General features: G+C 32.5%; 1 protein-coding gene across 1 annotated transcript; it reads right to left on the bottom strand.

Annotated features, from left to right (window-relative positions):
• Positions 1-68949: 68949 nt before the first annotated feature.
• On the bottom strand, positions 68950-133553 carry LOC129219324 (retinoic acid receptor RXR-alpha-A-like). The gene is made up of 7 exons (XM_054853676.1): positions 133465-133553; positions 118093-118196; positions 106902-107059; positions 90942-91087; positions 87563-87725; positions 79457-79681; positions 68950-74811 (listed from the first exon to the last, which is right to left on the bottom strand). Exons 1-7 carry the CDS (start codon positions 133486-133488, stop codon positions 74561-74563), a joined length of 1071 nt encoding a protein of 356 aa, XP_054709651.1. The 5' UTR covers positions 133489-133553; the 3' UTR covers positions 68950-74560.
• Positions 133554-144179: the final 10626 nt, after the last annotated feature.

The raw sequence follows: 144179 nt of genomic DNA, 5'->3' as shown, positions 1-144179 counted from the left end.
CACGATAGCTTGCTACGGATGTAAGAAACTGCATTTTTATTGATTAAAAACAATGAAGAATTTTACAAAAAAAACACATTTAGACATCGGATAGTGTATTGAAATTTGAGACAAAACTAACCCCCCCCCCTCCATTATTTGAGAACCGCTCCTCAGGTAATGGAAGTTAATCCGGGAACAAAGTCTTCCGAAAAGCAGTGTGCTATTTTTGGGGGGAGGGGGGATTCAGAGGACTGGATTAGTTATTAGTTTTAGAGAAATATTTTAATCAGCTATTTGTGGACTATACAATTAGTTATCAAATCAGAAAACTTTTAGTAGAACTTCAGTCAAATAAATTCGTGGCTCTTCCCTCCAACGAAAGAGCTTGAAAAGGTGCCGTGATTTTTTTTTTTTGCCAAATATATTAAAATAAATGCAATTTAACTTAAAGTCACACTAGCAACTTTTTTCCTTCTGAAACGACAAAGGTTAAAGTTACAAAAAAAAAAAAAAAAAAAAAAAAAAAAATCTACAATACATAATTGTAAGAAGCAGTCAAATCGATCTCGAAAACAATCTTAAAACTAATGGTTGCATTTGGTACCTATCGGGGTGAAAAGCTTGTAGCACCAACGGCATCCGACAGGGAACCGAATTGGCATTAAGATGCGTGGTTAAAGCGAAATTTGCCTGCCCAAAGGCAGCTGTCTACACTGCAGTCACCAACAGATTACAGCAACTTACGAATTCGTTAATGGAAACTAATTATCAAAAACATTTTGAATAATCAGCTATACCAATCTAGTGGCGTACTATTGGGGTTTAGCGCCCATGACGAATTTCAGGGATGATGCGCCCCTCCCCGCATCACTTCATACAAGTTCAATAAGATGAACGAAATTAGCAATTCATTAAGAAATATTATTAGTGTTCGTGCTTGGACCATAGGTACATTTTTCATTTATATTCATAACAATGAATTTCTTTCTTTCTTTCTTTTAGAAGTGAAATTGCATTTGCTCAGAAAGACGAAAGAACTTAAAAAGAAAATGTAAAATTGAAATTAAAACATTATAAGGATTCCATTTCGATTAGGAAATTAAAACAATTACAAAAAGAGTCATACCATGTCAAGTGCCCTAGGAGTCCCCGCTCGACCATCTCCGATTTGGATGAAATTTTGTAGAGATGTGCTTTTTAAACTAACTTATGCAAATTTTCAGCTTCCTAGATCCAAATCCTGAGGATCTAGTATCTCACAAAAATGATCCAAAACGGCGGATCAGCTTTTGGTGCCAAATTTAGGCTAAGTTTACCGAAAATTTTATCATACTGCAAGCCTGAAATTTTAGGCGCTTAAAATACGTTTGGCCGTTAATATATTCAAGTATTTTTGTGAATTTGAACTCGTTAGATTTTGTTTAGCATGCGCGTGAACTTGTAAAAAAGCGCGATGGGGAAAATTTTTCCTTAGGTTGTCATAAAAACTGAACAAAAATTACTCAAAAGCTCATGCATTGTGATTCCATTGTAATGGGTTACAGTTGCAGAACTTAAATATGTATTTTCTAAAAGATATTGACTTTCAAAGCGCTATAGCGCAAGTTAGTAACCTCGCATCTTCTTTTTGTTCACACCATTAGAAAAAGAACAGATTTTTTCTTTTAAAAATAAGTTTTTTCTTCGATGGTGTTCTTTCGTTTAAAGATTAATAATTAAAAAATGAGCTTAAAATTCGGACTGTCGTTACGAATTGCAATATTTAAGAGCATGTTGCGAAGAATATTATCACACTGGAAGCCTGAAACTTTAGGGGCTTAAAGTACTTTCGATTGTCAATACGTTCTAGTATTTTATGAATTTGAGTTCATTAACTTTTATGTCGCACGCATGCAAAGCTGCTAGAAAAACGCAGTGGAGAAACTTTTTCCTGAATTTTAAAATGTCATAAATTCTAAACAAAAATGATTGAAAAGCTCGTACGTTGTAACTCGATCGTCAATATACATGTTTTTAATAGATTATAGTTGCAGAGCGGAAATATTGATTTTCTAAAAGATATTAGCATCCAAAGTGGCTGTCAAAACCGTTCACATGAAAATAGCTTTTTTTTTTTTTTAATGCGCCGTAGGTCAAGTTTGTCACCTTGCTTCAACTTTTCGTTGGTACCATTAGAAAGAACATATTATTTCCTATAAAAATATTTTTTTTACAATGATGTTCTTTCAGATAAGCGTAAAAAAAAAGAGCTTGAAATACTGTATGTCGATAGCAAGAAAGTCTCGTTCTATAAAAAATAAAGAATGATGAATGCCATGGACACCGACTAAAAGGGATTTTGCAACTGTTATTAGTCCGAAATAGGTTTTTGATTCTCTTTTAAAAAGTTCTTTTGCAAATTAAATATGATAGAAACAGAAAAATATCTTATTCTGGAAGCAGACTGATACATCAGACAGAACAAGATGTAATTTTCTTTTTCTATCATATTTCATTTGCAAAGTATATTTTACAGGATAAACAAACATCAATTTCTGACTTATAACAATTGAAAAGTAATTATTAGTCGGCATTCACCATTCTTTATATATTGTAGAACGAGATTTTCTCGCTAACGACATATAGTACTTCAAGCTCATTTTTTAAGCTTATCTGAAAGAACACCATCGTAAAGAAAAACTATTTTTATAGGCAAAAATATGTTCTTTCTAATGGTACCAAGGAAAAGGAGATGCAAAGTGACAAACTTGACCTACAGCGCATTAAAAAAAAATATATTTTTCATGTGAACAATTTTGACCGCCAGTTTGGATGGCAATATCTTTTAGAAAATCAATATTTACGCTCTGCAACTATAATCCATTAAAAATGTGTAGTGACAATAGAATTACTAAGTAAGAGCTTTTGAATCTTTTTTGTTCAGTACTTATACGACATGCTAAAATCCAGGAAAAAGTTTCTCCACTGCGTTTTTCTTGCGACTTTGAATGCGTGCTACGTAAAAGTTAATGAACTAAAATTCAGAAAAATACTAGAACGTATTAACAACCAAAAATAGTTAAAGCCCCTAAATTTTCAAGCTTCCCGTGTGATAAAACTTTTCGCAACCAGCTCTTAAACATTGCCTTTTGTTACGGCAGTCCGAATTTTATGCTCATTTTTTAATCATTAAATAAAAGAACACCATCGAAGAAAAAACTTATTTTGAAAGGAAAAAATCTGTTCTTTCTAATGGTGTTAACGAAAAGAAGATGCAATGTTACAAACTTGCGCTATAGCGCTTTGAAAATAGGCTATTTTTCACTTGAACAGTTTTGATAGGCATTTTGAGTGTCTATCTTTTAAAAAATAGATATTTAAGCTCTACAACTGTAACCCATTAAAAACAAGTATTTTTATAATAAAATCACGAAACATGAGCTTTTGAATAATTTTGTTCAGGTTTTATGACAACCTAAAATCCAGGAAAAATGTTCCCCTTCTCGCTTTTTCACAAGTTCCGCGCTTGCTACACAAAATCTAACGAACTCAAATTCACAAAAATACTTGAATATATTAGCGGTCAAACGTACTTTAAGCGCCTAAATTTTCAGGTTTTCAGTGTGATAAAATTTTCTGTAATTTTCGTCTAAATTTAGCAATTTGGCACAAAAAGCTGATCCGCCCTTTTGGATCACATTTTTGGGAAGTCCTAGATCCTCAGGATTTGGATCTAGGAAGCTGAAAATTTGTACAGGCTAGTTTTAAAGGCATCTCTATACCTCTATAAAATTTCATCAAATCGGAGATGGTCGTGCGGGGACGATATGAAAAGTTAGGTCATTGACGTTGATGAACTCAAAAGGTAAAACTTTACTTGGGGCTCTATTTCGGGCAAAACCATCGCGAGGGCAAGAAAATAAATAAGCTGGGGTGTGCGTGTTAATGAAGGGGGACGGGGGAATTGGTAGTGCTTTAATTTTGTCAAAAACAAATATAAGTACAGAAACATAGATAATGTTTTCAGCTTCCGGTTATGGAGAGAGATGAAAGCCATTAAATTTTCGAAATTGTAGTTTTAAAAACGTAGCTTTCGACGATTTTTTTAGTAATGTTAGGTATTGGGGAAGGAAAGGTTCGAGACCACTCCCACGGTAGTTTTTCGAAAGTGAAACTGTAAAAACACAATTTTAGATTATATCTGACCTTATCCGAAGATTATTTTTTAGAGAGAGGGGGCAACGGAAGATTCTCCCTCGTAAATGTTTCGGAATTTTAGCACCTTTGTACGATTTTAGGTGATGCTATGGGAAGGAGAGATTTGAAGCCCTCTTTAGAAGTTCTTCAAAATTGAAGTTCAAAAAACGTAATTTTAGCCGACCTTTGATTGTGTTAGCGAGAGGGGTTTTCGGGGACTTCTCTCGGAAAAGTTTTGAAGTTGTTGCTTTAAAAATTAAGGTCTATACGATATTTGGTAATACCTAAGGGAGAAGTTTTGTCCCCTTTAAAATTATCTTAGTTCTAAGAAAATGTTAAAATATTTCTTAACCCATCGAGAGTTAAAAAGTCGCCCAATTCACAAAAAAAGAGAGAACATTTGGGTATATCCGTCCCACACGCCTCCTAGGCAGTGGCGTGCCGCCCATGTACCAGAGGGACTAGGCTGGTCCCTTAAATATTTGCCCCTTCAAAAAAATTACCTTGCAGAATAATTTATTAAGAAAAAACGTGATCAGAAAAACAAGTTTATTGGAAAGCGCTACTTCTTTTACTGCCCTTCCCTCCCTTTCTCCCATGTGTGCGACATCTTAAATGGACTTGTCCGAGGGACTAGCTCTTAAGAACCTGTTCCCCAGATCTCATATAGCTTTGTTAGATCCTTGGCGTTCGCTCGAAAGCTTATTTGATTATTTCATGCATTTTTTAAACCAACGGATAAATTTTTGTTTCCGTACCTAGTGTACTGGTTTCTACGTGAGCTTCAGGAAACAACAAATTCACTAGTCAAAGTTATTTTCCTGCGTCCATTGTGTTTTTCTTTTGTAATGGAAGGGGACTCGGTCGAAAAAACAAGTCCCCAACTGGACGTCGTTGAGGAGCATGCGCAACAGCACAGACTGCTCCGGAGCTCGGAAGAGAATTGCTACCTGCTGGACGTTCTCGCAAACCATTCGTTCGGAGCTTTGACTTGACCAAGAGAAAGCTCAAATAATTTCACAGAGCAGGCCTACTCCTGACCTAGCAATATCTGCGTTCTGCGAGGCTAAAAAATTACAATCGGCATTTTAAGAAAGACTACTTTGAGACTGTTAAATGGCTCACTGCTTGTAAGTCAAGAAAAAAATTATTTTGCTGGCCCTGCGTCCTTTTTGAAAAGGAAAAAGGCGTCTGGAATGCCAATGGTTTTCAGATAAGAGCAATTTCCACAAGGCAACGATTCGTCACGAGAAAACTCAAGGACACTACCAAGCCATTACTCAGTTGAAAACTTTTGGTAAAACTCGAATACATTTTCATCTAAGTGAGCAATGTTGCTCATCAAATTTGAAGCATAACACTGAAGTTGATAATAATAGGGAAGATAATATATCTATAAATCTTTTTACTTTTGTGTGTCGTAATTTACCGTAACCAACTAGTCCCCTAAAAAATATTGATCTGCACGCCACTGCTTCTAGGTACGCCACTGCTGTGCAGAAATTTTAAGCAGACCCTGGATATGAGCCATACATACATAATTCTTCTTCTTTTTTTTTTTTTTTTTTTTTTTTTTGGAGCATTAGGACTTTTTTTTTGTTTCCATTCTTCAAGCCCCATTCTAATTAATTTTTCTACAAAATGATCATTTAAGTATTTTATTTAAAAATCATAATATTTTTAGCGAAATAATCTTGGCGAAATGCCGCCCCTTTTGCTGTTGCGCTCCTGGTGAGAGCCACTCCTGCCAACCCCAAGGTACGCCACTGTATCATTCTAATAAAACTAGAACTTATACTTGATTAGTTTTAGTAACAGTGACTGCTTCGCAAAGTAACCAGTCACAACTTAATTGCTGCTGCGAGGCTGCTACACGACGTCGCAATGAAGTTACATCAAACATGTCACCAATCTGTCACAGCTCAACTTTTGTGCGACATCACGAATCTGTCACTTTGTGACTGTGACCATTGTGACTCACAGTGACGTTTTTATAACTTTACCGTGACATGTGCTATCAGAGATGAATTTTGAATTATTTTTGTGAATATAGTGAAATAAAAGTGAGAAATTTTTGAGTGCTCGGATAATACACAAAAAACTGTTGTTAAATAATAGTGCTCTTTTTTTTCTTCATCCCAATAAATTGCTTCCCCTTCTACTTGTAGAGCAGTCTTCCTTCTTAAAATTTTGAAGGAAAAAAAATGAAGTGAATTTTATCCGAAGTTGGCATTTTACTTGCAAATTAAGTATTTGAAAAGTAATGCGTTATAAAATGTATCTATTAATAAATATAATATATCCTTAAAATAAATCGTATATAAATGTAAATGTGGATCGTGTTTCAAAAGAAAAAAAAGAAAGCAAACTGACGGAGCGTTTGAAAAATTTATTCAACTTTTACTCAAGATGTCAAAACAGTAAAAAATTTCGCATTAATCATGCCATAATAACTCACCTTCATTACATCATTTCACTGGTATGTTCAAGCAATACAGAAAACTTTTTACCTTTGTGTAGTTAGAATCATGAAAAAAAAACCATGTTTCGAGGGTCAAGACCGCCTTTTTCAATGCAAAAAAGCCATCCACAAAAAATATTTTTTCCAAATCCTTTAACCGATCTACCAGTGAATCTCAAGAGTTATCTTTACTTACGAAAATTACTTTCAGAAAAAAATATACATAATTTAAAAGTTATTTTGTTGTTTGATGTAAAGCTAAATGTATTGAGGATAACTTAAAGTGAGGTAATTTTACGCACTTTCTACTTCGAAATTTAAGGTTGATGCGGGAGCAAAACACTATGATATTGATGTTCAAATAACAACAGATTTGCAGTACGAAACTCTGAAATATTAGCATGTGATTTCACAAGAAAAGAACTCACGATGCACTTCATATATCAAGGCTTTACTTGTTTGTTTGTATTAACTTACCTTTTTGTATCTTCGATTTCCAACGGAAGCTTCAAATATAACTAGCACAGTTAGCCTAACCAATGAACATTTGGAGTGTTCATTGAAACCAGACTCACTTGTTACTTTTGCGTAAAAATATAAAGCAGGTTTTTTTTCTTCTTTTATTATTATTATTATTACAGTAGAACTCCAACTATCCGAATTAATTGGCCCGGACCTCATTCGGATAATCAAAAATTCGAATTATTGGGTTTTGATTAATTTATCTATTTTAAATAATTACTGTTTGAATGTTGAAAATGGTAGGAAAAAGAAAAAACATTTTTAAAGGAAAAGATCTTTTAGGTAATTTAATGAAAAGTCAACACTTGCTTGTTAAGCGTACGTACAAAAAATATTAATAGAACTGCGGAGACGGTGACTCATCATCCCAACACTGTTAAAACTACAGGTTGCGTTTGGCATCTTTCAGGGGTGAAACGCTTGTTCACCAGCGGCACCCGAAAGAGAGCCGAAATTGCACCTTTAGCAAGGGTGAAAAACTGGCTCCCTTCACCCAACGTGCACCGTAGGTGAAAGATGGTACCCTAGGAGAGAAAAATGGCACCTTTATTGCCTCCTATAGATATCCCCCCCCCCCCGTGTTGTGTGAGTTTTTGAATACAATTGTGTTTTATTTATTTTGATTTATATATATGAAGGCATTTGATCACATTTCAACTTTCGAACATACACTGTTATAACCAAGAGTTCCACAGGGGTAAAGAATTTCACCCAAGGGTGAAAAAACGGTGCCTCTGGGTGAAACAGAGGCTAGGAAGTGTCGTTAAGGTGCTTTTGGTTCCTCAGTGGGTGAACGACGTCAACAAAAGTGCTAAAAGACCATTCAATAGGAGAGCGACTCCTTGCGCATGCGCTCTGACTTATCGTCCAACGAAACTTCAGTTTGAATGGCGAACGAAGGAAGTTGCAACGAAATTTACTTTCACATTGAATGAAGTACAAAACTGAAAATTTCGTGGATTAATCTTCGAAAGCTCGCGTAAGTAAAGGCATTTGATCATATTGTAGTTCTTAGAACTTTCGAACATATTTAAAGTGTTTAAAGTATGTTGACAACTCTTATTGTTCCGTTTACCTTATTAAACATTTAATGTCTTGTTATTTATATCCTGCAAAACTGTTACCTAAAACTATCTATCAGTACTATCTTGAACAACAACAACATTAAAAATAAAAACGTTTAAATCAGCTGATAATTGAATTGCTAATTCCGGAATAAAAATGCATCGACGTAAACAGCCTATATACCAATGTCTATTTCTTCTCAATGAAATAACTACATTGGAAACGAATAGAGTAGCAAAGGCAGAGGAAAAAAAAACTGCGTGAAAAGAAATCTCTCACTCAGCGTTTGACTCATGTTTCACATCGTGTTTTGGTTAACGTATCTTTCTCAGGCGTTATTGCATGAAGCTAATGTAGTTATCTGCTCGTTTTTATTTTTAATCTGACGGAAAACTTGACATTGGAAAGAAGGGCTTTTAAATTAGTATTTATCTTGTACGCATAAGGATACTCAAATATCGAATCTTATAATTAGTATTAATAAGTTACGCTCGATTAAAATTTTAAACGTTTATGAAACGCTTTTATTTTCCTATGATTCTAATCTAATGTTACCTAATATTTCTGGTTGTTCCGGCAAATGATTGATAAATACCTTCCCTGTTCATTTTCGGTACGGATTATAATAAAAATTGTCAACAACATATTAATTACTGAGCAATTCAAGTGTGAATATAAGAAAGTTAGTTCACGAACAAACAAATTAAAGTCATGAACACTTCTAAACTATGTTCGAAAGTTGAAATGTGATCAAATGCCTTCGTATATATAAATCAAAATAAATAAAACACAATTGTATTCAAAAATGCACACAACACGGGGGGGGGGGAATCCCTATAGGAAGCAATAAAGGTGCCTTTTTTCTCACCTAGGGTACCATCTTTTCACCTACGGTGCACGTTGGGTGAAGGGAGCCAGTTTTTCACCCTTGCTAAGGGTGCAATTTCGGCTCTCTTTCGGGTGTCGCTGGTGAACAAGCGTTTCACCCCTGACAGGTGCCAAACGCAACCTGTAGTTTTAACAGTGTAGTTTAGAAGTGTTCATGACTTTAATTTGTCTGTTCGTGCATTAACTTTCTTTCATTCACACTTGGACTGCTCAGTAATTAATATGTTGTTGACAACTTTTACTGCATGATCCGTACTGAAAATGAACAGGGAAGGTATTTATCAATCATTTGCCGGAACAACCAGAAATATTAGGTAACATTGGATTAGAATCATGGGAAAAATAAAAGCATTTCATTAACGCTTAAAATTTTAATCGAGCGTAACATATCAATACTTATTATAAGATTCAATATTTGAGTATCCTTATGCGTACAAGATAAATACTAATTTAAAAGCTGTTCTTTCCAATGTCGAGTTTTCCGTCAGATTAAAAATAAAAACGAGTAAATAACTACATTCGCTTCATGCAATAATGCCTAAGAAAGATACGTTAACCAAAACACGATGTGAAACTCATGAATCACACTGAGTGAGAGAGATTTCTTTTTACGCGGTTTTTTTTTTCCCCTCCGCCTTTGCTGCTCTGTTCGATTTTACTACGTAGTTATTTCATTGAGAAGAAATATACATTGGTATATAGGCTGCTCACGTCGCGTCGATGCATTTTTATTCCGGAATTAGCTATTCAATTATCAGCTGATTTAAAGCTTTTATTTTTAATGTTGTTGTTGTTCAAGATAGTACTGATAGATAGTTTTAGGTAACAGTTTTGCAGGATATAAATAGCAAGATATTAAATACTTAATAAGGTAAACGGAACAATAAGCAGTTGTCAACATACTTTAAATATGTTCGAAAGCTCTAAGAGCTACAATATGATCAAATGCCTTTACTTACGCGAAGTTTCGAAGATTAATCCACGAAATTTTCAGTTTTGTACTTCATTCAATGTGAAAGTAAATTTCGTTGCAACTTCCTTCGTTCGCCATTCAAACTGAAGTTGTCGTTGGAGTTGTTGTCAGGGCGCATGCGCAACGAGTCGCTCTCCCATTGAATGGTCTTTTAGCACTTGAGTTAACGTTGTTCACCCACTGAGAAACCAAAAGCACCTTAACGACACTTCCTAACCTCTGTTGCACCCTGAGTCACCGTTTTTTCACCCTAGGGTGAAATTCTTTACCCTTGTGAGACTTCTGGTTTTAACAGTGAATACTGCTTGCTCTGCTCCTGGCAGTACGTTTACGTCTTAATTTTGTTTTTCTGAAATTCAAAAAGCGATTCCGATAAATCTACCATTCGGATAGTCGGAGTTTGAATAATCGGAGTTCTACTATTTATTTTTAACCGACTTCAAAAAAGAGGCGGTTATCAGTTCATACCGTATGTATGTTTTTTTTTTGGTTGTCCACTCACAGCGTCTCACCTAGTGAACCGAATTTGGTGATTATTTTTTTAATGGATAGGGGATGGCTCAACTTAGGTCCCATTACTTTGCTTGACCATATTTGTCCTTTAGAAAAAAAGTTATGGGCCAAAAACAATAAATTTCATGCAATTTCCCTATTAGATTAAATATGAAACCCATTGTTATGAAAGTTTGGTACCATACAATAGTAACATTAATAGTAATTGTAATGACAATTTTGAATGAAGGCTTCTCTGAAGCAAGCATCAAATTTCTTCAAGGGATATTTTGATATAGGGGAATCTGGCGCTGTCGTCTCATTTTTGGCGTAAATAATTTTATTTTAGTAACCCTGCTGATTTATAGTAACCCTATGGGAATTATCAAAATCTTCCTTTCTTCAGTGCTATTGCTCCATAGTAGGGGTAAACCTAACCTGGAAGCGAGGTGATGCAGTGTTTAGGATCTGCTTAGCCTTCACAATGCTACCATTAGGTTTGCCTCAACTACTCTGTAGTATTTTTATCGTTATCATCTATGCCGATAACAGATGATCGGGGCTAAGTAAGAAAATACAGGATTGCAGCAAGCAACTTGTATGCTGTGAAATGTAAATTAGTTAGGAAAAACGCAATACTTAAATGGTTATAATTAAATTAACTATACATGATTTCCAGAGAGGAACAAAGATAAGTTTTTAGTGCCAATCGCTTAAAGTTTAACGCGTGTCAATAGTTTTTTTTTTTAGTATGAAGCATTTTTAAGAAAAAAAATGTGAAGTTTCGTGATGGTAACTTCTTTCTATTTCTGAAATACCTACATTTACACTAAAAAGAATGAAATATAAAAATTTTGAAAAAAAAAAAAATAGAACCGACTTCAAAATTGTTCTAAAAAGTGAAAAATAATTTTATTCTTTAAACACCATCGATAATGCTTTTGAACATAATTTTTGAAGTTGGCGCAAAAACGATAGATGAAATCATTCACAGCCATAACTCAAATACAACTATAAATTTAACCAGGCCCAGTTTCTTCACTATCACATACATTATGCATTGATGACAGCATATTTGAATAACGATATAAATGTTTCGTTCGTAACTTTGGATGCTTTTCTGAAAAAAAATATGAACGAAGCATGGTTACACTGGATTTTAAGTTTTGTTTTTGCGCCAACTTCAAAAAATTATGTTTAAAAGCATTATCGATGGTGTTTAAAGAATAAAATTATTTTTCACTTTTTAGAGCAATTTTGAAGTCGGTTCTTTTTTTTTTTTTTTTCAAAATTTTTTTCACGTGTTTGTCTGTTTGGCGCATCTGATAAGAATTCCAGAAAAAACGCACTTAAAATATCCCTTAAGGGTGAACCCACCTGTGAGATTGATAGAGCAAATTTCATTCATTCTCATGTTACTTACTTATCACCATCGACCTTATTTCATAGAATGCTCAATCTATTTGCAGGGGGCGGGGGAGGGAGATTGTTGGGCATATATTTACTCTTTATTCCCGGAATTTCAAACTTTGACTTTTAATTGGTGTATCGTCGGCACCAACCTAAACTAACGAATGTGAAAATTGGCACTTCTCAAGTGATCCAAAACACTAAATATATGTATATATATTTTACTACACGTGACGTGTTTAGTTATTTTCAATGTTTTTATTTTTCAAGAAAACTTAGAGTAAAAAAATTAAAAAAAAAAAAAACTATCATTTGAAGTAGTTATAACCAGTAGCTCTTTTTGAGTGCTACGGCAAACATCGAATTTGAAAAACGCGATTTTTCACGTTCGCTAGTTTATCATGGATTCGACGGTATACATGGAACCATTATGGATCAAAATATGAATTAACAACTTTCTAAAATAAAATTTTGTACTTAAAATAATGATTGGTACGTGTTGTGGGCGTGACCGTACGGCCACGACCGTAACACGTACAAATCATCATTTTTCAAGTGCAAGAAAACATTTTTATAAGATTGACGGAGCAAATTTCATTCATTCTCATGTCACTTACCTATCACAGTCGACCTTATTTCATAGAATGCTCAATTCATTTGCAAGACGGTGGCAGTTTTGCGCATATATTTACCCTTTATGCTCGGAACTTTAAACTTTGGCTTTTAATTGCGATACATTCGAATATATCGAACCATTATGTATCATAAGAGACAGTGAAAATCAAAGGGATGTAAGTGACAAAATTAAAAAATTGGAGATTACCAGTACACATGGGAGGCGTACCTCTCCTCTGTCTTGGGGCAAGAGATGGTATTTGTTGTCCTGGTAGGTGCTGCTATACAGCATGAATTAGAAAAAAAATTCAATGAAAGCCTACCTTAGGACCTTATCTTTAAACGCGTTTTACTTAAAATTTTAAAATGTTCACTTACATCCCTTTGCTTCTCACTGCCTCAAATGAAGTATCAACTTTTAAAAACATTTTCTCGCACTTGGAAAATGATTATTTGTAGGTGTCGCTGTCGTGATCGCACGGTCATACCCGCAGCACGTACAAATCGTAATTTTTCAAGTGCAAGAATACTTTTTAAAAAATTGATACTTCATATTATGATGCATCATGGTTCCTTATATTCGAATATACAGGGTGTTCCGTTTTAACCTGCAAAGACCTCTAATGTTGCAACCGTTAGTCCTAGATGCATACTTCCTGCTGCAAAAATGTTCAAAATCAATTGCAGAGTAAGGACATTAATGTCGCAATCGTTAGTCCTAGATGCATACTTCCAGTTGCAAAAATGTTCAAAATCAGATGCAGAGTTAAGATATTGAAAATTTGAAGCAATAATAGAAATTAGTCGGAAAATACAAAATTTAACTTTTTATACGGGCCCTATGTCCTCTAAGTTATATTTAGGGAAATAATCTCCATTGAAAAATATTACTTACATAAAAATTTGACCCTTGTGCGACCAAAACTCAAGGAGATATTCGAGTTTAAAGTTGTAAGGGACCATACAAAATATGAGATTGCAACTTATCGCCCTTTTAGAGGAATGTCAGGTTGTGGAAGGAAAAAAACTTAGTATTTATATTTTTCATTGCTATTCCAAACAAATGCAAATTTTATGCCATGATACGCAAAAACACGCTACGAAACCTCGAACAATTTGAAAAATCACACTATATGCACGCATATAATTTTAAACCCTTGTTAACCCCTATATTTTCCCCCAAAAGGTGTTATTCACAAAACGCTGCGTTTCATAGCTCGGTGAATATTGGTCGTACGAATGTCAAACTTTTTCGGTTGATGATTTTTCAATGGAGAAAATTTCCTTAAATGTAAGTAAGGGGACCTAGGGCACGTATAAAAAGTTATATTTTGTATTTTTTGACACATTTTTATTTTTGCTTCAAGCTTTCAACATCTTAACTCTGCATGTAATTTTGAACATTTTTGCAATTGGAAGTATGCATCCAGAACTAACGGTTGCGAAAATAGAGGACTTGCAGGTTAAAATGGAACACCCTGTATAACAATTAAAAACAAAAATTTAAAATTCCGGAAATGAAGTGAAAATATATGTGAAAAAATGTCACATTTATGCAAATGGATGAAGCAGGAAGTGAAAAATGTATAACAGCTTTAAGTGCTAGCAAATACTCATGAAATTCATTGAAGTTAAAAAAAAATAAATAAATAAATAAAAATAAGTGCATACTGTATATAATAAATATTTACCTTTCTGTCGAGAGTGACCTTCGACAATTTCCGCATAAATAGTGAGCAAATACAGTGAAATCACGTTACAACGATTACCAATACAACGAAATATCCGTTTCAATGAACTAAATTTTCAGTCCCCATTTAATTTCCATTATAACGGAATACCCGTTACAACAAACAACATTTGCGGTCCCTTGAATATGTTCGTTGTAATGGAACTTCACTGTATATAGAACATTGCATAAACGTATTTCCGTGTTGCGAGGGTCCTTTCTTCACTGAAGAGGAATCCTCGTCTTATCATTAGCAAAGAAACAGAGCTATACAAAACATGTTTTTTTTTTTTTTCTAAATTTTCACAGACCCAATCCTCTTGTCTTCCACTTCACATTTCCTAAATACATGTACACAGTTTTCTTTGCAAAATTTTTCCCAATTTACGTAAAAGTTTATGAAGTGGGTATTACAATTTCAATTAAATAAAAACTGTTTATAAGTAATTTTTAAAATCATACTGTAGGATGCAACGTCGTTACTAACACTTAATATGAAACTTTCCTTCTTTACATGGCATAAGCAACATATAAAAATAATAAGGTTCAAACCTATAAAAATATGCATGCGAAACATCGACAGCCCGGTTATGACGTCCAGAAACGGCAGTTTATTCCTTATTTCGGACTCGTCAGTCTGGAATTGTCAGGAACCGAGCTAAAAGTAGATGTTCTTTCATTGAAGCCGTGATTAGCAACAAACTGGTAACTAAAATTAGTTTAGCACGCCAGCGGGAGTCCGCAATCAATGGTGCGGTTCAACTCGAAAATGAAGGTAAAAGCTTAGATAATAAGAAAGGTACTTGTTGTTTATTACATAAATATATGCACATAAAAATACTCAACTAACGCGTTTAGTTCGGTTGTTTTGATGATACGTGAATTTTTACTGTGCGTGAATCAATCATTTTAAGTACATTTTGTAGTTTGATTTTTTGCTGGACACCATATATTTGCACTAAGGCTTGAAATTACATTAATTTCTCTAATGCCTAGAACAAAAAGTTTTACTGCTTGAGACCAAAACTTTTTCACAGTTTTATCGAAGATTTGGCTTGAATACCCTTAAAAATGCATCTAATATCATTACACAAAAAACACATGCCGGTTTTAAAAATTGCTTGATTTACCCTTACCTTTGAAAATTATTACCTTTGCTTTTGTTAAGCGAATTCAACTGTATGCGTACTTGCCCCTGAGATACAAATATGTGAAAAAAGGAAACTTGACCATGTGAAACATACCTTCATCATCTTTGACTACTGATGCATAAATCTTTGCTTTCATATGTGAAAAAAGGAAACTTGAACATGTGAAACATGCCTTCATCATCTTTGACTACTGATATATAAATATTTGCTTTCATATGTGAAAAAAGGAAAACTTGAACATATAACATACCTCATCATCTTTGACTACTGATACACAGTGTTCAGTTTAAACCTTCAAGACCTTTATCTTCGCAACCGTTAGTCCTAGATGTATATTTCCAATTGCATGAAGCAAAAATAAAAATGTGTCAAAAAATACAAAACTTAACTTTTTATACGGGCCCTAGGTCCCCTAACTAATATTTGGAGAAAAAATCTCCATTAACAACTATTACTGACACAAAAAAAACTTGACATTTGTGCGACCAAAACTCAAGGAGATATTCCAGTTCAAAGTTTTAAGGGACCATATAGAAGATATGATTGGAACTTATCAACCTTTCAGAAGAATGACAGGTCGCCGAAGTAAAAAAAAAAAAAGTACATATTTATATTTTTCATTCGCTATTCGAAAACGAAATGCAAATGTTATGCCGTGATACGCAAAAACACACTACAAACCTTGAACAATTTGAAAAATCACTCTATTCACACATATAATTTTCAACATTTATCAAATACTCTATTTTCCCCCAAAAGGTGTTATTGACGGCGAGTGAAAAGTGGTGTAAGTCACAAAACGCTGCATTTCATATCTCGATGAATATTGGTCGTACTAATTTCAAACTTTTTGTGTTGGAATTTTTTTCAATGGAGATTATTTCCCTAAATATAAGTTAGGGGACCTGGAGCCCGTATAAAAAGTTAAATTTCGTATTTTTTGACTCATTTTTATTTTTGCTTCAAACTTTCAATATCTTAACCCTGCATCTGATTTTGAACATTTTTGCAATTGGAAGTATACATCTAGTACTAACGGTTGCGAAAATAAAGGTCTTGCAGGTTAAAACGAAACACCCTGTATATAAATCTTTTCTTTCGTATGTGAAAACTTGAACATGTGAAACATACCTACATCATCTTTGACTACTGATATATGGATGCATCAATTGCCAAATCGATTAACTCCACTTTTTGAAAAAATCCTCATTTTTACTTTCATAGTGCTTTATCAATGCTTAGCGTGCGAATTTATATTAAGTTTTGGTTCAGTACATTTCTGACCATGTGATGACAGAAAATGTAACACAAGGGCTTATTCACTCCTATGGATAACATTATCTTCTTCATAACTTTTCTCGAATTTTTGTTTTATGGAGTTAATCGATCTGGCAAGTGAGACATCCGTATATAAATCTTGCGGTAAATTAAAATACAGTGACCTCTCACTTATACGCGACCAAAGGGGACAACGAAATTTTCGCGCACAAGTGAGATTCGCGCATAAGTGAAAAACCCCAAAAATAAACTTAAATACAGTAAGTTATCAACAGTTATAGTAATACTAATAGTACACTACTGATACTAATGAATACGCACATAATTTCCATTTATGCATTGTAATTTAATAAAAATGTAGAATTTGAAGTTGCACGTTTTGTCAACTGTATACACTGTACAGTAAGCGAATTCCACAAAACCTAAAAACTGTTGCGTGATCAGTGTCATAGTCTGTGAGGATACAAAAGGTCCTCGATAGGCTATGTCAATGCTTTCCGCTTCAACACGACTTTTAGGAAAGTCAACCTTTTCGCATGTAACCCGTTCTCCTCTCTCGATGTCAATCACAAGACTAACTGCACCCCCAATCGCACACTTGCGCGAAAAAAACGCATTCTTGGAAACATTTTGAACATTGGAATAAAGGTGTGTGAAAGCATTCTAAGAGACATCAAGAAGGGTACAAATCTTCCGATAAGCAAAGCGTAAATAGGCGATTTAACTAAAATTTGAAAAATTTTATCGCGCATAAGTGAAAGGTGCATTTTAGGTTTCGCGTATAAATGAACAAGAGTTAACATTGTTTTCCTATATCGCTGGTCGGGCCCGTGAGAAAAACGCCATAAGTGAAAAACGCGTATAACAGAGGTCGCGTATAAGCGAGAGATCACTGTAGTTGGATGCAATACGTTTTAAACGTAGTCAAAAAATTAAACATGAAACTTGGAAATAATTTTTTTTTTCTGTCTTTGCCATGGAAGTCGAGATAAAAAATTCGATTTTTTTTGTAAGAAAAATGTTTTCAATTATTTTTTTATTTATTTCTTGAAAGATGAATAATATATTAAATATATTTAATTTTAATAATATATTTAACTTTTTAATTTTAGCTATGTTTATTTTTACCACTTGCTGTTTGTACGTACTAGTGAATTAGGGGATGATGAGTGTAATTAAAAAAGAGCAATATATGTATTTTATTAACTCTTATTACGTGTAATAAATACCACTCGATGAAAATGATAATGCAGAATGTTTATACATGCTAAAAAAAAAAAAAAAAAAACACTTTAAGAGTTGCAAAATTTGAAAACAAACATTAATCAGCAAAAAAACGAAAAAAATAATTCTTAAATTTCAGAGTGAAAAATTATTTGCTCTTAAAATTAAGCTACTCTTAAACCACTAAATGAGCTTTATTTTAGAAACTAATATAACACGCAAACAATAACACAATCATAAGTTTAATAAAAAAAAAAATTAAAAGACCCGCGAAAATCCGTCCGCTGATAATCGGTAGTTTACTGTATGTGTTAAAATGTACCTTTTAGAGTAGACTTCCTCAATTTCACTGAAAACTGCACGTGGGAAGATTGTTTACAAACATGATTTCACACCCAAAGAGAATTTATTAGTACAAAAATGTATCTTTAATTTTTTGATATAAAGAAAAATATTAATATTTTTCAACCTTTCCTTCAATTTTGATTTTTTTTTTTTATAATTAACTTCATTTAAATCTCAAAGTGACTCATCAAAAATACTGTTTACTTGAAAATTATCTGTGCTCTTGATGATAACTTAAGAATGATTACTTTCTATGAGAAAAGAATTCCAGTTACGCCATTCAAAATATGCGCGAAATGTTAAGTTTTCACTTACCATGGAAACTTTCGGAAAGGGCAAATATTCATTCATTAGACTGTGCATCCAGTATATTTCTTTCGCGTACATAAAATTTAAATTCTTACTGTAGCAACAACTTGCATACCGGTCAGCGGGAAACATCACCGAAGTATTTATTTCCAACGACCAAAACAACTGAATGACTGACGTTTGTTCCTGACAGAATGACTGGATCAACATCTAGTTCCAGTCAGCTCCTCATCCGAATCTGACGTCAGAAGAGCCGTAAGATGCTTAATAAAGTAGATCAAGCCACTGGACCGCCATTTTGGTCCCTTCACATTTGAATGTTTCTACATCGAAGGCTTTTCTAACTTTTCTTAATCTGAAACGAGAGAGAAAATTTGATATTATTTTAGGTTATGATCAATTTCCTAGAGGAGAGAGGCAATGGTTTTTTTAATTTCAACACCTTTTGTTTTAGGTAAACGCTATTTGTAAGTGCAATTTGCTATTTGAACTGCCACCTGCAATAGTAAATGTTTCATTTGTAATACAATAGACCCTCTTCGTAAGGAATACTAAAGGGTCTGGACATTTTGTCGTTCAAATAGATGTGGTATTAGACCCTTTATTGGCCTATATTAGACCCCTGAGAACAAGAGGCGTGTGTCGCTATGTGTGAAGCAAAAGAAAAATTTAAAAAAAAAAAGGCCATCATGAGCCAAATTTTGTAAAGAACAGGCTCAAGTAGACTCAATTGCTGTAAATATGAATTAACAAAGTTGCAAAAGTCCAAATTAGGAACATATCTTCGCCTCAGAGCAACAGTAAGACAACTAATCCCAGAAATAGCAGTAAGAGATCTTATTGGACCGTGCGCTTCTTAAATTGGATCAGGAAATATCAGAAAATTTTGTAATTCAACTCTGTGGTAATTTTACAGGATTCGCAAGTCATCTTCTTTCGCTTTGACCTCCCTTCATAGTATCCCCCTGTGCACGCCCCTGTACCTGGGGTCCAATATAGGTAGTGGTCCAATATTGGCGATGGGAGGCGGTCTTCCCCTACTTGAAACCTGTTGTTATTCCTATAGGGAAAGAAGATTAAATTTTTCAGGTATCCGCTAAATTCAACTGACGAATTGCACTCTTCTCGGAAATTTTCCGACCGTTCTAGGCGTTCCTCTTTGAGGCGGTGGACAAAAGATTGTCCCTTTCTAAGAAGAGGAGGAGGTAAGAAAGAGATTGCTTTTGTAGTCTCGTTTCAAGCGGTTATTCTGATTTGCTGCAGTTGTTACCTTTGCTTTAAGTTAGGAAAGAGAGAGAGAGAGAGAAATGTGTTAGGCCCCGTTTTTCTAGCAATTTAAATTATTTAATCATGATTATAGTATGGTAGTATAGTTAGTATTCTTCGTGTAAAAAAAAAATGATAAAGCTTCGGCCTGGTCGTGAGGTGTGATTCAATCTACTACAATTTATATGTTATTAATTTTCTTTTTACAATTATAATTATGTAAAATATTGTCTTTTAAGTATGCACAATTGTACTTTATGATAAAGTATAGTAGAAAACTATGTTTAATTAAAAGTGGTGTATTGTATTTTTGGAACCAGAAGCTATTCAACAATTAAAAGTGTAATCCATTTAACTTGGAAGCTGCTACAGAATTAATTATATTATATTCATTTGGTATTGATATGAACACCTTTAGTTGCTTCAAATAAAGTTATTAAGATATTGCACTCATTAAACATTTCTAACTTTAAAACTAGCGAAAAAATAGTACCTTTGGTTTTTAATATCTACCGAGACGGATGCTCTAGAATAGGGCACCTTTAAGACATTTCTTTTGATATTATATTTTATTTAATAGTTCATTCACTCATAACATGGTTTTAAACATATTAATCTGTCGAAGAAGTTTGTCCAACTTCATAGTTATTGATCAAGATTTTCAACAATAATCCATGATTATAAGATACGCAAGCAATTATCAATAAATAAATGATCGTTGAATTTTTATTTTTGATATTTTTTTATAAACCATAATATGAGGAGAGTGCCCTTTACTTGCACATCCACCCTTGATCTGAGTTGTAAATATTTATTCTAGGTAATTATAATCGTATGCAAAATGAACATAGATATAAGACTATATCAATGTTCATTTTGCATATGAAAAGAAAAGTGAAAGATAAAAAGCTTATTTTTGATTTAATTTTTTTCAAATAAAAAAGTTTCAGAATCAAATGCATTGGTTTTTTTTTTTTTTGTACAATATAAATATACTGAATGATAGGCTAAGTAAGAAATAATGCATGTACATTATTCTTATAAAAAGTTTTATATTAAGAACGTTTAGATGTCTGTATAAATTGAAGCTAATTTGTAGTGAAATTGTTCTGTGACTTAAAATCTGATCAAATCAGTTAGTTATCATATTACGTGTCCTATACTTAAAACGAAGAACAGCGCGTTCTCATTTTGAAGACAAAATTACTTAGCAAAAACAGCAGGTACTTTTTTCATTTCCAAGCACATAATTTTTAAGTGTGACCAGAGATGTAACATTTGCGAAGATTTTTAGTTGGTGGAAAAAATCCCAAATTTTCTCCGTTTTTTCCTTGAAAAAAATAAGAAAAAACGTAAAATGTCAAGCATTTAAAAAAAAGTATGCAATCCATATTTTTTTCTTGACAGAGATGTATGTAAAATATTTAATTTAAAAAAGAGCATTTCTCTTTCATAACTGCCAGTAGTAGCAGTTACGAAACTTTAGCAGTAGGTGCCGTGCCCTCTTTCTATGTGTAAAATGTTGTCCAAATTGGTTAAATCATCATTCAACCATTAGTTTTTGATAGGATATGATTTTCGGTAATTGTTATATCAATTTTTTGACAGTAATTTGGTTTTACTCTTCTTTTTTAATAAATTAAAAAAAATTAACAGAATGTTGCTTTTTATAGTTAATGCCCATTTATACATATGTGTGATAGAAGCGGGTCATTCCATGTCAAGTGATCCAAAATTTGAGAAATTTTTTCACTCACCTTTTCGTATTTCTTTGAAATTTGGTTCGTCGATTGTACCCTTAATAATGGTACCCTGGTAATCAAAAGTCCTAATTTTTAGATTTTTGTCTCCTTTAACAAAAAAGGAAGTATTGTATTCACGAAAAAATTGTCACTCAAAAATCGACCTTCATTTCCATTTTGCTCACCCCGAAGGAATATTGAGTTTTCTTTTCGACTCAACCACATGTGGATAAGTGCCTAAAAACGTATAGACACACGAAATATCCATTTTGACGATTCCCGAGTTAAATACAATGAGTTTTCTCGTGACGTCTGTATGTACGTATGTATGTCGCATAACTCACAAGAACGGTATGTCCTAGAAAGTTGAAATTTGTACGTAGGTTCCGAGTGGGATCTAGTGCACCTCCCCTTTTAGTTGCATTCGGGTGTTTCTAAAGGGGTCTTTTGCCTCTTTTTTTGGGGCGGGGGGGGGGTGGATCATTGTTAATTTCGATGTAAACTCAAGTGGTATTATAATTTGTCGGACACTTAGCGATATATCGCCAGTCTTTTGGTCGGCAAGTTTTGTCGCCAACTTGGCGACAAATATGGCGGTTTTTATTCTGATTTCAATTTGGCCACTGTTGGTGATTTTTAGAGAGTCAGCTATTGAATCACATTAAAATTGCCAGTAATGGGGAAATGACGTTAAATTGGAGGAAAAGGAAGTCATGTGATGCACACATGAGCTCGTTTATTTATGAGATTTTGAATTTTAGAAAAACCCTCTTTTTTCATGGATGATTGAATTAATTTCATAAAAATTTTAATTTAAAAAAATAAAATTTAAATTTTTCGGAGAACATATAATGATTTTTTTTTTTTTAATTCTCAAAAATATTTGTGTATTTTATCTTCGTTTGTGCAAAATTTCAAGTTGGGATCTCAATGGGATCATATTTTAATGAATTTTTGAGAAAAATTTGACTTAAGAATTTATGAAAATTTTCAGATTTTATTCAGTTTATTCCAGTTCATTTCAAGCACAATCATGTTTAATTACTACAAATTAAACCATCACTAGTAAGAAAGCCCCACATTTAACCAAATAACCTCTCCACACTATAAATATTAGTGTAGTGTTATTATAAGTGTTGAAAATGATGTAAATGTTTATAATTTATATTTTGCTACAGTCAGTTTAAAATTATTATCAATTATTAGTATAAATTAATTAATTGTTTATTTTATTGTTTTTTAATGTTTTTAACTCTTTTGTTCCTAAATAGTTGGCCAAAGTATAGTATTTATAAGAGAAAAAAGAAAAAAAATATTTTCCTTTAAAACTGAAGTGAAATTAATTTCAAATCTCATCATCATATTCTGTATGAATCTTAAACGCACTATATAGCCCCTCCCCCTTTTGCATTACTTCAAGATAAAATTGAGAAGAGCTTTGATGATTTTCCAATTGAGGCAAACAAATCGGCATTTGGCTTTTGCCAAATGTCTTTTCATCCATAAGATCACTTTTTTTTTCCCTTCTTTTTTTTTTTTTTTTTTGTTTCTTTTGAAATGAACCCTGAATTATCTGGCATGCCTCAAAATTCGAATTTCCCTGCATGTTGGTCAATCTCACGGTATGTCGGCTCTTTTCGGCATGTCGGCTAAATGTGGATAATACAGAATATTGATTCCGTGGAAAGTTCAGTATGTGTATTGTTTATTTTTTTATGCGTGGAAAACTGAATAACACAAACTAAGAATTTTTTTTTCAAATATTTCCTATATTTGCATCAATATTTACTTCATAAACGAACTGAAATAAACCATACCAAAATGTATATAATTGATGCTCGGAGTTGCTGATAAGCGTAAAAACTAGACTGTAGCTGATATTTTGAATTTACAAATTATAAAATTTTAATTTTTGGAACTAGAATTTATATTAAATGAAAGTTTAACACACACCGCACACACACGCGCGCGTACAAGCACACCTAATTGATTTTGTATAGTTTTAAGATTTCACTTCTGTCGGCAATCTCATGACTGCCTTTTTTTAAATAAATAAATATATATATATATATATATATATGTGTGTGTGTGTATATGTATATATATATATATATATATATACACAGGTTCCTTTATAGCCCGTTCTTTAAGAACTGTTTTTTGTTTTTCAAATTTACATCTTGTTTTGCATTTGCAAATAAAAATTGTTTTAGGGTTTTTAATGCTTTGGCAATAAAGATAGTTTATAAGATAGGTAATATAATAAAGATAGGATTTTAAGACGGAACAGAAAAAATACCAGAACGGCTTCAAAGAGCTAAGAAACAAATTTGTGTCTGAAAAGACCCAGAAAAAAAATTTCTGTGAATCTTGTTGAGGAAATATAGTTCTGATTACTTTCAAAATAAAAAAAAAGTGTTAAACAGGTTTTCTGAAGAAGGGTAATGTAAAATGAGGAATATTTTACCATTATCTGTATAACAATTTTTACGGATCAGCAGAAAATGACGTTGGAAGCAGGATAACGTATGAAACGGACTATGTAGAATCGAGGTTCCACTACAACTTTCGCTGTCCATTGAAGAACGCACTACCTGCTGCTCTGATGCCTGGCAAAGCTGTTAGCGTAATTCAGTTCAACAGAACACTTCACGTAAGACTGACAAAAAATTTTACAGCAAATGCATGTATATTTTGGGAACCAAAATGTCGGTTATAATGTTCGGTGTCGAACCATGTCCTAGATGGCGCATTATTCTGATCTCAAAGCTCAGTTAAATATCTTTGAGACGGTCTACATCGAGAGGATGTGAACCAATGTTATTATTTTGTTAAGTGGTTACTAGAAATAGACATGTAGAAACGCCCTCATTTGACCCTGTCATTCAAAAAGGATTGAAGTCAATCCTTTTAGCTTAAAGAGAGCTAGCCACAAAGAGAATTTTGAAGAGTTAATCGGATCTTCTTTAAATTATGTCATTTTCATCGGATTTGATACTTTGCTTCTGACCGTGATTTTCAAATGTTTTTGAAAAATTGTGTTTTACCACAATTTTTCAAAAACATTTGAAAATCACGTTTTACCAATGTTTTTATTGGTATTTTAAGAGAAAAACGTAGCAAACTATAAAATAATCCTAAATGTAGCTTTTACGGAACATTTAAGTATATTATTTGGGGATATAAAATTGATGCTTTCAAATTCCCGATTTTGGCTTTTAAGCTTCAGACATGAGTTAATGTATTGTTAAAAAGCAGCTGCAGTACAACCTGTAAAGTTGTGACCGATATTATCAAGTACAGAATTAGTCCTGGATCACATACATCAACCTCCATAAGTTACCCACTTGGTCTAAGTTGATCTCTAAAGTACTGCACCGTAAGTGGTCAACTTACAGAGATTTCACTGTATTTGACTTATGACGTAATTGTCATTAACACTAAGTAATCGGTAACTTGCGCATTTCAGAGAATAGCTGATTGGGAAAAGTTGGACAACAGTGGTAGGCAAAAGGTACCAATTTTAAAAAAATTGCAGTCAAATGGCGATAACTGGAAGTTTGATAACTTGAATATTATTAGAACTCGAAGTTTTTATCAAGTCCCGACTCCTTTGTCTTTAAGTCCATGCTAATTATATCTCGAAGTTTAATCAAAGATGACTCGAGATTTATTTCGAAAGAACAAAAAGGAAAAACAAAGAAAGAAACAAGTGACAAGGAGAGAAAAATTAATTCACCTTCACTTGCAATTCTTGCACACTAGACCTTTGAAGCAATACGAACACCTGTTGAGCCAATGTGCGATAAAAGAGTTACACGTGCGGAAATGAGTTAACTTGTTTTCTTTTGTTGTGCTGTACTGTTTACACGTTGACATGTTACTGGACTAAGAATTTACTTTTAAGCTGTCAAGTTGTCAAGTCAACTGATTGTACCTTTATTTAAAGGCGAACCTAAGTTAAGATGCGTTCCACTTCTTTCTTTAGTTCGATCATTTGCTGATAAGTTCCTGAGAGACAGAGTGAGTTTTCTTTACTATTAAAGATGTCTAAGCAAATGCACTCTGTCAACGATATTAAAAGAAAAAAAGAAACTTCTAAAACGGTAGAATCCATGAATCCAAATTTGAAAAGAATGCAGATGTGCACCTTTCCTGAAGTAGAATCAGCTCTATTCAAATGAACCGTTCCACAGCAGGATCGAAATCAAAACCATGATTTTGATTTTTTCCTCTTAATAATTTTTATTAAACTGCGCAGATTGTGCTTTAAAACTTTTAAGTTCAGTAATTTTGTCTGTTATATGAACATATTTATTGAAATATTCGATGGTTTTTAATATTAAAATGTCGAAAACGGAAACTAGCGGTAAGTCGAACTTCCTATAAGTCGAAGTTTTTCGTTAATCTTTTTAGATTCGAGTTATTGCGAATTGACTGTATTTTCTTTTTCTTTACAGCCTCCTAAGCAAATAAATAAAACAGTTCTAGGCACTCTTTCCATGTCCTTTGGAGTTGATAGAAAAAGAGCGAAACCTGTTTCTTTGAACGCAAAAATATTGGAATATCGGGTCGAGAAACGTCTTGATTTTTGCTCCATTCTCTGATTGGTTGAAGATTTTATTTTAGGTAAGTTGAGCATTTGATAATAAGTCTTATCTTTTATTTTAAAATGTTGTAAACTTGTTTTTGCATCTCGTCTAAAATATTCTCTGAACCATCTTTCCTGTTACATTTTGCAGTCGGTCAAAACCAGGTACTAGTGTAAAAAAGCCCCGGGACAGTGTCCGTTAAGGGGATTGGGAAACGAAAATAAAGTATTTAGACTTTCTGTCAATAGTGGTGTGCCCCTAGTGTCCCATGAAAAAACTTTTCAGTGTCATTGGATCTACTTCCTGCTTCTATTGTTTCAACTCCTGTTAATTTTTAGAATGTTACATAAAACTTATGTCATGTAATCCACATGTGAAAAAATAGCATTTTCATGTACCTTTTATCTGCAAAAAAAAAAAAAAAAATAAATAAATAAAAAATAAATAAAAGTAAAAATAAAGAAAGTATACCTGGAGTGTGTGAATTGGGGGTTTGCACATGAAACATTTACTAAAACACGCTTAATATAAAGTCTTTTTAAAAAACCCGTTCTCCCTATTGATGTGTTCATTAGATCTCTGTAATTGTTGCTCAATCTGTTATAAAAATCAGTGTTTGTTTGAAATGGGGATTTAATTTCTATTCAATTTTCATTTCTCCATTTTGGTTCATCTTCTTCAGAAGCACTACAGCCTGGTGCAGGCCAAGGCTTTCTCTGTCTGCTTCCCGCAGGCGGTATGACTTTTTGATAGGTTTCTCCACCTATTTATTCCCAAGATCTTCGAAACTCTCTTTACACTGTCTAACCACCTTAGCTAATGTCCCTCGTCTCCTAGTAGTACCAACGATATACCCTCAATCTTCGAAAAGGTCAGTTTTTTATGTTTCCAAATCTGATCGTCGAAAAATGTACCACCGCCATCTGATTCTGTTGAATTTAATAACTCTCAAGACGTTAGGTTGACTGTATTTTGCATATATACTTCATGGTTATTTAAGCTTCTCCATGTATTATTTTCTTTTATTGCTCCAAAGCGGACCGCAGGATATTACTTTTAAAAATGAGCAGCCAGTTTTTCTTTGTTTTGTTAATTGTTCTTTGGTCCATCTACCTATGGACATTTGCCGTGCTTTGATAATACTTTAACGAGACTGTATGTTGTGTCTCTTACAAAATATTATTTATTATTTCGAACTTGCCTTTATTACGATTGTACCGACACCTTGCTTTATGCTCGAGACGCTTCCATTACTGTAAACGATCAAGAACTTGCTAACATTTACGTGTTTTAACATGTGATTCTTCACCACAACTCTACCCATCCATTGAACAACTTATGCTATGAGCTATTCTTGGACAATCAGTTCGTGACAATAACATCTTGACCCTTCAGTAACTCAGTGTTTCAGTTGGTTCTGGTTGTTTAACGTTGGTTGGATGCAGCAGAAATCATACTAAATTGCTAGCATTTTTAGACACATTCGTCTGTAAGAAATGGTCATCAGTTCTATGAAATGTCTCACTTTCATCTTACATAGTGCGGCTCTGATTAGTTGAACTGTGACCTTGACAGTGTTTACCTATTTTTCACGCACAGGGGAACGGTGACACTGGTCACAATTGAGGGTCGCAGTTTCTCTTCTCAAGTCCGAACCTCTAACGCGTCCCCTTTTCACTGAACTTTCTAAAAGGAGGTAAATATCGTCACTCAACTAACCAAATCCTCATTATGCATGTAAGGACTGACAAGACGAAGACCCCCCCCCCCCCCGGCTCTTCCAAAGATAAATTCTGGCTGCACAAATTCGTTAGGTCTTTATGAAGTTTGGCATGGAGTTATTTCAGTGACTGGAGGGAGTGTTGTAACGGTGCTTAAAGCTTTTAAACCGTTCAAAATTTTGATTCTAGGATCATGAAAAATGAATGAATTTCTGTATCTTTTTGATCTACGCACCGCTTTAAACTCCACGAATATACTGCACGAAACACAAATTAGTCGTTCGCTCACATTTTTTAATAAAATTCTTTCATGCTCACTTAAATCTGCTGACACGTCTGCAATTCGGTTGCTATGAGCATTAATATGTGTTTCAATCTTAGATTAGTTTTTCAGATTATTGATAAAATCATTTTCAACTGAAGTAGTTTTTATCTCGAGAACAAAAAAAAAAGAAAAAACGGTTCGGTTTAGCAATACCGATTAGTTTAGCTTAACACTACGCCCGGGGAAGCTAAAGTAGTTATGTATTGGTGTAATTATGGATTGTCTCGAGTGAGTTGATAGGCCAAAAACTGACCAATATGAAACCGAAAATGGAAATGATTAATGCGCTCACAGAAAAATACACTCCATGTTGCGTTTGTGAACTTTGGATTTAAATGTTTCAAATTACGCTTGAATTTACTCCGTGATTTTCATATTTATTTATACTTTATTGACATTATAATGTTGCTGTTTTCTTCAAAATAATCAGTCTCACTCATCAATCAAAACATGAAATAATAATGTTTTATTAATTATTTGTAGTTCATTGAGGCTTTTAGTATGAAACTCAGCTCAATCCATTAATTTAAAAAAATTTCCCGTAATTTGACACTTTTTGGTCGATACTATGACGCTTGTTACCGAGTTGGAACGCAACCAGCTCAACCAGGTCGAAAACCGCTGCCAAAAACAGTTATTTTGTTTCAAAACCAGATGAAATCCATGCTTCTACTGACCAAAAACGCACGTGCAACATAGACAACATTATTATAATAAACCGATTAATCAACTCGCATTTTTTTTAAATTATTTTACAGGCAAATAAATGGCATCAAATTGAGATACTGCATAAATTTAATTGGAATTTGAAAGGAAAAAGGCCTATATATTTCAAAACTGGCGCAATTCAAATTATTATTTACTGATGAAAACCCAGTAATTAGACAATACTCTGTTAATTGCAGGATGCGTACACCAAAGGTTATTCAAATGAAAAGCGATTCATTTGGTAAAATTACGTGAGCAGAGCGTGATTTTTTTTTTTTTTTTTTTTTTTGCGTCTTATTGTAAAGTTAAAAAAAGAAAAAACAAAGATTGAGCTGCATTTGATATTAATCGCCTCTATTAAGAATGGAACAAGAACGACACATTTTTCTGTATAAGTTACTTCCGGCCTAGCACAGGCAGAATTTTCTCCAGAGGGTGGGGATGAAGGATCATGTAGTTCGTAAATGTATATAGATTAACATATTAGTGTTCGCCATATGCTTAAAACGAAATGTTTTGAAATGGTTAACCCTTCCCTTCGCTGCGCCCCTGAGTAGTTCAATTTTTTCTTCTTTTTTTTCCAATAATTTTTACTTGTATTTGTTACACACAAAAATCCAACATGCACTTTTGCCAAGTATATAGGTGAAGAAATCCCTTTTAAGTTAGAAGAAACGAACCAGAGTTTAACATGTTTGAGCTATAATGATTCCCTCTTCAAAAGATGCTTTTGGTTACGCACGACTTTCGAAGAATTACGTCTGTTGGATAACATTTCACTGCACTTCAATTTTAAAATTAGATACCTTGTTGTAAGTGGAGCAAGCAAAAAGTTAAAACGCTAATGGATTAACCCCGGAAGTTCGGGACAACAGTATAATGCACTCTATTATGAAAGACTGGCGGCCTAGCGTCTATAAAATGCTCGGTCGATAAATGAGCAATTTGAGAACGGGAGCCCCTTTTTACGTAAGTGATTCATTTGAATATTACCTACTTTTCTCCGAAAAGATTTATAAAGGGGTTTGTTTGTGCATTGTTGAAGGTACACAATAGATAAAAAATGAAAATGAATATTTAAGACTGTCGTCCGAAAATAACATGAGGCGTTCAGAGCTAAAGTGGATTAGGTCTAAAATGATAAATCTTTTTTCGTCTCGCTGATTAATTGGAGCGTATGGCTGCAAAGGTAGGAACAGTGAAACCCCGATTTTATGTCTCCCGAATCTAAGTTTTTCCCGCATTTAACGTTTTTCATTTGGTCCCATCATCAGTTTTGCTACAACGTATTTCCCGTATTTTACGTTTTTTAAATCCAGTCCCTTGAGAAATGTAAAATCGAGGTTTCACTGTATCTCCAAAACCATATATATTTTAGGTAAAATTCACATATATGTCGCTACAAAAAGATATGAGTTACAATTACTTTTCCTGTTTTGATTAAACCATTAGGGGATCATTTTGAAACTCTGACTGCCTCTGGTTGTTGGTATACCTAAAATGAAAAAACTGAAAAAGAAAAAACGCATTTGCGAAAAAATTGAAATTGGAGGTACCTTATTTTACAGCTACATGCTTCAATTGTTAAATGTATATTTTCAGAGTGAAAATTAAGTCCCTGTTATTGTCATTCCCTAATACGTTTATAGTATCAAAGTAAATCAAGTCCAGGAAATTTTGACTTAAAGAGCAACATAATTTTGTGTGTAATAGAAACTTCTAAGCTTCCCTATTGTACGTATTTAATGTCAAACTAAGTAAAAAGAAAGCGTCTGTCATTAACATCTTTGCTCATAATGAGTTACTTTTAACATTATAGTGCAAATTTGTTCTTTTTATTTGTATATTAAGTGAACTTGGTTCAATATCAGGGCTGATCCTAGGGTTTCGGCCATCCGCGTGCAAAGACCTAATGTGCAGCCCCTCTACAGATTTTTGCATTTATGAACTCATATCCCTTTTTAGAGTAATAAATAGTAAAGAGTAAAAGATTAATAAAAACGCATCAAAATGTTTTACTTCAAAACTTGGCCGGCTAATATATTATAAGAGGGACAAAATATTTCAACAAAATATATATATTTTTTCAATGCAGTAGCATTTTGGACATAATCCTAACGCTACACAAAAATCATGTGCGAGATCAAATATACATGCAAACAAAACATTTAAAGAGGAGCACAAAAGAACAAATAACTAATACAGTAAAACCTGTAAAGTAGACCACCTTTGTAAGTTGACCACCTGGTCTATGTTGACCGCTTTTGTCAGGAACGGAATTAGTCCTATCTCAAATAATGAAGGAAAACCTCTGTAACTTGACCACCTTTCTATCTTCACCACCTGTCTATCTTGACCACTAATGTACCCCAAATTTGGTTTGGAGTATTGTAAAAAACCCTTTGTAAGTTGACCACTTGGTTTATTTTTTTAAAACTTAATTTGGAATTGTGCTAGAGTAAAAGTTACTTGCATTGCAGTATTTCTGGTGCAAGGGAAGTACATTTTCATTTTCAACTGCCTTTTTGAACTATGAGAGTCCTGCTTGTTGCTCTTTGTGTTATAGTTTTACATAAAATGGCTTCAAAAAGAAAGTCATTGAACTTGAGATTGATAAAAAGTATGAAATATTAAAATTAATTGAAAAGGGAGAAATCCAGAGAAAATTAGCTGACACATATGGAATTTCCAAAGCTAGTGTCTAATAAGTGCGCCAAACTTCAATAAGGAGTTATTTTGTTGAAAAGTAGATCATCATGGTTATAAATGTATTAAATGTATATGAAAAAAAAAGCGAAAAATTTGTTATTTTTGATTAGCTTTGAATTTTTAGGAACTATTAATATCAAATAACTTTTTATAAACAATTATTTTTTTTAACAATTTATTGAAATTTTAAATTTACATGACACATTAAAGGTCATTCTGAGAAAATAACCTCTAAAAATATTTGAATAACATTTTAAATTATTGTTTCAAAGTAATGTTAAACAATGAAAGTGAATTGAACGGAAAGAATAAGTGTCAATTAGTCAAAAAATGAATACATGGTGCAAGAAATGACAAAAAAAAAAAAAAAAAACATTACCCCCTTTATAAGTTGACCACCTGTCTAAGTTGACCACCAAAGTACTGCACCGCAAGTGGTCAACTTACACAGGTTTCACTGTACTAACAAAATAATAAACAAACGAAAATATTACGTTTGAAATAAAAATTGGCATTTCGTTATCAGAAATGCAAAGCTACAGAATTTACTCCGAAAATAAAATCTAATAATAATATAAAAAAAACTAAAGCATAAATCTCGTGAAGCAAAAAGTATGTAAGTCAGTCAATCCTTCTTCAAAGATTACCCAGTGATTAACTACAAAAGAACTTTTCTGTTCTGATTGAGCAAAGAACAAATGTGTCAATTTCGGTGAAATATTTTTTTTTTAGAGATTTCAGATTCAACAGAGATTATGGCACAAAATATATCAATTAAGCTTTTATGAAAATTTTAATTTACTAAAACTTATTTTTCTTGATTTCATAGAAACATGTCAGGCCAAAAAAGAAAAGAAAGTTCGGAAAAAAGGGAATAAGATCATTTTCGTCTATTTATTTCGCACATTAGCGAAAATGGGCATTATTTTCAAGCGTCGTAGAATAATAGGCTCAAAAATCACCTTTTCCGTTAAACGAAACCAAGACTCTAAGCCAGGATCTGATATCGCTAATGACAAAAAAAACGAGCTGATGTGTGCATCACATGACTTCCTTTTACACCAATTTAATGCTATTTCCCTATTATTGCAATTTTAATGGGATTCTCTCTCTAACTCTTTAAATATCACTAGCAATGGCCACATTGAAAGCAGATTTAAAAAAAAAAAAAAAAAAAAAATCGCCAAATTTTTCGCCAAGTTGGCGACAAAACTTGGCAACCAAAAGACTGGCGATATATCGCCAAGTGACCGCCAAATTATAACACCACTTGAGTTTGCATCGAAATTAACAATGATTTCCCCCCAAAAAGGTGCAAAAGACCCCTTTAGAAACACCCGAATGCAACCAAAATAGGAGGTGCACAACTAGACCCCACTACGAGTCTATGTACCAAATTTCAACTTTCTAGGACATACCATTTTTGAGTTATGCGAGATACATACGCACATACGCACATACGCACATACGCACATACACACATACGCACATACATACAGACGTCACGAGAAAAGTCGTTGTAATTACCTCGGTGATGGTCAAAATGGATATTTCGCGTGTCTATACATTCTTAGGCACTTTTCCGCATGTGGTCGAATCGAAAAAAAAACTCAACATTCATTTGGGGGTGAGCAAAATGGAAATTAAGGGCGATTTTTGAGTGAAAATTTTTTCGCGAATACAATACTTCCTTTTTTGTAAAAGGAAGTAAAAAGGATGAAAAGACAACTTTTGAGACCACACACGGAAAGCTAATGAGTGTTTACGGATGACTAATTTTCCGAAACTTCGCAAATTGAAAAAATAATAATAATAATGTGTTTTTGGTTGAAGAACAGTTGTTAACGATTTCGAGCATGAAGAAGTGACAATTCATAGAACCTTAGCGCGTTCATTTTAACTTGAACCGAAGGAGTTCTAACTGTGATAGAACTCTGCTATAATGATTCTTGCGTAACATAGGCGTATCCAGAGGAGGGTAAGGTGTAGCATCTGCCCCCCCCCCCTGTTTTTCAAAATAAAAAATATTCAAAGAAAAACAAAACAAAAAAGGGAAGTTTTTGAAATTTATTGACGATTGCCTCAACTTCTAAAATTTTCGAAGTGTTTGGCTCTTGTTGTTCTGTTGATTTAATACTACAATACCGCTGTGAAGTAGACGCAAGGTAATATAGCGCCAAAAACACTGCCCTTTTCCACAAACTCCCCTCAAAAAATTGTTATTTCTTTTGAAAAGGTGTGTTATTACATCCAAAAAAAGATGCCCATAAGAACATGAAAGACTTAAAATTAATAAAAAGTTCCTCCTAAAAATGCGTCATTATGGGATTTTCCAGTGGAGGGGGAAGGGCAAACGCGTTATTAACTAATATATATTTTTTAAAGAGAAAAACAACATATATACACAAGTTCATAATTACATTGTTTTCAAAATCATAGGGAAGTAGGGTAGGACGGGGATATTAAATCGCTCCCTGATTGCCCAAATAACGGAGCTATCCCTTCTTCCATGTTAAACTGGATACACCCTTGCTGTATAATGACTCGAAAATTTATTTCCCATAACAGTAGACTTTTCTAGAATTTTTCATGCTTTTCAGTTTTAAAATGACACTAAGTAAGCGTGTCATCTATAATCTGGGAAAACAACGCTTAAAGGTTATTGGGGGGGGGGGGGTGCTTACAAGTTACAAGTGTTTCTGGGTTCAATGCAACCCTTTTCAATGCTTAGTCTTTACATCGATAAAGCTTCCAAGGCGATGTAAGTTTATAAATGTAAAGACATTCGACAAAACGATGCCTTCTGTTATTAAAAGAGATTATACGAAATAACCTATAAAAATGAGCATAAGTACATAAACTAGAATACACAGTAAAAACTGTATTTTTAATTCAAGAGGATGAAATATAAAACCAAATGAGAAAAATTTACAATCATCCAAAGTAAAGTCTATGAAAACACACACTGAGTAAGCATGTAGGGGAAACGAGGGCACATGTGAAATTTTTTTTTCATTTCTTTATTTTTAAAAAAACATTATCAATTTCTCAACGCAAAAGTGTCTCCATGATTGAATACACTTTTCTTCGTGTAATGGATTTTTTTAAAAGGTTTTTCTTTACTTTGTTGTATTTTTATGAAACGACTGCAGTTGTTCACATGTGCCCCTACAGGAGGCACATATGAACACGGGTAAAAAATGCAGGCGAAGAAGCATATTTTAAAGGAAAATTCTTCAATATGAAACATATACCTAAATAACAAATACGTTGAAGGGTTTGTAACCTATACTGCGTCATTTTCAACTGTACGGTTATTGTTTCACTAAGAAAATATTTTCCCCGAATATTCACTCCTGTTTTTGAAAATTGCAACACCATGAAGGACTCATGCGATTGAGCTGAAAATGTCAGGAAATGTAAAGTAGGGCATGATATGCAAATGATTAGAATTGCAGACCAGTAGCGCATGCGTATGCTGAGCAGCGCCCTTTGAACGGCGGATCGAACCGAATATAAATAGACGGCTGTACCGAGACGTGTATGATTATCGGTGGTTATATGCTAGAGTAAACGTTAACTGAATCTTTACTATGCCTCTTCGACGAAAGAAAGCGAAATTTGTTCAAATTTCGGAGTCTGAACGGGGCAGAATCGTCGCCCTTCGTGAAGCTGGATCGTCTTATCGTGCAGTAGCAGCTCGTGTGCAGCGTAACAGCAGCACAATCATGCGTGTTTGGAAGCAGTGGACGGACGAGGGTCGGATAGCTCGGAATTCTAGGTGTGGACCCCGAAATGTGACATCAGCTCGCGATGACAGACACCTGGTGCTTATGGCGCTGACGGACCGCACAGCTTCTTCTAGACAATTGGCAGCACAGTGGTCAACAGCTACAGGTGTTTCATTGTGTGCTTCATCAATTCGAAGACGTCTGCTGCATCGTGGGCTGCGCGCAAAGATTCCTTTATACAGGATTCCTCTCACGCAAAACCATCGCCGCCTGCGGCTACAATGGGCCAATTTGCATAGGAGCTGGTGTGCTGATTGGCAGCAGGTCGTCTTTTCTGACGAATCCCGCTTCAATTTGTGGCACCATGATGGCCGAATTCGTGTCAGGTGCTATGTCGGTGGACGGCACATTCCGGAGTGCATTATCGAACGCCACAGTGGACGAACACCCAGAGTTATGGTCTGGGGTGCCATAGCATATCATGGACGATCACAATTGCTACGAATTGTGGGCATTTTGAACAGTACCCGATACATAAACGAAGTTTTGCAGCCCCAAGCTATTCCTTTAATTCAAGGATTGCCAGGGGCTTTATTCCAGCAGGAAAATGCCCGTTCACATGTCGCCAGGACTGTCAAATCCTGCTTTAATTCGCAGCAGGTACAGCTTCTTCTTTGGCCGCATATTCCCCGGATATGTCACCGATTGAACATGTGTCGGATTTCGGTGGGCGGCGTCTCGCTCATGATCCTCGTCCTGTTGCTTCTACAGACGAACTTTGGTTGCGCATACAAACAATATGGAATACTTTTCCACAGGCAGATGTTCAAATTTTGTTTCACTCCATGCCGAGTCGTGTATCATTTATTTGTACCATTACCACTCAACTGTATATTAAATTTCATTCAACTATGATGCTTCCTTCATCGTGTTGCAATTTTCCACAAACAGGAGTGTCGGGACCACCGTGACAAAAATGCGCGCTTTCTTCGGTCCTTCCGGGCCTGGAACAACTGAGAAAAACCTAGGTGGCGCTACAGTCTAAGCGATTGAGATTCAAATCAACAATCCAATGTTTTGCTTTACGTTTTCCAACGACCGTTACTGAAAATGTTTGACCTTTCACCTTTCTGTAAGCAATGAATTGATGATTAACTGAAATAAAGGTAAGTAATCTGAAATGTTACTTCAAATGATTTAGTAACCTTTATTAAGGTTATGTTTTAATGTTTGCGTAAGACAGTTGTTTCACACTTCTTACAGGTTGAATTTGTTGTTAGTCTCTCTTTTGCTTTTTTAAAGGAATCCTTTCGATCTTTTAAATTCAGCTTTGCACTTGCATTAAAGATTAGTAAAAACGTTCAGATTATCATTGTTTTTATTAAGTTAAAAAATCTGTGTAACGATTTAAAAGGAAAGTTAAGAATTCGATTGCTGAATCTCAGACAGCATATTGCAAGTTATATAGTGTCTTCAATTTACAATCTAGTGCTATACCTACAACATCAAATATCTTTCAGTTTTACATGAATAACTTTAATGTTAATTACTTTCTAAAATGCCATCTTTCTAGAATGGATAAACAAGTGAATAAAAGTAATTTCATAAGTTTAAAATATTGAATTGGTATTTTGGAAGTAAAAATGTAATACCAATCCAAATATCAACTGAATATTCGGTGCATCTGCAATTGATTATCAATGTTTAATGAATATTTAGAAAAAAATATTTTTCAAACTTTAGCTGCACATTTGGTTTAAATTATAGGAGAATGAATTTAAAGTGCTAAATTTTTCTCTTATTTCCTTCGTAAAATATTCAATTATTTAATTTATTTATTTTGGTTATATGCATGACTATATAACGTTTTCTATGTTTTTCTCTTTTTAACCCACTATTTTTACTTTTTGAACTAATGGTGGTTATTTTACAATAATAATTGTTCTGATAAGTACTGTGTGATAGAGAAAGAGATATGAGAACCTTTCATGTGTCTTTCAAAAGGAAATCTTAACTCTAAATTTGACCTATCTATTGAATTTATAAATATGCTTTAGTATATATATTCTTGAAAAACCATTCAACTCAATCTTGCTTAGTTGGGATATGTTTTCAGTGCAAAATAATTGTACACAGAAATATTTTTATCTTAAGACCTATCAAAAAATGACATTTTCAACCTTTCTTTGTTTCTGTTTTTTAATTTTATATTACATATTTTAATGAAATTAAGAGTTGCCACTAAAAGGCTCAAAAACGTATCGATATTATCTTAAACGTTTGATGGAATGTATATTGATTTTTAAATTACAAGATAATAATGATAACAATAAAAAAAATACCTTGTCTATTTATTGGTAAACACATTTTCATAGTATTGTCATGTATAATATGCAATTAATAATTTGTTTCTGTTGAAAAATCTTTTTTTTTTTTTTTTGGATGATCAGGCTTTTAGCAACGTTTTCAAGAAAATTTATTTTGAAGATTTTCACCATTTTACTTTTTGTTGAGAAAATATTTTGCTTCAAAATTATTTGTTGTTACTTTTTTTCTTTTTACTTTAATCTGTGGAAAACAATTCATGGGTAAACACATTTTAAGAAAATTTAATTTGCTCTTTCAATGAAAAAAAGCTTGCAATCGAGTATATTGTCAGCGAACGAAGCAAAACGTTCGATCGCTTAGCGTGACTCAGTCAACTGTGTTCCGGGCCCGGGTAGAAAGAACGCGCGGCGACGAATGGAGCGCGCGCTTTGTCACGGTGGTCCCGGGAGTGTATAACCGCGCACTGTCAAATTCTGAAGTCTCGTAGCCTGTTTTGGTCACTGAATAGACTAGACAAAAACTTATATGAGTACATAATACAAATAATTTTTTTATGCAAGGGTTACTCCACATATATTTTGCTTTTAATCTTCATACATTGTTTGATAATGTATTTGAAAATGATTTTGAACTTCAGATTTCAATTAAATGATAATATTTTGTGTCTTTTTGTTTCCTGTAAGTATTATATAACACAAAATTAGGAATCAAATATTTAGTAACAAAAAATTCTAAAAAATAAAAATATTAAATATTTAGTTATTTATGTTTATTAATATTAATAACAATTGGCAAATTTACAAACTGATTGTAGGAAAATAATAATTATAAATATTGGCACATTTTTTAACACTTACAATGTCCTACACTAATAATAATATTAAGGAGAGCGGCTATGGGAACTGTTCACTTGTGCCCCTACATGTTGTGTTCACAAGTGCCCCATCGTCTACTATGAAGCTAATTCGCAAAAATAAAGAATTTTTAATTTTATAAAAATAGTTAAACATTGTCATAAATGTACTTGAATGTTCATACAATGGTTCGTAATAGTTAGTTTTAGATTTGCAGTTAGTTTTTAAAATGTTATCACGTGAAGAAGACAGTGCGATAAAATTTTTTCCACGCCTGCGAAAACAAAGAAGTTGCCACCACAGAAACATAAAATGGCTCATTGCTATAAATGTTTGTCCAAGAGGTACAACTGGTGCTGTCCAATTGAGAATTTATCCAGATTTTTTGCTTGAAGTGATCTTAGTAAAACATACCATGCTCTCATGTGCCCCGTGTTCACATGAGCTCTCTTTTCCCCTACATTTAAATGGTTGTCCGGATAAAGCAAAATCTGGTTTAATACGGTCCAGATCAATGAAAGTTTACTGTATTTAAAATTCAGCATAATTGTTCGATTTATTATAAGTTTTGTTTTGAGATATTCTTAAAAAAATTGGCTAGATTGATAGAATAATATGCGCCTTCGGCAGCCCCTTGCGGCAATTTTCGGCACCAGAAGCAAAACCGCGGTACAATAAACCGCAATCCCTGTGGACTACTATTCAACCTCTATCAAAGTCAAAAACGTTCTGGTACGCATTTGTGCTTCGTACACGAGGTATTGCAACAACTTTTCTCCACATAAACAATGCTCAAATGCAGTATGTGTGTGAGAAACCTGCTACTCAACTTATTTGATTAAACACATTATGGGTGGCGCCACAGCCACCTATTTTACACGAATGCGTTGAAAATTGAATTATTTGCATATCAAGCATCTTCTTCCTTGTCCTGTACAATTCAAGTGTGCAGCACGTCGTCTTCTTGGGGCAGCAATTTAATGGCCAAATCGCATCATCTCATCTGTTGAAAATACATCTGCTTCAATTTCTACTGCTGCAAGGTACTTAAAATCTGAAACATTAAAGCATATACATTAGAATAACAATTCAATAACAGGACTACAAGAAACACTTATGAAAGAATTTGACTGTAGCAACTACCTGTTAATTTTCAAGTCTAAACGGAAACTAATAAAACAAATCAAATTTACTGCACAATACATAGAACATGTTGATATAGTACTTCGTTCTCGAAATGAACCAAAAATAAAGTGCAAGTTTCGAAAACAATCTCGTGCCAGTACATTACCGAACACTTTTATAATATTTAATTTCAGTTCCTGGGAATATGATGTGTTTGGAAAATATAAATGTAGTAAAACTGAAATTCTGTTACGAAGAATTTAGGATGGACAATACAATTATTCAAACTCGATTTTAATATTTTTAGATATCATAGCAATAGAGTTATATATCGACGATGTAGAGGTTGTTAACCCGCCCAGGATCTCACCCTGGGATACATAAACTTGGCTTTGTATGTTTTAGTATTTAAGATATGCCAGCATATCTTCAGTCAACCTTAGTTTCCATATTTCTTGTCAACGTGCATTATGCCCTTAACAGCCACACATATAGAAAAGCAAAAATTCCGGAACCACTTTTTAAAGACTTAAAAATGCTTTCCGAAGAAGGATTAATGTTTAATCAAAGGCCAAATAAATGTGTGCTCTGGCAAGTAGCTGGGGACAATTTCGGATTAAATAAACTACTCGGATTTGTTGAAAGCCTTTCGGCAAATTATTGCTGCAGATTTCGTATGGTTCACAAAACTGTTATGTTATTTATTACGTCGTCAAGATTTACATGATGAGCAAATTTCAAATATAGTTGCTGGTGCTAAGTTCACCTCGATGTGAAAAATAACTGCTAATTAAATTATTTGGGATACTGGCATATGAAAAATAATTTAGTGATTGATGTTATGCATGATTTATTTGAAGATTAGCGTGCTTCTGAAACATTACTAAACCAATTTATTTTTCAAGACAAATTCTCCACATTTGATATTTTAAATAATCACATAAAAAACTTTGGCATGATTGTCTTTGGCAACCCAGTCCTAATCACACTAGACAAACTGATTAACTGTTGATGTTCAACAACTCTAAGTGAAACCGAAATATGGACGCTTATCAGAGATACCTTCCCCTTATAATTTCGGACAAAATTCCTCAAGAAGATAAATATTGGCATTTGCTGCTTCTACTTCTCATGCTGACAATTCTTAGTGCAAGCATAATCGTGGCACCTGTAATTTATTTATTAGAGACTTTTCACTTACTAGAAAATATTAAAGACAATCAGTTATTATTTTCGAATTTATTCTCAGACAATCATTTGACCTCTAAGATGCATTTTGCCTTGCTTTACACTACGTGGCAAAAAAAAAAAAAAAAAAAAAAGAATCCGCCAAAATACTTCTGGCTGATTCTTCTGTAAAATGGCTCCTAAATCCAAGTCTGACTACCGTTTTCCTCCATTGCACTCAACTTTCAAAAAGTGTATTTTAAGCAACATTTCGTTTAAAAAGGATTCTTTGTTGTTTTCATCTGTGCCTAGGTACATGTCGCAGTACCTGAATCTTTTTTTTTCAATTATTGCTTTACATGAATGTATCACTTTTATTTAATTATTATCATTAAAATTAGCCATTCCTCTTTTAATGAATTTTTTTCTTTGAATTGTCACATTGAAAAAATATGGTAAATGTGTGTTGCAATATTCAAGTTTTAAATGGTTCATTTAAAGTTCATCATATCGTCGCCTCAGAGCAACAGTAAGACATCTAATCCAAGTAATAACACTAAGATATCCTACTGTTGCTTTGAGGAGACGATATGAAAAGTTATATAAGACATTACATATGAGAGAGAGGGAAAAAACCTGTAATATTCAGGGCTTCAATGGTTTTTGTTTCAAATATATTGCATTTTCAAATATATCGCATATATTGAATAAATAGATAAAGCTTGATCATTTTTTCTCTCTTTTTTTCAAAATTAAGTAATATTTTTTTGGAACTCCATTTGAGTGTAATATTTTCTTATTATGTAATTTAGGTAGTTTAGACTTTATTCAGACGCTATCTTTAATATATTCCTAAAGAAAGCATTTCAAATTATCACACCTTTCATGATGATATTGATGAAATCCAGGAGTGAAATATGATTAGCGTCTGGTGGGGGAAAGTGGTCAATGAGGTAAAGTGGTCATAATTGAAATAAATGGCTATAGCATGGAAATTAATTTTCGAATGAATGTGAAAATTTTATTTCAGGGTAGTGCATTTAGAAACTATATTTTGAATACAAAATTTTACAACTGGCAAAATTTTATTTGGTAAAAGAAAAATATTTTGTGTAAATATGAAAATTCTTAAAATCTAAACACCTTTTTTTAACTTCATTGGGAAATTTTGTTTGTCAGAATTATGAACAGATTGACTGCATAGGAAGCTTCCTAGATGTCTCAAGAACTCTTACTCATTAGCAGTTAGCTGAATCTGTTTTGAATAATTTGTTAGAACAATTTAAGTAAGATTGGGTAAAATGGTCATAATATTAGGCTTAACGAATATTGTTCTTCCAATGTCACTTAATCTTTAAGTATAAGGCAGATATAAATTAAATATTAATTTCACTTAATATGTATTGTTTAAACAATAAACAGGGTTAAATATACGAGTATATGCGTATGCATACGCATATACTCGTGTAGGCCCGTATATATACGTATTCACTTAAATGCACTAATAAACACGTATTTGGGTATCTGCAAGTATTTTTTATCTATACAGATATACATTCGACTATACACGTATATTCCCGCTTATGCTCGCATATATACGAACAATTATATACTCAGGGAGACACGTATGTACGAATACGTACTCGAGTAGACACCTGCATACAAGCATATGATACACATGTATACAGGGTAAGTCTATAAACTCTTGGGCAAATCATTAAAAGGTGTTAGACGGGAGGATAAGAAGTAAGAATCATAAGAAACATATGGAATCAAACTCAAGGCTGACGCGCTACATGCACGCAAATTTTAGGTTTTAAGAAAGTTTTAAAGTTATTGATGAAATTTGCGGCCGGCAGCTGTAATACATGCATCGCAATCACTCTGTTGCAATTACGAGACTTTTGAAAAACTTTCATAAGTCACTGCGCCTTTGTTGCGATGCGTGTATTAGAGCTACTACAGGCCGTAACTTTTAACAACTGCTCTAAATGTTTCTAAAAAACTTAAATGTCGGGTAAAATCATCTTTATATGCCTAACAAATTTGTGACCTGTTTTGCTAATATTAGTGTCTGATCTTTTGTGTATGTAGCGCGTCAGCGACCATAAGTTCCTTATGATTCTCTGCTTCTTATCCCCCACTGTTAAAACTACAGGTTGCGTTTGGCACCTGTCAGGGGTGAAATGCTTGTTCACCAGCGGCACCCGATAGAGAGCCGAAATTGCACCCTTAGCAAGGGTGAAAAACTGGCTCCCTTCACCCAACGTGCACCGTAGGTGAAAGATGGTACCCTAGGTGAGAAAAATTGCACCTTTATTGCTTCCTATACCCCCCCCCCCCCACCCCCGTGTTGTGTGCGTTTTTGAATACAATTGTGTTTTATTTATTTTGATTTATATATACGAAGGCATTTGATCACATTTCAACTTTCGAACAGGTTAGAAGTGTTCAGTGGCGGATCTAGAACTTGGACAAGGGGGGGGCTAACTTAGGTCTGTTAAAAAAAAAAAAAAAAAGTCCAGTATAATATCGTTCAGCATCCTTTTCACGAGAATGTTACGACATTTGTTATTTAAAATAAGCATATGTTTATTTTTAACTTGTAAAACATGAAATACACTAAAAAATTGTCAAAAGAGTCTATTTTTTAAAATGATTATGAAACAATTTTTCAAAAACACAGTCGGCACATTAGTTGTAAGAAAATAAAATGATTTAATTTGTTACTCTAGTTTAAAACAAAAAAAAAATACTTTAAACATTATTTGACATGTTCCCAGTTTTCCAAGCACATTCTCCTCTTCTTACTTTTGCAGAAGAGTTCAATTATTTTGTCGACAGATACATCTCTATCTCTTGCCACATTTGCTAGAGCAAGTCCATTTAACCGTACTTCTCCCATTGTGCTTCTTAAATAGGTTTTTATCCTTTTTAAGGTAGAAAAACTACGTTCAGCTGTTGAAGTCGTTACTGGGATTGTTGCGAAAATTTGGAGAAGAACAGCAATAGATGGGAAAAACGAAGGGTCTAGCTCTTTCAGTGCCCCGATAGCTGTTGTAGGAGGACCGCATATCGGCAGCCATTTATTCCTCCACATCTTGATTTCTGCTAATAGCAAGCTCAAACTTCCTAGTTCATCTGTAAAATTCCTGTATTTTTCTGCAGCAGTTATAATATTTTTGTCAGTATACCTCGACAAGTTCGATGGAATTAGACCTTCGAGGGGAAGCACTCCAAGAAAATCTCTGCTAAATCTGCAATCAATCTCGGAAATGAAGTGATCTATCAGAGGAAGAAAGACTGTTCGTCTGAAATAAACTTCTGGATTTTCTGGAGGTGTACAGTCTCGAGCACTTTTACGCTTTCCTGATCTGGGTATTTCTAACTCCAGATCCAATTCTTCAGCAATTTCAAGGCAGTTTTTGTAAATAGTTTGAAATTCGAGTTCTGCGTTTTGTCTTACACTCCGAAAAGTGTCCAAAACTTGAGACACATTAGCTAATGCAGAAGACAAATCCTGCTTCGGGCTTTGCAACTGCTGACTTAGCCTCAGTGTCAAACTGAGACAGTACACTGATATTTCGACGCCAACAATAAATTCACTCCTTTTTATTGAAGCATTTAACATATATGCTTTTGTTGACGCTTCGGAAGAGGCAGTTGTATGTAAACTTTCCAGCACAGTCACAACAGGAACAAGTAGTTCCTTAAATGTTATTAGGCTGTCATGCCTTTCTACCCACCGTGTAGGGCAAAGTGCTTTCAATCTCTTTTTTTAGTTTCCGAAAAGTCTTGCTTTTCTACAACATCGATTAATGCATTTGTTCTGTGCGCAGAAGCCGAGAGAAACACAGAGACAGTCTCAACTGTTCCCATTACGTTTCTTATAACAGGAATTTGGCAGCTTTTTGTGATGCACAAATTCAGGGAATGGCTGAAACAATGAGTATAAATGGCGAGGGGTTGCTGCTCGGAAATTAGAGCTTGAACGCCCTTAAATGGCCCAGACATGTTGCTTGCTCCATCGTAGCCTTGTCCACAGAGGTATTTGTAAGACAAATTCAGTTTTGTCAGTTCTTCGTCTATTGCGGATTTAATCGATAAACCAGTTGTCGCTTTGAGTTCCACGAATCCAAGGAAATCTTCCCTGGTTGTGAAACTGTCTATGTCGACATATCGCACACAAAACGTAAGCTGCTCCTTCTTACTTTCATCTGTGGTTTCATCACATATTATTGAGAAGTATTTGGCTTTTTGTATACTACTCGTAATCTCCGAACGGATATAATCGCCAATGCATTCGATTATGTCGTTTTGGATTGTTTTGCTGATATGTGTACTGTTTTTTCTGCAAGTGGTAAGGTGCGTTTTCAAATCTTCATCACCAGCATCAATTCTAAAAGCCAATAGACTTTTGAAAACACCCTGGTTTCCTCTTAATGCATTTTCTTGCTCTTCCCTGCTGTTCAAATTGCCGTCATCCCTATGACCTCTCAAAGGCAGATTGTTATGGGCACAAAACAGTACGGTTTTTACTATAGGCTTCAAGCGTTTTAAATTTTGCTCTATTATAGAGGCTTTTCTAGCGTCTATCAGGAGGCCAACATGACTTACTGAACTTCCAGGAATAGGCTCCATGGATTGTTTAAAATGCAGGGCTTTTTCCACAGAAAATTGATGGTATTGGGTAGTTTGGTGATATTTTAGTTCTTCTGTAGCTTTCTTAAACTTAATCAACGGCTCCTTAACGAATGTTTTAAGCACCTGAAAATAAATAAACATCTTATTAAACTGCAATATAAAAAAAAATTTGACGCTCAATTAATATCCCAATTTAGGTGTTAAGAACCGGGTGGAACATTAGAAGCAAAAGTCTTTCGAAATAATTCAAACTAATTTATGTTGATATTCGAGGTTTTATCTTTTAACAGTATGCATGAGTTGCTTATTCCTTTGTATTACTTGATTTCGAATTGAGGTAATTTCAATAATTCATTAAAATTACCATTCTTCCTATTTTTATGGACTTTGCTTAGACAATTAAAAAAATAAATTTGTTATGAATAAATACAGCTTATGAATTTACTTGTCTAATATGATAACTTTTAGTTTACAAGCCTTAAACATATGTAAAAAATATGATGTATTGATGCCATCGACGTTAAAACTGTTAACATAGATATTTTGTCATTGATGTTTCAAAAATAATTAAAAATTAATTTAAATGAACTGTTTTAATAATAATTTTTCTATCTACGAGGTTGTTTTGGTCTATTTCTTCCTTTGGCTTGTGAATGATGGAAGCTTGATCGATATTGACATCGTGAAATGTATTCAGTGGGTCATGAGATTTGCGTAAAACCTAAAGCTGAGTTCGCACTAAGGCGCGGGGTTGCGCGATTCCCGTTTTTTAAAAGATCGCGGTCTTTCTTATCTTGAATTTTTCTATTTTTCAAATGTACTTAATAACGACAGTCAGTATAAATGAAATAGCCGAAAAGAACTTTTGACCACCACTTAATGGAAGAATCTAAGAAATAAACCAAAAAAAAAACAGAAAAAAAATATCGAGAAGAGCGCTTAAACTATTATTTTGCCTATAAAGAATATTGACACTATTAAAAAAAAAATTCAATTCAATTCTGAAAAATGCCACTTATGAACTGATGGAATTTCTCACCTGATTTCCAATTCCAGCTCCAGTTGGTGCAAACAGAACGCACATTTTACAAAATCCACCAGACGAAAGCTCACTGTAAGCAAGCCAATTGTACTGCTCCAACCATTCTCGTCTAAATTTACGGTTCTGCTTTCCTTCAGCTCTTGTTGGAAAGCTATAACTCACCGGAGGCTTCCATGTTTCATTTAAATATTTCAGCTTTTTATCGTCATCTAAAATCTTTCCAACAGCTAATCCAATATCATATAATTGATAATTTGTTAAAGATGTTATATCAGTAGGATTCTAAAAAAAAATACATTTATAAGTTAAGTAATTTAATATATTCCCTACAAATTATAATACATATTCCTATCTTAAAAATACATTCAAATAGAAATAATTTACCTGATACAAAAAATCTTGAATGTTCAAAACGGTTTAAATGCATTTAAAATGCAGTTGACACTCAATTTTACGAAACTCTATTTACGAACACTCACGATTTTAAGAATTATTCTCTAGAAAAAAAAATTTAAAAATCTTAAATTTAAGCACTGTAATTTTTCATTATTTTTTATGGTTAAACCAATTTTCTGAAAACGAAACTATCTTTCTCATGCAAAAAGATAGTTATTTAATAATATATGAACAAATAAGATTCCTTTTCAAAGTTTTAGTAAATTTCAAAAAATTTGTCTAATTCATTAGCAAACATTCTAAATTCACACCTTTATTTTTTCAACTTATGAGAGTACCAATGTAGAAGAGAGAAAAAACTATAGTAGTATTGCAAAAAAAAAAAAAAAACCCTCAGTATAAAATGCTGAAACTTAACATGTGAAAAATAAATAAATGAATTAAAAATTGAACAAAGGCACCTGATTTTTATCAGATTGCTTTGAAATCACCTCATCTTTTGCCCATGTTTTGGGGTAAAAAAAAAAAAAAAAAAGATTTTTCAATGCAAAAAAAAAAAAGTGCAAGCTTATGGATGCAGAAATTCGTTAAACGTCTTAGACTCCATAATCTCACACTTTTTTTTACATTGAAAAAGGGGGTTCCTGCTAACATGACCCCCCCCCCCCATGTACCAGCAATCATGATTACTATTTTACTTATTTATGCTTTAAACGATAATTTTAATTTTATTTTTGTATATCAATATACAGTTGGTATGTTATAACATATTTAAAATATAGCTGAATTTTAAAGAAAATATATTTACTTGTTCTTTAGAAGTCTCACATCCAGCTGTACAGTTGTTCACATTCTCAACGTTAGATGTAGTCGGCATGCGTTGTAGTAGTCCATTATTAGAACACGGCTGTTTGGAATCTGATGGTATTTTATCGATACTAACTCCATCGTGTCCTTGGAAATCATCAGTTATATGCGTATTGCTTTTACTAAAATAATCTGTAAGTCGACGCTTCATATTCACTCGACAATACTTATATTTAAAATATCAAAACAATTGCGAAATAAATCAAGTCAAACACCAATTTTGCGCCCGCCCTTTAAAGCGCCAGTCCAACAAAATCGCCACATTTGTTTCTTAACAAAACTTCCAAGTGTGAAAAAACCAAGAATCCAAGTATGAATTTTAATACAAGCAATTCGTTAAAACAACAGTTCAATACTGCGACAACCGATGCCGCGTCCCAGAAAAACTTTTCCACAATTTTCCACCTTTTATTATTTTAACTAAATTTTCGCTCTTGGTGTTTCCTTATCAGTAACCTTAGCATATTATGAGCATTACTACTTCGTTGTGCTATTGCTGGTTGTTCAAAAGAGGAGTACTCAATGTTGTCTCTGGGCAGAAACAGCCTATTAAGAGTTCATTTACAATAAACATAAGTCCTAACGAGACACATGGTCAGCAATTCAACATTACAGAAAGGAACTATTGCTTTTTTTCTAGTCCGACTGCATATTCCTAATTCAGTGGGAGGGACTCTATTATCGGTTTCCGCGGAAATAGGGATGCACCATACCTGCTCCTGATGATACCTGTCAGTAGCCATTATGTATCGTCCTCTCCGGCTTGCTTAGTACACTTGCTTAATTTACTGCCTAAACGTTTTGAAAAGGATTAGTGAACGACAGGTTTTCATTCTGGATGTCGCGGGCTTCAAAGAAAGAACAGTGGTGTCCGTTGACAGGAAGAGAATTTAGTAAACATAATCCTAGCTTAAGTTTACAAAAGTGGTGCAGTAATGAAAATCGCTGAAATTTCATTTTCTATGAATGTAATTTTTAACCAAATGGTAAGGGTTGCTATAGTATCCTTAGCACCTCCCCCTCCTCCCCACTGCTCTACAGATCCACCATTGAAGCTGTATAAATTTTATGAAATATTACAAACTTAGTAAAAATATTAAAGTATTAAAAATATCTAAAACTGAAATTTTATCGAGTGTAAGTTCTGACCTCAAGGGGATACTATAGACCCCCTTAGCCCCCCCCCGCATAGATCTGCCAGTGAAATGTATAAATTTAATTTAATATAATACAAACATAAAATATCCATAAGTAGTGCAGTATTAAAAAATATAAAATTTCAGTTTTATCTAGTATAAGTTTTGACCTCATGGAGGTAGGGGGGGGCTATACTCCCTTGCCCCCCCCCTCATAGATTCGCCACTGACGGCGTTAATTGGAAAGTAATAACTTCAGATTAAAAACCTCGATAGCAGAACAAAGTTATAGTCCGGGAGCAAATGGTTTCCCGTGCGATTTTTGTGATACAATTATAGCAGTTAGTTTTTCTGAAAGGTATTTGCATGAGGAAAACGAATTCAGATGTTGCCACCCCCCAAAATGGTGCAGGGGGGCTGGGGGGCAGCTATAACTGCCGTGGGGGGCAAGTGATTTCCCGTTCAATTTTTGTGATACAATTGTGTGACTTAGCTTTTCTGAAAGGTATTGGTACGAGAAAACCAAATTTCGATAATGCCAACCCCGAAAATGGTTCAGGGGGGCAGGGGGCGGCTATAACTACATTTGGGGGGGCAAGCTGTTTCCCGTTCAATTTTTGTGATACAATTATGGGAGTTAGTTTTTCTGAAAGGTATTGACACGAGGAAACCGAATTTGGATGATGCTACCCCCGTAAATGCTGCAGGGGGGCGGAGGGGGGAAGGGATTATAACTGCATTTGGGGGGCAAGCTGTTTCCCGTTCAAATTTTATGATATAATTATGCGAGTTAGTTCTCCTGAAACGTATTGGCACGAGGAAACCGAATTTAGATGCTGCTAACTCCGAAATTGGTGCTGGGGGGCAGGGGGGCGGTTATAACTGCGTTGGGGGCATGTAATTTTTCGTTTAATTTTTGTGATACAATTATGGGAGTTAGTTTTTCTGAAAGGTATTGTCACGAGGAAAACAAATTTGGATGTTGTCAACCCCGAAAATGGGGCAGGGGGGCGGGGGGCGGTTATAAATGTGCAGGGGGGCAAGAGGTATGTTCAATTTTTGTGATGCAATCATGGGAGTTGGTTCTGCTGAAAGGTATTGGCACGAGGAAAACGAATTTGGATGTTGCTATCCCCTAAAATGCTGATGGGGGGCAGGGGGGGGTATGACTGCAAACATAACACACTTATATATTCAAAATTTCTCGGTTTACAACAAGTTTTCAAAGTTTAATATGCTTAAATCCACTAATAACAACATTAAATGCAAAAAACTCCGAATTAAATTGCTGACACGTGTTTCGAAGCTATTAAGAGCTCCTTTTTCATTGTAAAAGATGTGAGTTTATGAATGAAAATTCATCCGACTAAAGACGATCTTTCCATTGATAATGGGTTCCTGGTAACAAAGTTTATCATTTCAGTAAAAAATATTAGGAGGAAGGGGGGGGGTCCCCCCCCCTCAAATTTTTTGTACAGGTGTTTCTTTCGGTATCAGAATATAAAGAGTATTTTTGAACAAAACAAAACATTTATTGAAACCGTGACTTTCATAACCGTGACTTCATAATAGATTTACGGAGATAATTAGCAGCATCATACAAACTCCTCATGGTCATGTTTAAATCTTCATCATCATTCTGGGATATCATGTTATTGTCTCGTGCATGCTTCATACTAACAATTTCTGCTTGATTTCTTTTCTGCGGACGGTGAAATTCAATATCTGCAACAGATTTCTGTAGCAATTCTTTTGTTTCTTTCCTTGTAATGGATGGATAAGGGACGTTATTCATAGCACGAATGTTTTCATACGTGGTTTGTACATCAGCCGTACTCAATGTACCTGTTTTTAAACATTCTTGAATCATACAAGTAAATTCAATCTCTGACGCACTCTCAGGGGCTCTAGAAGTGTTGGGTGCACTGGCATTAGGACATCGTAGTACATTTGTCACATTCTTCGCAAAACATTGTAAATGGTATCGAATGTCGATAGCGTGACCATCTTCAGGGTTTATTGCTGTATTAAGTTTTATCTGGAGGGCTTCATTTCCACTTTTAACAATAGCATCACTCAGACTTTTTTGAGCATGATCAACCGACAGTTTTCTGAGGGACTTTGCACGTGTCTGACCTTTGTCACAGAAAAAGCATTTCTCTTTATTGAATGGAATGCAATGTGAACGTGTCAGTCTCGATGTGCTACTATTTGTAACAGGTGATGTATGCTGAGCTTGACTTTCATATCGCTTTTTTATGCGTTCAAAATGTCCCTTATGAGTGACATCTTGGTAACAACTTCGATGCCATGATGCCTTGTTGTCAGCCAGTATTTTTGCAGTCATTCCACGCAAACGGATATTAGATGAAACATACTTGACGTTTTCATATTTAGCATTTTCTAGCACACTCTTTAAAACCTTTTCATGTGTGGTAGGGTTAATGATTAGTCCTTCGGTGGATTTCTCTTGACATATACAGGGTTCGCGTTTACGCGCCATAGCGGGTTTTTTACGCAAATTCGCGGGAAAGGGACGCAACTTCCGCGAAAATTCGGGTCCTAGGGACCCAGAACACCCAAAAGATAAAAACCAGAAAAAAAATTGTGGAAAATGCTGAAGATCTATCTAGTGAATGCTTTTAAGCTTCAATGACCAGGAGAATCAACAGAAAAGGATTAAAATGACCCTATCTCTTTATCAGCTATTCAAACACACCCTTACTGTTGACCAGTCAATGGAATTTTAGTGATAAGACTGGAGCTTACAGTGACATCCTGGGCAGAGCTCAAGGAGCAAAATATTGCAAGTTCATAAATAGCCCATTGTACTGTATTCTAAGAATAAGTTCTCCCTCAACTTTTTGGGGAAATTCCTGAAAACAACAATAAAGATCAAAAGTAAGAATGGTTTCAATGCAATCTTCAGGATTGATACAGGACAACTGAGTAGTAAAAGCTTATCTATTTTGCATTCACCTAACCAGAATTACTTTTGAAAATTATTATCTTGCATCCTCAATAAAAGGATGGGTGAAAAAAAAATGGCGAACATTTTCCCGATCGCGCAAAACACAAAGTTCTGAACTTAACATTTTTCTTGTTAAATTACTTATGAATATGAATTTTATACAAAAGCACTTTAACCTTGTTCATTTTCTAGTAATTCACCTATTTCTGAGGGGCTATTTTTATTTGGACTTGCAAAAGTCACGTATTAATCGATCGCGCCATTTTGAAAATGGCGAAATTTTTAAAGTAGCACCAAAGCCAACACAGATATTTTAAAAGAGCCAAAATGAAGTCAAATTTTCTAATTTAAGATTGCAAATGAGGAATTTTCATACTCATGTGAGAAAATGTTTCGTTTTTGCGATCGCGATTTTTGCGTTGGGTTAATTCGCTTGCGATTTTTTTCTATTTCTATGAAATTGCCATTGATAATTGATGAAGGGGGGGGGGGCTGTTTGCTTTTTTTCACCTAGAAAAATGTTCATGAAAGCAAAGGTTAAGGGAGTACTTTCTGCTTGATCAATCAAAGGCATTTATTTTTTATTTCATGGTAAAATCCAACTTTAAAGTAAATTTTGAGTTTACCTCATTGTAACTGACTAAATAGTTTCTCAAATAACTAAATCTTGCAAGTGTATTATTTGAACATATGATAATCACAGAAAAAAAGGGCAAAATTAACCAATTTAGTTTATTTCATACCTTTTCAAATAACTATGTGGATAGTTTCTTTTCCCTAAGTATAAATAGTTGTATATTATTCAATTATGTGCTAAGATTTTCTGTTTAAAATTTAAGGGACTCATTTTTTCCGCCAAAGGACCCAAATCTATTTCATTAATGGGTCCTTGGGACCCAAGTTACGGATAGTTGAGCGCGAACACTGCATATAATACATAATGTATAATTAATTCCTATTTTTAGCTTTGTATTTGGTTCAGTGAGATCCATCTGAAAGTGACTAATTGCTTACTAAACTAATAAACGACGTGCGTCAAACTTCTGCATACAATATTTTTATTTTAAATGAGCTAGACTAAAATAAGAATCCCTTCTCCTCTCTTTCTTAAAAATAAATGGTACAACGTTCCCTTGTTGACGAATTTCCATTTCATGTGACTCCAGAGAAAAAGTGGCCAATTAAAGTGTCCAATAAAATAGATAATACTGGTGACAGCAATAAATTTCTGTTTTGACCATTTAAAGAGATCTGCTCTTCCCTCTCTGAAACTTGTTCGTGAGAATTTTCTTTCAGAAGAATAAAAAGGTACGGTGTGCTTCATAGAGAAAAGAGATATTGTAAAAAACCAATACTATCACGATCTGATTAGGAAAATGAGACCCATCAAGTTGCTTTGTAGAATAACTAGAGACATATAGGTTGTAAAACTGGACATGCCGATTCCGTGAGAACTGGATCAGATTTTGACATTGTTGCTTTTGGAAAAACTGACCGCCAACCAAGAATTGAAGATACACTAGGCCGCAATACAAAGGGAAGGAAGAGATAAGCAAAATTAAAGGCGGCGGCAAGGAACTCATGTTAAGCTCTCGTAACAATGCCTTTGTCCTCCGCTTCTATGAGTACAAAGGAGAAAGGAGAAAAAAGACCTCCTTCGACATATGTTTGTTTCTTTAATGTACGACCACCATGGTGTTGGAAATTTCATCCAAGCGCTCCCACCACTTAGTTAAAATTTACTTTAAAAAAAGGAGAAAAACTCAAACGAAAAAACATTATTCTTTCAGAGCTGGGGCCGTCAAAGCCGTCATTTGGGGGGGGGGGCTTAACACTGCCCCCCCCCCAAAATGATAGGCCTGGGTAAAGGGTACAAATTTATTTCGGAAGAGGAAATATATACAAAGAATAATAAAGTACACAAATACAATTTTGCATTTTTTTAATCAACGGGGGGGGGACCCCCCCCTTCCTCCTAATATTTTTTACTGAAATGATAAACTTTGTTACCAGGAACCCATTATCGATGGAAAGATCGTCTTTAGTCGGATGAATTTTCATTCATAAACTCACATCTTTTACAATGAAAAAGGAGCTCTTAATAGCTTCGAAACACGTGTCAGCAATTTAATTCGGAGTTTTTTGCATTTAATGTTGTTATTAGTGGATTTAAGCATATTAAACTTTGAAAACTTGTTGTAAACCGAGAAATTTTGAATATATAAGTGTGTTATGTTTGCAGTCATACCCCCCCCTGCCCCCCATCAGCATTTTAGGGGATAGCAACATCCAAATTCGTTTTCCTCGTGCCAATACCTTTCAGCAGAACCAACTCCCATGATTGCATCACAAAAATTGAACAGAATACCTCATTTATGCCCCCCTGCCCCATTTTCGGGGTTGACAACATCCAAATTTGTTTTCCTCGTGACAATACCTTTCAGAAAAACTAACTCCCATAATTGTATCACAAAAATTAAACGAAAAATTACATGCCCCCAACGCAGTTATAACCGCCCCCTGCCCCCCAGCACCAATTTCGGAGTTAGCAGCATCTAAATTCGGTTTCCTCGTGCCAATACGTTTCAGGAGAACTAACTCGCATAATTATATCATAAAATTTGAACGGGAAACAGCTTGCCCCCCAAATGCAGTTATAATCCCTTCCCCCCTCCGCCCCCCTGCAGCATTTACGGGGGTAGCATCATCCAAATTCGGTTTCCTCGTGTCAATACCTTTCAGAAAAACTAACTCCCATAATTGTATCACAAAAATTGAACGGGAAACAGCTTGCCCCCCCAAATGTAGTTATAGCCGCCCCCCTGCCCCCCTGAACCATTTTCGGGGTTGGCATTATCGAAATTTGGTTTTCTCGTACCAATACCTTTCAGAAAAGCTAAGTCACACAATTGTATCACAAAAATTGAACGGGAAATCACTTGCCCCCCACGGCAGTTATAGCTGCCCCCCAGCCCCCCTGCACCATTTTGGGGGGTGGCAACATCTGAATTCGTTTTCCTCATGCAAATACCTTTCAGAAAAACTAACTGCTATAATTGTATCACAAAAATCGCACGGGAGCTAAAATTTGACCGTTTGCTCCTCGACTATTATTGTCTCGAAGACTTTCCATGAAATTACAAATCGCATTGTAATCTGTTGTAAGTTTTAGCCAAATGGGAGAAGGGGTCACAGTCCCCTTACTACCCCCCCCCCACCCCAAACTCGCCATTAATAAACCACCGTATATAGTGTACATATTTAATAAAATATAATGCATGTTTGTAATTCGCAGAAGTATTGACGTATTTAAAATCTTCGAAATTTCGGTTTTATCTAGTGTAAATTTTGACCTTATGGGAGAGGAGGGGGGGGGGCTATAGCTCCCTTAGCCTTGGAATGATGTAAAATATATTACGGCTAACTTTCAGATTAAAAAATACCTCGATCGCAGAATGAAATTATTCCCTCTGAGCCGTTCCGTGCCATTGCAGATCACAATTTAATCTGTCGTAAGTTTTGACGAAATGAGAGAAGAAGCTACAGTCCCTTATGCCCTCTCCCATCCCCCATGTATACGCCGCTCTATATAGTGCTTCTATATTTATTTAAATATAATACAAACTTAAACATGTTACAATATCGCAGTATTAAAAATCTCTGAAATTTCGATTTTATCTAGTGTAAGTTCAGACCTCATGGGGGGAGGGACCATAGCCCCTTTAGCCCCCCCCCCCCGTGGATCCGCCACTGATAGTGCTTCTATATTTATTTAAATATAATACAAACTTAAACATGTAACAATATTGCAGTATTAAAAATCTCTGAAATTTCGATTTTATCTAGTGTAAGTTCAGACCTCATGGGGGGGGCTATAGCCCCCTTAGCCCCCCCCCCGTGGATCCGCCACTGGAAGTGTTCATGACTTTAATTTGTTTGTTCGTGCACTAACTTTCTTATATTCACACTTGGATTGCTCAGTAATTAATATGTTGTTGACAACTTTTACTGCATAATCCGTACCGAAAATGAACAGGGAAGGTATTTATCAATCATTTGCCGGAACAACCAAAAATATTAGATAACATTAGATTAGAATCATAGGAAAATAAAAGCGTTTCATAAACGTTTAAAATTTTAATCGAGCGTAACATATCAGTACTTATTATAAGATTCGATATTTGAGTTTCCTTATGCGTACAAGATAAATACTAATTTAAAAGCCCTTCTTTCCAATATCAAGTTTTCCATCAGATTAAAAATAAAAACTACATTCGCTTCATGCAATAACGCCTAAGAAAAATACGTTAACCAAAACACGATGTAAAACTCATGAGTCAAGCATTGATTGAGAGAGATTCCTTTTCACGCGGTTCCCCCCCCCCACCTTTGCTGCTCTGTTCGTTTCCACTACACTGTTAAAACTACAGGTTGCGTTTGGCACCTTTCAGGGGTGAAACGCTTGTTCACCAGCGACACCCAATACGGAGCCGAAATCGCACCTCTTATTAGGGTGAAAAACGGGCACCTTTTAAAAGACAGACAGCTGCGGTGAAAAGAAGGAACCTTCAGAGAGATAAATGGCACCGTTACTGATTTCTACAGTAGATCCTCTTCCCCCCTCCCCCGTATTGTGTGCATTTTTGAATATTATTGTGTTTATTGTTTGTGCTTATGATATACAAAGTCTTGGTACGTTTTTCAAATTGAATTGATTTAGCTCCATCGGTTTCTCTTTTGAACTCTCGAATCCGTGCGCCTCCGTTTTTCTTTTTTATTTTATTTAACTTTATTTGTGTCCTTGAACGTGGGCGTTTTTTTTTTTTTTTTTTTTTTTTTTTTGCGTCTTCAAACCTGTGTGCCTTTTTTTTTTTTCACACCCTCAAACCATTGAGAAAAGATATAATGGAGGGAGTGAAGACTTTCATTCGTGAATCCCAGACCCCAAGTCACTTGACAGATTTTGAAGCAAAGCATTAGAAGAAATCAAGTTTCTTTCGCTTGTTTTACGCAGATTGATGAATGAAGTGACTTGGGGTTTTTGGGTCAGCTTTTGCTAAGCCAATGATTGGTTTTGCTCTCTCCATTTATTCCTACTCTAAGCCTTAAACCTGTGCACCTTCGTTTTTTTATTTTTTGATTTTTTTAAATTTTTTTTTTTACGCTTTTTGGGTGTCAAGGTTGACTTCCACTTAGGAGACGTAGTTCGCCCTTGCCACGGACTTAAAATTTTCAAGCTTATATAATATTGGACACAATTTTTTTAAAAAATATGGTTGAGATATTTGTAGAAAACGTAACAGAAATAAAATGTAGCGTTAAGTGAATTATTAACGATAGATGGCACCACTGCTTGAGTATTCTAGATTAGAAGATAATGAAAGTGCTGTGAGTTTCCTTTTCACCTCGATCTCGTTCTAAAGAAGGGTCGTCGCCAGGATCGTCATTTGGCGATCTCAGGTCTCAAAGGATGTCAATGTCAATTTCCGCAGTTTATCCAATAAATGTTTTTCACGTAAGTGGAAATTTATTTACTCCCTTCAGGGAAAATTTGAAATGACGGGCTTGATTCGTGCATAAATGATGTCACAATTTGAATGAGCAGGGAGGTTCTTGAAACTGTGAGCTTATGATTGTCATAAGTTCACAGGTGGTAACACAACCTGGAAATCAGGGAATTCTCAGAGAAATTTTAATTTCTGAAAAAAAATCAGGTTATTTTTAAAATTTCCCAAAATATCAGGGAAAAATAATTTTCAACCACCAAACCTCTGAAAATTTTCCTCCCTGATATTTCTTTTCACTTTGATACGATTTATTTTTTTTCCAAACGAAACTTTTTCACATTCTAAAATTATTTTTAACTGCTACAAACCAGCAACGCCTCGAGATCAAATCCAACAAAAAATGATAATTTTTTGTACAACTGCCTTTAATCAGATATTTTTCTTTTCATTATTTTTTTTTATTCATTCAAAAGTTCTGTTGATCGTGTTGGTAATTATTAGTACTATTTTAATATTTTGTTTCTTACAGCTGATGATACAGCTATGATCAAAATATCCTTGTATCTGTGTTGGGAATTGTCTTTTGTTTTTCGATTATTATTAAGCTTTGTTAGAAGGCTTGTAAATAAAATTTATTTATTTTCATTAAAACCTTTATTCTGAAATATTTAATTAAAATATTCATTTTGAGTGCGAATTTTCAAATCTCACAACTTAAATGTTGAGCCGGACAAAATTTAATTGAAAAAAGCTTAGTTTTCAAGTGTTTTGAATGTTAATTTTACTGTATTCTTTCTAGTCTTCTGATGTAAAATTCTACTGTTTTTCCTCATATTTTTCAAACAAAACACTCTGCTTGCCACAATTGTAAAATTACGGAAATTTTTGGAACTATATCAGGGAATAGTCGGGGAACTATTTTTCCAGGAATTTTGTTACCACCATGGACAAAGGGAAGGGAGGGGGTAAAAAGAAGTGTGGCATCATACATTTTCGTTGATAACTTTTTCCCAAGCAAAAAATGAATTTGAAATATGATGTCACATATGACGAGGGGAGGGGAGAAGAGGGGGTTGTAGTGTGACAAAGGAGGGAGGAGGCCTAATACAGTAGAAGCTCTCAATGAGGGACACTAAGGGGACCAGGAATTTTGTCCCTTAAATAGAAGTGTCTCTTATGTGGAGGTATTTGAGTTGATATATGCAATGTATTAAATCAGGATAATTTCGTAATAAACATAAACTATTAAGATAAGATGCTAAAAATAGTTCATGCATACTAAATAAAATTCAAAATTATTCAAATTTCAAAATTTATTCCTTTAATAGTTAAACCTTAATTTTTAAAAAAATGGGAATGGTATAGTTTTGTAACTCACATGAATTATTTTGAAGTAATTCCTTGCATTAACTTGCTAGATTTCATGCATTTTAAAATTCAATACAATATAAATTTCAATCAATGTTCACATTTCAAATTTTCTACACAAAGCTATCCATCGGCCAATAGCCTACATGAATAAATTGCTTTGAGGGGGAAACATGCATGTAAATTTTAGCAAGAATTTTATAATGCATCATAAGCATGCAGTTTAAAATTCTTTAAAAAATGCATCATATTAGTACACGTTTTTGTCAAACTTTTACCAGTTGAATTTTAGATCCTTAAATTCAAGTAAATTCAATATTTTGCATGCATTCACTCATTTTGTTTTTTAAGTTTTCGCTGTAACTGTCCTTTAAATAGAGCGTCCCTTAAGGGAGGTACTACTGTATTTAGAAAAAAAAATATATATATAATTATGGACAGCCGCGAAGCCCTCGAGAAAGAGATAGTTGTGTCTCAAAGAACTTCTTCTTGGTCGTGTAGTCAATGGAGGACGAAAGGTACGGCGCCCCGCCCCCCCCCCCCTATTTTTTTTTACTCTGAAGCAAACATCTGTCACTTCTTCATAGTATTTTAACACAAGCGCCTCCACCCCCTCGCACACACACTTCTTGATTTCTTTAACTTAATATAGTATATGCTTGTATCTGTGTCTTCCTGCCTTTTTTTTCCAAGATGGAGAACGTCATTGCTAAGTCTTAGTTTTTTTTTTTTTTAGGTTTTCGATCTTTTCTTCTAGGGGGGGGGGAGGAGGGGTGCTCGGAAAGGAATCCTTTCTCGTTTCTGTGATTTTTCTTTTACCTTGTCGTAGCTATATGTGCATTGTGTGTCACATATATTCTTTCTTCAAGTTTTCTGGTAAAATGGAATTTCTAATTTACCCAAAATTCTGCTTTTTTTTTTCTTTCATCATGCTAAAATACCTATTTGATTGTAAACGCCCAATCCAAAAAAAAGTGGACATGAGGATGAAAATTCAAATTTCATTCAATATGGTTGAAATTTTGCATACACACTGTTAAAAGTATACTATTTCATATTTTATTGAAAAAAAATTTCATTTATGTCATTAACATTCTTATTTTAATTACTAAAGTGGAACTATATCAGTACAAACTAGACTGCACCAAAACTGCTTATGTTGCATGGTCTATTACAGCTGAACAAATAATTCTAGAAATCTATAAAGTTTCACACATAATCTGACATTCATTAGCAACAGTTTTTTCCTGAAGAGAAATGTCTACTAATCTTCACTACAAAAGGTAAGCATATTTAATTATTCTTAATTATTGTGTCACACCCGCAACAAAAAAATGCATTTATATTTCCACAGAAAAATTTATTTGCCTAAAAGTTTTGAAACTTTGTATTCTAAAATAGTTTACTAAAGTACCTTGAATAACAAACAGAAAAAAAATTAATTAATGTTTTAATTGGAGTTATTAAGCGTTGCGGGTGTGACTTGTTCCTGTTGCGGGTGTGACATTTAGTTAAAGTCACACCCGCAACATCTTTTTAAATTAAACACAAATGTAATTCTGGAATGCATGTAGATGACAGCACTAATGTTTTAACCTTTGACCTAACCTTTGGCCTTTGACTTATTTGTCTAGACCCCCAGTTAATTAAAAATTAGTATCTTTAGAGCATGTGCAGTTGATTTATTTAGTTTGGTATTCTATATTATTGGTTCTCCTAAGACACATTTTTGTATTTCTTGATTTATAATTAAGACAACTATTCAATAAGGTAAGATTTGTTTTTTTTTTAAATTAAAGCTTTAAAAAACCAAAACAATATTTTATCTTTTTTAATATGTATAAAAATGTATAATTTTGCTTTCAGCATTTGACTTTTTCCCCCTTTACTTTTTAAAACAAATAATGTAATATTAGGGACAGATTATTTTTTACTTCAAATTCAAAATAAATATAAAGAAATAATAAAAATAGTAATGAAACTTTTATTAAAATATTTATTAAAAAAAAACTTTGTATAAAATTCTGTCAGTTAAAGTTTTAAATGAATCAAAACTTAAAGTTTTTAATTTCATTTGGGGTTAAAAAATTCAAAGAACTTCAAAAAAAAAAATGTTCAACAATATATTCTGGGACTTGTAATGCTATATTTATTCACTTTACACATTTTTTTTTTTGCAGAAGAATGAACAGCACTGAAAGATTCCGAAATCATTGTAAAAAGATGAAAGAAAACTCGGCTAAATACTCAGAATATTTTCTAAAAGAAAGGGAAAGAAACAAAGCAAGAATAGAAATTACAAAGAAACTACTGACCATGAAAAAAAAGAAAATGTAGAGGCAAAACCAGAATGAGAGGCAGAGAAAGTGTAGCGAGAGAAAGAAATCTTTGACAAAAGGGGCCACACCATCTCCAGCTGTAGAAACGGAGTTGATGGCAATTTTTTGAAGAGCTCAAACCTTTGATAATGCAATCCATAGACAGGTACAATCTTCTGTTAATGTCATACAACCATAAAGACTACAACATTAAAATTGCATGGTCATACTTTGCAAGGACTCATAGATAAGGAGCTGTGGATGGTGTTGGTGCGGTAACAAAAAAAAATGGTGTCACTTGCCGTTCTACAGCGTAGAGCAACAGTCAATTCTGCGTCGGATTTTGCCATTTGAGCAGAAAAGGCTCTTAAAAAAATCAGAGTACTTTATTCGGCGGAGAGCGATATCACAAAAGATGTTGCAAAAATGCTTCACGCACGCTGCTGCCTTGTACAAAGCTATACCAAACTTACAATCGGTACACCATGTTGTACCGATCGATATGGGTACAATTCAAGTGGCAGGCACTAACTGTAGAAAGTGCACTGAAGATAGTTTCATTGCTGCCTCAGTCGGAAACGATCTCCCTTGGTAATATAAATGCTATTAGAGATTTTGTAGAATTAGTTTTGTTTTCTACCTCAAAAAAAAAAAAAAAAAAATTGGTCAAATCAAGCAAATAGATGGAGAAGACATACAAGTAGAATACTTGGAGAAAAAACCCTTCAGAACATGTATACATCTGTCCCAATCAGTCAGACATATCATGGGAGAAACAGAACATTAATAAGAAAACTAACACCCCCTGAAATCATCAATTCTAGATTGGAAATGAGATTTATGTTAAAAAAATTTCCTTAGTTATTTGCAATTTCTCTTATTTATTACTGTGCTAATCATAAAATGTCTGATTGATAACTATTTGTGTATGTTGTTATTTTATTGGCCACACAAGTCACACCCGCAACGGGGTGTCACACCCGCAACGGCAACTTTGAATATTTTTTACAGTGAAACTAATTGAGTGAGTATCTAAATTTTTGTATAGAATAATTAGTTAAGTATTACTGTCTAACATAAAAAAAAACCAGTTCGATCAGTTGATATAATTCACAGAGTTTTGAATGTTTTGATCGCAAGGTGAAAATGCATGTCCTTTTTATGTCACACCCGCAACGGGTAGAAATTAATTTTTTAAAAAATAAATAAAATATCAATCAACTTGCAAATTGGCATCAATGTACCTGCAAGTAATCTTTATTGAAAAATATAAAAATTGAAACCTATACTCTAAAATATTTTTGCTGATGACTAATTTAGTTAGTGTAAATGTCACACCCGCAACTTTGGATTGGGCGTAAAACCTTGTTGTCCCACTGTTCAAGTGGTTTCTGTTTTTTGCTCACTGCATAAAGTAGTAGACCGGAATTTTGTATTCAAGTTTATGAAAAAACCGGGCAATATAATGAAAAAGCATCATGTGAATGTTTGAATATTTGTAAAGAGTTTTTTTTTTTTTTCCCCACTATTCGTGTTTTTTTCTCTGTATTCGTCTTTTCTTCATGAACCCATGTTCTTTTTTCCTTTCTTTCTCTTCTTTTTTTTTTTAATGCTGTCCGCTCTCTTGTGTATTTTGACGTGTGGTTTGATTTGGAGAGTGAATCAAGAACCTACCTTTAAATGCCTCGTAAAGTGTCCACAGTTTTATGGATATGGAAAAATTGATAAGAAATTAAATATAATTTCTCAAATCAGAAAAAAACCTTTTTGTTTTCAATTATTACTTTTCTCAGCACTTTACTCAATCGTAAATATGTATAAAGCCGTATGCATGTTTAGAACGTATGCAATACCTAGTGAGTAGTAAATCAAACATATTTACCCCTACAATGCAGTCAGTGATACTGAATAAGCAGACGAGAAATTAAATAGCCTCATCGTGGATAAGGTCCATCAGGGGCGAATCCAGAAATCTTCGTAAGGGAGGGCAGATTCAGAAATGTTTGTATGTCACGGTTAAGTTTCAAGGCAAACACAACACACACGACAATGTGGTTTGAGGTGGAAGAGTGCCTTGAAAAAACGTTATTCTTATTAGAGATGATAGTTCTTTTGAAAAAAAAAAAAAAAAAACCCTCAAAATAGCACTAGCCCAGTGAACGAACCCAGTCTATCCTTTGGATAATGGCGCGATGAGAAGAAATACTGTACAGAACCAAGCCAAAAAAGGGTTAACATTGATTGCATGTACTACTTTTTCGGATGTAAAAAAATGTAAAAAGTTTAGTAAAAATCATAATAAAATTCCTGTTACGGGGGGGGGGGGGGGCGTCAGCCGACCCTTTGACCTACCCCTGAATCCGTGCTTGAGGTCCATTAATCTGTTGACAAATACATTGCAGAAGTTCGGGAAAGGGGGAGGAAAAGTATTTTTCCACTCGTGAACGTCCATTAATACCTAATATATTGCTCGTTTAGGATATAATAAACAGCTCAATCCATGAATTTTCAAAAGTTGTTTTATTTCATAACTTGTTATTTTGGGTACGATCGGAAACATGGATTGGTCACTAATTCGCCACCGCGGACGACATTTACCCACGCTCGGAAACGCTGCAGTCGCTCTCTGGCGGTCGACTCGGTCGCAACCTGTCGCACCGCCGCGCCGCACAGTGCGGCGCTCTTACGGTCGAAGTGGACAAAGGTCGTTCTTGACGGGATTTTTTAATAATATATTATTATAGCATAGTTTAAGTGTATTTCCTCTATTTTTCTCTTAATAAGTTCTAAACAAAGGGGAAATATAAATTTTTTCAGCATTTTTATTTAAAAAAAATTGTGATTAGAAAATGTTAAGTTTTTGGAGAAGCACTCAGGACTATCAATTTAAAGCAGGAAATATTTGTATATTTATGATGTTTGACTGTTATTAAATCAAAATATTTCAGAAACTCAGAATGTTTTGGGTCAACATTGAAAAATATTTATTCACCTTCTTTGATGCGTTCCATACTAATTGGAATATTAAAAAAAATTATAAGATTTGCCGTTGTGTCCTCAACACGACAGAAGAGCCAACTGAGTTAAACTTGTTTCATTGGTAGAGAAATGCGACCTGCCACTTGTTTAATCATGATTTCTACCCTTTGTTTTTCTGATATCGGATTAAAAGCTGAAATTTAATTTCACTGAGGTCGCTATGAAAGAATTAATAAAATAACAGACTTTGTAAAAAAAAAATTGCATTTCCACTTTTGTCCATAGGCATACGGATTATATACGATCGCATACGGATTAACCACGCGGTGTAATCGGTGGATTATTTCCTAACGCAGCCTTTTTGGTGGATACTATTAGGGGTGGATCCAGAAATTTTTAAAACGGGGGTCAAGTTTCAATGGCCAGCGTATTATACCTCCTACGTAAAAACCTATCTGTTAAGCATGGGTGCCCATCCCCCCAAGGGTGCAAGGTTTGAGGTGGAAGAGTGCTCTGAAAAAAAAAAAATGTAAGCTCATTAAAGGTGATTGTTTTTATGAAAATTAGCAAAAAGTTCGAAATGGCAATAGCTAGTAAACGAACTCAGTAAATATTTTGAATTATGACGAGCTGATAAAAAACTTCCTTGCAGAACGAAACAAAAAAAAAAAAAAAAAAGAGGTTTACATTGATTCCATGTACTATTTTTTCGAATCTAAAAATTTGAAGTTTGATAGCAGTCAAAACAACTTCTTGTCACAGGGGGGTTCAGCTGACAATTTGACCCTCCCCTGAATCCGCCCTCGGATACTATCACGCTTCAAAGCGATTTCGATCGCATACAGCTCAACCTTCTTGGATAAACAGCTCAATCCGTGATTCTTTTTTGTGTCTGCTGTAAAATTTTGAAAAGTAGATTGAGCTGGTTTTGATACTAAATGCTTCATCTACAAATGTATGGCATCAAGTCTTTGTTGTTCATTTAGTGAAAGCCCTAGAAATTACTGAGTAATTATGATGATTCTTTGAATTATCTTTATGTGTAGAAAATGTTTTTTTTTTTTTGATAAAAGTTTAGCTGTTAAGAAGTTGTAAGCTACTTATAATCTAACATTTCTTTGGTTTACCTGTTTTTTCTCTTCATTTCAGCTGAATGGTTATTGCCTCAGCTCTGGGTGAATATAGATATAGATAGCAAACAATGAGAAGCAATCAACTGAAGGTGTTCTATACTATGAGCACGCTGCAAGATGAGTAACAATTTTCATTTCAATTCAGGTATGCATTTTTTTTTTAAATTTAAGCTTGAAATATCTAACACATGAAGTATCAAAGTCTTGGGTCTTGGGTGATGCTAGGTAACACTATTTCATTGCTGAATTAAAGTAACTAATTAACCACAATATTTTAATGTTCATCATTTCATTGAGTTCTTTCAAATTTTAAAATCACTTTGTAGGTGAAAAATTACACAAGAATATTTCTGTGTAGTTTATATGTATCACAGTATTATAGATAATTATTTTCTAATTATTTTCAATAACTTATTCAGTATTTATTGTAATAAATTTTGAAGCTAGTATGCCATGACTTACAGTTTGTCTGACATACATGTATATCAGACTTCTTCTGAACACAAATAAATTCAACGGAGGAGTCTGTACGCCCTAAGTGTTTTTGAGGATTTAGTCGAATGCGTTAGATAAACATAGAGGAGATACCTTACATTAAGTATAGTACCTACACCAAATATTGGCCTTTTTTATTGGTGGATGTGTCTAGGACAGCCTGTTAGATTAGTAAAAAAAATTATAATCAGATTTATGGAAGTGCGTCAGACTAAGATCGGATGGGTTAATTGCAAGCTAAAGAGTGTACATTCAAAAAATCTGATGATTTGAGAGTAACGCACAAGGGTTACTAAGTTGCGGAAAAAAAAAACTTTGTCTGGACATTCTGGAGTGCGGTTGATTTTTTTTCTCCTTTCATCATCATGACTAGTTCGACAGCCCGTTGTAGGCCTTGGCCTTCTTTAGGAGATACCGCCAGGCTGCCCTCCTCTTTGCTGTTGATCTCCAGTTTTTTATTTTATTGATATCAGAATCAGTATCCACACAGTCGACCCATCTCTTTTTTGGTCTACCCGTTTTTCACTGTCCAAAAGGGACTGCATTGAGGCCATTCACAGCAGCTCTATCGTTTTCCATTCTCAAAAGATGACCAGCCCATCTCATTCTGTTTAGTTTGGTAAATTTCAAAATATCAATATCTCTAAAAAGTTTATAAAGTTCAAAAATGTATCTCCACTGCCAATTTTGATGCCACCAAAAATGGTTCATTGCACTTTCCTTTCAAAGATTGCCAACATTTTCTCTTCCTTTGCTGTTGATGACCATGTTTCAGAAGCATATGTTAAAACTGGTCTTATTAGAGTGTTGTAAAGTAAAAGTTTAGTACATCTTTTAATTTGGTGTGATTTCAAGACCAAAAGGGCAGAGATTGGCAGCAAAAATTCTCTTTCTGATCCCAGGGTTGATTTCATTTTGATATTCTGTCTCAGAGCCCAGGTATGTAAACTTTTTAACACTTTCGAATCTATGATGTCCTATGTCAAATGAAACATTGGGATAATCTCTATTTCCACAAAACATATAACTGCTTTTTTTTAAAGTAAATATTACAAGAGTCGCAAAAAACATATAATTTGCCGATTTTGACATGACGAACTACCAAAAATTGACTACGAAGATTGGTAGTAGGGGAGTCCAATGTGTTTTTGGAGATTTACTCAAATGCATTGGATAAACACGGGGGATACCTTACATCCTGTCGAGCACCTACACCAAATGTAAGCCCTACTTGTTGGTAGATGCTTCTAGGACAGCCCGTCAGATTAATAAAAAAAATTGATCATCAGATTTATTGAAGCGCGTCAGATTAAGATAAGATGGGTTAATTACAAGCTTACGAGTGTACATTTAAAAAGTTTGAGGATATGAGCAAGGGTGTGGAAGGGTTGCAAAAAAAAAAAAAAAAAAATCATTTATAAAAGATAAGAATAAACACGTCAAATTTACAATATATTATTTTTTATGGTCTCAGAAAAATTTAACTTTGTTTAGTATCACTAGTACTTTCAAAGTGCTTTTGACTGAAAATAACCAACAAAGAAATTAATATTTATTTTTTGAAAGTTTTTACATTTAATAGAAAGTTTTCAGATCATCAGATGAATAGAGTTGGTGTAAGTTAGTACAGACACAAACACCACACATTTGGACAGGATTGTTTTATAAATTGATTTAAACGTATCCACTTTATTAATAAAAAATGCTCAATTGGAAAATAACTTATGGTATATCATTTTATAGTTAAATCCAGCATACCGGATGATCCTATCAGAAAGAGATTTTGTTTAAAAAAAAGTTTACTAATTAATAAAAGTATTAGTTGACTCTTTTCTCTTTGTCTTTCTAACGTCTGGCAATAGTAGAATATCTTAAATAATTGAAATTAAATTGAACTAATATGAAGCAAATGTCAAAATGAACTTAAATGTTAACATTCAATAAACATGTATTCAAATAAGAGCTTTTATTACATGAATAAGTACAGATCTTGTGCATGCATCACAAATACAAATGAAATGATCTAACTTCCCATGAATATTTTGTACACTGCTTAAATTTAATGATTTGGAAGGTACAATAAAACAGTCGTGGACTGGAAACAAAAATGAAGGACAAGATCAAATCAAAAAAGTTTTGCCTTAAAACATATGAACTATATATATATATATATATATATATATATATATATATATATATATATATATATATATATATATATATATATATATATATATATATATATAATTATGGAATTATTAAAGATTAATTTTTACTATGTAACAAATATAGTTATTTAATGATTTTTGATTTTGAATTATCAACTACAAGGTTAATTTATCAACATTATTACACTATTTGAAACACCAACAAATTTTAAATATAAATTCTTTAAAATTTATTCTCATCATAACTTAAATATTGCCATTAAAATACACATTTAACACACATTCTCTTGATAAACATACCAAACTTTTGATAACTTCAAACAGTTGCACTTTTATTATCACAGAATTCAATAGGCATTCAGTAACAAACACTCAACTGGACCTCAATTCTTCACTGAGCATTATTTTCTTGAATTTATACATGTTAATTAAAATGAAACAAAATATATAAATTATTATTCAACTTCAAATTTTAATATACAATTTTAAAACTTTTAGAAAGTATAAACAATAAATAAATCAATATAAATAAAAACTTGATTTTAAAGAAATGAAAAGCAAAATGCAAGCCTTATATTGTCATTTATGTTCATAGTACATCATAACCAACATATAATATAAATTCATATTTGAACGTATGCTTTTTAATAAAAATTCTTTGAAAACAACTTGCAATTGAATGAAATCTAAAATATTTATCTTGACTTGCTAATTCAAATATTGCTATCGACTACAATTACTTTACTAATAAACAGTTTTTTTTTAATGACTTGTTTTCATCAGCAATGTGGGTAAAAAGTAAAACTTGAACCACAGAAGCTATGAATGAGCAGATCAATGTTTTACAGAAAGAAAAAATACACATGTTTCTGGATTATAGTCAAACCGCGTTAACATGAACTCGCTTAATGTGCATTTTCGCTTAGTGCAAAATAAATGCCATTCCCTGTCAGATAAAGCTACAAATTAGTGTTAAATCAATCGCTTAACACAAAGAGGATTTAGACGAAATCCCGCATAAGACAAAGAAGGAAGAAAAAGGAAAAATTCCCATACTTTTACATGAAATTACTTTCGAAAGATCTGCACTTGAATGCAAGCGACATGGATGGCAGCGAGAAAATTCCTCTTCTTGCTTAGGAAAATTGGGAAAACCACATTGTTCAAGAAAGTACGAACTTTAGCTGTAGATTATGCTTAGTAAAAAAGCTTGAATAAACAGTGAAATCGATGAGTGGCTGACAAACCTAAATGTAAAATTTCATAGCGAAAAAAAAAAAGAAAAAGTCTAATTCTGGACACTTTTTCCGCCCATGTAGAGGTTTAAGGAAAATTAAAGGAGCAGGAAAAGTTTTTGAGCTGTGTTATAGCTGGGGGAAAAGGTCAGTATAAACAGAATCACAATTTAAAATTATATAATGAATTTTCAAATGATAATTTTAATAAATAAACTAACTATTTTTAATATAAAGCAATAGCATTGATTACACTCGAACACAAATGAAAAATACTAGGCTGTCAAATTGGTATAAATGATCTAGCAGATCAAAAGAAAATAATGCTCAAAACAGTAAAACTCTAAATTCTATCCAATAACAAACTATAAACATGTCCTTTTGTATATGAAAATACTCTTCAAAACATCGCATATCAAATATCTTTTGAATATCCAACTATACATACATATTCTGATTGCACAGTAAAACATATCCTTCATATATAAATACAAAATACAGTATAATTTTTTTCAAAAAAAAAAAAAAAAAAAAAGTAATGGTCCTATGCATGGACAAATAAATAAATTAGTTCTATCTAGTATATTGCAGTAATAAGCATATAAAAAAAAGTCATTCTGAAACTACTATTAATCATTTTAAACATAATGCTAAATTAAAACCTATGAAATGCAGCGACAGATTATGAAATATAAAATTAAGGCACATCTTCAAAACTCAAAAGCATAAACACTGCTTATTTCTAAATTCATCATACATCTATTGATTATTAAACAATAGCGAAATCAATGATATAAAAATAGCACCTTCAAGGTTCATCTTTACAAATGAAAATTTTATCAGATGGCTTAAGATGGGAATATATAATTATTTTTATCAAATTTAAAATAAAGTTACATACTCACTCATGAAATTAGTTAGGATGTTAAAAAAAAAGTAAATATAAAACTAAAATGCATGTGAATATTTAACTTTCAGAAAAAAATATTTTATATGTACATATTTGAATTGTTTTTCTTTCTTTTTTTTTTTTAATTTTTAGAATAGATTTTTTGAATAGGACGTTTACTAAAAACTATGCAATTTCTTCAAGTAAAATTACACCTCCTTTGTTAGAATGTACATTCAGTTTTGATTAAATAAATTATGTAACAACTTTCACTTGTAACAGTTTAACTGTAAAATTTATCAGTATGTTTCTAATTTTGGTAACTCCATACACTCATGAAATTTTCAATTCATAAAATAAAATTTTAACAAATATAAACAATGAAATTTAAAAAGCTTTTCCTATTTAACCATTAATAATCATCACTTAAGAATATATCTCATGACGATTAAAAATACTCTAGTCGTAATCTGCACTATATATCACAAACTGTCACTGCAGCAACTTTTTTGGTTAAGGTTAAATACATAACAATAGAATTTTCATGTCAGATAAATCCACATTATTACAAAAACACAATATGTCAAAGCTTTATAATTTATTTATCTACCTTCCCAAAGACTTGGGGTATAGTGTTCTGTTACAATTACATGCTTAAATAATTCATTTGAAACACTTGAAATAAAAAATGAAAGTCAAATTTAAAAGGAATGCCATAACAAAATTCAATATACACATTTTGCTATACAAGCAATTTTCAGGTACATTCATTTCAGGTGTTCAAAGAAATTATATGCATTTGTGGAATCCTTACAAGTCATATATACAATTGTGTTCACACTTTCAGCTGATAATAATAAACATTTAAGGTAATAACATTTCTTGGTCAAAAAGAGTGACCATACTCACATTATAGCAACGTGTGTGAGGCAAGTAATTAGCTTTAAAAGCAATTAAATGCAACTACTTCACACCAAAAGTCAAACTTTTAACATACACTTCATTAGCCCATTTTAATTTTCTTCAAAAATGTTTCCTGTTACTATGAAATTTCATGTTTTCTTATCATAAATCTTAGTTTTTTTTTTTATTATTTTTTGCCGTCACTGTTTGAAAACAATGTGTTAATAGTACAAACACTCATAGGGAATTTCTTTAGGTTTTGTAAAGCACTAATATTGTTAAATAGTCCATCAAGTTTTGTACTTAAAAAGGGAAAAGAGTATGCATAAATTATTTTTGATACTGTGCCACAAAATAACAATGGCAGTAAGTGGCTTAAGATGGATGCATACAATCATGCTGTTTCAATAATGTTGATATTGAATTGAACTACACTTAGTATACTTGTAAGAAAGTGTTGTGTTACTTGATTTTAAAAACTTAAAAGTTATATTCACATCCTGCTTTAACTTCAACCACTATAGAGAAGAGCAGTACCAATAATTATTATTGTGCTACTGTTAATAATTATTACTTTTAATAAAATTAAGTTCAAGTAAAGTTTTAAAAATAAAAATAGCTTTCTTTCTAAAAAATTGATAGAAAGATGATTACACTTTAAAAACTGTCTTATGACTGATAAAAAATACTACATCAATGTTTAAAAGATACATTTCACAGACATAAACAGTTGTAAATGTAGCGAAAAGTTCAAGAATAACAGCTTAAATAGTATAAAAATGTAACATAAAAGAGTACACTCAGAATTACTATTGAATGCAAATCTGGCAGTGTATTGAAATTCTCCACTGTTGGGTTTTTGGCAAAAAATTGTAAGATACATGTACATATGCATGCATGTATATTCATTTTCGAACTAAGATCAAAGATTACAAATAGATAAATTAAGTGCTCACAAAATAATTAATCATGCTACACACATCTGATGTACATAATTTTAAACATTCAGCTTTGGGACTGCTTGGGTAATCTGTAAATTATTGCATGAAAGTTTCATGTAATAATTTACAGATTACATGATTGTATCTTAGTAGCAAGCACCTCTACTTTTTGATTTTCTTTATAATGTATTAATCTTTCATTGTTGCATCCCTGTATTGAAAAAAATATTGTTAATTAATTTTGAAAGTCAAATGTGACCAATATTTTAATTGAATGAATTTGTATAAATAAGTGTAGTTTCTTTTCATTTTGAAACATGTGTATTTCAAATGTATTGAATGAAAAACTATAGCTTGATAAAATTTTTAATTAAAAAGAGCATAATTACTATGAAGGTCTTAGTACTTTTTGTTAATATAGTCAATAAGTTAAAAAAATTCCTCACATTATTATTGATCTATTTCTGACTTAGTTTTGAGACCTCATGGGGTTTAATAGAAAACTTTCAACATTTTTACTTTTATTGCATAAAAAATTTCTTTAGAGAAATATACCAGGTTGCACTAATAAATGCAGTTTTGGTTTCAGCATTAAATGATTATTTGTCAGAGGCTAATGCCACAACATTATCAAAACCAGCGAACAATAAATGCACCGAACAAAATACTTGATTTAATGCTGCAGACTAAACTTTGAAGTTATGTAAATAGATGATATGAGTGTCTTTTTTTTTAAGAGAGCAGAATTTTTTTTTCACAATAGTTAATTTGATATATTTAGGGCATGCTTTACACTGAATTTATAATTATTAACCTACTCTTACAATCTAGCGCATTTGTATATAATTCAATGCTTAAGATTTTTTTCTTTTTTTAAACTTCCCTATTTTAAACTCAAAATGCATCATATATGACTAGTATTCATAAATACGCACATGAAATCATAAATGAAACTAACATCAAGTGTGGAAAATGAAGTATGAAAAAAAAATCTGTATAACAGGTGTATTCAGGGAACACTTTTCTTCTTTTTCAATAAATATCATACTGAACGCATTTGATTTTAAATTCATTTTAAAATATGGTGAAATTAAATTTATTCAGTATTTGAGGCAAATTCATTTGTAACAGCCATTAACTTATCTCATTAATAGTCTGTTAAGAAAATCATGGTAAGAATATGCAAAATTAACTAACATGACATTAGTGCTATTTTAAGTTGATATATATATATATACTATATTTTGTAATAATAATTATAAGTATTCTTTTTAAATTTCAATTATTTTTTAGGTAGCTGAAGGTAGAAGATATGATGGGCTATAAAAGTATGAAATAATGAAGATTTTTTTTTAATGACAGGTTAGTTTTATGTAATTTCCTTTTATTAATTGTTTTTCCTTTCTCACTTTATATGAACTAATTAACCAGGGATTTAATTTCTTACCATATAAAAACACTGCAGATGAAAAAAACAAGCACAATCACTAGAATAGAAGAAGATATAAAATTTTTAATTCCACCAAGACTTCAAAATCCTTACTAGCAAAATTTTACTTATATTTCAAACTGCTATCACTTGTATCACTACTTTTGTAAATGACATGCGACAAATAATGATTTAGTCATTGATTGTATTAGGAGCACAAAAATGTCAAATGCCTTATAGACTGATAACAAACAAAAAATTAAAAAATGTCATAGATGATATTAAAAATACACAAATGATAATTATCAAACACAAAATTGGTGCAATAAGAAAAATAAATAATATGAGATTCTGAGCCTTATAGAGAAACACAAATCTATGACATAAAAATTGTATAAATTATGAATTTTTCTAAATAGAGCAACCTTCTGTCAATTTTGAGAAAAAATCGATGCATAAGTTCAATCGTAGCTCGAACGATTCATGAACATTTCATCCCATTTAGAACTGAAACCAATACAGAGAATAATAGTCCATTCACAATCTTTAAATCAAAATGTATAATACATATTTTGATTATGCAAATATTCATAAAATTGGAGAATTCAAGTATTCATATATCAGCTTTTTAAAAAAATCATTAAGTATTTTGATAAAAATATGCAAGCTCTTACTTTTGATAGCTATCATAAATGTGAAAGATTCATTGATATATTTGCTTAACTTTACATAATAGAAGTCTTTTAGTTTTGATTTATTCTGTTAGAAGAAATATTTATTTATATTATAATGATAGTTATATCAATGATTATCTAACACATTTTAGAGCTGACACTATCCATCACCTTCTAATATTCATAAGGTTGATAACTTTTTAGAATTTTAATGCGTTATACGCAAGCCATTCTAATAAAAATCATAAAAAACCTACACAGATGCTTTTAATTAAACATTTTAAATGTAAAAATAATTCATAACTAGTAAATCCACCCTTTTTTTGATTGAAAAGGACCCAACTATCTAATACTTAAACTGAAAACAAATATATAAGGATATAAAAATGGATCTATCTGTAAGTGTTTCAGTTAAAGATTCAAAAAAAAAAAAAAATATCCCTATAAATTAATACTTTACAAACATGATTTATGCTAAACTTCTCTCATTACAATGGTTTTGATTTAGACTTGAGAACACATAAGCCACCAAAATATCATTAACTTATTAAAAAGCTGCACCCAATAAACAGCACAATCATGGTTCAACAGGAGTCTCTAGCATAGACATTAGGAAATTATCAATAGGAGTGTCTCCAATAAGTTTGAAAAAGAACAAATGCTCCAAACACTTAAGTCCAATGCTCCGTAAGGCAGGCAAGCGAAGTAATAGCTTAGCAAAACGTCCAGGTTGATCTGGATATGTTTGCTTACAGTAATCTTCCAATGATGCATACACTTTTTCTCTCAAATTTTCAATCTGTTGTGCACATTTCAGGCCTTTAACTTCTGAAAAAAGAGTTACATTTCAATGAAATACATATAACTCAGCATATAACATTTGACTTTATACCTCAATGTTCCAATAGTTAATTTTATAATGAGCAAATAATATGGGAGAATGATATCACAAAGCATAAATGGGCATTGAGACAACCTCTACTCTTTCAGCCTACTCTCTCAGTTGTATGTGATGTACATAACCTGTATATATTAAACATAAATGTAGCACAGGTTATATAATGCAATATAGGCTACATAATAATAGATCTCCAATTTTAGACACAATGTAAGCACACAGAGGGGTCAACAGAACTTAATTTGCATGGGAGCTCATGGGAGCCAAGCATCTGTATTTTTTTTTTTTTTAATTGGGAATTTTATCATACTTAGAGGAATTCAGGCTATTTATACAATAGAGCCTCCTCACTTTTTTTTTTGTTAGGAATTAAGCCCTGGTTGCTAACTTTAAAGCAAAAATTCAGATATTTTGGGCAACCAAAAATCTTCTTAATCTTTTCAATCCAGCATAAAGCAAGACTGTTGATGATTTAAATTGCAATTACTGAAATTGTTTTTGTGTCAGTATAATTATACACAAATGGAGTAGTTAAGAGAGTTTTTTTTCCCACTTCATATATAACACTGTATTCTACTTATAAAGTTATATATCTCGAAAACGTATTACAAGCCACAATTAGACACAAAGGTGCTTTAGATTTCAGTCTTTTTCTCAAGCACTGATTGCCATTCTCTAAACACATTTTAGCTGGAAGACTGCAAGTTTTAAATTTCCATATCAATTTCTTTCATTTTCTCTTCTGATTCTCCCTTTTTCCTTTTTTAAGTAACTTATATTTACTCAGACATTAGATTCAAGTTTAAATACAGAAAAAAAAGTCTGCAAATTACGTACAAATGTATTACAGTCACATCAAAATAACACAAACCCGCTTAACGTATAATAAATCTATTCCCTGTCAGATAAAGCTAAAAATTAGTGCTATATCAATCATTCCAGATGAAGATGATCTGGACAAAATCTCACTTAAGATGATAAACAAATTTTTAATAACTAAAAAAAAAGGAAAACCCCCATTCTTATTATGAAATTTACCGACTAACTTAGGGAATTAGGTTTAAAGGCCTGTTCTTGGAGGCTAAATGGTGGTTCCTATCGTCATATTTGTGTCAGTATTAATTCAATTATTGAAATGAAAGATAAAAAATTTTTGGTCATGGAGGGTTTAAAAGAACAGAGGAAACTGAGGAAGAGGTATATGAAAAAATAACTTATTCAGTCCTCAAAAAGACTGTTAAAAGAGATACTGCAGGTACCTTTTTTGGAAAATAATGTAAAAAAAACATAACTGCCTTAATGTTGGATCTAATGACAGATGATGGTATAGTTCTGGATGTCCAAATGGAAAATATAAGTGAAATCAAAACAAAAGAGGAATATGCTAATCTTGAAGCCCAAAATTTAATCACTGTAAAGGTCATTCTTCAAAAAGTGTTGCTTTTCAGTCACATGAATTTTACAGTAAAAACTTGAAGGAGCAATTCATTTAACAATGATTTTTAACTTCATCAAAAATATATCTATTTAAACCTGCTAGAAATTTTTTAACAATAATTTTTATTTTAGTATAGCTTTGGTTCACAACATGTGAATTCTCACCTCTGGCATGTCACACACCTTGTGTGACTGTTTATGTTGCTTAATAACTTGTTTAATTAGAAGTATATACTTATTTATGTATTATTCCTTTCACAAGTGTCTCAAATACTAATTGTTTAAGTATATTTAATTTTTTAATATTGTGTTTTAGTTCGTTTTAGAAGGACAAGGAGTCATGTCACACAATAAATTCTCACCTCCATTACCTAAACACAAATCCTCATTAACACATGGCAGTAATGTCATCAAATTTTATTTTCCATTATACAAGGAGCCCCCTTGTTTATTTTCAGCCATAGTTGAAGTTGTGAGATTTTTGTCGAATAACAAGAAGATAGATTTTGCTTTAAAAACTTAGTGTGGTTATTCTAACTTCTAACCTCCTTGAACTTGAATTTCAGGGATGTAAATTAAAGTAAAAAAAGAAGTGAACATGTTTTCATATGCTTAACATGTGCAGATTCTGGCAACAAAGAAGAAAAAAAATTCCATGAAAAATGCATCTATTAGGCCTATATTAATGGAAAGATACTCACCTCCGTGACAGACCTTATCAATGTCATTATTCTCAGGTGAAAATAACTGATGCAGGGGAAATACATCAATAATAGGCATTCTACCAAAATTATGAAATGGCAGTATATCTATCCTCAAATTTACTAAATACAATTTTTTAACATACATTTGAAATTACTAATTAAGCCATACTTTAATTAAGAGAGCTTAATATTATATTCCTACTAATCATTAAAATAGCCGATAGTTTACACAATTAACAAAACTACTACTTTGATATTAAATTGTCCTCGATTTTTAAGCATTAAAAGTTTTTTTTTTTTTCAGTGAACAAGACATTTTCTTTCTTCTTTTTTTTTTATGAGTAAAATAATTGGAACTTAGCGGGGGCCATTGTTTGTGGTTACTTCTAGTAGGTAACACTTTCATGTAAAAAATCATTCATGAAAAAAAAAGAAAGAAAACAAAAGGTTTCGAAATTGAAAAATATTCGAGTTCAAAAGTTAAGTTTTCTGGACAATGATCCGTAAACGAAGCATGGGCAGCATTGCAACCATTCTTAATGCAGCAGGAGAATGCCTTTTGAGTGTTAAATTGTTTAGATAAGGTAGATACTTTTGTAAAAGGATGTTATTTCAAAAAATTGAAACAAAAATCTATAGACAGTTTTTTTTAAAGGAATGTCTACAAGAAAAAAATTTCATTCTTCGGTTCTGATAAAATTTCTTTAATACTATATTATTTGACTTTATACAAGCTTTAAATTTTTTTTCTGTGAATTTCTGTATACATGTACTTTTATTCCTATATTTTCAGATACCCAAGAACAAAAGAAAAAAGAAAAGACTGTTTACTTGAACTGTGTTCAATCAGAAACCAGTTAACACAAAAACTTTTGGCATCCCCATCAAGTAACAGGTAAGACCTTACTTCCTTAAAATTTATTATTCACCCAAAAGTAATCAACTATAGGAATTAAAATCTATAAATCTATGCTAATATTATAAAGAGAGAGAGAGTGGATTTTTCAATGTTTATATGTTCAAGGTAATCTCCGGAACTACTGCAACGATTTGAAAAACTATTTTGCTATATGAAATGTGCATTCTTACTGAATGAAATAGGCTATAATTTATGCATATATGTATTCATACTATTTTTTTGAACCAATAGTTAGTACGAAACAGAAAATGGTAGCGAAGACAATTTTGTTCATATATATGTAAAAACAAAGCCTGATTGCTTTGCATCCATAATGACAAAATGATTAATGGTTTGCTTCAAACTAAATGCTGAGGGATGGGAACACAGGAAAGAAAAAATATCGCGATGCCAGCTTGAGAAACACCAAAAGCTTCACATGCATTTGAGGCTGCAGAAGATGGTGTATGTAGCATTCTATTAGTCTAGATCATTAAAGACCATTTAGAGTCACAGAATGTTTAAGATTCAAATTTAATTAAATGAAGAATGCTTAGTTTCGTTTCGAACAAATTAATTTTTTAGTTCAAGTAATGCAGATAGACTTTAATAATCCGTGTTTGTAAAAGTTTTTGCATGCATTTAGAGATATCGTTTAAGGTCTTTGATTCATAGTAAAATTGGAATGAGAAACATCTGCTAATGAATTCAGTTAAGTTCATTTTGTTCAGAAAATTATCAACTGAAAGAGTAATTGCACACAATTACCGTACTTTCAAAGTTAAGAGTTATAACAGCAATGAACAAAAACCTTTATTGGATGATGAAGAATTTGACAAAGAGGAAAAAATAAAAATAAAAAATATTTGCAGAACTATTCTTCATGATGACCATATTATAGCTTTTAAAAACGATATAATAAACTAATATAGGTGACAAATATCCTATCAGAATGAAATTGACAAAAAAAGGAATTTATATTTATCCATCAATGGATTTATAACAATTGAATATGCAACCCAATAAGATGCTTCCATGATTTTTTTAAAATAGTTTTTACACAATGAAATATTTTCAGACATGGGACTCTTAAGTGAGAGTTCAATAATCTGGTTTTATACTAGAAAATAAGTGAACCAATTGTAAAACAAACCACTAGAAGAAAAATATATTTTTTGATGATTTGAAAAATATTTAAGGGGGGAAATACCCCCATTAGCTTCCCATCTTGTTACAAATGTTCATGTTTTTGAACTTTCCAAACATCCCTAGTTGCTCAGAAGAATGCTAGCAATTAATGTAAAGCTTCCTCCTATTCCAAATAATGGCTATAAAACTGCAGAAAGAGTTTTAAAAAAATGGGGGGGGGGGGGAGCTATCTCCGAAAAGTGATATATGATAGGGGAAGACAGTGGTAATAATTATCACAGGGGGTCATTTTACACAAGAATCAGCATGAATGGTCACAGAAACATTTAAGAAGTTTTTTTTTTCCTGCGCAGTGTAATATGTAAATATTTCAGACATGGTACAAACCTGGATTGAAGAGAACAATTGATCTGAGACAACCCAATTCTGTTTTATCCATCTTCATTTCACGCATCTTAGCAACTAACTCTGTAAGAACACGATCAAATATTGTTCCTACTCCAGCACTATGTGCACTATTTCTATGAACTATAAGTCCAGTGACAAGAACAATACCATCTTTCACAGCAATAGATCGATGAGAGAAAGCTGCAATTAATAACTCATTCCAACCTGAAACAAAAGAGACATCAGTATATTAGTAATGTATAAGAAAGAAAATTGAATAACTAAAAAGTCAATGAAAATGTTTCAATGTAAGCTACACTATATCACCAAAAGTATTGGGACATTTTTAAAAAAATCACATTTTTACGGATTTCTCGAGAAATAAGAAACCAATTAAATCTATTATTTCAGAAATGGCATAGGTCCCATTTTGAGCGAAATTGAGTTAGCTGGGGTTTTACCATATTTGTATGTATAGAAATCAACTAGTGTAGAAGGGTAGTCAGTCCTTGTAAAACAAAGCACTTTTTTTAGGGGCTTCATTTTTTGTTTAGTGCAAAAAGGGCATAATACGTCCTGCACTTATGCCCTTTCTGCATTTAACATGAATGAAGGAATAGTAAGACCCAACGTAAATATATGACAAGATCATAGAAAAACTAGACGCTTTGGCATAATGAAGTAAAAAATAACTCCTTTGATCTAGCATTATTACGGTAATGGTAGGAAGATCGTTTAGGAGGGTTAGGGGGGATTCGAAATCACAACCTAGGTAGAGACTACATAACGTAACTGACAACCCACCAAATCCTGAATTAAACACTAATTTAACTATACGCGAAATTAGTCTTTAGAACTAAACCTACTCAGTAACTTTAGGTAGTAGTTTATAGGAGGCCCCGACTTCAAAAGGTTATTAAAAATTAAGAGATTGTATATAATTAGGTATTTAAAATAATTCATCGTATAGTAATTTAAATCAGTGTTTATTTTATAATTCGGTGTTTAGTTTAGTTGATTTTTGTACTAGAATTGTAAAATAAATTTCATTTCTAAGTTTGGGTAGGAAATAGAATGTAAGTGTAATCAGTTATTTTTTGCTTTTTAGTTCCTGGGTATTTTTTGAAGGCTTTTTTGTTTTACTTAAAAGAAATTTATTTTTTGCTTTTTAGTGGTGTAAATAACACGGCGAGCGTCTCGGAGACTTCCGACGACTGTGAAGAAAGGCTTTTTCAAATGCGTAACTATGTAAAAAAAAATGTCTTCATCATTTGTTCAACTTTATCAAAGTTTGCTTTCCGAAAGCAAATGCAGGAGTCACCAAAAAAAAAGAGAAACGCTTTAAGTTTAAATTTGCAAAATTGTAAATTTTAGAATTGTAACATTGTAAATTGAAATTTATGTTTCGCAATACGTGTTACGTAACTCGTAATAAAAGTCGCATGGCCCCACTATAGATGAAGATTAAAAATTCCACTAGAATGAATTTTATGTTTGCTTCAGAGAATCCTTAATTCAAAATTTTCATTATCATTACTCTTAATGATATATATTTTTAGTTTTTTCTTTAACTATAGGTAAAGAAAGTATAAACCTTTGTTTTATGGCCTTTGTTTATCAATGGGTTTTATATTTAATCGTTTGTGAGGGAAATTGCATGAAATTTATTGTTTTACCCTTAACTTTTCCCTAAAGAACAAATAGGGTAAATCAAAGATTTGGAACCTAAGTTAGACCACCCCTAAACAAAACCACCACTAAACAAAAAAAAGCATAAAAACTGGTTCACTAAGTGAGACGGTGTACAAAGTTAATAAAGTACAAATCGATTTAAATGTGAGTATGATATTTGAAGAATTCCCTCAATTTCATCAAACCTGAACTTGATTACCATTAAACCGCTGAGGAAGTGCAGTCGACTCCCGCTACAACGCAATCCGACTTACACAAAACGGCTATAACGCAAGTTTTTCAGGTGCAATGATTTTTAGAGCTAAAGTGAATTTCTCGCTCCCAATACGAAAATATTTGAAAGAAATCATCATGCTAAGTTTCGGCTTTGTTATTGACTACTAAACATTGACTTCGTGAATGTACTGTCATCCTTTCAGCATCACTGACTGCACAAGTTCCCACACACCGTACAATAAACATAGCTCTATTATATAGTGTCATTTATTTATTCTAAATATAAAAGGTGATAAAATATTGTGGCACCTAAGCATGCTGTTTCATCTAAAGTTTGAAGATGGAAACAAGAAGCGAAAGTTAGTGGCAATTTAAGAAAAGGTAAAGATTCTTGATACGCTTGAACAACTAGAATGTGGGTCAATGGCAGCACGACAATAAGCTATGAGTGAATTTTTCATACGTATTATTAAAAGTCAAGAGAAGGCAATCTTCAACTCTTTATGTAAGAAACGATAATATATAGTTAGAAAACGGTCCAAAACAGTTTAATAGGTGTTTAAAATTGTCTAAAATGATTGGGTATGTAAATAAAAAAAATCATATACACAACTTTTTTCCATAATGCAAAATTTTGACTTATGTGAGGAGTCTTGGAACACATCCCTCGCGTAAGTCGGGATCCGACTGTATACCGTTTCAAACAAAAAAAGAATTTTCCTTATTGGTACAGGCAGGGACGTGCACAGAAATTATGGAGCCCATCACAAATGACTTTTCCAGGCCCCTCTCCTTATTGTTTACCCCTATATTTCACCCTTAGTTATAAAAAAATTGGGCCCCCTTCAGGCTCAGGCCAACAGGTGTCCCTGTGCATGTCCCAAGGTACAGGTCTCTTCGAGAATTTAACGAACATTGTACAAAGGAAAAGCAAATCTGACGAGTTGTCCTTGTTGATCTCCTCCTTTTTTTGAAGCCTGCTAATTAATATAACCCTAATTTCAAATTGAACTGGCAGCATCATGAAATAGTAAATCTAGAATATTGGTCAAACTTCAGAAATCATACACAGCTACAATGCATATTATTAAAGAATATAAATTAAATCGTGGGGGAGGGGTGTTCTGTATTCAATTCCCCCTTAATTAACACTAAATATATTTAAAAACTTGAATATTAAATAAAGAACTTTATATTTTAGTGGGTAAATAAAGTTATTTATTATAAATAAAATGTTAAGGTAATTGATTCAACTATTAAAGTAGCAAAATATATTTAATTTACTGCTTTGCTACGCAGTAATAAATACATTAGTAACATGTACAATAAAAATTAACAGGCAGCGCAGCGTTGTGGAAATTAATCATCCATGTGCCGCGAGAATTAAATATTGTTCAAGAGGAAGCCAAAACCTTAGGTGTGAAAATACACCGATCACAGCAAAACCAAGTGACAATGACGTAGTTTCTTGGATTTCTCCGGGACCCCTTATCACATCGAGACCAAATTACAATGGGACCATCTGGGAAGTATACCCTTCCAAACAAAAAAATCAAATCGGTCCAGTAGTGTTGGAATAATTTGAAAACATAGATAAAAAGTCGCAATATGAAATCATAACCTTTTTTTTTGAAGTCGGTTGAAAATGAAGATTAAAGAAGAACAGATCATCAAAAAACTAAGTCAGTCAATCCTCAATAATTGTGGACATTATACCTTTAATTGTAGTGAAATTACAGATTATATTGTTCAATTGAGTTTTACCCTGACATTAATAGCTTTTTTGTGAAAAAAAAATTATGTTTTCACTCTGAAATTTAATTTTAAATAATACCTATTTCACCCTACCCCACATGGGGTAAAATGGGTATAAAAACAGACTTTGAAATAACAGCTTTTTCACTAGATAATAAAATCATTTCAGTAATGATAACTATGGATATGTGAAGTGTATTGCTGAAATGTAAAAACTCAGTTATGATTTTTTAATTGTAGGATATCAGATTTAAATAGTGTTATAATCATTCCAAAAATACCTGTTTTTATACCCATTCTACCCCACCTGACCCTATTGGTTTTGTTGAAGAATTGAGAAACTACTTCTTTTTGCAAAGCTATTTCAAAGCAGTAGCTGATTTGTTCGTAAAAATTTAAACACTACATGCCGTTTCAATTAATACTATGGTTTTGCCAAGAAACTATCATGTGATTTACTTCATTTTGCATTTTTATAAGCTGAAAAAAAAAAAATTGTAATTTTGCAAATAGCTTCTGGAATGAAATGACTTTTCTAGGCACATCTTAAAATATTTTGAAAAAAATATTAATTACTGATTTTTTCAAAGAAGAATTAATAGACAAATGGTGGTATTACGTTCCTTTGAGTTTGAAACCAGCAAGTTAAATTGACACTCTGATCTCCGACTCGTTTGCCGCTCTGGTCTCAGAAATTCAAATATGATTTGTCTTTTTGTGTTCCTTTTAAGTAACTAAAACATTATTCTATGTTATGTTGAGAAGTCAATTTAAAAAAAAATGAAATAGTTAAATTTTTCTTTTTTTGGGGGGGGAGGGAGTAGCGGATTTCAGGGGCGGGGCCCCTCTGAAATCTGCTACTGTCAAAGTCTTTCATCTTCAAATAATTTGGTGTTTTGGGTATGTATTTTTGGATAAATAATTTTTGAATGTATGTGTATTTCTTTTGTATAGTGTATATTACTATTATATTATTATTTGAATTTATAACTAGTCATATAATTTCTCTTAGACGGCACTTTTCCAACATTAACATCATCTTGAATGATTTCCCCTTGATCAGGAAAGGTTTGTGTTTGCTTTCAATAAGCCTGGTTTGAAGTTGAGGATGAACTTAATTACATTTGATTTTGTTGGTTTCTTTAGCACCAACCTTTTCATTTTCTTTTCAAGATTCTTTAGAATTATAACTCTGTAAATGTCTGAAAATATATTCCAGTAATTTTGTCTTACTTCTATACAAATTTTCAAGGTACACAGTGAGCGTCGGATATTTGAATCGGTGGTTAATTGAATCAGCCATGTTAATGGATATTTGAATCCAACACCCAGTTTAAATGAATCAAGAGTATATGACGAACTATTTTCCAGAAACATGTGGTGCATCTGCACAGTGTTTTTTCTTCGCCTTCTTTTAGTGAAATGAAGGTTTTTTTTTTTTATTTTTTTTTTCGTAAACAGTGAAAAGAGGGGGAAGCAGAGTGTTGTGTAATTCTAGGAAGTTTTCTCAGTGAAAGTAAAAAAAAAAACAGTAATATAGAGGCATGTTGTCCATGCAATCTGTACGCTCCAGGCTTTTATCCCCTATAACTTTACTGGAGAAGGAGGTGAGAATTCTCATGCCTAAAGTTTGCTTTATGACGTTGAATAATTACTATTTCTAACAATCAACAGCAGATACAGTTTTTGAAGCAGATACATTAAAATTAATGACATTTTTATTGTTAGACTAAGAATTAAAGTTTCTTAAAGTGTCTGTAGAATTTCAAATTGAAAAAATAAATAAAACATTTTTTTCTTTATTGAATCAAAACTGTTTGAAACAAATATAATTCAAATAAGCGGCGGTCACTGTATATAATTTCTAAATGTTATCTCGCCAAGTATAGCCTAAGTAGCGAGACAGAACCGTACACCAATACCGAAGGAATCAGACTGTCTTTTGTTATACTAACAAGAAAAGTTTTTGTCAAAATTCAGAACAGTTGAGACAATTATCTAAAAAGCAAAGTTTTACTGCAATTGATGGTTGAAGTAAATTATTTATAGGATAAATATATTTTTCATTATACTTGAAATTAACTTTCACAAAAGGGAAAGTGAGTCAGGACTCATACAAGTAAAAAAAGTATATAGGAATTTTAAAAGATAAAATATATAGGAGTTCGGTAGAAAAATATATATATGGGTTTCGAAAAGATATAGGATACTATTATGTTAGGAGCACATCAACAAAAAACCAAAACACCATTATCAGTACGATTCTACAATAAATGAAAGTCATAATAATATATGACGAGTAACAGATGTGAGAGCAAATGAATTTTCATATCCACAAGGAATTAGTGAAAGTCAAGTACTTGAGTAAGAAATTAAGCGGTAGGTGCACATTTGTAAAATCATCAAAATGTCTTACTACAGTGACCGCTGCTAAAATGAATGTTTGTTTAAGAGAATTTTAAATCAACAAAGCAAAAATGTGCTTTTTTTATGTGGAATTCTACTTGCAATTTAAGAGAATTTAATTTAGATTTTAGTCAAACAAAATCAAGTATCATTAGAAGTATGCTGTTCTCTCAAAATATCCATTCTCTGATTACTTAAAGAATTTTACAGTAAAACAGTATAAAACAAGAATTAAAAAATTCAGATTTCAACTATGTGCTTCAAAAACTGTATCTACTATTCATTAAAGTGGCTAATCCAATTAACCTCTGACACAATTACCCGGCACTCACTGTAATGGCAGTTTTAAGTCAATAACTATTAGTTAACGTGTGCATATACAGTCCAACTCACTTATAGCAAGCCCTGTTTTAACAAAAACTCTGATTTAGCGAGGAAATAAAAAAGATTTGGTTGGTAGAATGTTAGGTTTATAAGAATGTAACTTACTTGTAACAAGCAAACAACGCTCGAAGAGAGCAATATTTTAATAATTCATAAAATTTCTGTTGATTTCCTCCTCAGAAAAGATCTCTCCATTTTTGGAAAAAAAATTAAATTCAACCGAAAGTTTAGAGATGAGACATAAATCATGAGGATACAGGCATAAGAGTGGTCAGAGAGCAAAAAAGGAGGTGATTTTTTTTTTTGTGAAATCATGCTGAAAGTGGATGATATCCAAAACTGCATCAAAATAGCCCCTGGAAGCCATGATATTCAAAAATTTAACTATGGTTAATTTACCAGTGTCAAAGCTAATACGATTTTTTGCTGTCGAACACAGGGCCCACTTATAGGATGGGGTGAATCTTTTCGTAGCTCAAGGGAAATGGGAAAATGTGTTCCACATCATTCCACATTTGTAATTCCACAAAAACTGAAAGTGTTAGAAGATAAAATCTGTAGATGAAAGAAGAGTCAAAATTGCTACTGATTTCCAAATAACTTGTTAATTGTTCTGCAAAGTGGATGCATAATTTCGTATGTGTGTACAATTGTGAATTACTAGTGTAATTTTTTCAAAACCTTAAGGGGGAAACCAGTCTACACATGTCAGAAAATCCACTTTTTTATATCATAAAATGTTAATTCAAGAATATGTTGCCGAAATTTAAGTGAAAAATTCTGATTAGTTCCAATGCTATGAGCACTTAGAGTGACTGTAGAGTTTCCAAAACATTCTCAGCATTTTTTTCAAACGTGTTTTTCTCGAAACTACTTTTTTCAACTGGCGTGCATTCTAGCTCAAAGAGTTTTTGACCTATCATTCTGAAAATTTATGTGATTATTCTTTGTTCAAATATACTCTATACGAACCTAAACCTTTCATGATATTATTAATACAAATATTTTTTTTTCAATGCAAGAAATGTGAAAAAAAAAAATGATAGAAAACATAGGATTGTAATCAAACACCTCAAAAACCTGCAATTTTCAATATTTTTTATCATAATTAGGTTCATATTCTAAGGAAATATGTTGTTTACGAGAAAGAAAAATTGTAATGATTACAGGCAAAAATTGTGGCTTTGGTAATGCACACCAGCTACAAGCTCTGATGGCGACCACCGATGGACAGCAGCTTCTAACTCCACTAATTCTGGGGGAAATGACTTTAAAAAATTACACCACCTTCAAAAGATTAATAAAATATCCTCCACATTTAAAGAAATTCTGATTACTTCTTTCCTGTTAAAAAAAATCACGAAAAACACTAAAATTTCAGCCTCCTAAACTAGTTTTCCCCCTTAATAACTTGAAAACTAATTAGTTTGAATTATTTTTCTCTTCCGAAGAGATTACGGTTGTACTGTAGATGAAAATGCAAATTGATTTCCGTGCATTTTAGAAGAATGTGACTAAATTAAATGTCATTTTCGACTACTTCAGCTTGGAAATTAGCTGAAGAGACTGTCAGGAATCACTATTTGTTTTCAACTTTTAAATGCAAGTTATGTTGTACTTTTTAGAATAAAGATCTCTTTAATAAATGTTTACCAGCTTTTAACAAAATCATCTGGTCTTCAATTGGAAGCTCTGTAAAATGCGGGATGTGCTTAGCCCATTCTACAAGTTGGTATAACTGCCTATCAGCAGCCTGGCATATGTTGATCACAGGATCTTTTTGGGGCGACATGGGACATTCTTGCTTCACAAACCACTAAAAATAAAGAGCATAAATAATTTTATTTTTCAAGTATAACTGAAATAACTTAAGATAACTGTTTCTTGCATGTAAACACTTGCAATTAGTCGGTCGCTAGCAAATAAATCGTAATTTTTCAGAAGTTAAAATTCAAAATAATTGACAAAAATTACTAAAACAAAAATTTGTATGCAATAAAATAATGTTAAAAATAAATTTGGAGAGTACCATACATATTTCGCTAAAGTAAGAGCTGCAGAACACTAAGCAAGAAAAAAAAAATCACTACAGAAAGTGAAAAACTGTTTCAGGTTGGATGCTCTAGTAAGAAGGTGCAGATGCGTCAGAAAAGCTACCAAGAAGTTATTGAAGATGACATGAATGAATGGACATCATATCTGATAAAGCAATAAAGAGAAAGGAATGACCTTTCTGAGGAAGGTGTTGTACTGAGAGATAATATTTAAATTTTCTTCAAAGGCAGAAGTGTGTAATGGTACACAATTCCACAAAAACTTCACTGAAACCAAAATAATGTTTAAAACAAACTATTACTTCTATATTCAGCAAACTTGGAAATAAATATCAGTGAGTAGCAAGGAATATACAATGTAGTGTTTGTAGATTTTGTTAAATTTAATAATTTTGTAAGAGACATAAAATTAAGAAAACAGTAACATTTTATTTTATTTATTTATTTATTTATTTTATTTTTTTCATTTTTACTAAGGTTTTCAACGTAATGTTAAATTTGTCAAGAATTCACTGGATGAAGCAAAAACATTTTCTATAATCTGCAAAAGGATTGGTCTCAAACATTGTAAATTAGAGGGACTTTACTGTATATTTTTTCAGCTCTGAGAGACATGGTCAGAGCTCACATTCTGTAAAGGATAAATTATTTGAATACAATAACACTATAAATTTAAACTTTAGACCCAAACATTAATTATTTACCAAGTAAAACTCAGAATAATTTCATCACAGTCCAAAAAAAAAAAAGAAAAAAAAAATATGAATAGACTGCTTGATGAAAAAACAGTGAGCTCATGTTCAAGATTATATTAATATACTAGCCTACAAGGGGAAATAAAAACTTTCCTTTCTCTAAAATCATGAAAGAATTTAATCTATCAATGGACAGAAATGGTTAGTGCAGATACAATTCTGGATTGAAACTGGAACCAATGACTAGCTACTTGGACAGCTTGTTAGAATTTATATAAAAGTACATTTAAAAAAAAAAAACAATTTACAGCCTAGCTTCTTTTATTCAGTAAATTGAAAATGCCAAAAATTTTAAAATTAATATCTGAAAAGCTAGTTATTATGGGCTAAAAATTTAAGCACATTTAAGTTGGTTTTTACCAAATTCCTTTTCAATTTACAAAGTTGGTAGATCAATGAATAAAGTGGTCATAAGTAAGTAGTACAGCAATGTGTAGAGCTAGAACTGAAATGGTGTATATTATTGTCATTTGTTTGGCCCCTTCTTTCCCAATGGACAAAATGTATTAGGTTATTGGGAGAGAGGGATTTCATATATGTTACAGAGAACTACAGCACCTCTTTGAGGGATCCTCATATGAGATTATACAAACAATATTGAGAGAACCTTGAGGCATGTGAAGACTTTGCATTTTAATATTCATATGAAATGCGTAAATATGCATTTGGTTTTGATTCAATTTTTGATGAAAAGAGAAGAACAGTTTCATCGAAAGAAATTTTCTTTACTTGATATACTACACCAAGATCTTAAAATACAGAATAATATTGTAGGCATGAACTAGATGGATCATTCTTCAAAGAGTGTATTTTTTCTGTAACACACCTTTTGCAGTAAAAACTTTAAGGAACAATTCATTCAACAATGCTTTTTAATTTCATCAAAAATATATCTATCTAAACCTGCCAACAATTTTTTGATAATTATTTTCATTTTAGTATATTTTTGGTTCACAACTTGTTTCATTAAAAGTATACACCTATTTATTAATTATTCATTTCACAAGTGTCTCAAATACTAATTGTTTAAGTATATTTAATTTCTTAATATTGTGTTTTAGTTCGTTTTAGTAGGATAAAGAGTCATGTCACACAATAAATTCTCACCTCCGTTACCTAAACACAAAATACCATTCGTCATTAACATGTGGCAGTAATGACATCAAATTTTATTTTCCATGATGCAAGGAAGCCCATTTTTTTTTTTTTTTTTTTTTTTTTTTTTTAGCCATAAAAAAAGTTGTGAGATTTTTGTCAAAAAACAAGTAGATGGATTTTGCTTTGAAAAATAAGTGTGGTTATTGTAACTTCTCACCTCTGTGAACTTGAATTTCAGGGATGTAAATTAATGTAAAAAAAGAACATGTTTTCATGTGCAGATTGTAGCAATGAAGAAATAAATATTTCCCAAAAAAATGTATCCATTAGGCCTATATTAATGGAAAATTCCTCACCTCTGTGACAGACCTTATCAATGTCATTATTACTGAGGTGAAAATAAATGATGGAGGGGAAATGCATCAATCTTAGGCATTCTACCAAAATTATAAATTGCCAGTATATTCTCAAATTTACTACATACTATTTTTTAACATACAATTAAACTAAAAGGATAACTACTAATTTAGCCATATTTTAATTCAGAGAGCTTAATATTAGATTCCCACTAATCATTGAAATAGCTCATTGTTTGCACAATTAACAAAATTGCTACTTTGATATTAAATTGGCCTCGATTTTTAATTAAAAGTTTTTTTTCTTTTTTTCATTTCTGTGAACAAGACATTTTTTAATTTTTTTATCTATGAGTAAATCAATTGGAACTTAGCTGGGCCATTGTTTATGGTTCCTTCTAGCAGGTAACACTTTCATGTAAGAATAGAAAAAGAAAAAAGATTTCGAAATTGAAAAATTGTTGAGTTCAAAAGTTATTTTCTGGAGAATGACCCAGATGTGTGTTCTATAAGAATAATAAACATTATCAATATAGAAAAACCAAAAATATGCACAAACCATTACTGTTTTAATTCACAAAATGTAATAAATGAATAACGTTTAAGGCATATGAACATATTTTGTGTGTGATACATACTAAATACAATAAATTCTTTTCAGAGCCTTGATGTAATTAAAATCTGAATCTTTGAGATTTCTCACAGCATCCCGCATATTCTAAAGCATAGAAAAATCTGTTTGATTATATAATCGATAACTTTTACTTACACTGGCTTCAAGAGTTTCAGTTTTAGGTTCAACTTTTAGCTCGGCTTGTAAAATACGCTCTATAGACATATCGTTTTGAGTACTGCTTGTACTTTCCACTTCATTTTCATTTCTTTCTTTTGTTCTTTGCCTTTCTTCTTGCACAGCTGTAAAGATATAATTAAATATAAGAACCAATCCACACACACATTAAAAATGCACATGCAATTTGAAGGTTAAAAGGCTAGAAGATGCTATTTAAAATATGATTAGAAACTAAAATGACATAAGCATTTAATCTTCATAATAGTTTTTCTTATATTTATTTTCCCTATACTTTGTACTATTCAGTAAAATACAAAATTGTTTTCACATTTTTATTCTAGAAGAAGAAAAAAGAAATCTCATGCATTATTAATTACTTTCATGTTATAATTATTTCACTAAAAATTTTATTCTACAGAAATCAACAACTGGCCAAAAAAAGAAAAAAGACTGAAGAAACTTGCAAACAATTTCAATATTACATTTGTGCTGATTTCATGACAATTTCAATATTATATTTGTGCTAATTTCATGAATTTTAATTGGTATCTTAGTTTTAAGCTTCACAGAAATATCGTCGACTGAGGCGGGTAACATAGTCTCAACTGACAAAAAGTCAATCAGTTTTATCTGTAATGACAGTGCTGCCTTGACTAAGCCCTTTAAGCGAAAGATAATCATTCTCCTATGTCTAATACGGTATAGACCTTCTCTTTTTGTTTGTAGGACCAATTTTACATGAAAATGTCAAAGTTACCCCTGTTGAAAGTAATTTTCTTTTAATTTTCATTACTTAAATTTTGATATTCTTTATTTTTCAAAGTAGTTAAGTGCAAATAATTTATCAAACGCTACAAAGTATGATTGTGAGTAATCTTTCAACTGTACTTTATTGAAAAAATACCATCATTGCATAAAAACATACACATTAAAAATTATATGCACACTTTTATGCAAGTGTATCAACATTAATGAGTAGTAATGTAGATCTACTTCACATATTTCACAAGAGCCCCTTCTGTTGGTAAACTAGGGATCTACAACTACTGTTATGCAAAAAATCAGAGTTCACTTTGACAGTAATCAAGCAAAGTTCAGTCATTGCCCTGTAATGGATCAGCAATTCAAACAGTTCAGCTTTATTTTAGGAGTAAATATAAATTAGATTCATTTTGATTTTTATATTCACTTATTAAAAATTTTGGTAACCAAGAGAAAACTATTAAATCTTACAATCTGTTAAAAAAAAGGTTAATTTTCCTAAGAGACATATCAAATGGTAGAAAATTGCAACAAATTGAACAATTTCACAAGAAATATGCATCTAGTCAAGACCAAGCATATCACTGATTAATTTTATATGCACATAACTTTCATGTGGTTTCACAAGCGTAATGTAAATGTGCACTTTTTTTGTTCATTTGTCTCAACTTTAAACTAATTTTTTAACTTTTAATGAATTTTCGGGAGACACAGGATGTAATGAATAAAAAATTCAATCAGTTGAGATTCTCAGCTTGGAATTTAAAATACATTCATTTTGATTTGTACGAGTAACAATTGCTCATTAAAAAATGAGTTACACAAGTGTAGACAATTCAGAAATAAGTCTTATAATGTGCCTGGAAATAAGAAATGGCTGTCACTACTATAAGTCATATCAAATGGCATAAAATAACCAGGAAATGAACAATTTTACAGAAAAATTGCAACATATCGTGACCAAGCATATCATTAATTTATCTGATGGCCAAGCATCATGTTCTCTAATGGCCAAACCTGAGTTCTGAGTATCCAGCAATAGGGAAGTTTTCGATTTTTCAATTTTATTTTTATATGATAGAGTAACATGTATGAACATCATAGGTGAAAAAATTTTTGCAATACGACAAGTAGTTTTTTTTAAATTAATTTTTAAAGTTCAAGGGCTTGTGACGTCAAATGGCATAGGAAGTGACGTCATGCGCTCTTCCGATACGGGAGAAGTCGAAAGACGTGCTTCGAAGTTAGCTTCGAAGACGAAACGTAAAAGGCTTATTTAGATTGTGCTTTAACGAATCTGGCCTTCATAGTGTGCTCAAAAGAATTATTGAATTTCTAAAAAAATAAAAATATCAGCGCGCTCAAAATGTCCCTAGCGAAAACAAGGGATTTTCGGCGGAAGGCTGCCCATTAGTGCCCTGTGACGTAAGCTCATGACGTTTCAGAAAAGCGCACTTTTGCGCTTGGATTTTTAAACATTCATTAAAAATCAATCATGGTGTTTTAAAATTCGGCGATGGTGAATTTTTTAGTTTTGAGGGTCAATTAACAATATCCAATAGTCAACATATGAACATTTAATAGGTTGCAACTTCCCTATTAACAGGAATTAAAACTTTAATCTCTTTCTCTCTATAAATGTGTGTATATTATATACGTATTAGGGTGGGCCGAAAAAACTTATTTTGGAAATCTGTTTCTGGATAGTGCGGAAAAGTTGCTATATGGGTCCGTTATTACCTATAAAAAATTTCGCTAAATTTGTTTAATATTTAGCCGGCGCTATTTAACCTTGAAAAAAAGGCAAAAATGCACTTTTTTCAAAAAAAAAAAAAAAAAAGAAAATGGGGGGGGGGGTTAAAATAAAAGTTTGAAGCTAGTTTCAGTAAACATTAGAAGTATCTGTCAGTGAATTAGTTGAAATCCTCAAAGACTTTTATACATTTCGTAGAATATTTAGCTACGCTCCTTTAAGACTGACACATGGGAAAAATGAAAAAAAAAAAAAAAAAATTTTATAAGTAGTTTCAAAATAAGTAAATACTGAAATGTTACGCAATACGTTACTTAGAAAAAACAGTGAAAATTCAATCAATTTTATGCGACATTTGTATGCCAATTTTAAAAAATGCACGCACTCAAATAAAAAATAGTTACATAAGATGCTAATTTTTTAATCTTTGGTTCCAATTGTTTCTCCTGGATAATAAACGGCGCTCAACTGCTTCTATTATTCCTAAGATTATGTTATAACTATTTTATATATGTTTGACAAATAGAGCCCTTGAGTATTAAAAAAATGTGAATCCTCTGAAGTCTTTTAAACTGGAGCCGGACATTTGGAATGTCATTGAACTATTATCTTTGTTTTGGTATACAACACGACCGTTATGTAGAAACGCACGGAAAAGAAAGTAACGCGAGCAAGCACAAGTAGTCTTCTATTTGGACCTGGAAGATATTTGTCTCCTCCCGACGCTTTATTTCTTCCAACAAATGAGGACATTATCAGATGTTATCAAATCACTAAGATGCAAATTAAGGGAGGAGGAAGTAAGCAACCATCTTCAGCAAGTGTGACTGCTGTAGTTGCAAAAAAAGTTATTGATATTTGGGGGCATGCTTCCCTTCCCCTTGTTTTGATAAGAAGAGTGATTGCCATGATTTTATCTTATTATTCTAAATATAATAGCGCAACAAAAAATGCTAAAAATATAAAGACGCAACTTTTACAATCAAAGCTAGGCAAATTTAAAGCAGAGGCTAAGACTTTGTTTGACGTTTGTGCCTGCAAATGCGCAGATTTATATTCGTGTAATTGCAGAAAAAAAGCAAAAGTCCCTGATAGAGAAAAACAATTTCTAATTGATCAAAGGACAGTAAGAAAAATGGCTATTGGAAAAGTGGATGAGGTAACAAATAAAGCATATTTCGCTCATCCTGAACAGCTACTGTTGACAATGTTGTTTGACTCAAGAAAATACATTCGGGAATTAGCTATTAGGTGCATTCTGAACTCTAGAAATAAGAAGACGAAGAGCTTGGATGGTTACGATTTTTTAAGCGTCCTAAACTCAATTTTGAAGCCATTGATTATGTTGATATTGTTCATTGGGCAAACTGTGTTGCAACAGAGCCACCTCTTACAATGCATCTAAAAGACCAACAATTGAAAGAAATGTGCAAAGAACAGCCTGCAGAGTTCATTTTCGAGAAATTTCTCTGTCACACGCAAGCTGTGAAACGTTGTGTGAAACTAATAACCGAAGCTGCAATATAAGTTCGTGGTGAAACTGCACAAGATGGATACATTCGTGCCAAACTTCAAGCTAGGAAAGAACTTCCATCATTTGATAACAAGGGACAATATTATTCCAAAAAATAATATTCATTATGCATGAGGTATTATAAATCAAATTTGAAGATTTCTTTTTCAACATTTTATTATCTTTATATGTAATTCTAGAAAATGTATGATATTATTGTGTGATAATAATTATTAAGATTAATAGTGCTATTTAATTAATTAGTCTATGATTTAATTTTGAAAAATAATTTTCACAATGGTTTAAAAAAATTCAATATTTTTTCATTTTTCTTCAATTTTTTGATGTCCGAAAGGAGCGGTTCATTAAAATCAATGAAACACTTTATGGGCTCGAACTGGCTCATTATATAACATTTTCGGTGCATTCTAGCAAAATATTTGAAATTTAGTTTTTAAAAAAAATTTCGACAAAAATTCATTTTTCTCATTTCTTTCGGTTTTTTAGTGTCAAATAGCGCCGGCTAGATATTTTTTAATATCCAAGAAATTTTTTGTGAGTGCTAACTAGCTCATCACGCAACTTTTGCTCGCTATCCAAAAATTGATTTTGAAAAAAAAAAAAATTCGGCTTATTTTAACCCACCCTAATACATATACAGTAACGTACCTACGGGGTCTGGTGCTCCTGGCAAACTTAAGGGGCTACAGTACCTCAAATATGATGAAACGATCAAAAAAAATTTTTTTTGCTTATTTCATAACTAAAAACTATTCTGAACACAGGGAAAAAGTTTCATTGCTTTAGTTCAAATATTTTAAAAGTTATGAGTGGTTTTAGGCCATGCTCACTATGTGTTCTTATGCGAAAGAAAAACTTTAAACTGCTTTTTCTCGATGATGGTATTTTTGTGTTTTCATGTCATTAGAATCCCTAAGGATTTTTTTCTATTAAAGATACAGCTTAAAGTAATACTTTTTGCAATTAGGATAACATATTTGACAAAACTGTGCATTGGATAAGCATTTTACAAATTACTCAAATGTTTAGAGCATGTTAAACCTTTAAAAACCAATTTAAAAAAACTTTGATTTTTTACATAATTAATCACAGAATTTTCTAATAAACTCATAAGCAAATGAATGCACAGAATTTTAGAGATGATTAAAGTGATCGTTTAGAAAAAAAAATTTTTTTAATTAGTGCAAAAATAAAAAAGCCTTAGGGATTTCAAACAATTGAAATTTTCTTCAATTTTTTGAATTTTTAAAAAAAGTAAGCAATTTTGTTAAATTTTGAAAATAAATTATTGATTAAGAAATAAGTATGCATGTTATGGTTTCAAAGAAATATAAAATTTACTTAAATTAAAAAAAAAATGTTTGAAAGGTACTGTGAGCCCTTAAGAAATTGCGCCCCCTCCGCAGAGTCGCCCTGATGGGAACTCACGGGAGGTCACTGTGCCCTCCCTTTGGTGAGGGGGGGGGGGGCTTTGACTAATTGATTCAACAAATTAGGAGACATTATTGCGACTTTTCTTTTTTTTAAAATTGTTTTCAATGATGCCCAATGTTCCTTTGCAGTAGATTTTATGTATGTATATGTGTGCATGCTCGATTTTTATCATTCAGTAAAATTGGGATTTCATTCGGTTCATTGAGAATTTTCCCCTTCCCAAAAATTTTAGTTCTTGACCCACCATTTCACATAAATTGAATAAAACCAATAATATTTGCACTTTGTTAATAAATATAAATGTACGTTCTAGAACCAAATGAGAATAAACATTTTTCATTTCCGTTAATAGCAATGTATTTATTTATTTTTTCAAAACAACTTCAACTTTTAATTGAATGTCTACAATTTGTTTCAAACCACTAGGAGAGTGCACAATAAACATAATTTACATTTTTAAAAGAAAGAAATAAACCTTAATAATTTTTAAAAATATATCAAAGCATTTAAAAAAATCTATTATAATTAGGGAAGCAAAGCAAAATAAATATAAAAAGCATTGCTAATCTGAAATTGACTAAAAACACGACCATTTACATACGGGCAAAATAAAAGTACTACATATTTGCTAATTAAGGCCTCCCAATATTTTGTTCAAATAAGGCTTTTTATGGCTTATATTATTTATTATAACGAGAATAAATACCTATAAATTAAGAAAAACTATACAGGACAAAATGTTACCCCTCCCCGAAAAAAAAATGGAATCATCCCCGGCATAAACAACCACTCTCTGGTATACAAATTGTGTGAATAAGTCTGTAGCAAACTCGATGAATCGGAATAGAATTTAACGCCACGGGTAAAATTCCCTTTTTTTCCCAGACTTAAGGATTGTTTTAATTTCCCGTTTGGCTCTTTTTCGGCAATTTTTTTTTTTAAATTTTTATTTTTGTCTTCACAAACGAATTTTTTTAATGAAATAATCAATTGAAAAAAAATACAAAAAAAAATCATTTTTTTAAAACTTATTATTCAGTCAAAATGCTGCTCCCCTGGCGAGAACCACTCCTGCCAATTCCTTGGTAAGCTACTGTATGTATATATATGTGTACCCCATCTGATCTTAATATAAGGTTACTCCTCCGGTCTTTCTGAAACTGACCTTATGGGACTTTTAGCAGCAACAAAAAATGAAAAAAAGAAAAAAGTACAAAATTTTGTTAGGTCTGGTTTTGAGAATAATGAAGCAGATAAGTGGAAATTTATGTAAGTGTAGCAACTTAGCAATTTAACTCACATTTTTCTTAAAATTTTGATGAACTTTGTACACAATAACTTTTCCTGAAGAAACAGACATGAATTAGACTTACATTAATTACCCTAAAGTATTTTGAGGAGTCACAAACACTTGGTAATAATTCTATTAAACAAGTATGGCTTGTTTAAGTAAAACAATTGATTTACTAATATCTAAACAGTGAATACATAACTAAGAGTTATTTCTTGTGCTAAATAATGTTTTGTAAACAGATATACTAAGTAAAATAAATCGTTATGTTCTGAAAATTTTGACATTTCAGCTTTTTTTGTAATGTGTTGATTTTGATTCCAAAATTGGAAAATAAAATTAATTAAGTAACCATAAAAGTAAGGGGGTTACCCCCTCCCTCAGCCGAATCATCGCCACTGGCTCCAGCAAAGTACTGATGTACTATTTACCTTCCTTAAGATAATCCAGAATACAAGACTGCCAAATTTTTTTACAATATTTTCTAAGTTTTATATTTCCTGAAAAAATTTTCAGATCATATCATTTAAAAATTGTCTTATGACATTTATGCTCTGAGTGAGTGTTTGTGCTTGTATCAACACTTCAGTATCACTGTCCTTACACCTACCCTATATAACATTATCGGCACTTTACGTTACGCTGCTAGAAAAAATAACTTTTCATCTGTAAAAGATCCCGCACCACAGAAAATTCCCAGAATTGATCTGTGTGACATTGAAATCACTCAAAGAAAATCAGACAAAAGTGACCTTATAAGTGATTACTCTATTCAAAACCTGACCATATATCTGAAAATGCTTTACAGCTGTAATGCTTCAAGTCGAGAATAAAGAAAAGTGACCTCATATTGAGGTCTGACTGTATAGGAATACACAATAAACTTTTGATGACTTGAAGCCTAAAACCGGATGGAAGTTCCGTAGCCTTCTCAAGAGTTTGAGATCCAATGAAATCTTTGAGGAGAAGAAGTAATTGAGTTATCAAGAGTTTACTGCATATGAAGGGACAGTCAAGATTATAGTGTCTCAAAAATAAATTCCTTTTTCTTACTATTTTTATGAACATGCATAAGCAGAAAGGCAATCTAACTCCATAATGTGTCAACTAGGGATACCCTGATTAACCCGCCACCTTGCCAATTATTTATAATCGGCCTAATTTTGCCGATTAATCTGTGTAAAAAATATTCTAAATAACAACTCTTTTTAAGTATACCTTCAACAAGAAACTATGATGAATACATCTACTAAGAATAAAAAAATGTAATTTTTTTCAAGTATTACTATAACATATAGTATGGAAATGTACAGAGTAAAAACAAAACAAATAGTTTAGAAAATGCATAAAACTAAATGAAATTCAAGAATAACTCTCACAGCTGATATTCACATGCTACTATAAATGACAGGAATTTTAAGTTGCAATGCAAAGAGCTTGAGTAAGAAAATCCCCTTCCTTCTCCAATCACATATTTGCAATAAATAAAAAGAACTTTCAATTCATATCAAGTTAATATTTTATCCCATCCTAGGGCTCCCTTCTCCACTCTTTTCAGTCTTGCAGCTCCTTTTTGCTTTTATGTTTTTAATGTTATTTCTATTTATCTTTTGAAGGACATAAATGCAATCAAACTTCGTGATATGTCAACTTGGGATATTAAAATTAATCGGTCACTTTGCTGATTATTTATAATCGGCCGAATTTTGCGAATTAATAGGTGTAAAAAGTATTTTCCAAAACAACTTAAGTACAACTTCAACAAGAAACTATCATGAATATATTTACTAACAATAAAAAAACATTTTTTCAAGCATTACTATAACATATTGTATAGAAGTGCATTGAGTAGAAACAAAATAAATAGTTTAGAAAGTTTATAAAACTGAAAGAAATTAAAGAATATTGCTCACAGTTGATACTCCCAGAACACTATTATGAATTATTAAATTCTAGGACTTTCAAGTAGCAATATGAAAACTTGAGTAAGAAAATCTCCTCCCTCTCCAATCATATATTTGCAATGAATAAAAAGAATTTTCAATTCATATCAAGTTAATATTTTACCTCATCCTAGGGCCCTTTTCCCCCACTCTTTTCACATTACTTGCCTTGCTGCTCCTTTTTATTATGATGTTATTTATATTTATATTTTGAAGGACATAAATGTAACAGAAATAAACAAATATGTATGTGAACCCACAGCAACTTTCCCTTAACTCTCTGTAACAAAAGAGAAAGTTTCTTAATGCTTTTGTTTTTTTTTTTAAAGAATATTAGGATCATTTCCTAAGTTAACGTTATGGAACCTTCCCCCAGCTTTTGATGGCACAGCTTTTTTTTTTTAACTTTTTTTTGTTCCTTTTAATTTTTTACATGATTACATCACACATTTTATAACTTACTCTTTAAATTATTAACTTTTGATCCAACAAAAAAAAAAAAAAAAAAAAATTATCATTAAATATTATTTAATTTTGAAATAAGTTATGTTACCTACTTCATTATTATTATTATTTCACAAATTAAAGGTAAGTAATTTGAAGTAAGTTAAGTGAATGAACTGAAGTAATGTCATTTATGTATTTTTTCTATTTTGAATAAATATACACATGTATATACAATGTTACAGCATTTTTCATGTGTCAATACTTTTCTCCTTTAGCATAGTGCTTTTAGATAACCTTATAATTTTTAAAAGAATAAAAGTGTTGGATTAAATAGCTACTAATTAAAAAATAAATTTAGATAAATTTTAATTAAAAGTACTCATAAATAAGCCTGCTGATCACAGGCTACTTTCAATATTTTTAAATTTTCATGTCTATTTTACATAATATAATTTTATTAACAATAAAGTGAAAATAGGCTCAAAGAAATAGGAGGAAACTTAGAAATTATTTTGAGGAAATTAGAAAAGGGAGAAAAATAAATTCTCTCAGGAATTAACTATTAACCATATCTAAAGTTGAAATTATAAAAGAAAAAAAAGTTGGTAAAAAATAATCGTTATGATCTTTAATTGGCCAATTATCAAACAGCTGATTAATTGATAATTGGTTATCAGACAATTTGCTTAATAGCACATTCCTAATGTCAACATTATAAATTCATTATAAGCAACAGGTTTTGGCACATCTGTAGAATGATTTCAATGAGATAAATGAAAACAGCAAAGGTTGTAGAGAAAAGAATTTTTATAACGGTTCATTACTTGGAACAAGAAATTTAGATTGATATTCTACATTGTTTTTCTTTTCAAAAGATTTATGTAAAAAAGGTATGGACAGTAGCACACATTCTTGTGCTTTACAGACACACACACAAAAAACCCTCCCTCTTATCCTGTTGTTAAAAAATAGGTAACTTTTACAGGCAAAGTAAATATTGGAAAATAAAACACCATCAATTCTTGTATCTAAATAGCACAAAAAATTCAAACAAACGCTGGAAAGTGGTATATAGTATTTTAAGTGTTTACGAAGTGAAATGGTTTAATACAAGAGGAAATAAGCTGACAAAAAACCAAACTGAAAAACATTTGAATACGTCAACTGCAAAAATAAACAAAGTTTTGCAGTTTGAACGATGCTAAGCCAAAGTATTTTGTAGAACTCAGCATGGAAACCATTTAACACAAGATAAATGGAAACACATAGAGACCTTTGATGAAGTATAAGTTTATCAAAAGAACTGCAGAAAAGAAAACAAATTATTGTTGAAAATTAAAAGGAAAAATGTACAAACCTGATGCTGACAATGCAAAGAAAGTTTCAGTAAGGGGTTTATGAATGTAGCAGGTTGCTCCTACAAGGGTAAATTAAAAATAAGAAAAGTAGAAAATGTTAAAATCAACTCGTCACACTATCAGGAATATGTATTATGTTTCCTCAGAAAAAAAATTCAATTCAGCATCTTTGATTTTCAATGAATAAAGCTAAACAAAGACAAAACTATCAGCTATTCTAAGAAAACTGCTATTGCTTTCCTTTAAAGACTAAAGACTGATATAGAAATCTCATGAATATTTTTCTCACATATTCTAGCAACCTCAAGTGCCTTAAGGCTTGTGAAGAAAATTCTTCATTGACAAAATCTAACATAAATGTCAGACTCTGTATAGCAGCAAAAGAAGAATCATGAGCAAAACTTTTGAAAATTATTAACAAAATGCTTTTCTATCATGAAAGAAACAATCCCGAGACAGAATGCAAAAAGAATGCAATGAGACAGAACAGTCTTACAACAATATTTGTTAACTTAAATATTAATGAAATGCACTGAAGACATTCAAAAATATGCAAGCACTTTCTGTAATATGTATATACCTACATTCAGCACTGCTTACAATCACAATTCAACTACTCAATTCCTTCTTACTAATAAGATTACTAACTTTCAGCCAAATGAAACAATATAACTAACCAAAAATTCATCATAGCTGAGTTTGACAATAAATCTACGCACTCAGTTGGCAAGTCATAAAGTGAGGAGAAAAGCTATGTAGAAAATTAATCTCATTCAACAGCCAATTTTATATTTGTTTTTTTCTAACAAGACTAAGTTCCATAAAACAGCAACTTTGCTAAAACACCACAGCAGTTTTTTCTCTCTTTAAAACAACATACTTAGCGCTTAACTGGTTCCTGAAAAAACAAACAAACAGTACTGGTCTTCCATTTTTAGCTAATTTGTTCAGATTTCATAAGAGGTTTTGAAAAAATAAAGATTTCACAAGTAAAACTGTATTAATTACATTACAAAAAACAAATAATTTTCTCTGAAGCAAAAACAAAAAGTCTTCACATAAATTTTTGTCTTTTCAGCATGAATGGCCTTCTTTTATAATACTAATTTGTGAATTTCTGGAAGAATTGTTTTATTAGGAGGAGTCAAAGAGTTTCTGTACATGCAAAAGTTTTAAATCAGCATTAGAGAGTTAACCAATGATTTACTCAACTCAATCTAGCATTGTGGAAATAGTTTTGTCTCCTTTAGAAGGATTTTGTGACAGATTGACAGAGACTGCTACTTTTGGCATCCGCTAAAGGTTACTTTACTTCCTTACACTCAACAGCTAGAGCTTGACATAAAAAGTAGATTACATTAGGTAGAACTCTGAAGATGATCTATAACAAATATGCTAGCAGCTCAAAGCAGATAATCCATAAAATAGCAAAATTGCAAGAACAACACATTGAGCATGTGCAAAAAAGAAGCCATGTAGTTACATCCATTCATTGATCATGTGCACTGTTAAATGTTCTAGAGAATATTGCAAAGGGGGAGGGTTCACAAGGGGTCTATGGTGCAAACTTTGATTGGTATTGAAATAATTAAGGTGAAGTTTCAAGGGCATTGTTCTCTTTTTTGGATGGAGACCCTCATTCTGGGGACAGTTCGGTAACATTTGAGGGGGAGTGCCATCACATAGGGGGATGGGCAGATATAAATATTGTATAGGACAATCTTGAACCTCCAGAATCATTCTTATCGTAGAAAACTGGGATTTGAAATTTTATGGATTTTAGAGATCATAACTAAATTTGAAGCATTATCTGCCACATTAACCAAAAAAAAAAGTTGAATAAAAGTACAGTATTTTTTTTTAAATCAAAGGCTATTTCTTTGTCCTACTGTTTTAAACAAATTTTACAACAAAATTTTCAGTTGATATTTGCCCATTTTCAGCAAACTTCAGAACAGTCAGAATTTTGGTGACAACTTGAATTTTGTGAAATATTTATTACTTGTGTAAAATTAATTTGCAAATATTACTGTTTAATACATATTTGTGATTGTACTCCATACTGAACCAATTAAATAACACTGCGGACAGTGCGTTTGGCGCTCTTTAGTGTTGAATTTACTACTAACTCATGTTGAACTATAGTCAAGATTTTCTTAATGTTTTGTTATGACGTTTGTAATTTATGTTTTATAATTTGTAAGTTTTAACTTTATTTTATTTTGCTTACTGTTATGTATGTGTATTTTGTTAATCAATCTTATCCTATCTAACTTCACTTATTTCTGTATCAGTCGGCAGTTTGATGATTGGCATTGTTATTAATAGTCCTTATTTCATTAATATCCTCTTTATTTAAGTTAACTTTTCTTGTTTTTGCATACTTCAACAACTCCAGAGTGTTTTACCAGAATATTAAATCCCTAAATAACGTTGCCTTCATTGTACTGTCCAAAAGCATAACTGAATCATTGAAACTGGTTATTGGCAACAGATAGCACCAATCAGAATTTTGAAATATTGATTTTGCATTATTTGAATGAAAATGCCAATTTTATACTTTAAAAATGTGTTTACAAATAAAAATGCAGACCAAAAAATATTTAAAATTCTTTGTTTTAAATTTATACATTAACCATAAAGAGAAACATTGGCTATGGTGATGAAGTTTACAGAGTTGGTCAAATATTTCTTAAGATTCATTTTCATAACACGGCATAAAAAGAGAAAAAGAGGTTTTGAAATTGGATTACAGTCAATTTTTATTTTACAATACTTAACTGAGCAAAATGACAAAAATCAAAGGAAATTTTTAACAAAATAATTGATCGCACCATCTATCTTTGAAGTAGGTAATTAAAATGTAAAAATTGAAATTCATTTTTTGAAGTCCAGATTTTAGAGGTTTCCGGACTAAGGATGTCAGGATTTGAAAAACTGTACTGTATATGTATGTTTCAGTAAAACATATACAGTCGAACCTTCCTATCTCGAATTTCACGGGAAGGAAACAAAATCGAGATAAAGAGGTTGAGATACGGAGGTTTCAAGAAACTTATTGAAATCTGATGATGAAAATTTTAATTTTTTCTTAAGATGAAAAAGATTAAATTCTCCTGTATTAGTTTTGTTAAGTATTTATTCTACTATTTTATGCTAAGTACTTTACTGCAAGTTTAAGGATTCATTTTGGACAGTAATGAAATTTTAAGCATACCTTTTTCAAGAAAAAGTCTTTGATTGTTCTTTGGTGCCTGATTTTTTTGGATTCAACTATCTTCTTGAGGTTGGCAAAGGCCGAAAATCCATTTTGGCCAATACATATTAAACTTGGCCACAATTTCATTCCTTTTCATTAATGGACTGCCTCCCAAAAATTTTCATTTTTTAATCATTTGAAAGAATCTCTAACTTTCTTTTCACCCCTATCATGTATGTTTTCTGAGCAATTACAATTTCAAGCAAGAGATCAACTACAGAACAGTACCTAAACCAGATCACAGAGTGAAACAGCTTTTAATTTGAATGAATTTTAATCACAAACTTGAAAAACTCATCCCACATGTCAAATCTGTCAAGCTAAGCCCTCACCTCATTCCCATTCTCTGCCCTGCTTCCGAGAAAGCGCTAGAAACGAGTCTTTTTGTTAGCCTTCCCAGAAAACAAACCCATACTGGGACGCATTTCTCCCTTTTTTCCACTGCTCTTGAGGACAATGCTACTGTTTCAGTGTTTAAGGAAAGTTGTTATTAGTTTTGAAGATTACTGGGTACTGAATACAAAAATGACAGCATTGCTGGAATTCGAGATATAGAGGTATTCAAGACTATTTTTCGAGATAAACATGGAAAACACATTGAATTTTGGCTGAAAATGCAGGGAAATTTAAAAAAATTGAGATAATCAGGTTTGACTGTATTAAACTGTGTGTTTCAGGAGTAAAGATGTCAACAAAAATCACAAACAATGTTATTATAAGAAAGCATACCAAGACAAGCTGATTTTTTACAAATAAAGTGTAAGAAACTGATTTTCAAATTGAATATGAAAAAGACAGAACAAAAAGATAATTCACATTTTACCAAGGGTGCCCATAAGGGGGGGGGGGGGGGGGCTGATGCCCCCCTCCTTGAAATTAGAACTTTCTTGCTTTTAGTACCTTTTTCTTTGCAAAAATGTAAAAACATTCCTTCTCCAGCAATTAATGAATAAGTTATTAAAAATGTCAAATATTAATAATTCTAACCTGTACTGAAATTGGTTTCAATGGAGAAAATATCTGAGCCCCCCCCCTTAAAATTTTGCATCTCGGCACCCTTGCATTTTACTACCCTTAATTGTAGCACATATCATTTTGCCGAGATTAAAATTCCAGAGGGAAAAAAGGTGAACTATAGGTAAATAGTTGAGCTGTGAGTGCCAATGGGGTTTATAAAATCAAATTACAAACTCATTTCTTATCACATGTTTCGTAGAAAACTATGTTTTACTACAAGCTACATTTCTTTAATAAAATTAGAATTTTCAATATTTTTTTTTCGGTTGAAGTTGGAAGTGAGCAGAGAGTACAAGTTGCTTGTAATACCACTTGATTCTTGACTTGACATCTGTCACAAATAGTTTTAAGTGCAACTAGTAACAACATCTACTGTTGGAACAAAAAATACAGCTGACAAAATAATGAATTGCATATTTAGGGACAAATTGACCCACTTAAGTATGCAATCATGAAGATTCATTAGATCAATAAACAGAAGATATCAACTTGCTGATCATTCTTTATGAGAATAATGGTCAGTGGAGCAATTTGATTGGAACTCTAATGATCAGTTATACAGGACAAAAAACTGACTAAATTTTTGAGAACAATCCCAATAAAAATGTACTTAAAAAGGACTTAAATTGCATAATAGATATTTTCCATCATGCAAAAAAATTAAAACCACAGGAATTACTTGATTCCATGATCAAAGTTTAAAAGTCAAGTTTAAACTTTTCATTTAATCTGTCAAATCTAATTACATACAGCACAAACGGCTTAGAGACATTTATTAAGAAGACGTCATTTGAATAGAGGACAGAATTTAAATGTCACAGGTTACAAACCCAAATTAAATGGCACAAATTAATAACTGCAAAGATTAGTACCAATTATGAAGTAGATACAACTTAATTATTCTACTTTCAAATAATGTGGTTCTGCACTAATTAATAATGAACTTTGAATCTGCTGCAAATTATAGGCTGATACAATTTGCCACAAATAATTAAACACACAAGAACATTAACTGTCTAAAATACCAAACATTTCTTTACCGTGTAGAATGTATTAAAGCTATCAAGAATGTTTTCATTTTCTAAAACTTTCAAAAATAGAACCTAAAAATAAGTTGCTAAAGTCATTTAATAGTCACCTTCTCGTTTCATTCCCATGGCTAGACATTTTTGATATCGACAATATTGGCAACGATTTCTCTGTCTTTTATCAATGATGCAATTTCTATCTTCTCTGCAAGCATATGAAAGGTCTTTCCGCACAGTTCTTTTGAAGAAGCCCTTACAGCCTTCACAACTGAAATACAAAGCATGTGTGAATTGTTGTAGTACCAAAAAATAAATAAATAAACATATTTCTGGAATGCTACCTCTTCTATATTATGCATAGGTTGTAATGTAAAAGCACTTTTATGAGACGAACTAACAAAGTATAGAGAATTGCATCAAAAAATATTTATAGTGTAAAATGCTTAGCATAATTATTCTGAATGACAGATCTTTTCTATAAATGATTATGAACAAAAAAAAAAAAAAAAAAAGGCAGCACAAAAAATGTCTAACAAGGAACTATAATGAAACTTTCAGCAAATATATTTTGATCCAAAGCAACATAGCTTCTATCTGCCACCATAAATAGAAACACTTCAATCATTTATTACAGAACAAAATTTAATTTGAATAACACTTTAAGAAACAAAGGGGAGGGGGGATAATTATATAATTAAATGTTATGTGTTTTTGGAAACATTTTTAATAGGAAGTTTTTAACTAAATTGCAATGGTATTCAAACAAAATAAAGAAATAAATAAATGAAGGAAAAAACAGTTTAAACAGTAACATAAATGCCCAAAATTTAGATCAATAATCAAGGGTTTTTTTTTTAAGTATTGAGATAGTCCCTACTACTTCTAGCTTTGATCAAAATTTTAAGTGTAGGCAATTCATTCAATGCACTGCAAATAAGAAGTGATTTCAATTGATGGTTGCATGATTAACATTAAAAGTAATTTAATTGCTTCCCATAAAAAGTTTTTTTTAAACAGAAAAACATTAGAAAATTATGGTATTAACTTCTATGGTATAATGCATGGTATTAACTTCTGAATTACATTAAAAGAGAAAGTTTCCTATATTTTTAAAAGTTCTAATCAACATAACAACAAACACTTAACACAAGACACTTAAGATATTTTTTATGTGTTAACTCTATCTATTCAATACTACTAAATGATATTTATAAACATGCTGTACATAACAATACTTAAAATTTACTACCATATCCATAGGTGTTCTGTATTAACCTGCAAGACCTCCTATTTTCGCAACCACTAGTCCTAGATGTACACTTCCAATTGCAAAAATGTTCAAAATCAGATGCAGAGTTAAGATATTGAAAGTTTGAAGTGCAGTGTTTGAAAATAAGGCCAAAAATACAAAGTTAAAATTTTTATACCGGCCCTAGGTCCCCTAATTTAAATTAATGGAATTAAGCTCAATTGAAAAACAATTCCAACACAAAAAGTTTGAAATTACTTTGACCAATATTTACCGAGACATGAAAAGCAGCGTTTTTCGACTAACAGCACTTTTCACTCTCTGTCAATAACACCATTTAGGGGAAAATATAGGTGTGAAGAAGGGTTCAAAATTATATGTGTGCATTAGGGTGGTTCAAAAATACATATAAAAAAAGGGGGGGGGTTCTCCTAAAAAACGGGACACAATACATTTTTAGATTCAATATTTTTAGATTTAAGGATAGTAATATACTGAAAGAATTTTAGTTTCCTATTTCAACTGATAGAGGATGCTCAAACTTCATAAGTATGGGTAGGGTGGTTAAAGAATACATTGGAACTGAAAAAAAAGTTATGTATTGTAATATACACTAGTAATATGCATACACATTGAAATAAAATACTTATTTACAAAAATAGCTGGGGAAATTAAATATTTCTAAATTTTGTGGTAATTTTTATGCTACAGTTAATGTTAAATTAAGGGGTCATTGAGCACCCTCTTAAAATTTGAGTAAGAAGCTAAAACTTTTACAGCATAATACTATTAGTAAGTCTAAAAAAAAAAAGAAAAAAAGGGCGTGTCCTTGATTCTAGCTGAAAAAAAGATTTTTTTTTAACCACCCTAATGTGCATAGAACCCGTGGTTTTTAAATTGATAGAGGTTTTCTTGTGTGTTTTTGAGCACCATGACATAACATTCACATTCATTTTCAAATAGCAATGAAAAATATAAGCACTTTGTTTTGTTTTTTTTACTTTGACAACTTGTCATTCTTCTAAATATATATAAATTCCCTGGTATTACAATCATGGCTATCATACATATCTAAAAGATAGAGCCACATCTATAGCATACCTGCCGTTTTTGAAAGAAACACAAGCAATAGATTTTAGTTCGAAAAATAAGAGGAAAATCAGTAGATTTTTAAATCAGAAAACAAGAGAGAAAATGATAAGATTAACATTCAAAACAATTTAAGACTATACTTTTGTTTTTTTTAATTAAATTTTGCTTGGTTCAACTTTTAACTAGTGACAGTTAAAAACTCACACTGAAAATGATCACAAAATTTTTATTCGACATTTCCGAATTAGTGTTTCAAAAATTAACAAATTTTAATAGCAAGCCTTTTAACAAAGCTTAAATAAAAAAGAAAAAAAAATTACAGATGCAAAAATATTGAGATCATGAGCTGTATGAAACAAAAGATTAAAATAGTATTAACACTTTCAGGTCTGAGCTATTTCGACCGCATATCTCCCTCCAGACTGGGTTTTTTTAGCGCTTTGCATGATTTTTTTAAAAAATACTTAGAAGATGTGTATTTATATAATTTTTTATTTTTTGTATTACATACTTTAAGATGTTTTCTAACGTAATGAAGGATCTATTTGAATGAAATAAAAATCAATTTTTAGTAAGAAATAATCAAAAAAAGTATGTTTGAAACTAAAAAAAAAGGTTCTGCATAGGAAAACATCATTTTTAACCATAAAAGTTAACATAGACTGAGTTAAAAACGTACCTAAGTCTTGCATAAATATCTAAAAATAGGTTTAATTTGTAAATAAACATTATTTGATAAAATTTGCTTCTGTATGGTATTTCAAAGCACGAACTCGAATTTAAACCTCAATTCTATCACGTTTCATGTAGTTATTTTTACCTGGTGGTGCCATCTATAATTTTTTCTGAAAGTAACAGGTTCGTAGATACTATCTAAAAAGGCTGGAAACATATATTACTCGTACTTTTATAGCTAAGGGAGTAAATATTGGACCCTGAGAGAATCTTGGGCTTAGTTAACTTCACAAAAAACGGCAACCCAAGTGACGCTCAGGCATAGATCTCTAAGTGTTAATAATTACAGACAGTATTGTCAGAACGTTTGAGCAAATTAAAAAAGAATGAAAAGAAACATATCTGATTTGGGGTGATTTTTGCAAATTTTTATGTTTTTATTTTTTCAAGTTTGATCTTAAGGCTTTGTTGGTTTGTAGCAGTTCTTGAAAATAATTTTATTATGTTCAGCAAGTTTTATTTGGTCAAAAAATGTACAAAAAATCTTTTGTGTTCAAATAAAAAGACATCTTAGGGAGGAAAACTTTAGAGGTTTAGCAGATTGGTGATTGAAACTTATAATTTTCCCTGATATTTTGAGAAATTTATAAAATACCCTGATAATTCCCTGATTTTAACCAGAAATTAAAATTTTGCTGAGCCCTGATTTCCAGGTTGTGTTACCACCCTGTATATACAGGTAGTTATCAAAATAATGGAAACATTTGGAAAAGAATTTTGGAATTGCTACTCTGCCGTAAATGTTCTGTTTATAAAGGAGGCCTTCTAACTATAATCACTCACACTGGTGAATCCAGATCGTGATTAAGTTCTGTGGTCACTTCTGCTGCTGTTGTTCACTTTTTAGACACTACAATCCACTTCAACACCCGTCGGTTTATTTTACTGAGCTTCTCTTTCCTTCCACTGTTTTGCTTTGTCAAGTTTGTCTTACCGCGATGAGTGTATGCTATCATGACTTTAGATACCGTACCTCTAGAAACGCCAAAAAAGTTGAGATTTTTCAGTTACATTTACTCCAGCTAGATGCGCTCCAACAATTTGGTTTCTTTAAAAATTTGAGAGGTCCGACATGTCACGCGCTTGAAAAAAAAAACCAAGACTTCCAGAACTTCCGTTAAGCTACCATATACTACCAGATTATATACATTGCTATTTATAAAAAAAAATAGATATCTAGTTTTATTCTTTATTACTTATGAAGTGCATTCAAAAATGTCACTTTCAATCACATGTGTTTCCATTATTTTGATAACTACCTGTATATACTACATACTTAATTCCTACTAATGGATGACTGTATGTGTTTAACAATAATTTTTTGAACTTAAAAGCACATAACAAGCCTTGATAGGAACACAGTAAAAAAAAGGTTGAATGACTCTATTTGCACAAAACCTGTATGGATGTCAGAAATTTCCTCCTATGATTTCAGGAAACCAATAAAATTGTGTTTCACGAATATCATTAGAAGCCCTTGTGAGTAACATAATAGCACATAAAGAAAAATGACAATTATGCTTTTATTGACCAATATTAAAAAAATTAAAATCATTGAAAAAAAAAATTATTAAAATTTGGCCAAAGGTTCAGAATTTAAATTTTAACATGCACTTAAAGAGCATTTTGTTTAAAGTTTTCAATTTTATAATTCAAAAAGAAATTTTACTTGTTTGCCTTAACAAAGCATAGTAAACATTAAAAATTAGAAAAATTCGATGCTTACAGCGTTGTTAAAAGATCTCAATTTTCAAAATGAAGGTATCAGAAGGATTACGAAAAAAAAAGCAAATAAGATAATTTTCTGCAAGTAAAATTATTTTAGAAATGCACTTTGTTGGTCTAGGATAAACATAAAGTTAAACCAGCGATTCAGCATTTAACTTTTTGATGATTGACATGCATAAAGGAAAACTTTCAGTTTATGATTTTAATAAAAATAAAAAGATATTTTATTTATTTATTTGCCTCCTTTCAAAATGCAGTAAGCACCAAAAGTGATAAAATTGCAATTCTCATGTCAGATACATTGTGGTATTCAAAATGAAACATCAAAAGTGAAAAACACAAACAAAATAATTTAATCAAGAAAAATAATTTTGGAATTGCATTTACAGTTAGGTCTACAGGATGAATAATGTTACTTACAGACATAATGGCAGAAAATTTGTGATAAAGGAAAAATAATTGAAGATGGGAGGTAAAAAAACACAACAAACAATGCTAGATTTCCAATGAAACCGCAAGTCGGAACACAATCACTCCTGTCAAATACCTTAATTATTTTAGTAGACATCAAGACAATGATGTTCTTTGAAACCACTTAATAAAATATTAAATTTCAAATACAAACGTTAAGTTAAAAAATTATGTGTTTATTTGCTTAAATTTAGTATTTTCCCGAAAAATCAATAATAACCAATGAACTAATAAATCAATCTTACAAAAACAAATAAGTATATGAACAAAGACTAAAGTAATTAATTTTTTAGTTATTAAAACAAGCTACTCTAAGGTAGCACATGGGTCATTCTCCAGAAAATGTAACTTTTTAACAAAAATATTTTTCAATTTTGAAACATTATGTTTTTTTTTTTTTTCATTCTTACATGAAAGTGTTATCTACTAGAAGCAACCATAGACAATGGCCCAGCTAAGTTCCAATTATTTTACTCCTAAATAATAAAAAAAATATAAATGCCTTGTTCACGGAAATGAAAAAAAAAGGAAAAAACCTGTAATGTTTAAAAATCAAGGCTAATTTAATATCAAAGTAGTAATTTTATTAATTGTGCAAACAATCAGCTATTCTATTGATTAGGCGGAATCTAGTACAAAGCTCTTAATGAAAATACGGTTTAATTAGTAGTTATCTTTTTAGTTTAAATGTGTTAAAAGATAGTATTTAGTAATTTTGAAAACATACTGGCAATTTATAATTTTGTTAGAATGCCTAAGATTGATATATATTTTTCATCAATCATTTATTTTTACCTCAGAAATAATGACATTGATAAGGTATGTTACAGAAGTGAGGAATTTTCCATTAATATAGGCCTAATGGATACATTTTTCAGGGAAATATTTTTTCTTTGTTACTACAAACTGCACAAGTGAAATATATGAAAACATGTTCACTTCTTTTTTTTACATTAATTTACATCCCTGAAATTCAAGTTCATGGAGCTGAGAAATCACAATAACCGCACTTAGTTTTTAACACAAAATCTACCTTCTTGCTTTTCGACAAAAATCTGACAACTTCTTTAGGGTTGAAAATAAACGAGTGGGCTTCCCTGCATCATGGAAAATAAAATTTGATGTCATTACTGCCATGTGTTAATGAGGAATGGCATTTTGTGTTTAGGTAATGGAGGTGAGATTTTATTGTGTGACATGATTCCTTATCTTATTAAAACTAAAAAACAATATTAAAAAATTAAATATACTTAAACAATTAGTATTTGAGACACTTGTAAAAGGAATAATAAATAAATAAGTATATACTTTTAATAAAACAAGTTATACAATATCAACATAAACTGTCACACAAGGTGTGTGACATGCCACAGAGGTGAGAATTCACATGCTGTGAAACAAAAATACACTAAAATAAAAATTATTATTAAAGATTGTTGGCAGGTTTAAATAGATATATTTTTGATGAAATTAAAAATTATTGTTAAATGAATTTTTCCTTAAAGTTTTTACTGTAAAAGGCAAGTGACAGAAAAGTTACTTTTTGAAGAATGACCCCCCTCCCCCCCATGTGAAAATAACTCCCAACTGCCAAAAATATTAAAATATTTAGATTGAAATCTTGAACACAGGAAGCAAATTTTTGAGAAGCATATTCAATGAAATGTTGGCAAGTTCCCCCAAAATTAATATATTTATTACTCACTAAAAGTAAACATGAAATTTGCTAATCTAAAATAGCAAATGTGTAAAACATATGATTGTTCAAAATATTCAAATATTTACAAGATACAAAAAGATTGAAATTTTAAAAACGAGAAGCAATTATCCGTTAAGTCCAAATAAGTTGAATGTTGCCATGGTCAGAGGCAAAAGTTGCGAAAATTCTTGTGACGGAAATTTTTCAATACAAAGGCCCCTTTTGTATTGGAAAAAGTTGTTAGTTTCTAAGGATTAGTTTCTAAGTAAGTAAAAGGAATGAATACAGCAGTTAATATTCCAAAAATATATATTTTTTCTACAAAAAGTGCTAAAAGCAGCAGCATTAATGAACACAATGAAGAATTATGATTTTTTAAGAAATAAAATTATGAGAGAATTGGGAAATCATTTCACTTTATTTAATAGTTCATTTTACATCACTAGGTAATAAGTATCAAATTTCAATTAAATATGATTATAAAATATGAATTAACTAAAGAAACCTCTCAACTTTCCAAATTTAACTCCGTCACTAATTACTTATCATTTTCAACTTGTATCTTGTTCTATCTCACTCATTTTTAATTTATTTATTTATTTTTTTTTTTTTTTAAGATGAAAATTTGTCAAAGAATGAAAATTCCCCAAACGGACCATGGTTCATAAATTCCCATATTATTAATTGAAATTAAAAATAAAATAAGCTAATCTTAAGTAGGATAAATGAAAATAAAATTATCAAAATATTTACAAGATACAAAAGGATTGAAATCTCAAACATTGGAAGCAAATTTTTGCAAAGTGTGTTCAATACAAAGTTGTCATGTTTCCCAAAATTAATTTATTTACTAGTCCCTAAAATTGAATATAAAATATGCTAATCTAAGGTAGCATATGTGAAAATAACACTGATTGCCCAAAATATTAAAATATTTACAAGATGCAAAAAGATAAGAAATTTCAAACAGGAAAAAAAATTTCCCACAAAATCTGAGAAAGTCCATGTTGCCCCCTCCCCTCATGGTTCAAAAAATAAATTCCTTAATTATTTATTGAAATTAAACAAGAAAGAAACAAATGTAAGATAGCATGTTGTCGCCTCAGAGCAACATCTAATCCCAGGAATAACACTAAGATATCCTACTTTTGCTCTGAAGCGAAGATATGTCGAAATAACTTCAGATTGTCAAAATTCTCCAAATATTTACAAGATGCAAAAGGATTAAAATTTCAAACATGGAGAGTTTTTTCTGTGATGCTGCATATTGAATACATGTTCAGAAAATTGCACTCATGGAATACTTGTCAAAAATTTTAAGCACACTCTAATGATTTTTAAAAGAATTCAGGCACTAAAAACTCTTTTTAAGGTTTTTCAAGATTGTATGAACCCTGCTATCTAATCACAGTAGCATGCTTCTGGGAGCTTCCTGATGAGATAATAGTAGTTCCTGTTCAATCAACAGCTTGGTGACATCCGTTTGAGGCTAAAATGACTTACGGGAAAATTGGCTCGAACAAGAACTTTATATCCCAACCATTAAAATTTCTTTGGAAGCAGAAATTATTCCCTTTTCTGGTCACTTATTTAAAGTCTTTTCAAATTAAATGTACCAGCTCATTTAATGACAAAAAGACAAAAAATGTCTGAATGAAAGCATAAGCTAGTAGTGCATTATTTGTGCACATGAGGGGAACACTTTCAGAATGAATTTTATGCCTGCATGGCAAATAGTTTATTTCATACATAAAGAATCCTTATATATTATTTCTGTAGCCTGTTTTTGGTTTCTACGCCAGATTTTCCACAATTCTTGATCGATTTCTTAGATTTACACCTTATTTTAAAGCTTATGGTGCTGGTTACTGACGAAAAATAGACACACGGTCTAAAAATTGTTTTTTTCAGCCGAAAAACCTGTTTTAAAGAACCAGAATGAGGTTTTCGGTTAAACTTATAACTTTAACTTGCACTATGACCGACAGAGCTGAATAGCTTGATCGGCAGAGCGTTCTCCTCATAACTAGGAGATTACGTGTTCGGGCCCACGTCCGGACAATCTGCATCATAGAATTAGAGAAATATCGCGCATTATATGAACACTTAATTAAGTAAATAACATGTATGAGGGCATAGAATAGAGAAGAAAACGCTCCTTGCTGTTATGAAAACGTGATGCAACAAGGGGATAAATTAAATCTAAGGCTTTTTTTTTTAAAAGCTTTGGCTCCGGTAAGGAAATTAAAGCATAATGTAAGCGAAAATATAAGTATCAGGTTTAAGATTTCAGACTACAGTGGAATTGTTTTTTGTTCCGAAAAAAATAATAAATCGTATATTGAAATACAGATTCCTCTAATGAATTTTTGACTCTTTGTACAAATAAAAAAAATACTACCTCAATTTGAAGGGTAAAATATGTATTTTCTCTTCTTTTTACAAAAAAAAAAGCTTATTACATTTTTACTACATTCGAAAAGCTACGCTTAAAAAAGAGCATAGTTCAACTTATTTTGTATTTTAACCGTGCAACTGTGAACACGTGCTGCCATCTAAGTCATAACGGTTCAAGCAGCCTGCGGTAACAAATTGTAAAAAATTTCAAAAATAAAAACATTTCTCTTCAATATTTTATCTTATAAATTATTCCCTCTCATTTTAAAACTTATCAGGCTGGCTAATGACGAAAAAGAGACTTACGGTCGAAAAATCGAGTTTTCGAAAACGCCCCTTGCTGCTTCAAAACCTTGATGCAGCCTGTAGTTCTTACGCATTTTTTTAAAGCAAAGTTCTAATTCAGTTTTCCAATTTTTTACGTTGCTTTCGACAAAAAAAAAAAAAAAAAAAGCCCGTGCGTGTGTTCATATTTTAATAAAACTTAAAAACACTGGACTTAGTTGTTCGGTTAAATTGATAAGTTTTTTCTGTAGAGCGTTCGGCTATAAACTATCTGAACTTTGGGCAAGCTTGGGCTGTCCGACATAATATCAAATTTATATTAGTATTACGCATTACATGTACTCATAAAATATACACGTAATAAAATAAATGCAGTGGAAATGCTACCTCATGTTTCGACTCCTTTATGCAGGCTACAGTTATCATTCGGATAAGTTAATTGTTAATCGAAGGGTGTTCTTCCTTTTTTTAAGCTTTGACTACATCCAGACCACTCAGCATAATGTAAGCATAAAAACGTATTAGATTTACCTAAAGGAAATTCTTTTTGTGCAGAAAAACATTTTCATTGTATGCTGAAATGTAGATGTTTCTAATAGCAGTGTTCGACCTTTTGTACAAATGAAAAAATACTACGCCAAATTAAAACTACGAGTTTCACCCAGTAAGCCTTTAATTTTTTATTCGCACAAATAGAATATAAAGCATTAAAATTATTATTAACTTCATTAGCAAGAAATCATTTTCTACTCCTCTGCTTTCTGCTGAAAAAAGAAACATTTTGTCTACGTTCGAAAAATTACGCTTAAAAAACGGACTCAGTTCAACTGATTTTGGTTTTGAATTTCAAGTGTTCGATTAAAAGAGAAACATGTGCGGGCATTTAAGCCGTAAGGGTTAATGCAACCTTCTATTTGAAATAGCTCAATATTCAAAGATAAAAACACTTATTTTCAATCTAATTTATTACTTCTCTAGAATGTTTATTTCAATCGCTACGTGAGATCTTCGTCATTCTGAAATCAAATTCCATGCTTTACGGATAAATTTAAATCGTATCATGCTGGTTAATGACAAAACATAGAAGCATGATCTTATTATTTTTTTTCGGCAAAAAGTTTCTTGCTGCTTTTTACAACGCATTCCTTCAATGAATAGCTTTCGAAAAGGAAGGCGCAATTGCTAGGTTTGTTGGGGTGTCGGGCTGTTAATCAGAATGGCGTCAATTCGAATCCGTGCCAATAAATATCTCTTTAATGTTTCTTTTTTTGCTGTCAGATGCTCCACATGGGCAGGACTGTATTTGCCACAACCTGTTTTTTCACATGCACAATTATTGCTTTTTCACGAGTCGCTACTCAGCCACCTTTAATGATATTTATGTTTGCATTGAAAATATGTACGACCAAAAGGTGAGCGATGATCAAATTATCACAACTTTGTATTTAAGGAGGTTTTGTTACTGATGCCTTTAAATTACATGCCTTCTTTTCTGCGCTTCCTTTTTTCAGTTCTTCTTCATAATGTTCTTCTTTTGAAATTTTTAAAGAGCGAAATGCCTTATGAAACGATTCGAAGCACAGTGCAGAGTCCCGCACGGGTCGACTAGTATAGAAATAATGATAATAATTAAAAAAAAACTTACCTGTATACACCATAATGCTTCCCTGAAGCTCTATCCCCACAAATAGAACAGAGGTGTTTTGATCCACTTAGTGGATGGTTAGGTGGATATCTAGGAGACTGTGGCTATAAAATGAAAAATATTTATGTAAGACGACAGCATTTAAATAACAAACACATATTTTACATTAACATTAAGTACAATTTAAAGAGTGAATCACTAAAAATAAACATTTAAATTGAATTGTGAGCAATGTGTGACTGTAAAAAATGGATACATCATTTTTGAAGAATCAATATTCACATGATATTGTCATTATATGATGTTTGCATGCATTTGATGTATGCACGTCTCCGTTTGCAATAGAATGGTAGGTTTTAATTCTAAACCAGGGATAGAGTATATAAAGTATATACAGGAGTAGAAGTGATCTTGTAATATATAGGACATTTTCCATGAAAAATATAGAACACATTTTGTGAATAATTTTGCTGTGATAAAATAAACAATACATGGTCTATATTATCTAATTATTCTTGCACTAATTATTATCAATTATTTTAGTTAATCATACTGCTTACAGTTAAAAAACTCAAATAAAAATTACAACTTATATCTAGAATGAGTTTCATGTTCTTGAAAAAAAAACTGTTTACTTATGTATGAAAAATATTTTTAAACAAAAATTAAATAATGTGACATCTATTTACTTTTAGTTACAATTATTGATTTATATTTTTGAATGGCTTTTGTATAACTCTTTTTTCTCCATTTCATCTTTTGCAAGTTTAATGTTTTTATTACCAGCATCAATAAGAATTTGAGAAGCTTTTGTTATATATTTATGCTTAAGGCCATATTTCATTCTATGACTGCCTGAACGAATCAGACTGCGCATAATCAATTTTTTCTTTAAGTTTCACTATTTTTTCCTTAAAGATCTAATTGTAGCAGCAATGCTTGAAGAGGATCTTTCTTATGTTAGTAGCTAGCATCAGACACAGCATCAATTGAAAGAAGAACAAGAAAAACCTCTTTCAAGTCCTTTTTGTATTTAGAAAGCTGATCACTATTTATCATTGTAAAAACATTTTCAAAAATGAAGTAATCAACTTCCAGTACTACGAAATCTCCATTTCTCAAAAATTCTAACATTATTTACGTAAAGATTGGAATGTCAGTTTGTCTAGAAAATTTTTTGTTAGTACTACTTATGGCAAAATATAGACAAGATATTTTTCAGATGGTGACATAGCTTTGGAAGGTTCTTTTCCAATAAGAGCGTGCAATTTTTATTTTCTTTTTTTTTTTAAATTTCTGAAAAGCTTACTTTCAATAACAAATTCTGCTAAAAATATAGTGTTGCAATAATTAAAAACTAACTTTTGTAAGAAATTCAAATTTTGAATCCAGGATTCCTGGGAGAGTTAATTCATCTTTTTTTTACATAGTTACCTACATTTAAGTGACTTTTTTTTTTTTTTTTTTTTTTTTTTTGTACATATACATTGGTTACTTCTTGCCCACATTTTATTTTTTGTTGTTAGTGCCGATTCATTGACAAAGTGATTCATCAATAGTTTGGAAAGTTTGTTGCAAAATATGGATCACTGAAGTATTCTCTTAAAATAATTTTTAAATATTTTCAATTTCAGAAATACTCTACACTTATACCAAAATTTTAACAGACAGGTGTTGGCAGAAATTCACAAAATATGTTTATGTGTACAAGTATTTTGTTTTTAAGCAGCCTTGAATTATCTTTTGTCAGGCCTTAAAAGAAAATGCGAATCAAGTAACCTAAAGTTTTTCAATGGTCATTTTCTAAAAATATATGCAAAAAACTATGACAATGTAGGAAATACAGAACAACTGCAAAAATATAGGAAATATGGGATACTTTTTATGACTTTTTTGAATACATAGGAAAAATAGGATATATAGGACTACTTCTATCCCTGTATATACATTAAAAAACTTTAATAAAATTTGAAACTCAGTTGGTGGTTTTATGGTTGAAGTGTACAATCTTAATACCCTATTAGCTGTTTTCAGACAAGCCAGACATTGCTTCCGGATCGTCATTAGCAAGATAAGGAGAGCATACACCTTATTTTAGGGCATGTGACAATACTATTAAATATTGCTGGTCTTTACTCAATATCGTCTGGTCAACTTGCAATCTAATGGCTTAAAACCAACTACGGGATGCTTTTCAGAGTCACACAGCCTTTTTCTAATTTTACTGGAGTCAAATTTGAAGCCTGATGAATTGCTTAATCTTAAGGTACAACTTTATGCTAAAAAATTCAATTCTAAAATAAAATCGTTACTTCGGTTAGGATGGAACACAACAAATTTCATGTAAATTTCTCATTATGTTTTAATGTAAAACCCATTGTTACAAATTTTGTTGCCTTACAACAGCAATATTAATAGTTGTAATCAAAATAAAAGTTTTGAATCAAGGCTTCTCTGAACAGAGTTGGCAAAAACCCAGGTTTTTTTTAAAAAGCCTCTGGACCCAGGGTTCTTTGGGTTTTTTTTAAATAAAACCAGAAAAAAACCAACTAAAGCTGGGTTTTTTAAAAGAAATGTGGGGGGGGGGGGTGTCTTTTTTTAGGGAAAATGTAGGGTACTTGTAGCATATTGTAGCGTAAGTATATGGACAAAGCACAAAAATTGGCTTGGGGTAAAAAAAGCTGGAAAATTCAGAGTTTTCTGTAGAAAAGTATAAAAGACGACAAAACCCAAGAATTGTGAAGTTTCAGATTTTATATTTCAGATTTCCATGCTTACCAACAGTTAAGGCAAAGTTACTTCTTGTGTGATAAAATTTATTGTTCGTTTGTAATAACTACATTATTTTTTTGCATTTAACTTTATTGTATTTCACTTCGTTATGCAAAATTACTGTAGAACCTCAAGTAGTTTAAATCCCTTTTTACTGAATTCCAGCTTAAGACATTTCTTTGAATTTTATGTTGCCTGTTTTTTTATTTCTGTGTACACAGTAACAAATATTAAACTTTTTTCGTAAGATAATGAAACTACTGTACATCCTATTCTGTTTTTTGTCCGACCGTTTGTAAAACCTGTTAATTTCTAAAAAATATACCTTGTTTATTTGAGATTTGTGACGTGTTGGTTTGCAGAAAATAATTCACATGAAAGTCTTTTAGCTAGAGTAGTTTCCCCTGCATAATCTACAAATATTGAGAAAATCAGATGCGACAGGACAGTCAAGATAATTTGAGTTATTTATTGACCAGTTAAAGAAAAAAAGTTAAATATATTTATTTAAAATTTTGGAAGTTTTTTTTTAATGCCGTTAAGAGTTAAGAAATACTATTAAAGTTCAAAATTCATTTTTATATCCATTGTCTGTGGTGAAGAACAAATAAAAAAGTTTAAATTGTGAAAGTATTTAAATTAATTAATTTTTTAAAAAACTTCTCAGAAAATTTTAAAAAACCCCAAAAGTGGGCTAAACAATGGGTTTTTCAAAAAACCCATTGTGTCCAATACGGTCAACCCTGTCTCAGGAGCAAGCATGAAATTTATCCACTATCATTGCTTTATGATTATTATCCTCATCTATACCAATAATCGAAAACGGGGCTAAGTAAAGACACATAGGGGAGACCGGGGCAAGTTGACTATGCTAACAATTTTCATGGTTTATTAATTTATTTTTAGGGATAGTAAAATTAATTTTACATGAGCTGTTAGAGTAGTCCTTTGTAGTATTAAATATATTACCATTTAATTTTTCAAATAAAAATAACGAAGAATATTTTTATTTTTTGATAACCTTAACAAATCGTCATCTTGCCCCAGTACTGGGGCAAGATGACTTTGACCTAGGGGCAAGATGACAGCATTGAAAAAGGTTGAACAAATTTTATGTTTTGAATATGTTACCTAGTTTTACAAATGATTACTGTGTTTTTACATCTTACTAAGTATCAAATTAAGCATAATGCATTGTAGCGTAATGTTCAAGTGTTAAGTTGTGCAGCTAACAATAGACACAAATAAAAATACCATTTTCATGATTGGAACATTCCTCGTGCCACCACTCGGCTTTTACAGCTCTGGATCCATTCTTCTGTTGGAGGGTCACAAAATTCTACTTTCCAAGTAAGGCATCTTAGAACACTATTCTTTGAGTTTGATACAACTGCATTGCTTGGCATGAATACGGGCCCACAGTAATAGACTTGCGCCTACAGGAACTTGTTCTGAGCATTTTTTTTTTGCTCCCTTGCTTCACGAGCTTTTTTTCCTTTTTTTTTTAAATATTTTTTTTTCTTCCGCTTTGCTAATTGTTCTGACATTTCTTTGATGGGTGTGCTTCCGTTTTTGTTTTCTCACATTGTGTTACATTAGGCAATGCATTGAAATCAAAAACACTGACATGCTTCTTTGGTGTAAAGGAATCAGCATTTGCCATAACTTCTGCTTCGTCTGGAGGGTTTATATGTTGGTTTTCTACTCCCAAGGTCTGAGGATTAGCACTATTATTCTCAGTTTCAGAGCCAACAACGTCCTAGTCCGCTAAAAACAAGAAAATTATGAGACTCGATACCTCATTCTTTAAACCCTTTATCGGAATTTCCAACTGTAGCTGCTTTAAAGTAAGCGGTGCTCAAAAGCTCAGCAATATTTTTTTTTTCTGTGATAGTTTGTCCTTGATGAATGACCATAAAGTTGTCACATGCTTGGCTATAGTAGGTTTTTAATGGGCAGAAAAATGACGCATAAGGAGCTAGGGAAGATGCGATGTGTGAAATGGCAACCAAACCATTATAATGTTTTTTCACTGCAATATAAAATAGCCTGCAAAGCTATGTGAGATTTATGATTGTCAATAATCATAAGCAGAATAGGAGATTTTTTGCTTGGTTTAATTCATTCAACTAGTCATTTGGTCAACTAGTTTATAAATACCCCTGGTCACTCTCTTTCGAACGATACTTCCCTTGATTCAGTGCATCCTTTAGCCCTAGAGGAGAAGCGTAACTTCGCGTGGACAAACACACAGCGTTTACAGGAATTTAATAAAGTGGGCAACATAGTTAGTTTAATGAATTTCGAAACACAGGCAAGTTCGTCATCTTGCCCCGCGTTGCTGCCCGTCATCTTGCCCCAGACTGCCTGTTTGAATGGATTCTTCTCCATTGCCATAAAAAAAAAGTGATTAATTGTCATTTATTTATGGTAATTGGCAGTATTAAAACTAAGTTACTCATAAATACTCAAGAGACACGATATATCCTATATGTATATGCAGCAGAGCTTATTTACACATGCATAAAAGTTATACCGTGGCAACCGTAAAAAATCAGAGCTTCAGAACTAACACAAATATGGCGATTTTGGCGTCTCTATACTATTGCTGAACGAACAGCAGATAAGAGAGCCAGTAGCATGCAGTTGATGCAGTTACCTAGTTTGAAAAGGAAAAATTAAGGCATTCGTCATCTTGCCCGGCTCGTCATCTTGCCCCGGTCTCCCCTACTAAGATCTTTATCACAAGTAACTTGTATGTTGTGAAATATGAATTAGTTTCGCAAACCTTTAATATTTAAACTGGCTGCGTCGCCCGGCTAATGTCAAGTGACGCGTGTTCAGTAATCGGGTTTGAGCGGAAAAAAAGAGTAAAATTTTGCGGCAAATTGCAGAATAATAACCAAAAAGTAAATATTTTAAATCCCCTGATTACAGGAAAAGCCTTTAAAACAAAAGGCAAAATTTTACTTGTTCATATTCGAGAACAAAATGGCAACAGATCATTCTCCTCAATGATTTTCTTCATGCTAAACATTTAAAAAAAAGTATTGTCAGAGAAAGTTGAGACTGAATAGCACTGAATAATAATTTGAATGGAGGAAAGCCTTCAAAAAATAGGGATTTTATGTTGAAATCTAAGGATTATAGTTAATTTTTTTTATTGATGTCTCCGCTAATTATTATCAGAGGATTATGTTAAATAGCCAAGCATAGCGATGGAAAAATTACGAATCTATTGATACCTGATTGTATGGTCAGTTCATTGGCGTTCGGGAGAAGTAACTCAGACATAGATATAATACATACATAGATACACTCGGCTTTTAATTATATAAGATGGCTCTAATTAAATTTGCACAAAAACAAATCCTAGCGGGGAACAAGCATTAATTTTTAGTGCCAAATGTTTAAAGTTTTAGACACATATATATATATATATTTTTCCCTTCTAGTATGAAGCATTTATATGAAAAAAAAGAGGTGAAATTTGAAATGAACATGATTCTATTTCTGAAATACATTTACACTAAAAAGAATAAAATAACGCAATTCTTTAAAAAATACTAAGCACTTTTCATAATGCACTCAAAATAACAAAATAACTTTTCTGGGTAAGCAAGGACAACATTTAAGTATTCCTGTAGTTTTCAATTATTCCAAGAAAATGACTCCACAAACGAGAAAAAGTGCGGCTCAAGTCATTTCTAACCAAACTTTCTCAGAAAAATACGCATTTGTCAACACTCAAATTTATGACAGAAAGTTACATAAGAAATTCCCTACCTTCCTTCTACCTACCTACCCAAACTTTTCCTCTTTTGTGGAGTCATTTTCTTGGATTAATTGAAAACTACAGGAATACTTAAATATTGTCCTTTCTGACCCAGAAAAGTTATTTTGAGTGCATAATGAAAAGTGCTTAGTATTTTTTTTTAATTATGTTATTTGATGTTTTTCTAAAAATTTAAAAAATTCAAGTCTCTTGCCAGAGCAGAAGTCACCAACTCAGTCACGAAAATTCGCACAGTAATTAGTGCTAGGGAGTCAAATTTTCCACACTAAGGCTAAGTGCTCTGAAAACATTCGATTTTTTCGTCCTACCCTAATATACATACAGTCAGACCCCAATTTAACAAACCTCTATTTAACAAATTTTTCTTTTTTCCCAACTAAAATGAAGGCCAAAACACCTGTTAAGCGAATAATAAACCCTGAAATCACAAATTATTTTAACAGCTGAAAAAACATTCTTTTTGTTAATTTGTGTTCGGAAATATTGGATTGTTTTCCAAATGTTACATCCATATTGTCCGAAGCAGAAAAAGACTTTTCTTGGAATCAGCAATTTTTGACAGCCGAGGGGGAAACCAGCGAATAGTGATTGATGCAGAAAGCGATAGTGAAACTCCCATTAAAACTGTTACTTTTTCAAATGCTTTATATGGCCTGGAAACTAAAAACATATCTCATGCAATAGGCTGCAAAAGACAGTATTTTCTTTTCTTCATACAGTTGAAAAAGAACTATTTCAAGTCAAGTATCAAGGAAATTGTCAAACATCTATTACTCAGTAGTTTAAAATGTCCCAGAATCTGAAGTATTAAGACACCTTTAAATAAAGGCAGCCAAAATGTATGCTGTAAAAAAAAAAGAAAAGAAAATCAGTGTATTATGGAAACCCACGGCAAGCCCAACATGATAGCTTCCTAACCTGGGCCATATTACTAAATAGACAAAGTAGATAATAGCTAGGGGCCTTGAGGAATACTGAAGTTTAAAAGGGAAGAAAAAATTGAAAAAGTTAACATTTCTGTACAATAAGGTTTAAGAAGCCGATTCATTTTAAGGGAAAAAAGTTAGAACTTCTGCAAGTCCATCCCCAATCATGCCCAATAGTACTTTTATTTTTATTTTCCTTATCTCCTCCTCCTTTTTACAGCTGCGATGCATGTTTTCAGCCAAAAGGCGATCTTGCTTGACCAACACCGACACTCCCCCCCCCCCCCAGATGTCGGGCTGGACACAGAAAAGAATTTGTTTTTATGACCTTCAGCAATTCCTCATCGGACTGACATGTTGGTTGGGTCAACCACAGTATCTTGCAACGGCACTTCATTTATCCCACCTGTGCGGTGAGCCAGTGGCGTAGCTAGACCCGACTTTCGGGGGGGGGGGGGGTTACTTCTTATATATATATATAAAAAAAAACACATATATATACATACATATATATATATATATATATATATATATATATATATATATATATATATATATATATATATATATACATATATATATATAACATATATATATATATATATATATATATATATATGTATAATCGCTTGGAATTTTTTCCTTTTCTTCTTTTTCTTTTCTTTCTCTTCTCTCTTCTTTTTCTCTTTTTTTGAGACTAACTTTTCGGGGGGGGGTTTGTCCCCAAAACCCCCCCCTTAGCTACGCCCCTGCGGTGAGCTATTTAAAAAAGACCTTTCTGCATTTCCTTTACTTTCTAAAATGATGGAAGAATATTTCTGGCCACAACACTCCGAGTACTTGGTGACACTTAATACTACCACACAAATGGCCATGCTGTTTCAATAATGAGGCAACATATTTTCGTTTGTACCTTGTGTTATAATGCTACTCTATTGTCTGTTTGCGCAGAGCGTGGGGTATTGTTATACTTCAGAACAAAGATTCTTCTTTATTTTGAAATTTTAAATGTAGACTGTAGAGCTAGTTTCTGTTGGCCTAGAGCCATTATTTTTTTTTCTTGGAGAAATTCCTAAAGTTTTAGAAGGATTAGAAAAGTTTCCAGAACTTACTTCCTTCTTTTTTTCGAACTTAGAAAGTCATCCCATTATTTTACCGGCGCTCGAATCGTTCCCCAAAGCCAACATTCCCTGCATGCGTAGCATGCGTTTGTTGACCCGCCACGATGATGTGACATCATAGGAAAGATGTTGAGTAGATTCTTGCTGTATGCATGTGGGAAACAATTTTAAAGAATTTAGTTTTAAACTGTAAACTGTGTTGAGTTGTTTCCTCAATGTAATTTATGCATGCTTTTTGATATACGTCACGCCATCGCGTAGGGAGATAGGGAATGCTATTTAAGTGTGAACTCTCAATCAATCATTCTCTTATTGTTTCACCTCTTGTTTTTACTATGTTGTGACTGCAGTCCGATGTTTTTCTGAGGTGCTGAGATTGTGCCTGGGAGCTGTGTGCTCCGGAGTTCCACGTAGTATAGTGGATTCTTTTTGAAAGATTTAGGAAGTTTTGTCGTTGAGCCCAGCTAGAAATGCGGGCATGTTCCAGTTGTTGCCTTGAGATGAGTTTTTAAGTGAGGGATCTTCTCTCTAAAATTGAGAGTTTAAATCAAGTTGTTTTTTTGCTGTGAAAAGGCCTAACAAACAGGACCATTGAAGGTCCACGCTCGAGAGCTGGATTGGATGTCCGTTAGATGGATGGATGGTTCCTGTTGTCCAGGAGGACAGGTTTATTTTCTGAATTCAGCATGGTGGCATGAAATGGTCACGGACAATTTTGATATGGGATCCAAATTGGTGGATCGCGCCCTCACATGTTGTGCCAACTTTTAAGGAAGGAATAGCTTGTTTGGTATGAACTTTTAACTCGTTCGTATGAACTATTCTGTTTATGGCATTGGACTCAAGGTTGTACTTATATTAATCAAGTCATATAAATTTTACTGGAACTTTAAACGATACTATTTTTAAGAAATGTTTCCTACTGATATTTTTGGGGGGATTTTTTATTCAATTGTTGGGGAATGTGAATTTTATTTACACTTGTTATTATTTCCATGTTTTGACATATTTATTGTTTAATAAAATGTTTATTTAATTGTTAAATATGTGTCTGTATGTCCTTTCTTCGCGAGCAGATCATTCCACAAATTTTCAGTTGGGTTTGTTAGCTTAAAACCTGCTTTTAGTTCTTTGAACTTCGGGTTTTGATTGAGCTATCAGTTCGAATTGCCCAACAAGTGGTAGCAGAGCGTGGTTTGGTCTGCTTGGGTGAATGGAATCTTTAAGGTCATTGGAAATTGTGCTACTGGTCATATGAGATTTGAATGTTTTTTGAAAGGGATTTTTTTAATGTTACCCTTGATAAAATATAGGCTCTCAATATGAAACATGGAGCAAATTTAAATACATATGTTGACCTCCCCTGTAGTTTTTGACCAGTTTAGGTGTATTGTGTAAATATTTTTCCCCACTAAAAATATAAGATGGCAATTTTAAAAGTTCGGCGCCAGGTTGAAAGGGAATGGTAAACACTTGAATTGAAAATCTTTTAGAAATTTTTCAAAATATATAAGAATTTTTCCAATTGATGTTTAGCCGTAAGTTTTTAATAGCATTATGTTTGGCTATTTATCGGCTGTAAATATAAGTAAAAGTTTTTCATCAATTGGTGTTATGCCGTGAATTTTTAATAGCATATAATGTTTGGCTATTTGTCGGCTGTTGATATTAATATCAAAATATTATAAATTAGTTTTATTTGCCATGTATTATAATAGCATATTAGTTTTAGCTATTTTTGGCTGTAAATATAAGAAATTGTTTCTCAAAACATGAAAAGCTCCTATAGGAGAATGTTTTGGAGACGGGGGGGGGGGGGGGGAATGACTTTGGATTTATTTCCTGGCAGGAAGCCTTTATTCAAAAATAAGTTTGGGGCTGTCTTGCATTTTTTTAGTCTTCCTCAATTGAAATTATCAATTGTTTCTGAAAAGAAATCTAATTAATGAAATGGAACTGAAATGTGTTCCCGGAAATTCTGAAATTATGAAAATTGAAATAAAGATGTTTCTTAGAGTTCGTGAATAAAACATTTCTTTAGAACTTGAGGCTAAAAGTATCTCTGAAAGAAACTGAAACTAAAAATTGTTTCTCTAAGATTTAATGGATTTGAAACTGTGTGTTTTTAAGAGTCTGAATCTGGATTTGTTTCTGTGAGAAACTGGAATTATTTCAGAACCCTGAATAATGGGAAAATTTAAATTAAGATTAGTTTCCAAAAATAAAAATTTGTGAAGATATTTCAAAGTTTGAAACTATGTGTTTCAGGGGGTTTGAAACTAAGTGTTTCTGAGACCAAATTTAAGGAAAAGGTTAGAAACTAAAATTTTGTTTCTTGAAATATAAATTAATGAAAGGTTGGAAACTAAATTTGTATCTGAATGGTTCAAATCTGAAACTGTGTGTTTCTAGAAATTTAGGTTTGTAAAAATCGTGAAACTAAAATATGTTTCTAAAATTTGAGGCTAAAAGAGCTTCTGGAAGAATTGGAACTGAAAGTAATCCATTGAATTATGAGAATTGTTTTGAAACTAAAAATGTTTCTGCGTAAAATTAAAACAACAGGTTGTTTCTGCAAATATAAGTTATGAGAAACTGAAATTTGTTTCTTTGAAGTTGAAACTAAAATGGTCTCATTGTTAAAAATATAAGAATATGAAATTAGTTCCTGTAATTGAATTGTTTGAAACTAAAATGTGTTTCTGAGATTTGAAACTAAATGTGTCCCATGAGGTCTTTTTTGAGAATTAGGAAACTGAAATTGTTTCTGGAACTTAAATTGAAACATTTGAAACTGAAATTGTTTCTGAAATTTAAAATTGTTTCTAGGATTTAAATAGTTGAAATAGAAACTGAAGTTTTATAAAAATTTAAAAGTGAATTTCATTTTAGAAAATATAAAAGGGTTTTCATGAATATAAGATGGGGGGAATCCCAAAAATAAAAATGAAATTTTTAACTCTATCTAAAAACTCTACGTGAGAAGATAGGAGTTTGATGAAAATCTAAAAATGAAAATATAAGAATATATGTATTGATTTATAAGTGTTTGAATAATGTTTTCAATGTGTTTATAGAATTGTTGTTCTAAATGTTTTTAAGTGTCTTTATGAATTGTCTCCAAGAGGGGGGAACTTGTTGGCCTAGAGCCATTATTTTTTTTTCTTGGAGAAATTCCTAAAGTTTTAGAAGGATTAGAAAAGTTTCCAGAACTTACTTCCTTCTTTTTTCGAACTTAGAAAGTCATCCCGTTATTTTACCGGCGCTCGAATCGTTCCCCAGAGCCAACATTCCCTGCATGCGTAGCATGCGTTTGTTGACCCGCCACGATGATGTGACATCATAGGAAAGATGTTGAGTAGATTCTTGCTGTATGCATGTGGGAAACAATTTTAAAGAATTTAGTTTTAAACTGTAAACTGTGTTGAGTTGTTTCCTCAATGTAATTTATGCATGCTTTTTGATATACGTCACGCCATCGCGTAGGGAGATAGGGAATGCTATTTAAGTGTGAACTCTCAATCAATCATTCTCTTATTGTTTCACCTCTTGTTTTTACTATGTTGTGACTGCAGTCCAATGTTTTTCTGAGGTGCTGAGATTGTGCCTGGGAGCTGTGTGCTCCGGAGTTCCACGTAGTATAGTGGATTCTTTTTGAAAGATGTAGGAAGTTTTGTCGTTGAGCCCAGCTAGAAATGCGGGCATGTTCCAGTTGTTGCCTTGAGATGAGTTTTTAAGTGAGGGATCTTCTCTCTAAAATTGAGAGTTTAAATCAAGTTGTTTTCTTGCTGTGAAAAGGCCTAACAAACAGGACCATTGAAGGTCCACGCTCGAGAGCTGGATTGGATGTCCGTTAGATGGATGGATGGTTCCTGTTGTCCAGGAGGACAGGTTTATTTTCTGAATTCAGCATGGTGGCATGAAATGGTCACGGACAATTTTGATATGGGATCCAAATTGGTGGATCGCGCCCTCACATGTTGTGCCAACTTTTAAGGAAGGAATAGCTTGTTTGGTATGAACTTTTAACTCGTTCGTATGAACTATTCTGTTTATGGCATTGGACTCAAGGTTGTACTTATATTAATCAAGTCATAAAAATTTTACTGGAACTTTAAACGATACTATTTTTAAGAAATGTTTCCTACTGATATTTTTGGGGGGATTTTTTATTCAATTGTTGGGGAATGTGAATTTTATTTACACTTGTTATTATTTCCATGTTTTGACATATTTATTGTTTAATAAAATGTTTATTTAATTGTTAAATATGTGTCTGTATGTCCTTCCTTCCCGAGCAGATCATTCCACAAATTTTCAGTTGGGTTTGTTAGCTTAAAACCTGCTTTTAGTTCTTTGAACTTCGGGTTTTGATTGAGCTATCAGTTCGAATTGCCCAACAGTTTCCATGAGGCACCAGCTGATGATCACAGTCCTACTACAATTCGTATTTAATCTTCATTCAGAACTTCTCACAGATATGAATTTTCTTCATCAAGTACTGGATTTATACCGTTTTATTTTCACAGAACTGATGAAAGGTATGTTGTTCCGATTCTAATTCTTTGATAATGCTGTAATAATTGAACATTTTTTTTAAATTTCAAATAATTAAAAAGATAATAGTAGGTGACAAACTTTGTTTCTTTTAAAATTTAAAGTTATTCCTGATTTTTCAGTTGCAAACGAAAAGATATTGAGAAAATAGGAAGTGTTCAGGCTTTTTGTTGCAACTATGATTTTTCCCCCTTGTATATGCAGGGTCTGATTTACTAATAGGACCATGAAAACAGGCTTAGGGGCATCCTTATTCTGGGATCCCTTGAAGTTATTGAATAATATTTTCAAAGAAATGAATTTTTTTTTAAATAAATTCAGCAAACTTATTCAAAAAGATCAAACTTGTATTACTGACTTAAACCCTGTGAAATAGTTGTCATCTACGGTGATTCACCCTGATATGTCCAAGGATCGCTTAAAATCGCAGAGTTCTGAACCTTATTACTTCCTCTAACGTTATCGAAAATGGTCCACAAATGTGTTTTTTAGGACTTGAATATTGAAAAGTTTCCGGGTAGAGTCCCCAAATTTATCTTTACTGTCATCCAAGATCGTCTAAAATTGTGTTTTTAGAGCAATTTCAATAAATTTCTGGGGGAGAGTCCTGAAAACCTTCTCTCCTTATCATTTTTAAATATGACTTACGACTGCGTTTGTAGGACTTTACTTTAGAAAAAATTTCAGTGGAGAGAGTTGAATCCTCCGTCAACTCATATCATCAACTACACTTCGAAAGACCTACTGTAATTAAAACTGCAATTTGGAAAGAAGGTCCCCAAAACCTACTTTCTTCTAAATATCACCAAAATTCGGTTAAAGCTTTGTTTTTGGAACTTAGGAGTTTCATTTCGAAAAAATTTCCGGGAAGAGGAGAAAAGACCCCCCCCCTCTCCCCCCCCCCCAACGATTTCTTTCTTCCGGAAGATCGCCTAAAATGTGTTTTTGCAGATTTAATATCGAGATATTTTTGGAAGAGCCACTGCCCTCCCCCCTCCCCCAAAAGATGGCTAAAAATCACGTAAAACTTTGATTTCGAAAATTTTACGGGCATGATCTTCGAATCTTCCAGACTTCCATCCTCCTAACTTCGAAAAAGAACGTTTAGAATCACTATTATGGTAATTAGAAAAACTTCAGGGCAGAGTTCCGAAGCTCATCCTTTCACCTAACGTCATCATAGCTTGCTTACTGGTACTGTATATTTAGAAGTTCAATTTTGAAGAATTTCAGGGGATAACCCCCAAATTCCATTGCTTTAACATCATTGAATATCTTCAAAAATTGCGCTTTTTGAACTTCAGTATTGCTGGAAGAAAGTCATTGACCATTTCCCATTACGGAAAAAAAAAGAACTTACAATTGCGCTTTTAAGACTTCAATTTCCAAACATTTGTGACAAAGGACCCTGAACCTCTTTCTTCCAATTATTGTCTAAAATTCCGTTTTTCAAAACTAGAATTTCAGAAGAATTATAGAAACTCCCCCTCCCCAAGACCCTCTGATTGTGCACAACTATTATATTTACAAATAAATGAACATTGCTAATTATTTTTCTCCTCATTGTAATGAATTCTGATTTCTTTCCTTCTATAATTCTTTCTCTCTCTCTCTCTCAATATATATATGTTCGAAACAAAAACTGTGTGGCCGACAAACTTGAAAAACTTAACTAATATTAAAGATTAATACAATTTTTTTTGTAAGGGGGCTCAAAATGAGATTTTACGGGTGGGCCGAAAATTTGAAGTTACCCTACTGATTGCTTGTTGAAAATGTGTAAAGTTTTAAATTTGGATGTGTGAGGGGTTTATGAATGTGGAAAGAAAACTAAAGCTTTGTAATTAACATTTAGTTTGATAAAACTGTACACTCATACCTAAGATAAAAAAATAAATAAGTAACAAGATCAGTCAATGCCAAAATCATGCTTCAATCCATTAATATTGCATATAGTTAAGTTAAATCATCAAATATAACGGCTATATATTAATAGATTTTATTTTTTCATTAAAAAATGCAGCATCGTTATTCTTTATATAATTCAAAGGGAAAAAAATGCTAAGAAATACTTTTTTTTTTTAATGCGTTTTTTTAAAAATATGTACCAAAGAGGTTAATATGGCTGATGCTTTAATGAAACATTTTAATTGCTTTAATCCCTTATTTTTAAACATATGAGCATATGAAAATAAATTACCCCTGTGTAAGTAGATTGCATCATTCCTGGATAAGCAGACTGTGAAAGGCTAGTGCTCACAGGAGGTAATGGACCACTAGATACTGTAGTTCCACCAGAGCCATTTGCAACAGAGGTTGTGCTGCTCAACACATTGGGATCTGAAATGGAAAAAATATTACTCAGTATGATGAAAATTTTACTAACAAGAGGGAATAATTTGTTAATTTCTAACATATAAAACATTTAGATTGGTTACTTTTGGGATTTCACAATAAATTTACATTAGGACAAGCTACAGTCAATTTTGAAAAAATATTTAATTTTTAATTATTTTTTTATTTAGTATGATAATTTTTTTGTGTATTTTTAAGCAAAAATTTGGAACATTAGTTAGCACAAAAGCATTATTAACTAAATGATTACTAATGTGGACAATATCTGTATTGTTGGAATTTTTTTTAATGTTGGAAAAAAAGAAGAAAATCGCAATATTTGGACGTGTTTTCGTTGCGTCATAGTTCAAGGCTGTAGTTCATAGAAACTACGATTTTTTCGTAGCAGTTGGCAACTCTGGTTATAATGACACTCATACATTATGAAACAGAGAAACTAACGAAAATTTTTTACTCAAGTCATTCAAAAACATTCAGCGAACGCAAAGTATAAAGAAATAGCACTGAACAAAAATAAATTTAGATGAAGTGCTTTGAAAGTTTACCCAATTATTTAATTAAAATATTTTGAACTTCCAAGTGTTTTTGACAGCTGGCCCAGAGTTACTTACAAAACAATTTGCTGGAGAGAGGAAAATTAATTGGAAAGTACCTAGTTCCCAACTACGAAGCTTGGCTTCTGGAGTAAACAATCTGTGCTACTGTCTAGAGCGGCAAATTTCATGATGGCAAAGTGTAAGGAGGCAAAAAGAAAAAAAAAAGAAAAACTCAATTTGTTCCTTAGCTTTTTTTTCTTTGCCGCTCAAATTGTATGCTCCATGATTTAAGAAAAAAATATATAATAAAGACCAGGGGGCACCATGTGTCAACATTGCCTGGGGAGGCAAAATAACTAGAGCTGACCATGTAACTAGGTTCAAAAACAGATCATATTTTTTCTTTATGTTCTAATACAAAAGGAAAAAGTGGAAGAATGAGTTTATTATGAATATTAAAAAAAGTTCTTTTCATGTCAATGGAAAAAGACCCATAAGGTGCCGTTACTACATACAGTACAACCTCGATATCTTGAATCTCTCAGGACAGGAAAAAACGAGTTATTTAGTTTTAAAAAAAAATTACACTACTAACTCTCACATCACACACGTATGCTATATGCATTTATATATGTACTTTGGGACCACTTGAATTACAATCAATAAAGTAGTCTTCAATATTTTACTAGATTTGAAATTTTATAATTGTCAAAAGTGCACAGGATGAGATTTTGAAATGAACAACAATTTGAACTCTGTTTTTTCACCTAAAAATTGTAAAATTCTAATTTTATCTTCAACCAGTAACCCCACATTCAAAAAGTTCTCAGCAGCCATTTTGTAGGAGTTTAAAAAAGCAGAATGATGAAAATAAGGAACGCATTTTCCGTTTTCGCTTTAAAACTGACGGACGAAAAATAAACCCCCTTTCCTCAAAGTGGACATGTTCGAGAGAAATGTACAAAAATTCTAAACTCTGGGGAAAACACAGCATCCCCCTCATACCAACACTCCCCTATTATCTTGCCCCTGTTCATAAAATCTCCAAGAGAAGGGATGAAAAACATTCAGCAATTGTCAGTGGAACTGGTTTTACAACAAATTTTGCCAAAGAAAAACGACAATTGAAACTTGCTCCTGTGCAAAAATTTCGACATATCAAGGGTTTCTGAAAAATAAATTTCGAGATAACTATGGAAAATACATAGAGGTTTTCACAGAAAATGCCGGGGAAATTTTTTTTTTTTTGAGACATCAAGGGTTTCGAGATATTAAGGTTTGACTGCATATAAATAATAAATAAAATGCTTACATTTGGTGGCATTTTATTTTCATATAAATTGCATTCCCACATGAAGTATAGCACATATTTTTTAGCTACTTTCAAAAAGACATTTTTTTACAAGCAAAATTTAATATAAATATTTGAAACTTAAATTTATATTATTTTTTTTAGAATGAAATCGTTTGAATTTTATAACTATTTAAAACTCATTTAACTTTTATTTCAAAATATTTTTTCCTCATTTTTGTTAAATGGTAATCCTTTTAAAACACGATCCTTTTTACAGAATTTTTCATGCCAAGGGGAAAAGTTGGACAGAATTGAAGTACTAGTGCACCATTTTAGGGGAAAAAATATGATAAACATTCCAGAAATAATGCAAAAAAACTTATGCCAAATATAAGATTTTACAATGAAAAATATAATAATAGTAACCAAGAACTAATTCAAAACACTCATTAATGCAAAGCAACAACTATAATTGTAGAAAACTTTCAAAGATCAGATAGTGAAAACATCAAAAGGTTAAACTTTCACACTGCACTGTTGCCTCAAAGCAACAGTAGGATATTTCAGTGCTATTCCTTGGCTTAGATATTCCACTGTTGCTCCAAGGGGAGGACAGGCCCTTTTTCATGCATTTACTACATAGGAAAGAGAAGGACACATTGAACAATCATTTGAGCATGCACAACTATCAACAAAGTCAAACCCAATAGCCAATAACTCGGAGGAAAATATATTATCAAAACAAATCTTAGAATCCACAATGTGATGATGGAAAAAATTACACCATGTTAACTTTCACATCGAAAAGAGATATTTTAATTACGAGACTGCCTTGAAGTTTATGGTACAGAAAAAGATTTTAAATTTGGGAAAAATATTTAAAAATCTACGAATCAGGAAATAGGCTCAAACTTGATATTTGTTACTTCTTACAGTGGCATCGTCAGAAAAAATGTTGAAGGATGATATGGTTATTTTCATTCTTTTTCTATGGTCAGAATAGAAATATTTCGTTTTTTTTAGGGGGGGGGGGGGGGTAATCCCCCTTCCGGGATACATTCTTGGATTAAAATACCAATAAATAAAATAAGACTTTGCTGGAGCAAACATGAAAATTTTGCAAGAAGTATTTTAATAAAAGGCAATTAAAGAAAACTTAAGAGACTTTTTTTTTCCAGCTAAATGCATCTAGAATCGGTCAATGATCACAGGTATTAATTTCTCTAATACATTAAAAGGCAATTAAAGAAAAAACTTTTTTTTTTCAGCTAAAGGCATCTAGAATCGGTCTATGATCAGGTATTAATTTCCCTAATACATTTGCAAAAACTTTTTGAACGTTTTAAAATGATGTAAATTAAATATCTTAATGAATATAATCCATTCTGAGCCATAGCACGTGAACACTAAATGAATGAAATCAAAACTGAATAATGAAATTTGTCTCTCGATGTCCGCCTCTTTCCTAATAGTTCCAGTTTGGCTTTCATTACTCTCAGTGATAACATCTCCTTATTCCAAAATGGAAAACGAAACTTGAAACACGAAAATGACATACGGAAACTTAAACCAGTAAAACAAAATTCCTCAATTGGGTCTAGCAATTCACAATACATATTTGCAGTTCTTAAATGCGTCAGCACATGGATAAAGTTTTCAAAACAAACACGCCACTAGCACAGTACAGTTAAGTAAACAGTTAACATTAGGGATCGAGAGTAATGCAGTCGCGAGCGTTAATTAATATGACAAGGTGGAGGAAAAAGTAACCGTTGCAGGGAATGTTGAGGTTTGAAAAATGAATTATTTATAAACTACTTTTTAAAGGAGTGAGAAATTTAATCTAAATCAAGTTTACGAAGAATCACACCGTTTTGTAACTATTTCAACTGCTATCATATCATATAATAAACAAAAGCATTGTTTGTTGTTAAAATAAATTTTAGGGAACAAACTTAGTTTGCTTACAAAAATTCACTTTGTCAATCGAACAGTCTTTTTTTTTTTTTAAATTCGAAACAAAAACACTTTTCTTTATAATAGGAAAGAAGATTTTTTTTTTTTTTTGAGCAATCACGATTGCTTATTGTTCTCACTTGACCGATTTTGGTGTCCGTGCCTCTTTCAGCTTGGACCAAGGACATCTGCAGCACCACCTCCCACCGTCCCGTCCTCTGCAGGCGCGGCTGCTCCGGTCTTGAGCACTGTCCCCCGGATTCCGCTTCTCTAGACACACACAAAACTACGTGGTGCATATATAGGTCTATACACACACACAAGCCTACACACACACACTCACACCTGTAAACAGGTAACCGCCCAAGAGGAAGGGCAGTCTTGGGGGGGGGGGACAAGAGCCGTTTCTAGAAACAATAACTCCAATGAGTAGGGTCCTGTGCCGAACTCGTGATTGCGAAACACATAATTTGAATTCAAAATTTGAGAATTCAAATCAATTTTTTTTTTAATTTCACTTATCATTTTTCATTCATTTTAAGAACACGAAAAAGAGCCTTTTTTCGCACAGGTAAAAGTAAAAAAAAGTAATAATTTTTAATGATTGAAATAACATTGGGGCTGTTCGCAAAGAGCAACCGTTTGCTTGATTTGATGACGTCAGCGGCTGATTTAATGACGTCGTGGTGAGTGCCATAGGATGTTTTCATTAATTGGTAACTCTGTTTAGAATGCGCCTGGCTAGTCACCGGCAGGGCATAGACTAATAATAAGAGTAGACCGAGCTTTATCATTCTTGCTGATGAAGAAAATTGGTTCATAGATGTATCATGTGACTAGTGGAAGGGCTTGGCGAAGACTTTAGCAGCATGGTTGCTAGATGGCAGCATTATCTATAGTTTGGCACTCGACATGTATTTTAAGACGTAATGTGTTTTCATTATAATGTTTCCCCCCCCCCCCCCAGGTGCAGAGATTGAACTGTTTTTCTTTTAGTTCTACATTATTTTGACATTGGTAATTAGTTTTTGATCACAGTTTTCAGTAACTTTTATTTCATTCGGAACTGCTACGTCAGCGTTGGCGTAAACGTAATGGCATAAACGTTTTGTGTTAACGCAAAAATGTATTAATCGGTATCTTAAATTGAAATTGTAGGTAAAAATCTTACCTTTTGCCGATTCTTCTTGGTCGCTTGCATCTTTTATTGCTTAGAGAGTTATTGAAATTGACTAAAGAAAATGCACAATACTATCTAAACGAAAAACTCACTATATTAACAAAATATTTACAACTTAGAATAACAAATTTACAAATCGGACTCCATAAAAGCTCATTCTTTCGTGTTCCATCAATTCTATTTATTTTATTTCTCGCTGGCGTTGATCGTCTGCTACGATTAAGCCCGCTGTTGCTAGGATATCCACCAGTCACATGGTTTGGTTTATGAGCAGCAAAAGGGTTGCCATAGCTCGGTCTACTCTTATTATTAGTCTATGCGGCAGGGAGGATGAAGTTCTAATCCGTGGTCACCGGTTAACCGCGGTAAACCGGTTACTCGATGCGAACATATCCATTGTCATTTGCGTTAGTAGAAGAAATCATTAGGGCCGTGGTAGCCTGATCGGTAAGGCATTGGACTCGGGGGCCGGAGGGTCTCGGGTTCGATCCTCGCTGGTCGAAGACCCACCGTCGTCATTAAAGGGGACTGGGCGACGTTAAATATGCTCGTGGTCTCAATGTCCTCCAAGTGAAACGATACCTCTGGGGGTGCTAGCACCAGGTAGCTATTAGCTCTTGGACTAGTTCTAAATTCTCATTAACTGTTCGATCCGGTGATGGTGCTGCCATCTATCGGTATATAAAATAATGGAGGCAAGGCACTTAGTATGCAGTCCTCGACATAAATACAGTTGAAGTCAGTTGTGACTCTGAATAGGAATAGGAATAGAAGAAATCACTTTTCAGGAAACGTCCCGGAAAATAGTTCAAATTAGATAAATTAAATGAAATGAGAAAAAATAAATGAGCACAAAAAAGATCTTTCGAAAATAAATCCGAACCTTCCATATAAAAATTAAACTTGGATTGTGAATTTGTTTACTTATTCACACGTTGGGGAGTCGAAGATATTTCACCTTAAAAAAAATTTTGAAAAGGCCGACTGAATTCGCACAATTTGACACGCTATTTTGCAAAATAAAAACATCAACTCGAAACATTCACCTATATTTGCAGGAGAAAATCCACATGCCTGTTAACCCTATTCCTCACGGAAAACTGGAATAAATCAGCACTTTCCACACACTGCCGCCCGCTTCCACCTGCCGCCTTCAACATTGACCCTGCTCAGGTATTGAAAACAAACACACGCGGGGCGATAAGCGAAAAAAGATTGCAGCCCCATCGAATCTCGAGCGACAACTCAAGGTCACCGAAAGGGAGCCAAAAGTACATTACAACATTACAGGAACGTCTGCTCGCCTGCAGGTCAAAAACACGGGAAAGCTCTGGGATCATGCCAAATCCCTCCTACTGAAAAACCTACAATTATTTCACACGAAGGCCACGCGGGAAATCTTGCTCAGAAATTCAAACAATAAGAATAGAAGAAGCTAAATCAATAGCCCCCAGCTACAGCGGAAATGAAAAGTCATTGTTAGTGTCAAGATGTATTAAGTGAAAGCTAAGAATGTGTTTACATCATGTAGTAGAAGCTACAATTAGCTATGTCACGTATCATTGTCAAAATTAAAAAGATCTATAAGTAGAGTTTTTAGTGCATTGAAGAAGATTTTCCACTACTAAGGTTTTTTAAAGATCAAATTATGACAAATGGTATTCCAAGCAAGCGCGGATCCACATGGTAGGTCATGACGGTTCCATGAACCCCATTAACTCCATCAAAGATACTTAGCGTTTTGTGAACATGATTTTCCAGAAATTACTGGAGAAGAGCTTCAGACTGCAATATTTGTGGTCAAATATTGCACTCAAGATCTTCCTCTCCTTCGAGTTGTGTGCTCATTCTTCATTATTAATGAGCAAAACCAAAAATAGAAGCTGAATCGGCCCATGATTGAAATTTTATAAGATTTGAGAAATAGCTTTCTCATACATTTTTTTGAGCAATCATGATTGCTTATTGATTTCATTTGACTGTTTTTGGCGTCCTATCATTTTATTTTCCCACCGCCACCCTCCGCACCATCACCGTCGACCGGCTCCTCACGATGCTTCTCCTATAGCGAAAGCCGTCTCCAGGTTGCGTCCATGTCCTACACACACTCGCATACATACAGATACCTACACATATACACACACAAAAACATACACACAACTACCCACACATTCATGCCTGCACACAGACACAAACACATATGCCTACACACACATAAACATACTCCCCCCCCCCCGCACACACATTCATGCACACAACTACCCACACACATATGCCAGCACACAGACACAAACACACATGCCTACACACATACACATACCCCCTACACACATACACACATACCCCCACACACAAACACACACGCCTACATACACACTCTCGTGATTGCGAAAAACATAATTTGAATTCAAGATGTCAAAATTCAAATTATTTATTTATTTATTTTTGTGCGAGTTTTTTACTCTGCGGCAGGACCACGTCCACTGATCCACTCAATGCTAAACTCCACAGGTCATCCCGAGTATACTCGGGCTTGCCGTGGAAAAAGTTAATAATTTTAACGGGAAACTTTTTCGGAGTTTGTTTCAGTTTCAGTCCCGCTAATTAGTTCTCAAATCTTTTTTCAAAGAGTTACTCAACATACAAGACTTTCTCTTCAATCAGCTACATAAGAAAATACTAAAAGCATAAGCAATGCTCGATTTCAGTGGAACTGAGACGTTTTGGCATTGCTTTTTCAGTGGGAGAGGGGGGGGGGGATCCGAAACACTTCGCCTAATTTATTATGCAGAGTGATCAAATAAATGATCTCTTGTTCATTCACCACATTTCTGCCTATCTTCCATCACCTTTCAACAATATCATCAATACTATATCATCGCAACATTCATTAAATTGCGGTTACATACTTGATTAAAACTTGTAGTACTTAATGATAAACGCAATTTTTGTGCTTTAATATTTTTCATATTATTCACAGCTGTGCTAAATGTTTTAGAACACAGGTATGCAGTCAAACTTCAGTCAGCTTCGAGGGCAGGGCCGCAGAGAGCCAAGACGGGCCCCTTGTCAGTTTTGTCACCGTGCCCCTCCCGCCCCCCAAAAAAAGAAAGAAAAAAGGGAAAAAAAGAGAAACGGCGGGGGGGGGGGGAAGAAGAAAGAAGGTACAAAAAAGAAAAGGGGAAAAGAAGGAAAAAAGGGGGCGGGGAGAAAAAGAAATCAAAGCTACAAACTGGAAAGCTCTATTTTAAGTGTCACAACAGTAAATACCAAAGGAGTAAATTTTACTTAATTTTTACGTTTTCTCTTATTTGGAGTCCCCCCCCCCCCTCCTTTTTTCTTTCTTCCTTTCTTTTTTCTCTCTCTTTTTTCTTTTTTTTTACATCAGTGTCGGCGGGCCCCCCAAGGCCCGGGCCCCTAGTTTCCGATTTGGCTGACATGGTCTCTCGTCGGGTCTGCTCGAAGGACCTTTAAAACGTGTATATAGTCAAGCGTTTACAGATATATTTCATAATTATTTACATAAAAAAAGTTTTAGGCAGATAAAACGAATTCAAAAAAGCTAGAATATTTTAAGAATACATCTTTTTTTTTTTTCAAACTACTTTTTTTTAAAAATTAAAACGGTTAAGCAAAAAAGGGGGGGGACTCATTTGATCCATTTCTTCACTTAAAAACAAAATTAAGCATGCTTTAATATCTTTAGAAATGTTAATGATAATGATAGCAATAACAATAATTTTCAAATAATAGTAACCACAAAATTTAAAACAAACTTATCAAGGATTTAAACGTTGTTTAGGTCTACATATGTGAGTATAACTTATATCAACTGCTTCTTTTTTTTTCTTTCTTTTTTTTTTTTTCTTTTTGAATCCCTCCAAAATGCCACGGAGCGACCGTATAGAGGTAGCGTGAGCCTGAATCCATCCACGCCCAAATTTCTTTGCATGTATAAAATTTGTCTTGTAATTTTTATATATTAATTTTATTGTGTTTTTCATCTCACATACCTGCTACCACCAAGTTTACTGAATTCTACTGAGCCGGCAGCCTTCCTAACGTGACTGGACCCCGGGCACAAAATACTCTTGGCTACTTAAAAAAGCATTCATTTGTAAGATTTTACTTTTTACTGTGTCTCTGCACGTCGCAGACCCCCAAGCGTTTTCAAAGTTGGGCCATGCGCAAAGACGGCACTGGCCAGCAGAGTAATAAGCAGCTAATGATTACACAGGCCTTTAATGCTGTCTTACATTTCAGCGATCATATTTCAAATCACCAGATCCAAATTAGCATATCTCCCTGGATCCAAGAGCGATGGCGCACCCTCTCAAATGAGACTGAGTACCTCCCAGAATGAAAGCCCCCCCCCCCTCCCCCCTCTAAAAAGAGAAAAAAAACCCCTTAAAATAACCCCCATAAAAAGTTTAATGGCGCAGTCTGCGCAATGGGGAGTTACTGTGCGAAAATTACTTCAGAGGGATTCAAACAAAATACAATGCCACACCCGACCTTTGACGAAATGTCAAAGGGCTTTTACAATCCCGTCATTTCAAAGGTTTCTAAGGGGAGGGCAACTGAACAAAATAATCCCCCAAATGACAAACCATTTAGCTTTTAAAAGTAATTTCTTTCTGAAACCATAGAATACCTAAGAAATTTGCTACGCCCACATACCTTCAGCAATAAAAACCCAGCTACGTCTAGAGCAAATAAAGTTAAATCTAATAGAATTGAATCAGAGGGCAAATGAAATGTCATTGACATTGTTAAAATGTCAAATGGGAGGAAATAAAATAAGAGTTGATGCAGAGAAAAAATAATTCATTAATTTTAAAAAATAAACAGTACGCATAAAATATAGAAATAAACGTGCACTTGTATGCGTGGTGCGAATTTAGTTTACAGATAGGAAAAGAAAAAAAAAAATGTTACAAAACATACCTAGGTTAATTAAGCCGTAAAGAATGCATAAATTTCCAGGAAATTTCAGCCACGTGATTTGCAGGGGTGTCCACTTCCCTAGAGCAACCCTCCCTAAATATCGCGAAGACTCTCTTCCAAAAACAAGAGTCCCTCCCTAAAGTAAAAAATACCCCTCAAAACAACCCCCTAAAATGTTCAATGGTGCAGTCTATACCATGACCCCCCCCCCTCCCCCCGATGGACACCCTTGTGATTTAGAGTCACAAGGAACCCTCTTTTCGATTCGAAAAGAAGTGAGTTTATGGATGAGAAGATATCCAACAAAAGCGTCTGCATTGCGTTGCAAATTTGTGCAAAACATTGCAGTACTTTTTCTGTCTTTTACATTTCCGCAGTAAGATTTCAATTTATTTCATTCCTTTATTACTTCATTACAACAGACTTTCGAATGCAAGACATATTATCATTAGTCTATTTAAACAATTAAATTAAGACGAAATCTAATTAGTATTGAAGGGGAGGAAAAGGAATGTAATGTAAACGTGTGAGATAATACCATTAACAGCGAATTACATATTTCATTTTTAAAAAATATCAAAAAAATGTTTCATTGGATAAAACTTACAGCTCGCTAAGACGCAAATAACATCTTTGTTGTTAAACAT

This window comes from Uloborus diversus, chromosome 3 (assembly GCF_026930045.1).
Source record: "Uloborus diversus isolate 005 chromosome 3, Udiv.v.3.1, whole genome shotgun sequence".
Lineage (NCBI taxonomy): Eukaryota > Metazoa > Arthropoda > Arachnida > Araneae > Uloboridae > Uloborus > Uloborus diversus.
This window is presented reverse-complemented; position numbering and strand designations above follow the sequence as displayed.

Excerpts from the sequence above, each read along its gene's own strand:
- LOC129219324 (XM_054853676.1), bottom strand. The coding sequence starts at position 133,488 with ATGATGCAATCTACTTACACAGGG. Across the intron at positions 91,088-106,901 it reads CATGGGAATGAAACGAGAAG|CTGTGCAAGAAGAAAGGCAA; the intron begins GTGACTATTAAA and ends ATATCTTTACAG. Across the intron at positions 79,682-87,562 it reads GATGATTTTGTTAAAAGCTG|GTTGGAATGAGTTATTAATT; the intron begins GTAAACATTTAT and ends CTTTTGTTTCAG.